Source organism: Hyaena hyaena, unplaced genomic scaffold (assembly GCF_003009895.1).
Source record: "Hyaena hyaena isolate Hyena2069 unplaced genomic scaffold, ASM300989v1 scaffold_355, whole genome shotgun sequence".
In the NCBI taxonomy this organism is placed as follows: Eukaryota; Metazoa; Chordata; class Mammalia; order Carnivora; family Hyaenidae; genus Hyaena; species Hyaena hyaena.
In genome coordinates, this window is record NW_024080986.1 from 1,115,534 (window position 1) to 1,228,316 (window position 112,783).

General features: G+C 39.1%; 1 protein-coding gene, 1 long non-coding RNA gene and 1 pseudogene across 2 annotated transcripts; 2 read left to right on the forward strand and 1 right to left on the reverse strand.

The window, feature by feature from the left end:
- Window positions 1–922: 922 nt before the first annotated feature.
- On the reverse strand, window positions 923–55,966 carry LOC120243732. Its single transcript, XR_005531381.1, has 5 exons — window positions 55,799–55,966; window positions 32,468–32,580; window positions 1,833–1,949; window positions 1,462–1,640; window positions 923–1,001 (listed from the first exon to the last, which is right to left on the reverse strand). It is a non-coding gene; the product is annotated as an uncharacterized LOC120243732 (long non-coding RNA).
- LOC120243741 lies at window positions 45,615–45,704 on the forward strand (annotated as a pseudogene).
- A 313-nt stretch (window positions 55,967–56,279) lies between the features above and the next one.
- Window positions 56,280–84,542, forward strand: HDAC2 (histone deacetylase 2). Its single transcript, XM_039249967.1, is given in 14 exon segments — window positions 56,280–56,590; window positions 65,664–65,776; window positions 66,822–66,939; window positions 68,533–68,607; window positions 69,435–69,573; window positions 71,572–71,713; window positions 74,743–74,835; window positions 75,027–75,135; window positions 78,446–78,586; window positions 78,826–78,934; window positions 79,745–79,875; window positions 80,330–80,485; window positions 83,203–83,260; window positions 84,170–84,542. Coding segments are annotated over 14 exon segments (1,467 nt in total). The 5' UTR covers window positions 56,280–56,538; the 3' UTR covers window positions 84,201–84,542.
- Window positions 84,543–112,783: the final 28,241 nt, after the last annotated feature.

Consider the following 112,783-nt stretch of genomic DNA (forward strand, 5'->3'; position numbering starts at 1 on the left):
TTTCCAAATCGGTGTTAATCAAGTATTTCAAAACAGTCTGTTCTCTTAAGTAGGTTTCACAGGCCTCCGAGCATCTGTTTATCAATTTTCATAGCAAACCCTCCCTTTATAGCTAGACTAAGGATGAAGTTTAGGACAAAATAGGATTATCTGGTAAGTTTCTAATAAAGGGTGCCTTGCTATACATCCTATGAAAACAGTTTTGTTTTGTTTTTATATTTTGCACTTACAAAGATTTCTTTCCAATTACACCTTATGGTAACTTTTAGGAATAAGAGTGCTACTTCTGAATGATTCTAAATGGACTGGGGAATTGAAGAGGCAGAACTGAACTGATAGCAACATGCATTCCCATAGAAAGCACTTGACTGATATTCCAAGAACAAGTGTCTATTATTTAAAGGCAGCTGAAAGAGAAGAAAGACCCTTTCAGTGATATCATGTAGATAGCGGCATGCTTGGTACCTTCTAGGCCTACTTCTGTCACTTCTCAGTCTGTGAACCACATCTGTCTATGAAATCTTGGGAGATGATGGTGAAAGAGCTGTTTCTAAACACATACATCATCCCCCTTTGAAAGGAGTCGACCACGGTGCCTGGGTGGCTCAGTCAGTTAAGGGGCCGGCTCTTGGTTTGGGCTCGGGTCACGAACTCACAGTTCGTGAGTTTGCGCCCTGTGTTGGGCTCCATTCTGACAATGCAGAGCCTTCTTGGGATTTTCTCTCTCTCCCTCTCCCTCTCTCTCTCTCTCTCTCTCTCCCCCCCTCCCCTGTGCTTGCTCTCTATCTCAAAATAAATAAACTTAAAAAAATAATGCAGTCCACCACAAGGATGAGTGGTGCCCAGTAGACTGCTAACTCTACAAGGAGGCAGCTCACCTCCAACATTTCTGAATGCACAGATTTCTGCCTTCCCTGTCCTTTTCAGACAGATGCAACATTGCTGGCTTTGAAGATGGAGGGAGGGAACCACAAGCCAAGAAATGTGACAGTCTCTAGAAGCTGTAAAAGGCAAAGAAATGGGTTTCCCCTAGAACTGCCAGAAGGTGCTAACACCTTAATTGTAGCCTAATGAAACTTGCCTTGTATTTCTAAACCCAGAAATGTGAAAGTAGGTCTGTGTTTTTAAGCCATTAACTTTGCAGTAATTTGGAACAGCAGCCACAGAAAACAACCATAAGAAATAAGGAGGGGGAGCCTGGGTGGCTCAGTTGGTTAAGTATCTGGCTCTTGATCTTGGCTCAGGTTGTGATCTCACAGTTCATGAGATCAAGCCCCACATTGGGCACTGAGCTGACAGCGCAAAGCCTGCTTGGGATTCTTTCTCTCCTTCTCTGTCTCTCTCTGTCTCTCTCTCTCTCTACCCCTCTTGTGCTCATGCTGACTCTCTCTCTCTCTCTCTGTCCCAAAATAAGTAAATAAACTTAAAAATAAAAGAAGAAAGGAGAAATGGAGTGCTCACCAAGTGCTGGCATTTTTAATCAGGTTATGCCCTTTCATCCTCACAGGGTGATGGGGCAGCAACCATCAGTCACCAAGGGCACTTCCCAACAAAGCAAGCAGAAGTCCTGAAGGACATGTGTCCCCTTGCAAGTTCCCAAAGGCAAATGCGGGCAGAATGACCCTCACGGAGACAATTTCCTGGTGATTAAAACCAGAGCAAGTTTCATTTCTTCAGGGACACCGCCACTGAAGCTCCGAAGGTTAAAAAAAAAAATTTAATGGTAACTTGTGGATAAGTTTATGACAATATATGAATTATGTGACATTTTTTAATATCTTTAACATTAAGGTTTTTACACAGAAAAAAGAAAATATTTCTGGGCTTCTTACAAGTTCATAGACTCTAGACTTGATCCAGAATATCTGAAGTCTCCAAAGATCAGAGCAGGATCTGGCTCTTTTTCAAATTGGTCCCAGGATCTCCTCCAAATGGCCTCAAAAATTGTCCTGCGAGGAAAACAAAGACCTGAGATTCTTTCTCCTGGGATTAGTAAATTCAGAGGCATTTATTGATCACCTAATATGTAAAAGATCCAGTAAACAATTACTAAAGGTCACTAGAAAAAGCCAGTATTAGAGGTGTGACCAGAATACAGCCCTCCAGAATTCCAGCCCAGGGCTGCTTGTCAAGAAATCTCTAAATGGCTCTATTTATTATTTATGTCTGCCTACCTCCTAAAAGGATTTGCAGAGGCAATTTTTTAATTAAACACTTTTTTCTAATCTCTTTCTAATCAGGTTTTATTGGCTGCATTTCAACCCTTTGTACTTAATCAACCTTGAATAGTAACGTGTATTGAGTCTGTATAAAAATAGGAATTAGCATTAAAATTAAAAGGTACATACATTTAGTACACATGTAATATGTATGGACATATTTGCATTTGTAAGGCTGCTGAAAGAAGCTAATGATAATGGTTCATTATGGGACTAATCAAAACTATTCTTTTGTTAACAATTACCTGTCAAATTTGCATAGCTGCCTTTTAAAAATTACATTCCAAAGCTGGCACAGTCCAGCCAAACAAAGTGAATATATAAAGAAGAGAAACACTCAATAAGTTCATATTTCAAAAGCACATCAACTTATCTGGAAACAAATACTTTGATGAAAGAATACAACTTGACTAATTAAAGTGTCACTACATCTAGTATAAGAGGCTGCAATGGTAAAAAGACATAGGTCTTGCTAATTCGAGGATACTGACAGTGCTCACACAGGAAGTATTATACATGCCACCGTCGTGTGCATGTGGACACATGTGCGTGTGTGAATTCCAGCAATTCTGTAACAGGGTCCCATCCCCATGTGATTATTACATTACTTTGGCTTGACCACCACCACGAGTTTTTCACCTTGGAATTGTATCAAGTTTCTCGGAAAGCACAATTAAATTTAAAGATAAATTTAAGAAAACATGTTTACTTGGCATTATTATCTGTATCTGGTGTGCTTGAGGCACTGATGTAAAAAATTAGTGACATTAGTAGGTGCACAGGCCCAGGCCTCAAGCTCTGAGAACATGGAATTGATAACTCCCTCTGGGATCCTGAAATGTCTTTGGGAACTCTGTGCTAAGATGTAAACATCACTAAAAACAAAAGGCATTTGAGGTGAATGGTCTGAATCCGAAGGACAGAATAGGCTCAATGTCTGGCTTTTCAACCCAGCCCCCACAGGGCAAAGACTGAATAGGGAGTAGACACCACTGGGTGTTATCTGTGTTTATAGACCCAGACCTCCCAGCTGAATTCAGCCACACCCACCCTTGTTTTAAACAGTCTGTTAAATTGGTCAAATTATCGGTTACCAGGGGATCATCTTCAAAGAAGTCACTTTAAACCTTTGAAATTCTCCTTAAACAATGTCTTTGAAATATTTGGAGAAATAACTTAAAAATTCTTTACGTGAAATTAATTATTTTCCAATCTCTTTGGCTGGCTCGTGCCCCATGTGGGTCCCAGCCTCTGCAACATGCTCACAAAGCCTTCCCAGGAGTCCTCAGGAGCCCCTTAGCTCTGCTGACACACACACCAGCCAGAGTCACAGTGCACCTGTTGGGTATGGCTTCTCTCGGTACCACAGCCAATGTGGCCAGGCAGTGTGGCTTCACCAGTGGGCATTGCCACGGCCTCCCACCCCCAAAGACTATGCCAATGTATGAATGTGTGTGAGGGGGTATCCTTCTATGCTTATTGTTACACTCCCTTTTAAAAAATACCAAAACCGGGGCGCCTGGGTGGCTTAGTTGGTTAAGCGTCCGACTTTCGCTTAGGTCATGATCTCGCGGTTCGTGGGTTCGAGCCCCGCGTCGGGCTCTGTGCTGACTGCCAGCTCAGAGCCTGGAGCCTGTTTCAGTCTGTGACTCCCTCTCTCTCTGACCCTCCCCTGCTCACGCTGTCTCTCTCTCTCTCTCCTAGAAATAAATTTTAAAAAATATATTTAAAAAATAAATAAATAAATAAATAAAAAATACCAAAACCTTCCTATGGAGATAACAAAGCAGTTCTCTCCACCCCTATGTTCAGAATTGACCCTCTCCAAAGTTCAGGCAAGAACAGAGGACAAATCTAGGTAATAGATGCCATGTTAAACTTAGAATCTCATGATAGCGTTGAATAAACATTTGTATGCTTTGGATTTGTAAATTAAGTGAATAAATCCTCTTTCATTATGATGATAGAGGCCTCACTGCTGGCTTAACATTTGTTTACCTGGCTTTTTCTTCCTGTAGAGTGGGTACTCTGCCAGGAGGGTCTAAGGTCCTCTATGCAAATAGACCTCTGCTGGTCAACCCACCAAACAACCAGACCTGTCCCCCAGCAGTGGACATAGTACAGCCTTTTGCTGGTCCCCCAAGTGCCCATTATACTTTTATTTTATTTTTCAGTGCTTCTTTTTAAGCTTATTTATTTTGAGAAAGAGAGAGAGAGAGCATAAGTGGGGTAGGGGCAGAGAGAGAGTGAGAGAGAATTCCAAGTAGGCTCCATATTGCAGTGCAGAGCCCAAATACCCATTATCCTTTAAATACATTATAAGATATAAATGCTAAGAACCAAGGGCTATCTTCAACCTCGGCTCTCTGCCTTCAAATAGCAGTGTGACAGATGAAGTCATTTCACTTCTTTATGCCCTCCTAACAAACAAATAGAGAGGCAGTAAATATTAAATTATATTTATGTAAGAGACCTAGCTCCTCAATAAATGTGGATCTCTAAATTTTCTCTATTACACTGTTAAGTTTTACATTTCATTAAGCATGAATTAAAATTGTGAACTACAAAAGCAATAAACTAATTGGCACGTACATCATAGCAAACCATGCTCTGACTATCACTGCTTAGGGTATTATAATAGTAAAGGTGAGCATCTAGTTCACTGATGGTAGAGAAGTAGAGCTTCTTGTTGGTGTTTTCAACTACATTTGACTTCTACCTTTTTGCATGTTCATGCATTTTAGCCTGGGTAAGTGTGGACACAAAATGATGGACTCAAAGAGAAGGAGACCAACCATTCACAAGCCACCAGAATACTGGAGAATAACAGATCTACATATACACAATAACTTCCACATCATAGAGTAGGAGAAACACCCACTTTCACTTGCTTAACATGTTTAGAAAATCATTAATAGATAATAACTAAATAATTACATTAATTGAACTAATTATTTGACTAAGGCTTCTATGTATAAGTAAAACAACCAAACCATAGATGACCCATTTCTACTAATGGTAGAAATATTTGCAAGTTGAAATTGCATCTCAGTTGATTGGTTACATCACACAGACACAGGCAAAACTTGTAGGAATATATTTTGGTGAATGAATGATTTGGGAAAATTCACTAAATGAAGAAGCAGAAGCAGCAAAGAGATGAAAAATCTTGACTTGACTATCCCTCGAAGTCAATAGAATCACACCTGTTAGGGCAGGATGGATAACACAGCCAACATCTACCCACCGGGCTGTGTATTTCAGTACTTCACCAGGAGTTCTGGAGAGACTCAAAAGAAATGTGCCTGTCAGTTCCTATCCCTCGAATTACAGATAGGCAGCCCAGGTGAAGAGCCACTATTCTCTATTCTAAAAGGTACTTGTTGGTTTTATTATCATAATAAATGAAGCATAATTAAGAGAATGGTGTCTTTATGTGACATTTCTTCTGTATCACAAGTATCTTTAGGACAAGCATTATGTCATCTATACCCCCCAACCCATGCAGGCCCAAGATTCCTTCCCTACACCACAGTAAATGATTTTTTTAAAAATTGTGAATGAAAGTATTTAACTATTTAAATAATATCAAGAATCTCAAAAGATCACTGTTTGCTGAAAAGTAGCTTCTGATGCCCAATGCCACCCAGGGACCACCAACTACAGATGCTCTTGGATACACACATTTCATGTAGGGCTCATCACTTGGCATCAGGCTTGGCTCCAAGCCTCACACTGGCAAAGAGGTCAAAGTGGACTAGTGGCATTACCTCCAAATGACATTAGATTGCCAATCCTGAAAAACTCTGGGACATATCACGTATTTTGACATACTTCATTTTCTAATACACTCACACCTCAGAAAATGGTGGTGGGTCCCATGATGTCTAAGAGGCAACAGTCTCATGCATCTGGACCTAAACTCGCTCACGCCAGGATCGGCAGGATGGAGGGGTATCTGTTTAGCAGACTCATGTTGCTTGTCCTTGTCAGTTTGGGAAACAGTGTAGGACCCACAGGTGCACGTGGGACTGCACTTTTGAACAGCAAATGCTAACGGGAGTGGAAGTGCAGGAACGCTATCCATAATCCGACGGAAATGCTCTGCTTTCAATATTCCTTTTGAAAACCGTAACTTCTCTAGTAAGTTGGTCACACTCCAAGAGGAATTAAGCTTGAAAGATAACAGAACTTCAAAAGCCAAGTTGAAAAGACCAGACCTGGGGCTGTGAAGTGCATTCAGAAGAGAGAAGGGTTTTAGCTCAGCTTTCAAAGCATGTTCTCCCTCCTCTTTGAAAGTTTCTGACACTTTCAGAAGTGCTAAAGATTTTCCCACCCATGACATCTTTCATCAGAAAACCATGAAATAACAAAAATCTCTTTCTAGGCAGAGCGGGGGGTGGGGGCGGTGGGGGGTGGGGGGTGGGGAATGTGAAAGTCAGAGCCAGGTAAAGTCAGTTGCCTCTAGTTTTGCTAATTTTGTTGTTGTTGTTGTTCTACTTATTCTTGAGCATAACAGCAATCTCCAAGAAAGCTACGTGGGCCTTGCTTATCTCATTGCAAAGATGCACATTCTATTGCGAATGGAACCAAGGTCCCAAATGTGGTTCCCAACAGTAAGCAGAGGGCATGCAGTTGGGTGCCAGAAATGTGTCTCCGTGACCCATTGGCCAGTGATTGCCAAACAAACAAACAACAACAACAACAAAACCCAAAGGGAAAAAAACAAAATCCACAGAGTCCAAGCTCTGTGCTGGTCACAAGGAACATAGCAGTACACAGGTGAAGCTTCCTACTCATAGCAGATGTGTGCCAGGTTCAGTACGGGCAAATGAACAAGGTAATGTCCAATGCAGTGTGCCTACCCTCAAGGACCTCCCTTCCTTGAACCCCTTGACATGGTAATTGCTTTTATACATCCCATTTATACCCTGATAAACATTGTCACTTTTTTTAAGTTTATTTATTTTGAGAGAGAAAGACAGAGAAAGCAGAGTAGGGGCGGGGAGAGAGAGAGAATCCAAAGCAGGCTCCGCACTGATAGTGGGGCTCAATCCCATTAACTCTGAGATCATGACCTGAGCCAAAATCAAGAGGTGATGCTTCACCACCTGAGCCACCCAGGCGCCCCCACATCATCACTTCTGAGCAAAATATTTTCAGTGTCTATATCCCCCCTATCATGGATAGTAAGTGCATTGACGGCATCATTTATAATTTATTTGCATTCATATCCCCAACACTAAGAACAGGGACCCCGAAAATCCAAAACCACCACCACTGGTGACAACGCAGATGTGTGTGGCCCTGAACAAAAGTGCTAATAAATTTCTCCTCAAAACATCACATGGAGGAGGGCACTTGTGGGGATGAGCACTGGATGTTATATGGAAACCAACTTGACGATACACTATTTAAGAAAAAACAAAATAAAATAAAAACAAAAACCAATGTCACAGAGGTTTCAGAAAAACATTTCTTCTGGGATATTTTAGTTAGTATCTATGCGCCAATATTCAGGAGTGATATAGGTATGTTATTCTCTTTCTTTGTACTGTCCTGATCTGGCTTATGTACCACTGTTAAATGTTAAACTTGTTTCATAAGAGGAATTAGAGAATTCTCCTCCCTCTTCAGTGTTTTAGAACAGGTGCCAGCACATCTTTCCATAATAGGTTGATAGGAAATGACAGTAAATATTTTAGGCTTTGCGGTCCACACGATCTCTGTTGCAACTCTTCAGCTTTCCCCAAAGCAGCCACAGACAATAAGGAAAGAAGTGGCTGTGACCATGTGTGACCATCCAGTTGAACTTCATATATAAAAATAGGTGGCAGTGAGCCAGGTTTGATCTGTGGGCCTTGGTTTATTGACACCTGATCAGGAATAATTTGTAGAGCATGTGAACCACATGGTCTTTGAAAGTTTGGTAGAAATGCCCCTGTGCCCAATCTCAGTGGAAAAAACTCAGGTGTTTCCCCCATTAAATAAGATCGTAAGACTTTGCAGATCCGTCTTCTATTTTCCCTGCCCCAGTTCTGGGATGACCCCCTTGTCCAAGGAGCCAGCGTCAAGCTCTCTTATTTAGATAGGCTTTATAGTATATTTTAACGTCTGGTAGAGCTGCTTTCTCTTTGCAGTTTGACTCTTTTCATATTTCGTCACAGGATCTCCCTGGCCTCAACCAACTACAGGAAGACAGGGAAGCCTAGCAGGATACATGACCCAGAGGCCAACTTGCCCACAGGGACAGGGGCTGGGAGGAGGAAGCTCTGTGCAGCAGGCCATACGTGGGAGCTAGCGTGAGTGTGGCACTATTATGACCATGGGTCCTGGCACGCCTGGTCTGGGACGCTGAGGCTAACCGTGACGAAGGGCTCTGATGGCAGTGAATCCAGGTGCAAGTGAAATCCTGGGACTCACTCACGCTGGGTGGCCGCAGGTAGCCAGGGTCTGCTCCAGGCAGTGGAAGGTCGGCCTGGCAAGGACAAGGCAAAGTCCTAACCCAAGGGGCTCAGGGTCCCAAAACAGGAACACTGGCAGAGGCAGCGAGGGAGTGCCCCTTGGTAGCGCTGCCAAGTACTTGAGGAAGAGAGTGAGACCCCAGATGAGTCACCAGACTTGGACCTCAGGAGGGCAGAGCTGGACAAGGCCTAAGTGGGATTCTGGCTGAACCCCAAATGTCAGGCTAGGGCTCCTAAGTCCCTGTTACCCAACGGCCTCAGGACTTGAATGAGATTATGTCTCAGATTCCTTCCACTTCTAAAAGTCTAATTAATGAACCCATTCAAGAGCAATGAGGACTCATGTTTCAGCAGCTTGTTCTGTATGCCATGCATGCACTCTGCCAGATGCTTTACATGTTCTCTTCAGGAGGGCGGGGAGGGGGGAGCCCCGATGTGTAGCATTTACCAATATCTGTGGTACAAATACTCCCACCATGATTTCAACTTAGCACCAAGTAGTCATCGAATGCCGAGCTGGGAAGAGCCATGCAGTGGAACACTGTTCTATATTATTTCCATCCGACAGTTACAATAGATGGAAATAGCCTCAGGGCATAAACAGATAATAATAACATATAATAAAATGATTAGAAAGTGATATGCTTTGAGTATACATTACAGTTGTTTTAAATATAATTTATTTAGTTGTAAGTTAATGATGACTGTATTTAACAATTAGCTCTCAAAATTTCTGGTAATTTATCAATCAGTTCTTGAGAGCTGGCACAGGCTACCTCTAACACACTATGATTATTACTTAACTGCCTACCAGATACCATGATTGTCATGTGAGGCACATTGTTTCATTAATCCTCACTGTGATCTTCTGAAATAATTACTATTTTACTGATGAATAAAAGGATGTCAGAAAGGTTGAAAAACTTGCCTGGAATCACACACTTAAATTATGGTTTGTGTGTGACCTCCACCCTCCACATCCCTATATTCTATTATACCACACTGTCGCTCAAATTGCAAACATTTGATCTTAATGTGTTTTATTCTTTAAGAGAGTAGACTGTGTCCCATGTATGCCAAGTTCTGCTGAATTCAGCGAATCTGTGAACACGGATATGTGTGTAAGGTCATTGGCACTGAGTTAGTTTCCTTTCACAAAGTGCCATTAAGCCAGATAAGATGGCAGTGTTTGGGAGAGCTTAACCTGTGTAGTCTTCTAGAAAAGGATGGTAGTGCCCCAGCTACCGGGCAAGAAGTCTTTCCCAAAGCAGTGGGAATCACTTCCGGGCCTCCTCTCATTTTCCTTTCTTTTCCCTAAATTAATTCTAGCTCACAAAATTAACTCCTTTTTAATCCAGTCAGTGTCTTCCACAATGAACCTAAAGATGAGTATCCAATAACACCTAAACCACTGTCTTCAACTAATTCACAATATTTGCAATTCTGTTATTTTTTCTTCTTAAAACATGATGGCGTTTACTTTTTAATAAACAACATCACTGTAAAGTTACAATAGGAGCCCCCAGGAACAAAATAATTTTAAAACATAAATTCAATTATTTCCCACAACAGTCCTATGCAATAGGAACTATTATTATCCTAAGGTTATAGTAAACTGAAATACAGAGAGACCAATAATTTATCCAATGATATCTTACTGGGCTAAAGATAAACCCCGGATTCCCTAGGTTTTCAATCAAGGCCCTCCATAATCTGGCCCCTAAATGCCTTTTCCAAATTAGATCTCACTCCTGACAATAGTAATCATTGACAGTAGTACTCATTAGGACCTGCCATATATTCCGCTTTTTGCCTGTAAGCCTCAGTCTCACTACCGTTCCCACCCAAGATGCCCTCTTCCTTGCCTGTTACCTACGTGGATCCTCCCATCACAAAAAACACTGCTCTAGTGTTGGCTCTTCCACAGAGACATCTCTGACCACTCTCCCCAGTGATATCCACAACACACTCTTGCCAATAGTGCCTTGTAACTTCTCTTGACATATTGCCCTATATTGTCACTTAAATGTCTATATTAGTCTATATCAAAGTCTTACTCTCCCACTAGGATGCTAACTCTGTATAAATCATACTTCCACAGTGGCTAGCACTATTCTAAGTACACAATTATCCTCAATGCCTTTTTTTTTTTAAGTAAGCTCTAGACCCAACATGGGGCTTGAACTCACGACCCTAAGATCAATGCTCTACTGATTGAGCCAGCCTAGTGCACCCCCTCAGTGCTGTTTTCATCCATGTATTCTCTGGCTTATGCAGAGGTTACTCCTTTCATCAGAAACGCACTCTATTCTTGGACCCACACCTCATACATCTTCGGCACAAAAAATATTTAGAGGCCCAAAGGTTGCATCCATTCTGGTAAAAGGAACTGATGAGAATTATACATTAATCAGGATATTTGCTACTCCAAACTCATACTGTTTCTACTTTATTTGTATATACTATAACAAATAGAATATTAAAAAAAAACTTACCACTTTAAGCAAACTGGTTAACGTAACATAGGAAAAACTAACAGAGTAGGCAAGAAACAAGAAATTAAACAACTTTTCTTTTAGTAATGCACAAGACTAAGGGGAAGGCAGGTGTAAGAGAAGTAGAGCATTGGACTCTACCGGAGTTATTTTTTAATAGCTTCAAAGGTCCTCGGAGAAAGTTCCAAAAGTTAAAAAAAAGAAAAAAGGAATTTTAAATGGCAGATTAATTCAAAAGTTTGGAAGACTGTTGAGGACAGTAATGCATAGCTTTCTGAATGTATTTAAATGAGGTGGAAACTGACAAAATGGAATTGTTTCAGAAAACTTGCCCCAAGCAGGAAAAGAGCAGATGGGTGGAAGATGGGTGTGAACACACACATAGCTACTTAACTCCAGTTTGGAAATGGACCATTAGGCTAAGGATGAGAAAGAAAACGGAAAAAAAAAAGTTTAACTCAAAATGAAAGAAATAAACAAGCTAACTAACTTTCAATGTATTCTGCCTGATTTTATTTCAAACCGCTCTTTAGGGGATCAGAAGTACATCAGCTTTGGCGAGCAGGCAGTGGAAACCGTCTTTGCATCCCTCACAAGACTCATTTGCTCATAAAACAAGAGAATGAACAAGACTGCAGCATCAACACTTACTGACCACATGGTCAAGATTAGTGTTAACTCATTTTAAAAGGTCCTGATGGGCCGAATTTATAGCACAACACTTAAACAACAAGGTGATTTAATTGGAGTCACATCAGTAAAGAATTCAAAAGAAGTTCTTGAGAAATTGAAATTAGGTAATAATAATAAAGATCCAGGGATACTCTAGGTTCAGAAAATTGTAGATGGGCTGGTTTAACTTCTGTCCTAAGGAAAGTATTAGGCTTTATTTTTAGAAACCAATTAGGAATACTAATGGACGAAGCTTTCCCTTCGTTAAGGGGAACTAACCTGGTCGCAGAAAAATATGGCCACTCTCACTAACAGAGGTAATAAGAGATGTCATTTGAAGATAGCAGAGCCAAGGAAGACAAAAAGGAAAAGCCAACATCATAATTAGATTGCCAGGAAGAGTATGAGAGCATTTCACACTTGGAGTAAAAGGTCGGAAGGTCAAAGTCAGTGAACAGCTAGTGATGACAGTGTCAGCACTCAGTGTTAACCTTCCGATACAAGATAAAAAGATTCTGTAATCTCAGATTCTTAGGTGTGGGTGGCAGTACCTTACATGTGAACTTGTTATGTGCTGAGGAGTAGTTTTTATTAAATATAAATAATAGATTACAACTTGCCTTAAAGCATATTACAATGTGATAGACAATATGATACTAAGAGCCATCTTACAATGTGATAGTATGATACTAAGAACCATGACTGAGTAATGAAAATTCAATCCAATCAATCCAATACAAAACTTGGTAAATTGGGGCTATATCTCATCTGTACTGCATTCTGGAGAAAGTATAAGCAGACAAAAGTAATACATAGAAGCTTTTGAGGAAAATAATGTCCTATATTTCTTGTCACAGACTTTCATTCTAAAAAAATATATACATTTTACTTTGAACAAAATATCTGGCCAATTAGGACTACAGTTCCATCAGTCTTAGGAATGCTCCTAGGCAGCCGGATTAATGACCTTTTTTTAAACATTTTTTAAATGTTTTTCTAAGAGAGAGAGAGAGAGAGCAGGGGAGGGTCAGAGAGAGGGAGATACAGAATCTGAAGCAGGCTCCAGGCTCTGAGCTGGCTGTCAGCATAGAGTCTGATGTGGGGCTCAAACCCACAAACCGTGAGATCATGACCTGAGCCAAAGTAGGGCGCTTAACCAACTGAGCCACCAAGGTGCCCCTAATGACCTTTTTTATGTATTGACTCTCCATTTTGGTTTCATGATACTATTATTCAAGAACAGAAGTTACTTCTTAAGAGGGTAGGTTCATTGATGGATGTGTTAACTTTTTAGCTTTCTGGATTTGAACGTTTTTTGTTTGTTTGTTTTAGTTTTATTTATTTCTAGGAGAGAGAGAGCGAGACAGCATGAGCAGGGGAGGGTCAGAGAGAGAGGGAGTCACAGAATCTGAAACAGGCTCCAGGCTCTGAGCTGGCAGTCAGCACAGAGCCCGACTCAGGGCTCGAACCCACAAACCGCGAGATCATGACCTAAGTGAAAGTCGGACGCTTAACCGACTAAGCCACCCAGGCGCCCCAGCTTTCTGGATTTGGACCAGCATATACTACTCTAGATTTTTCACCCTCACTAAACATTTATCGAGGAGACAAAACCCAAATGCATATGAACATGAATTAAAAGAATAAAGTGGCATCAGCTGTCTACCGAATGCTAAAGAGAACAAATACCACAGGAAAAGGTAGCAGTGGTTTGGAAAGGTCAAGAAAGGCATCCAGGGTAAGGAAAGTACGTCAGCAAAAATTCTAATTCTCTTGGCTTGTCCAATTTGAATACAGGGCAGGACCTCTAGAGCAGATGAAATGAAAAATAAAATTGGAAAGGTAATTAAAAGCAAAATGATGCAGTGTTTGAAAAGTCAGGTTTAGCAATTTGTATTTACTCTGCAGATATACGGATGGATGATTTCGAAAGTTTGAAGGGATGTCTGTGAAGAAGATGGGTCAAAAGAATGAAGGTGGAGAAATCAGTAAGACTATTTCAATAATCCAAGCCAATCAAACCAAATTAATACACTGGTAGCCCAACGGCCTCCAGTCTGGCCCACAGCAGATTTTATTTGGCTTACATACTATTTTTTTTAACTGAGATAGGATTGGCACATAACATTGTAGAAGTCTAAGATGTACAAAGTTTGATGTGGTGCATTTATATGCTGCAGCATGATTACCACAATAGTGTTAGTGAACACCTCTATCATGTCACATAATTATCATTTCTCTTTTGAGGTGAGAATGTTTATGATATAGTCTCTTCGCAACTTTGAAGTATATAATACAGTACTGTGGACTATAATCACTATACTGGGCATTGGTTCTTCAGAACTTACTCATCTCCTAGTTGCAAGTTTGTACTCTTTGACCAAAATCTCCCCAGCACCCTCACCCCCCAGTCCTTGGTAACCGCCATTCTATTCACTGTTTCTATGAGTTTGGCTTTTTTAGATTCCTCATATAAGTGACATTATACAGTACTTGTCATTCTTTTGACTTATCTCCCTTAGCATAATGCCCTCAAAGTCTACCCATATTGTCACAAATGCCTACATACCTTTTAAACAATTCAAAATAAATTGCCAACATCTAAAATGAGAATAGTTCCCATTAAAACCTGAATTTTCCACTTCTCCTGAAGGATTGTTCAAGATCCTTCAGAGTCCTTAGGGCCTAGGCACCGAATTTGGTGACCCAGCCCCATTTTCTCTCAAACATATCCAAGTGAACCGGAATCCCACATTAAATATAATTTACACCTAACTGTCTAAAAGTTGATTTGCATTTGATTAGTTGACAACACGTTAGGTTTTGCAAACGTTTAATTAAAACATTTATTAATTTTAGTTTGCAGTTTTCTTTTTAAAGATACCAAAGCCTTTTTTTAAAATTCTAGGTTATATATACATCATCAGCTCCTGAAAAACTGCAGGTACCGTGCCTACGATGACTAACAGATAAAATAATACCAAAAATAATTCTATTCTCCTGAAAAACCTGATCGCAGCCCTGGGTCCACATCTGTATAAAACTAACATCCCCATTAGATGGGCCCTGTGCTTGATGAGATACTATCAGAATGTGTCAGTCTTCACATTACCTGCATGGACCTTATAAGCATAGGCATATGGAACTCTGCTTTAGTTAGATTCCTACTACTTAGAATGTGGTCTGCACACCTGTAGAATTCATATCATTTGAGAGCTGGAGAGAAATGCAGAATTTCATACCCCACTGTGGACCTTATGAACCATTTTGATATCCTACAAACATTAAAGTTTGCAAGCACTGTTTTCATCAATGTGTGGTCCCCAACTGGAAGCCTGAGAGGTGTAAATTCTCACATTTCACCCAAGATCTACTAAATTAGAAACTCTGGAAAGGGGGACCAGGAATCTCTTTATTAAAAAGCCCTCCACGCCTGGGTGGCTTAGTCGGTTAAGCATCCGACTTTCGCTTAGGTCATGATTCTCGCGGTTCGTGAGTTCGAGCCCCGCGTCGGGCTCTGTGCTGACTGCCAGCTCAGAGCCTGGAGACTGTTTCAGAGTCTGTGACTCCCTCTCTCTCTGACCCTCCCCTGCTCACGCTTTCTCTCTATCTCTCCTAGAAATAAATAAAACATTAAAAAAATTTTTTTAAAATAAAAAGTCCTCCAAATGATGCCAATGAAACTAACGTGTGAGAGGCACTGTTCAGACAATGGTTTCTTAAACCAGGACAGTAACAGGAGGAAGGAAAATACAGAGCTGAATATACAAATACCTGCAAGGGAGAAATCAGTAGAATTGAATGTCTGCTTGGAAATGAGAGATGGAGAAAGACAAGGTTCAAGGGTAACAAGAAAGTTGAACCCATGTGTTTTAACTTATGCACAAGATGGGAAATTTTACTTGCCAGAATATCTCCGTTAAAGATTTTTCACTAATAAAGGAGGCAAAGTGAGTGAAGATATTTCCTAAAAGGAAAAAGAAAATGCTGAGTTTCAATGAAACAGGGTTTCCATTGGGGGCGTGGGAGAGCAGAGCACTGCAGAGAGCACCCACCTTCCAGGAGATGTGGGGTGGCTTCGCAGGCCAGAGCACAACCCCTTCGCTTTGAGGATGCATGAGGTGCTGCGGTAGCAGGAAAGGAGAAGAAGGGAAAGTGCCCCCAAGGGCTTCTGGGAGAGGAGAAAGGAGGGAGAGACAGGCAATGGGAACGCAGAGAAACAGGAAGTGGGAAGGAGGGTTATGAAGATGCCAGCTGTGTATGAAGATACTCTCCTCACCCCACCCCCTTTGCGGTGTCCTCCAAACCCTTAGGAAAACAATGTTCAGGAGCTACAGTTTAACTGCTCGGCTCTGTTTCCTCCAATGTGGCTCAATCCCTGTCCCAGGCCTCGTGGACCCCTGAACTGATTTGACTTAGAAAAGAGTAATGATGCACTTAGGTAGCAAAATCAGAAAGAAAAAATGAATAGAATGGATCGTTTTTATACCTGTTGAGTTTGAGCTATCGGCAGAAAAATCAAAGTCAAAATATCCAACAGGCCATCTCTGACACACTATTGGAGCTGAAAGAGATATAGATTTTATAGTCATTTACATGAAAGTGATCCTTGGACTTATTAAAAAAAAAAAAACCTTGAAGAACATGAGGATTAGCAGGCTGAAGGAGACAGAAGAGCCCATGAAAGGGAGAAAAAGGCAAATGAAGCAATATAATTGTCTAGGCTTTGAAAGCCAAGAGAATGCTGGGTTTCAGGACCAGCTCAACTCTGAGCCCAGATCAGCGAGGCACTTTCACACACATTAGCTTGTTTAACCTGTACAGCAGCATTTCAAGATAGCTCATTATACCCATTGGACAGATAATACCAACATACAGAGACATTTCCTAATTAGCCCCAAATCACACAGCTAAGAAGCGATGAATCTAGCTCAGTGCTTCTCATTGGGAGTGTGATTTTTGCCCCCCACACGGCATGGTCTGAAAAAATTTTGGGTCTTAACAACTTGGGATAGGGGCTTGTGGGGAAAGAGCATAGAGTGGATGAGTGTGGAATTGCTACTTAAAACGAGCAGATTGAGGCCAGGGATGGTGCTAAACATACTACAATGCACAAGACAGACAACAGCCCCCCACAACAAAGAATTATCTGGGCCCAAATATCAATAGTGCTGCTATCAAGAAATCTTATTTGGCATCTAGTCTTTGAAATATGGTGTATAATCTTCCCACAACACTACTCTAACCACACTCAACCAGGTTACTCCACTACTGTCAACATTAGAGTAAGAGAGCTTTGACAGAAGTTTCTAGAATATGTTTTCTGTATAGTGCACAAGACTGAATTAAACTCTGGGAGTAAGGCCCGACTCTCTGAGCTTTTACAATCCTTCCAGATGATCGTTTAACACTCTAAAGTTTGAGAACCAGTAATTTTTTTGTTTTGAGTCCGATGAGTTTGGTCATTTGAAAACCATCACTGTCTGCTAAGAGTGTACTTTTTGAGAAGGTGCTGGCACCAGAAACTGAGGCAGAAGTGGGGAGCAGAGCCCTGATCCATGAGATGGCTGTGAAAATCCCACTGCTAAAGCAGAGAAACTCCAGGGAAAAGATGATTCTTAAGATGAGTTGCAAAGAGGGAAAAGCATTTCCCCTGCGTGCCAGTTCCAACAATGCCTTCTAAGCAAGGAAGGCAAGCCAGGAGCAGGTAAGGAAGCCTGGATCAGCATAGCTAATGCTGAGATGACAATAAGCAGTTTAGCATTGACTCGAAGACAGTCGGGGAGTCATGGCTGGGGAGACAGCTCAGTCTGCAGGGTGGGAATGAAAGAGCTTGCCCCGTAGGCTGGAGGCAGTTTGTAGAGCTAATGAAGGAGGGGTTGGGGGTGGGAGGCAAGAGTTTCAAGCATGGAAATACTTAATTAGATACGCATTTAAAAAAATATGATTCAGCAGCTATTTGGATGGTGGACTTCAGTGGGATGAGAGGCTAGCAAAGAGATGAGGAGACATTCTTATAGCCATTTCATCAGTGGTTTCCAAAGTGGGAAGAATTGCCTAGAAGGGATACAAGCTGACCCACTATGGTATGGAAAGGGAATATTGGAACTTGTTGATATGTATTTATTATATTGTTCTCTAAAACAATTATGGTTTACTAGCATTTCATATATAAATTAATGTGAAGACCTTCACTTTTTCCATGTGCCAGAGGGCCACTTACTGTGATAGAAGAGTAGAGACTTTTGTGACGAGCTGGCAGGGAATTTCTCATCTCACACACTTGACATTGCATATTTCACCTAACATTGCCCAACAAGTGGATTTATGGTCTATGGTATCTAATTTAAGCTCAACTAGCCCTTACAAAATGAACATATGGTTTTTAAAAGATTCCTGCAAAGAGACATTAGATTGGTGGATGATGTGAATAATTCAAGCAGAAATGGCAGAGTTAAATGTGTTTACATTTATTAAGCATCTTTAAAAGTTTTGCAAGTAAACTTTTTATGGCAGGGTTAAATCTTCTTCTTCCAGCCCAAACTCTTCCTCAACCACACTGTAGGCACAGATCTGATGAGACAATGACCAAAATAGTTTAAATTATCCATAATACTTGCAACACTGCTTTGCATCAATAAAGAAACCCTTACCTGAACTGTACATTGTGCTTTGAGATGCTAGCTACTGATAGTAGGAAGTCATCAAAACTAGCAAGATGTTTAAGCAAGGAGAATGAAAAAGTATATTGTTATTCAAAACATGAATCAACCTCAGAAACTTCACAGTGAGAAAAAGAGGCTAGACATAAACAAGCAGGATGTACTATTTGATTATTATATAAAGTTCAAAACAAGTAAATGTTGTCCATAGTGGTAGAGGTCAGGCTAGCAGTTATCGTTGGCAGTGGGGGAAGGGGGCTGTAGTGACTAGGAGAGGACACAGGGAAGCTTCAGGGTACTGGTGATGTCTACGTCCTGGACTTAATTTAAATCACATGATTACATGCCGATGTTCACTTTGCAAAAGGTCATCACGCTAGAAACTTAACGATTTGTCCTCTTTTCTCCATGCGTGTTAAATAAAATTAAATAAAAAGTTTACTTGCAAAATTTTTAAAGATGCTTAATAAACATAAACACATTTCTATAATTTGTGGGGCAATTGCTTTTGTGCTTTTATTTAAACAATAATTTAAAAATTATTGTTTCAGGGCACCTGGGTGGCTCAGTCAGTTAAGCGTCTGACTTGAGCTCAGGTTATTATCTCATGGCTTGTGAGTCTGAGAACCTCATCGGATTCTGCACTGATAGTACGAAGCCTGCTTGGAATTCTCTCTCTCCCTCTCTCTCTCTCTCTCTCTGCCCTCCCTCCATACGTGCTTTCTCTCTCTTTCAAAATAAATAAATAAACCTAAAAAAATATATTGTTTCATTCATCTGTATCTAAAATTTTTCTTTATAATATATAAAATGTTAGACAAATAGTGCATAGATTTCATTTCATCAAATATAAAAAATAATACAATGGGGGGTTGAATGCATCAGTTTACTGATGGGGATACGCCGTAAAGAATCTCACCAGACCACGCAAAGGTTGATAAAGTTCGAACTCCCAGTGCCCTGGGGATGAGGGGAGGAAATGGGGAGAAGAAATGACAAGAGAAGACATGACCAAGACTGATAACTGGTGGGACTGTGAGATGTGTGAAGGGAAGAGTCCCCGAACCCACCCAGTTCGGCGTGTGTTTCCACATGGGCTCTGAGAGAGGTTGATAATGCCCCGCACCAAGACAGGAAACCCAGGGTGACAATGGTGTGAAGAAGATGCATTTAGAGTAAGAAAGGTGCACTATTTTTATTTTGATCTGCCACCATAACCCCATGATATATAGTCAGCACCTCAAAATAATTAATCTATTATTTTCTGAAGGCACACTAGGAAGCGTCACTCCTAAGAGGAAATCCTAACTAATTACTGTTATACACATGATTATACTAGAAGTATCATTTACTTTTGAGAGCAAATCTAGGAAAAAATCACTCAAAAATCAAGTACTGTAATCCTTTTTGAAAGTGTGGAAAACAGTGCACAGTATTTTATAATTAGGTCTCTGATAAAGGGCGGTGTAATAAATCCTCAATTATATACTTAAAATTAGGCTTCTTTTAAAACATAAAAGTAAAAAAAAAACGCATTCATTTTTAATTGGGACTTCAAGAATGTTTTAAATTAGCATCATGAAAATGTTATTAGGACAAAGGTCATTTGCATCACTCACAAAAGACCCTGTTCTCAGTAATGTGCATCAAGTTTATCATCTCTAAGAAGACTTCACCCTTACTTGACTCTTTTTTTAATCCAAAAAGCTTTAATTTCTTTACAAATATTTACTCAGCTTCCACGTACCTCATGAGGATAATTAAACACAAGATTAAACACAAGAAGATGGCCGCCTTTCTCTCCAGTCACATCATGATTGATGGAGTGGCTCAGACAGGAAGGGATAAGTCAGGAGACACTTTCAGTAGCCCATGTTGCTTTTCCTTTGCTACAGGAAAAAATTATTCTATGAATCAATGAAAAGCAGATGGAACCCCCTGCAATATGTTGGAGGATGAGAAAAATAACCCCAAAGAAGAAAGAACCACATTGGAGGAAGAAAGAGCAAAACTGGCACTACCCTTTGAATGATTACTCTCTGCCACCAACTTTCACGCTTGTTTGAGGGACGTACTTTCTGCTACATTCATTCTCTGCACTTGTATGAAGTTTCCCTCCCTTCCCTCTCCCTGCTTCCAATTCCCTCCTTTACTTTTCTTTCTCTTCTTTCCTCCAGGCCATTTGCTGATCACAGGCTGTGGGTCATTCTGAGCTGGCATTAGGGGAAATCAACATAAGCAGGTCACGCGGTGCCAGCCCTGGAGGAGATGGGAGTTTAGTAAGAAGCTGACATTTGAATCAAGTTAAAGGCATGCCTTCTATACACTTCTTGGCCCACAAGGCATGTGGGCTCTCTAGTTCGACCAGGAAACAGTTGGTCCTTTTTGAAATCTTAGAACTGACAAATTTGTAACTTAAAACCAAATGTCTTCTTGGATTGGTCTTCTAGTAGACAAATCCCTCTCACAAAGGATTGAAAGGCACAGAAAGTCTGCTTTACTTTTGGATGTTTTCCCAAGGCTGGAAGTGATTTCTCAGGATAATTATTTTAGCAATACTGATGCATATAGGATACATTTTAGATTCCCATTCTAAAACCCCAGGCTCATAGGTATATGGTTTTAAAAATTCTAGTTATTGGGGTGTCTGGGTGGCTCAGTTGGTTGAGCATCTGACTTTGGCTCTGGTCATGATCTTATGGTTCCTGAGTCTGAGCCCCATTTCCAGCTCTCTGCTGTCAGTGCAGAGCCTGCTTTGGATCCTCTGTCTCCCTCTCTCTGCCCCTCCCCTGCTCATGCGCAAGTGTGTGTGCATGCATGCATGCACTCTATCTTTCTCACAAAAAAACATTAAAAAAACTTCTAGTTATTTTCCTCCTCTGCCTTTGATTTTTTTGTCATTTTAAGAACATTTCAGATAACAAATCACAGACACTAGCAAGCATGCTTTCCTTCTAATGGGCACTGCAATGTTCCCAGACCATTATGTCCTGTCTTATTCCTCAGCTAGCTATTAAAGCTGAAAGATCTGCCTTTCCCTACATAGGCCAGGGATTTCTGGAGGATCCTCCTCACTTTGAGATCTGGGGTCTGCAAGTGCCACCTTCTTAATGCAGAGACCACCCTGGTGTTTGCAAGATCTCAGGCTGATGTCGAAGGCATCAAAATGGATAAGTGCAACTAAGTGTCTGCCTTCAGGGCTCTGTGGTGTGCAGCGTTCAGATGCAGTGCCATTATGGGGTCCCCCATAGGAGGCATCTGCTTCCAAGCACAGAATAAGTGTCTTTCAATGACACAGTCAAATGAAACGGAACCACAATCATTGTGCAGATAAAGCAGATTTTTGCCTAGTGGCCTTCTGTAAAAGGTAATCAGAGCTTTCCTTTAATGGACTGAAAATTCAAACCAATTAGAAAACTGTCTGACCCAAACTGTAGTTCAGTTCAGATTATGAGAGACGCTATTGTCTTTCATACACATCACCTCTCCTCTGAAATGAGCGCTGGTGCTTTCGGAAAGGTTACAATGATGCCCATGCAGCAAAACTGTGACTGGCCCGCCTGAAGGAGCAGAGATCAGAATGAGAGCCCGAATCCCTTACTCTGAGCAGGATGAAACCACAGATATGGAAGAAGCATGGCCACTGTATTTTCAGGCAAACGATCTGAAGAAGTGAGGAAAGAGAAACTTTAGTAAATTGATATTTATTAAAATAATAATGAGGAGTTTCAGGGCCTTTTTATAGCCCTATTCAGGAGGATGGCACAAATTCCTGTACATCCATGCACAGAGGGAAAGTGTCTCTATTTCCCCACAGGAGATGCGTGGATATAGTGGGACCACCCATGAATCCCAGGGCCTAGAAAATCAAACTGAAGGTACAGTGTGTGTGAACAGCAGACAGCACAGATCTAGGATCCTTTCTTCAAGTACATGCTAAGACTGGGAAGACATTGATTGTGGGAAAAAACAGAGGTAGACTATATTCACCGAAATATGATTCGCTGGCCAACCTGCCTGGTTACATGAAAGTCCTGAGCACACAGACAAAAAGACTAGAGCGACCGTTCTCCAATCGTATGTGAAAGGAACGTGTACAAGAACAGGTAAGGCAGGTTGTAAGACAATGAACTTGCCATCTGTGGACATGAGACACAGAAGGGGCAGATGTGCTAACAGTCAGTACCACCTCCTGCCTACATAGGCTTCATTGGTAATTCCTGAGCTGGTGAGCCAGTTACTAACTGATGGCCTTATGGCTCCAAATCCACCCTTCTTTGCCCTGCTTTGCGATGCTGAAGCACGTCTCTGTAAACACATCTCCTTTGCTGGCTAGATCATATGGGCTTTACCAACAGAAGGTACTAGAGAGACTCTGCAAAGACAGAACAGGAGACAGGGATTTTCCTTTTTTTTCCTGGTGTGAGGTTTCCACTAGGCAATGAGCAGATTTGGCATGTGTGGTCAATAATGGTCAACCTCAAACCATGTCCACCAGCAAAGTTCTCTAGTGCCAATGGGCCACATGCACCCTTGTCTCTGAGGTTCTGAATTTCAGCTTGGGGGTGAGGGAAGAGCATCTGAGTGTCTAAGTTCCATCTTTGTTCACTCTCTCTCTCAGCCTAGGGATAGGCGCTACTTTCTGCAGTTATTATTTCTTTACCTCTTGGACTCCTTTTTCACCCCTTTTAGTTGGTAATTACTTTTTGCAAGGTAACAATTCTTCATATTAAATTTTCCCTCTTCAAATTGCTGGTGTGATTTCTGTCTCTAAGAGGTCTCCATGGAAATAGTGTCTCCAAGGGTTACCATGATGCAGGGTCTGGGACTCGTCTTTGCAGATTTATAAACTCAAAAGTAGGGGCCCCTGGGTGGCTCAGTCCATTAAGCGTCTGACTTCGGCTCAGATCTCACAGATCGTGGGTTCGAGCCCTGAGTTGGGCTCTGAGCTGACAGCTAGCTCAGAGTCTTGAGCCTGTTTCAGATTCTGTATCTCCCTCTCTCTCTGACCCTCCCCTGCTCTCTCTCTCTCTCAGAAATAAGTAAAACATTTAATATATAAATAAATGAATAAACTCAAAAGTATATAGAGAATTTCAGATGTACTTTATCACTGGAAAGACATGGGTTCAAATCTTAGTTCTTCCATTTCCTAGCTTCATAATCAAGAACAGTTTATATAAACTACAATACTACTTATAGGAGATGATTCATTTATTCAATAATTGTATTTATTGAAATCCTATTATGTGTCAGGTACTATTGTAGACATTAGGGTACAGACAAAAATCCCTGCCCTCAAAAAACTTATATTCTGGTAAGGGAAGACTGGTGATAAATAAAAGCAATGTATGAAATACACAGCATGTGATATGGTCATAAATGCTATGGCAAGAGGCTAGGCAGAGAAGGGTGATGGGAAGGGTTGGGCAGTTGGAAGCTTCAGTAGAATGACTGGGGAAAGCCTCTCTGTGAATATCCATGTAAGTCCATTTTTGAAGGAGACAAGAGAGTTAGCCACAAGGATACCTGGGAGAAAGGTATTCCAGGTTAGGAATTATTTCCCAAAGTGTTACTTCGAGAGTTGATGGACCAGAGTGGCAAGAGCAGAATGAGTGAGGGGAAGAAGTCTAGGAAATGAGATCAGAGAGGAATGGTAAACGAGACTGTGCGACATGGAAAACACTTACCCAAGGGCTGACACAAGTTCCCTAAATGGTGACTCTAGCAGCTACTTGTGGGGGAGAGAGAGGCCTTTGGACGGTCAACCTATTCACTCTTGCACCTCCTGGAGTACCCAGTACAAAGAAAGCACCGAATGAATGGTAAGTTATTTACTCTAATTACACATGCAGGACTGTGATGTGAGGTCAAAACATGAAGTTATTAATTTATAACATATGACACACCTCTCTAATGTACTAATTATGTCAGTCTGCTTTCCAGGGCACTTCTGACCAGATAGCAAGGTAGTTAGGTAGACTAATTAATCAAGAGAAAACTGCTTAATAAGCGTGGAATAGGGTCAAAGAAAGCTGGGGAATCTTAAGGGATGTTACCTGTAATCCTGTCTTCCTGGCCCTGGCAGTTTTACACGTCAGAAGATAAGTCAGGGACTACACTGAATCAAAGCAAGAAATGGAATAAACACACAATAGGGTCCTTGTTGGTTGCATCATAGCCTCTCCCAATCCTGATCCCGTAGTTCCTATCTAGCAAATCCCAAGGCCACCTGCTCCTGGGGACGTTAAGCCCCCTCACAGCCCCAGGGAGTGAATCTCAATTGCTCTAAAGCAATCACAGCAATCCTATTCTCCTTGAAGGGATGATTTAAGCAAAAGCATAAGACACAACTAAGAAATAAGGAAGCAACTATGGGGGAGGGGGCTTTTTGACAGAATTCCTGAGCTATCTTCAATATCTCAACCACCCTACGAGAAAAGTTTGTACAAAATGGCTAAAACGTTAACTTTTTTTGAAACTAACTGAAATTGTATAAAGTCTAGTATGCTAAGGACTATTCTGTAATTGGGAGCTCATATTGCCTCAATATGTAGATGTATATAATAAAAGTTTTAATAAATTAATAACTGAAACATTTGAAAAATAGGGGGAGCCTCTATGGCTCAGGCAATTGAGTGTCCAACTGTTGATTTTGGCTCAGGTCATGATCCCAGGGTCTTGGTATCAAGCTCTGCATCCGGCTCTGCGCTGAGCGAGGAGCCTGCTTAAGATTCAATCTCTTACCTTCCTCCCCTCTCCCTCTACTCTTAAGCAGCCTCTCTCTTTCTAAAATAAGAAAGAAAAAAAGGCTCTCTTTGGGGGCGCCTGCTGGCTCAGTTGGTTAAGCATCTGACTCTTGATTTCGGCTCAGGCCATGATCTCACGGTTCATGGATTCAAGCCCTGTACTGGGTTCTGCGCTGATTGCACAAGCCTGCTTGAGATGCTCTCTCTCTGCCCCTCCCCTGCTTGTGCTCTCTCTCAAAATAAATAAATTAACTTTAAAAACATCAAAACTAGACACTTTTAAAACAAGGGAACCATGGAGGAAAAATAATTTTTAAAAGGTTATTGTTGAGAAAAACATGAGAGATCACTGACTCCCAAACTATTCCTTTCCTTAAGGAAATGTAAAGGATTTCAGCTACCCTTGACTCAGGAGTGCTATTCTCTCTAAAGAGACAAGAAGTAATGATTTACAGACCTCAAGCCATTCAATCTTAGCCTGTTCTGTGCTTGGGCAGTTATCTTTCACACTGAACATATGTTGAAAAATCACTATCTTTCTATATCGTTAACTCATGACACCACCAGAATTTCTTGAGTAAATGCATTAATTAATCTATGTATAATATAATAGGTATCTTTATTGTCTTTTTTTCTATGAGAAAAGAACCAATCAACAAAAAGCATTGAAATTAAATTCTATTAGCAAAATATGCTTATTTGATATCATAGACATTTGCATTTTATTCCCCACAATTACCACTTGCTAATAGTAATTGTTTAATAAATAAACCCAAGGAGAATAAACATTAATGAAATGGTGAACATTTTATATGAGTCCTTCTAGTTTTATTTCTTAATAGTGATGACTATATACAGCAATTTAAAAAATGGCATTAATCAAAGCCAGAGAATGATGATAGTTAGTTGCATGGCTCTTGAATATTAGATGGCCATAGAAAATAGCTAATTCTGGAAGTGGTGTCTGGGGGAGAAGAGCAAAGTGTGACCAAAATTGTCAGATGCTTTGAGTATGGGTTCTGATGCTAATGTAATAGGGTAGGACAAAACAATTAGTTACAAAAGAGAATGCATTAAGATTGCATACACACCCCCCTCCTATACCTTTATTACTCTAGCACTTAAGCTTTCTTGGCAGTCAAGAGACCCAATTAGCCTGCTTAGGAGTTATCTACAAAGCAGACTTTGATCTCAAAGATTGCTGAATGATAACCTGGAAAGAAGGTTTTTATTTTATTTTTTTAAGTGAATGACTATGGTTTGTATTCATATACTGGTGAAGTGGACACACCAATGAACATATCTAATTCTCTATGTCTGACTGGAAAGGCCACTGTCCTAAGAACTGTCTGATCCAGGTATTAGGAACATAAAAATAAGATAAAGGAAAGGAATGCCACAGATAGAAAGAGGAGCCAGAGGAGGGTTCAAGCTCAGCCTTGGAGAATAAACTGAAGGGTGGGTCTTGACACAAGATTTCTCTGGAGTCTGCAGAAGTGGTACATCTTCGCCGCAGAGCTCCACAGTATGCAGACCACCAGCTCTTCTCCACGTGCCTTCTCTGTTTTCTCTTCCTGTCAACTGGCGTCTTCACTTTTCTAATCTCTGATTCTTTCCTCCATCTTCAAGCGTGTGAGCACTCATAACTATAGCGCATGCACAGTTTTACGTCACTCATGACCTAGCTCTATCTCAACCCCTTTCACTTTCTCTCCCTATTGTTGACCATCTTATTCTCTTGGCACATCCTACAAGAAATGCCCAAGAGAGACCATCTAATTGGCTCAGATTATCTTCCTGTGCCCAGGTCACTAACTCATACATTGACTGCCTTTGGTCAAGTGCCCATCCTCGTATATAACCATTTACGTCCAGGATAGGTAAGGACACGTTGTATCAAATATGACTGCCCAGGGCTCTTTCCTCACTAAGACCTGAGGATGAGGTGATTCTCTCAGGAATCTCTGAAAGTTAGCCAGGCAGTGTGACTGGCATCTTTAGTAAAAACAAAAACAAACACACAAAACAAACAAAAATAAACTAACTCAATAGAAGTTAGTTGAAAGACATGCCCACAGGTAGCTCTGTTACTTGGTTGGCAGATTTTCGATGATTAAGTAAATTGGATAATCATCCCATATTTACTTTATACAATATAATCATAGTCTACACTTCTTTCAGTCTAGAAGTAAACTATTAAAGCTACTTTTCAAGTGCACTGGTGTTGTTCCGATGCACCCAGATTTTGAGTCAAAACAACTCCACCAGAGACCCATAGAAAACTACTGTCTTCTCTAACTCCCATGAAATAAACTGCCTTTAGAATCCATGAATCACATGTATCCACTCCATTGTTCATAAATTCTGTAGGAGACATTTCAAAATAAAGGGCAGTTATTATTTATTGTTCGTAATGAAGCCTACTCAGCCCAGAGGGACATTGTGAGGATCACTGTCAGATTTTGTAAAATGCCTTTTGGCTTTTCAACGGAAAGGTACTATATATGATAATAAAAGAAATAGCAATAATATTCTTGCACAACCCTGACACTGAGTTCATCTTTGTCTTTAAAAATAAGATAGTTCATCTTTAGGCCTTCTGGGGATTACTGAATTCAATTTGTTTTGAGAATGCTGAGGCTGATGGAAAAGATGCTCATTATAAAAGCACTTTCTCCACTTCCTGTTCTGTTCAATATGCACTGCTCTTAACTTTCATTTCTAGTGAAGAGGTGACCATCATTTGTAAATGCACAATGGTACTAATCGGAACCGGACCCCTATAAAAATGTTATGGTGGCATAGAAAGAACTTTTTAAAAAATGAGGCTTCAGAAACTCTGCAAATATGCTTGGCTAGAGGCACTCATGTGCTCATGCAATTAAATATACACACGTGAGATATAGATGCACAAAAGCAAGAAAAGGAGCTTTGGGGTGAGACTTTGAAAAATAATACTATAATCGCACCTATATATGGGCTGTTCTTGTACTGCTTTACAAAGCATATTGTATACAGTACCCCATTTGACTTTCACTAGAAATCTTGGAGCTCAGTGTGTCTAGCTTGCTTGTTCTGAGTACTATAAGGTTCAAAGGCAGTCTGACTATCCAGAGGACAATAGGGCCCAGAGTGGGGGAGTAGGTTCATGGCCAGTTATCTGCTGGAGACAAAGGGAGAGGCCCCATGGAAACCTGGAGAGCCAATGAACCTGGGCACCCATGTTCTGCTTTATGTCAGTGGAGATTTGCAATGGATTTTCCTTTAACCCCACCTGGGTTAGGGTGCAGAACAGGATGTATTTGTAAGGCAGTGAGATTTGAAGGGGGTGAATCATGTGGATCATTCATTTCTAGGCGAACTTCAGGACTCGTGGAGATTGAGACAATACAAGCCACAGACCTAGAAGGAAGGCATCCTGAGGAAACAAGAATGAGGGGGCTTTGGAAATCACAGATTCATGCCAGGGCTCCTGCGGTCAGCTCTCTATGACTAAGTCTTCCTCACATAATTGATGTGTAATTAATTCTCTATAAACAAACAAGCTATTTTAATCAAATCGCAAGAGGGAATCCAGTAACCATCTCCAGAGCAGCCGGCCCAGCCTTGCCTCCTCTGATACTCTGATCAATTCCTGCCTCTTATGAAATCATCACCCTTCTCTGGCTTTTCTGAATTCTCACTTTTCAAAATTTCCAAGCTGTCTCAAATGTGGCAGCCTAGCAACTTGATCCCTATAGAAAACTTCACTTTGTCATTCTGCCATTTCTAAATCCAATTTAGAACTGCTTTTCTAGTTTTTACAACTCTTGCTGGGTTTGCTCCTCCCTCCCTTTCCAAATGCATTTCTCCTCATCTTCATCAATCTGTCACCTTCAGCTCCACCCCCTCACTCCACTTCTTGGCTTTCCAGGCAGCTACCATTTGAATGAGAAGATTGAAAATCTCATTTATCACTTTTGAGAAGTCTCACAGAAACATATTGCAAAGCTTCCCTCACACCCAAAAGAGACAGGGAGAGAGAGAGAAAGCGTGACACCTAAAAATGAATCTCTAGAGAGGGAGTATCCCTAAAAGAGAGCAAAATAATATATGGATGCTGCTCTGCTTTCTTACAAAACAAAACCACTCACAATGGAACTCTCCCTTTGTAGATGAGCTCTTATCAAAGTGCTCAATACTGGAGAAATTCCACAAGCTGCTAAATTCCCTTAAAACAAAATAAAAACCCGTGCTATTCAAACCACTGCAACGAGCCACAGCAGAAAAGCCTGCCAGGACAAAGCCCCACTCTCCCACTTAATACCAACACGGTCCAAGTCAACGTTACACCACTGAGACGACTCGGCAATTCAGACACCTGTCCCAAGGCACATCCCATCAGAACTGCCACCTTGATTCACGTTCCTTCCTTCCACAGGCTTGACAGAAGGATATATTCCTAATAGCCCCAGGTTACATCCAAATGGTTGCAACAGCCACTTCCTCCTTAGCAAACACTGCTTTCCTCACCCCCTCACCCCCCACCCCCCTGCCCCCAGGCAGCAAAGCTGTGATAACAGTACAGGAGTGTACAGTGATATAAACTGGGGATCCAGGCTCAAGACCCAACATTTTCCCTGCTGGCAGCACCAGACGGTGGCATCTTCATCTTGCCACACTCCTTCCACGAGCAACAACAGGCAATGAAATGCAAAGGAAAAGAGAAAGATATGCCCACGGGGTCTCTCCCCAATGCTGCCAAGTGTTCTGTTTGAACTGGCCTGTGGGTTATAGGAGATGGAACTACAAGTTCGTGTTAGACTGCCTGCCACCATGTTAGGATCTTTACTGATTACCACCAAGGGTCTTTTGTCTCTGGAATGCAATGAAAAATAACTCTCGTAAAGGAAGGTGGTATAAACTGGGAAACGCGGGCTACTATGTCAGAGTTGTGTGGATAGATGTGTTCTGCTCGCAGGCTTCCGTTTCACTCTATCACTAGAAAAGAAAGAGATGAAACTTCTGGGGGGAAAAAAGAGCTGCTGTCAGAGAAAAGAATTTCCATCACCAAGTCAACTAGACTGGCGTCTCCACTTAGAGATGGTGATTAACAAAGACTATGGATTAAACTGTGTTGCCATAAATACGCCAGAAGTCTCTCTGTCCTTCTGTGGACTCAATTGAGTCTTCTTTCCTCATGGTCTTTTCCTACGCTCCAATTTTCCAATTTTGCTTTTTGCTCTAGGCTGGCATAAGATTCAGATTTCTAAGGGTGTCAGGTTGTGAGTATAGAAACGAATTTCATTCTAATTTATTTTTGTGTTTGAAATTTAATATAGAATGAAGTATGTGTATGTCATCTTTAAAGATGCTGTGAAGAATATCCTTCTAGTGAACAATCTGCTTCCTGTAGTTTTGTGGCCTCTGATGTGATAATAGAAGGTAATCCATTTCCATTTTCATTAAAATGTGTTCCGAGTCTTGGCATGTCCCTTTCTGTAATGTGTCAATATTCTTGTCTTATCTGCTATCGAAACCGACTTAAAACATTTCTTAAAAGGCTGCGTGCTGTTAGATTTACATGTTCCCTAGTGATACAATTGTCCTCTACGCACCTTTCCCCTTCTCACCAACTGCTATTCCGATTCACATTTTGTTTTTTATTACACTTCCCCCAATTCGAACATTCCCATTTACTTTCTTCCCTCTCTCATTTTCCCTCTAATTCTCTGTAGGGGATGAGATCCTATCGTTGTTATTGTTATTGTCTTTTTTCTTCTAAAGACTGGAAGAGTGGAGCTGAAATATTTGGGAAATGACTAGTTCCATAAATATCAAGACCTAGATAATCAGTGGAGGCTGGTCCAGAAATCGTAACTCCTGGGTTGGGGTCTATTTTTAGTGAACTACATGAGATACGGGTGGAGATCCAAAATCCAAGTCCCTTTAACTATTTTTTGGAGCTAAAATCCAATCAGGTTTCTCAATTACAAATTTATTACAAAGTAAATTGAGCCACAATGACAACCAATTGATAAACCTTATAACTGAGTAAGAAGCCCTCAATAGATTTCTGTAAATGCTAGAAGACTAAAACTCCAAGAACAAAAGTAGTTTAATTTTGTTAATAAGACAGAGCTTTCATTTTTTAAAATTAAAAAAAAAAAAGTAAAATTGGCATGTTAGCTCACCGGCATTTTTCTTTAAGCAGGAAAAGGCAAGAAAACCCATTGGCACAACACCCACCCGCCACTGCCCTTTTTGTTGTCTGAATCAGGGAGTGAAAAAGCTGCTTACAATCTGCTTTGGTATAGTTCAGTGAGGTGATTTTGTTTTGTTTTGTTTTAAGGTGAGATTTGAAATGGTTGCCCTCTGTGAGAAAAAGAGGGTGTGCTTGTAAAATGCAAATGCAGGACCAAAGCCTGGCCCTGGAGTGGAGGGTCTGGAGCCCCCAGGAGTCCCCAGCTAGTCCCCACTGCGTGAGCAGCCAGCAGAGCCACAGGCAGAGAGCAGGCGGGGAGCCCGCAGTTCAAAGCAGCAGGCTGAGGGGGACCTTGGCTGGGAAGAGATGAGAAGTCTCTCCAGTGGAGAGCTGTGGCATAGTGCTCTTAAAACTACTGGTGCCTCAGGGCGCCTGGGTGGCTCAGTCGGTTAAGCCTCTGACTTTGGCTCAGGTCATGATCTCATGGTTTGTGGGTTTGAGCCCCGTGTCGGGCTCTGTGCTGACAGCCAGCTCAGAGCCTGGAGCCTGTTTCAGATTCTGTGTCTCCCTCTCTCTCTCTGTCCCTCCCCTGCTCACGCTGCCTCTCTCTCTCAGAAATAAAACATTAAAAAAAAAACAAAACTATTGGTGCCTCTCCACAAAGAGCAGAAGGTGGCTGTTCTCAGACATTAGTGAGCAGAAGAAGCAGGTCAACTGCTTAAAAATTCAGATCCCCAGTCCCACACCTCCAGACTGTTGGGGCCTAGGGATCTTTATTTTCTGTCATCAACACACGTGATTCTGATGCAGCTGTGCCAGGAGCCACACTTGAAAGATCCCCGACAGGGGTACAGCATCGAGGTCTATAGAGCACAAGATCATGACAACTATGTGAGCAACAGGACTACATATTTCTACACAGGGATCTGGCTTCCTTTGAACCCTTTAAAAAATATCACTCATGCATGAAATGAAATTAGGGGCTATTTAATGAAGACACTTTCATTTTCTGGTATTCTTACCTCTTGTGGGCCACTGTGTCTTGATTTGGGGTACTCTAAATATGATCCTCAGTTTAGAAGAAACCATGCTTTCTGCTGTACTGGCAGTGACTTATATGTGTTGCTGTTCCATTCTGAAAATAAAATAAAATAATAAAATAAAATTCACATGAAGAGAGATACCAAATTCCTGCTTCTCTCTGTTACTTAGAAATATAATAATCTGGGTTGTAATTGAGCCTCAGCTATGATGAGCCTGCCTAGTAGCCACTGTTTGAAATGCTTGTACAGGACCTTGAAGGAATAATTGTCCTCCAAAGGATCTGCTACATACAATGACTGCCATTTCCCATACGGTTTCTGCCCCTCAGGAATGCTTATCTTTATTGGCGTCCATCCCATCCGGTGCTTCACTGTGGGCCCCAGAGCGTCTGTCTAAAGATGGGGTTCACTACAGCACAAGAACACCATCTTGTGATGCACACCTTTGTGATCAGATGGAGGAAATGAGTGGCAAAAGATTTAATAGCTGCTAGAAGCAAGTGCACTAAAACCTAGAGAAATCAGAAAAAAGGGGAGAAAAGGTTGTAGGGGGGTTACTTTAACCATATGCATTAGATTTGTACATTTATAAGAGTTGTTTTTGGTGGAGCAGCTCAACTTTGTCCAAGAAAGACAGTGCTACTGCCTTCCAAAAAATTCATATTCTGCTATTGTCTGTGGGTCAAGGTGAAAGTCAGCTCTGAAAGAATCAGCTATAAATCTAATAAATGGCAAAGAAACTTAGATGGTTTTATAGAAAAGTAAGGTTTTTTTTTAAGACAGCCTGCAAAAATGTGCTGACCTAAAATCAGCAATTACAGAATAATACTCGAGATATGCAAGAAGACTATTGGATTTTAGAACTTTTCAGAAGCACAAATACAAAAATATGAAAGTATTTTTTTTCATAGCTCTAAAGTGAATCATCAGTAAATTATCACATAATTGAGCGGCTTAAGCAGAAACATTACATCTTGGATACGTGTAAACATTAGAGATTTTGCTATAGGATCTCACTGCCATCTCTTTGGTCTTTCTGGGGTGGGCTTTTCCACACTGATGTCTTAAGCTGCATCTCCCTTGACTACCCTCTATGGCAATGGGATAGCTGAGCTGAGGCAATTGGAGAGAAAATGTATGGAGAAAATGGAGAGAAAGGTCGTGAGACTAAAAAGAGGGGTCAGCCTGGGAGAGAATTAGTGTTTTTCTTCTTGGTAATCAGAGAATTTGATGTGCACCCAACTTCATACATTTCTTATGGTTGCCATAGACACTGACCCAGTACTGATATTCACTTTCATCCTCAAAGTCTCTCCCTGAGCACAGGCAGACTATATAACAAGGTCAATGCCAAACCTATGTGTTAAGCACTGGCTAGGCAAAGTTAGATGGTATTAATTTCAAAGATGAAGTGGTCTGAAAGATACAATGAGGAGTTAAAAAAAATGCCAATACCATCTCTCAGCCCCACAGTCTCTGGATTGTGGGTAGATGAGCTGCCTCTTCCAGAAGCTACAGAATTGGACCCGTAAGGGAGTAGTAGGAGATTGAATTTAAGGCAAGAAGGTTGAGGGTATAAGGAAATCCATTAGGTATCTATTAGAGCAATGCTAGACTAGTGGCTGTAACAAATACACTCCAAAATTTCAGTGGCTAGTTTTCTCATATCTCATATGAGAGATTATCTTCATTTGCACTAATTTTTCTTCACACAGTAGTTCAGACAGCCAGGCTCCCTGTATCTTGTGGCTCCACCAAACCCTAAAAGCTACAGAATCCTTCCCATTCACTTGAGAGTAAGAGAACAGGGAAGGTGCAGATTGTTTTTTTTTTTAAACCATCTGGGAGGGACATAAATCTCTTATTCCAATGGTGAGAATGAGTCACATGGCCTTTGGATACAGATGGTCACATCTGGATGCAGGAAGGGCTAGGGATACAGTTCCTGGCTGTAGAGCCACCTCCCAGTGCCATCTCTACCTTATGAAAGAGAGCGTAGTGCTGGGGAGCAGTTGGTCATTGCTATCTACCACACAAAGGTTTGATAGGTCACAATAGACGAGAGTGAGCAGAAAACCAAAGAGGCAGAGAATATTGTGGGAGCTGGGCAAGACAGGGTGGCATACCATTTCTCTGGTGACTTTTTATAACAAAGATGAGATGCATGATTAAGTCAACTGTCACTGCCATTTTGGGGTAAGACAGACTAAGAATTCCCGTATGATGAGGCTTAGGAGGTATTGCTGGGTGTTCAAATGGACTGTAATAAACAATTAGGTCTGGGGTCTCCAAAGAATTGCTTCCTAGGTTATTAGAGGAGAGAATTAACTGCTTTTGAATTGTTCAAGTCCTGAAGAAATTTGCTGCTTGCAGTAGCTGGAATGCTTAAGACTTTGCTGGTAGAACCAGAAATGGCTGAATTCTGGATTAGAGGTATGCAACAGAAATGTCTGCGGTGATGAAAATGTTCCATGTGTGCTGCCAAACACAGTAGCCACTAGCCACGTGAGACTATCGAGCACTTGAAATGAGGCTAATGTGACTCTGAACCTAAATTTTTAATTTTATTGAAGTCTGTGAAATTTACAATTAACCACACATGGCCAGTGTCCACGTACTGGACAGCATGGCTCTGGGGTGACAGGCGGTTCTTATGTTGTCTTCACCGGCCTCGCCTTTCTTCCCCCACAACCTTACTCAGGTGGCTCTGCACAGCCGGGCCCATACAAGCTTTCCTCCTTACTGGCCATGGCTGATTAAACCTGGGGCGAGCGCTCTACCAAAACTGGCTGGTCAAAAGTCCTTTCTCAGATGCCGGGGGAAAGACAGAGAATCAATCAGTCTCTTTCCAGGCAGATTCAGGAGCTGCTGCTGGCCATGTTTTCTGCATGGGGATGGGAGACGCAGAGGAGGTCAGTCTTCAGAGAGAGATGAATGAGGCAGACTTGAAGAAAACAAGGAGATGAGGGAGAAAGTCCTAATCCTGGCTCCCATTCTAGCCTGATTCTGATGTAATCCTAAAACGGGATTGTAGCCAGCCCTTTGCTTTGTGACATACAGCTGAACTCTTAATATATTCCTCTTTTCTAGCAGCTCCTGATATTTGTAGTAAAGAAGCCTTAACTACTAAGAAAGGCTTGGGGAAAGCACTCCTTGAGTGAAGCCGACCAGCAGGTAGAAAAGGAGGGGGTGGGCTAGCTAGCTAGATGCTCTGTCTGTCCCAGCTGACATCTGGTGAGAGGACACCCAAGGCAGGCTCTCAGCATGTCCCTGAGGTCACCACAATCCTGGATCTGACTCTCAGCCTCAACACATGGGAATGTTGATCCTTATAGCTCATCCAGTCACGAGCAGGCTCTGAGGATTGAGAGAATCTCCCAAACTCACAAATGACTGATTGATAAGCAAGAATGACAACTTACCAATTGCTTATTTGGTAAACAGTAGAGGTATTCAAAGTCTAATGATCTGGCTTCATTTTTTTTTTTTTTAATGAAGTCTTGATTTCCTCCCCCGTGTCCTCCATGTATCCACTTCCTGTGGCACAAATATGCCATATACTTTTCCTGTCTTTGCTCTGACCATTATCTCAGCCTGGAATGTCTGACCTCCATCTCCACCTTATGAGTTCTACCATTATTTTAGGACTCATTTCAAAAGCCATCTTCTCCTATTCTTCCACTTTCCCCTCCCACTTTACTTTGTGACTCCTTAAGTACACAGTCTGCATGGTTTTAGAATTATTTATGAATGTCTCATAAGTTCAGTACTCCAAAACCTTCACCAGATACAAGTTTCTATTAATGCAGTCTATAATTGCATTCACTTTTCTGGTAGCTACTTCATAATTTCATCTCACATTAAGTAGTGCAGTCAGTTTAGACCCTAAATGTCATGATCCTTGAGGATTTAGTCCAGAATACACTGAATGTCATTGCCAGGTAAGTGGCAGTGTGCACAGGAGCATAGTACAGGAAACTTGGTATCAGTGTAGCAGCATTAACATTGAACTGATCTGCGTAAGAGGAAAAGTATAGCAGGTAATTCCGGACAGCTGGAGTCACTTGGCTAACCACTCTGGTCCAAGGGCCCATTGAAGTCGAAGAAAAACCTAGCCAGCAGCCACAGGGTTTGGGGGAGGAGCTTCAGGTCTGACCACCTGAGAATGGCTGTTAAAGGCACGATGGGCCTTTGGGGCTCAGACAAGTAAGGCAGAAGCACTACTAGCTTTGGAGCAATAAAGATGGGTATTCTTGTCTTGACTCTACCATTCACTTCCTGTGAAACTTGGCACAAGTGATTTTGTTTCTGTGAGCCTCGGTTTTCTTATCTGTAAAATGTGGGAGAAGATTGCTGCTTTTCACAGTATTGTTGTGAGATGACCTGAAGGGGCGAATGTATACCTGGCCCATAGCTGATGCTGAGTATATACTCATCTCCATCACAAGCAAGGGCTTGGTGGCATGCATGTGTGAGTCTATTCTGGATTCCTGGCGGAGCCTGCCTGGAAGAAGAATCAGAGATCAGGAAAACAATCAAGGCTGCAAGCCAGGTCTGTGGTCTAAAACAGCAAGGGGTAGACACTCGATTGGGACACTTTGGTCAGAAGACGCATGGCATTTCTCACCAGCTGTTGAACCATAAATACAGATCCACTGGATGCTGTTCGGTGCCTTTGATAGGTGATTGCTACGTTCCGTTAACATCAGCTTCTCCAACTCCTCTTGGCTTCCTCAGCTCCTCCAAGACCACCCTGTGGCTTCATGCTTGCCCAGCAGCTCTGGCAGGTGCTTCTTTGCTCCTCTTATCAATATTGGTGCTCCTTTCAGTTCTGTCTTGGGGCCTCTTGTCTTCTCACTTTGCTTGTTCTTCCCCTGTAAACTCATCTTTGTGGCTGACTGGCTTCCAACTATTTGCTGTCTGACTCTCAGATCTGCATCTCCAGCTATTCCATCACAACTCAAAACCCTTCAAGGTTCTCTTAGAACCTTGAGATTAATTTGCATTGAACTACAGTTATCCCTTTACCTTTCTGCCTGTGTCCCCCTGGTTCTTCTGAAGAACTGGGGCTTTGGCTTGTGAACATCTAAATTCCTCACTGTAATCAATCTCAGTATGGATTATGACCTGTCATTAGGACTAGAATTAGGTGGGCGCCTGGGTGGCTCAGTTGGTTAAGCGTCCAACTTTGGCTCACATGATGATCTTGCGGTTCATTTGAGCCCCACATTGGGCTCTTTGCTGACAGCTCGGAGCCTGGAGCCCGCTTCAGATTCTGTGTCTGCATCTCTCTCTGCCCCTTCCCTGCTAGAGCTCTGTCTTTCTCTTTCTCAAAAATAAACATTAAAAAAAAAACACCTAGAATTAGGGGCACCTGGGTGGCTCATTTAGTTAAGCATCTTTTTTTTTTAATTTAATGTGTATTTATTTTTGAGAGAGAGGGATAGAGAAAGAGAACAGGGCCCAATGAGGGGCTCGAATTCACAAACTGCAAGATCATGACCTGAGCCAAAATTAGACAGTCTATAGACTGAGCCACCCAGATGCCCCTTGGTTAAGTGTCTGACTCTTGATTTTGGCTCAGGTCATGATCTCATGGTTCGTGAGATCAAGCCCCATGTAGGGCTCCAAGCTCACAGTGTGGAGCCTGCTTAAGATTCTCTTTCTCCCTGCCCCTTCCCTGCTAGTGCAAGTACATGCTCTCTCTCTCTCAAAATAAATAAACTTTAAAAAAAGACTAGAATTAATTTTGAGAGTTACAACTAGCTTTTTCAAGAATAGAAGAACATAGAATAGAATGGAATAGAAATATTCCAATAAAATGGAATAGAATGCTAGCCTCCCTAGTAAGAGCAAGTATTGCTTTAAGATTTTTTGTTTACAGTGTGCATACATTGGATCACAATAAAAAATTAACTTTTTTTGTAAAGAGTCTATGTCACAGATAAAAGTTAAATACCTACTGGATTAAACCATTGTCTCTTCCAGAGAATCCCAAATCAAACTTAAGAGGAAAGATTTGGAAATAACCTGAGTTCAATCATAAGCTCCTATGCTGACCTGTGTTTTCTTGGACAAATTACTTAACGTCTATACTTCTCAATTTTTTCATCTATAAAATGGGTATAAAAATAATTGCTCCTCATGGGTCCACAGTGAGAATCACATGAATTAATACAGCTATTGCTTGACATGGATGAGTACTTTTTCAGTATTAACTTTTCTTAAACAACGAAAACCTAGATATTTTATTAAAGATATTAAAAGTATGGAACTACATAAGAGATATCCACATTTAGGCCTATTTCATATAATGTAGAAATAGACAAATTCATCAGGTTGTTTCATTTTTTTCATGATGTGACAAATATGGAAAATGATAGTGTTTGTTTGCTACTCTGGGATAAAGGGAACAGTCCACTCTGGCTGTAGATGACTGCTCAGATGTGACTGTGGCTTCTGGACAAAAATGAATGGCAGCCCCGGGCCCCAAAGGGATCAATATCGCTACATCAGACCCATTCCCAGCACAAAGTGGACAGCTCCGGACTCTAAACCAAGGGATATATATCTTTCCCATGGCTACCGTTACCAGTTCAGGGTGGGCCTGTGATCAAATCTGGCCAAGGAGGTTGAGGAGAAAGAATTATACCCACCGTGTCGTTCTGTCTCCCACTGGACGGAAAAAAAAAGTGAGTCAGCCTTAGGATGGGGCTGACTCTGTGGATGGCAGAAAAAGTGATGTAAGAAACCTGGTCTCACAAAATGGCTGAGCTGCTCAATCAACCAGCCCCGAGGTGTGCCCTGTTCTAGATTCCCTGTTTAGGGAGGGATAATAAATGTGTTTATTGTTTAAGCCATTTTTGAATTAGTATTTCAATTACATCCAACACAAGGCATCCTAACTGATTCAGTGTCTTGTTCTAGTTTATAGATTTTCCAACACTGTACTTCATGAATGCTGTACTGTGAAATGCAAAGTATTACATGTGACCTAAGTAATCAGTGTTATGGGCCATAGACCTCAGATAACTGCAAGAGTTTACATTTGGGTTTTCAGGTTCTTCTCAGATCCTCCTTAACCCTTCCATGGCAAAGATTCCTGCTAACTAAAGACTTCTCTATCTTTACCTCATTTAGATTTTTCTTTTCTGTCTGGTGGATTCTATGTACTTTCATAGGTCTGGATAACTTCCGGGTATAAATTGCTGGAAGCCACAGTGCCACTGTCTGTGTAACTGCTTCTTTGGGTAGCCTATGGGGAGCTCTCTCATGGAAATCCCATACCAGCTGTAAAGAGGTTTAAGTTCATGGAACTCAATAACTGTGAGGACATAGGAGTCCATGCTCTCTAGATGGCCAATGACCGACTTTCTCAAATGACGTGGCCATCTTGAAGGTGTCAAAGGCACACAGCTGTAGCAGACAGGAAGAAGCCAGGGCAAGCACCTGGGGCAATCTTCATAAGCTGCTCATTGCTCTCCCAACTCTTCTTCGGGCTGCTGCCTGGCATCATCCTCCAAGTGTACCGGCAGAAACCAAAGACGAATCCATGGAACAGAGAGCTGGGTGCTCCTGAGAACCCCCTTTTTCATCACCATTTCAAAGCCTCTCATTAATGACAGAGGACATGCAACAGGTGGCTCCAGCATGTGCATGTGCCACAGGTGAACGTGTATTGGAGAAGAGGAGTGGACTTAGTTTACATAGAACACAGAAGAGTGACTGGAACAACAGCAAAGCAGTTTTGAAGCAGAATTCATACGGTCCCTCTATTTTTAGGCAACTTTGGATGACAAGTGGTGGCACATACACACACTTTCAGCCCTGCAGTCACTTCGGAGGAACTCCCTCCTCTTCTCTGCCAACTGAATTCATCTGGAAGTGGCCTGCCAAGGCACGGGCAGGACTCCCTGCAATGGCTACTTCAACCTGACAAACTCTCTACTGTCTTTGTTCGTTCTTGTTTTTAATAGTAGAAACATTAAGGAGCTGAAGAGCTTTGGTTGCTGACCACTGAATTCCCCTTTAACTAGGTTCCACTCCACTTCTGACACATCACTTGGAACTTAGCATCCATGCAGCAACCTCCCCTGGAGAAGGACGACTGGGAGGGGGCGGGCTCTGGGAGACTCTTCATGAGGACCTCTGAATTCTGCCAATCCCAAGGCCACTTCCAAATTCCTAACCCTGCTGTGTGTGATGCTTCTTTACAGAAAAGTTGTTAAAATATTTATGATGGCAGTGTTAGTTACAAAGAGATGAAGACACCGTGACATTTGGGTTGGTTGCCATTCATTTTGGAAAACTTAAGGGAATTATTTATACAAACATAGGGCTAGATAGTAACTGTCCACTGTACTCAAGAGATTAGTTTGAGGTCACCTTAAATGTGACAGATGCTGTAGCCTATGGTTTTAAGGATTATAGAGAACAATAAATATTGAGTATAGAGTTAGTCAGATCCTTCCCTCAAAAAAAAAAAAAAAAAAGAGAGACTCTGAGAGAAAGGTTTTCAGTACAAGGAGATTTAGGTGGTGGCCCTCCTTTAGGGTTATTTAATATTGTATTATATTATTAATTAACAGCAATGCTTTTCTAGGCCATTAGTGTCCTTGGTTGCTTACATGGAGCAAATAATCTGCATAGAGTTAAAGGAAATGGATTATGTGCACACTTCAGAATAAACTGAGAGAAGGCTCATCCTGGGCATGATTCGTGGTTGATGCCAGGGCCTTCCTTACCCAGCACCTTGAGGACCCACTGGGGGGAAGAGCTGCAAAAGGTCCACTTCCAATGGATCATTAGACTTCCTCACAATGATAGGTATGGACCTTGTGGACAGAGAACCCTCAATATTCTTAAATTTATCACAATAAGGATTCTAAAGAGATCAAAGGATAGAGTGGATGGGAGCCCCTTAAAAAGAAATGTGAAATCATTTTTATCCTCCAACCAGTGAATTAAAACCTAGTCATACTATAAGCATGTATAATAGATATATACATTAAAGTACATGGTACTCTATTTTCCACTTAATGGAGATATTAATTGATGTACAACAAACTGTATATATTCAAAATACACAACTTGATGAGTTTTGACCTATGTTCTACTCCTTGAGTGGGATGAGGCTTTTTTAATGTGCTCGGAAAGTTTCTCTTGCCTTAGGAATCTCACAGTATGGGCCTTAGAAGGTCTTGGGGCAGCGAGCTGGAAGAAGTCAACTGTTAGATATGCACAGATCCCAGCACCAGAACTTAAAAGTGGCATCCGAAGGGAACTGAAGAGCAAGGATCATAAAATCAGCCACTCTTTGTAAGTGGCTCAGGGACAGAGGCAAGAGAAGGGTCCCTTTTCATCAGTATTCTCTTCTGTGCCAGCACGGTCCACAGGACTGTACCACCTCTCATCTGGATGGCTGCACTGGGGAGCAGCAAGAGTCACACAAGATGACAGGGTCCCCAAAAAATCCACTGGAGCTGGGGTCTCAGTCCAGGGTTGTGAGGGCCTACAATTAAAACAGACTGAACACACAGTGGGAGGGGAGGCACTGCTTGGAGAAAAGGGCTACAGGCATGGTGTTGCCTCGTGTGCCGGACAGCGTCTTTCAAAAATAGCTGCCAACACTTTCAATCCTTTTTTTCTTAAACGTAACCTTGCATTTCACCCATTGAGTAATGAGCTCTGCGTGCCCTACCCTTGAATCGGAGGGCACCTTTGTGGTCGTCTTATCCAAGAAAGTGCTGAAGAAGTGAAGATATATGACTTCTGAGGCAGGATCATAAAAATGTCTTTTTTTTTTTTTTTTTACTTCGTTCTTTTGGCATGTTTATTCATAGAACTCAGCCCCTATTCTATGAAAAACACAAAGCAGCCACAGGGAGCGTCTCAAACCATCTTCTCATAAATAACTTACGTACAAGGGGAAAAATAAAAAACCATATAGTGAGAAACCTGGTGGACGTTACCTTAACCAAGTTAACAAAAACCAGTTAACATGACCAATAATGAGGAAAACAGACATCATGTGTCACCAGGCATAATACACTGAGAAAGACACATCACTTCAATGATATTTCTGCAAAAAAAAAAAAAAAAAATGAAGTCTAGTAACAAGAAATAACAGATAAACACAAAGAGAAAGATGTTCTATAAAATAACTGGCCTGTGCTCCTCAAAAACGGCAAGAAGAAGACAGACCACAAACACTTGTTTCAGATTACAGGAAATTAAACAGGCATTTCAGCTAAATGTTATATATGATCCTGGATTGGATCTTAAACTGCAGCAGGGAGTGAGGAGAATAACTATAAAAATATTATTGGGACGTTGTAGAAATTTTAACGTAGACTCTGGAGTAGACAATAGCATTACATGACTACTATATCTCCTACTTTTGATAATTCTACTTTAGTTATGTAGGGGAATGTCTTAGCCCTTCGGAAATACACACAGGAATGTTTCCAACCTACTTTTAAACAGTTCCAATAAAGAAAAACGTATGTGGGAGTAACTGGCAAATCTGGAGAAATGGTATATCGAAGTTTCTCATCCTACCCTTGCAACTATTCTGAAAGTTTCCAATTATGTCAGAATTAAAAGCTCTTCCCAGGGACCCTCCCCCCCCCCAAAAAAAAAAGAAAAGAAAAGGACATACAGGTTTATGGGATGGGGCTGGTTTGGGCACAGGGCAATACTTGCTCCTAGAGGCTTCTCTGAATCCAACAAGTTTACAGGCTGGTTGTATGTTAGGAAACAATGGGTGACCCTTAGGAAAGGGGCAGAAAGGACAGAGGATGTCACGGATTCTGGACAGGGGTCTGGACCAGCAAGGGACTCCCATAGCATATCCATCAGCCTGTGCAAGCTCTTCCTTTTGTGACACCTTGTGGTTATAAAGAGCTATTACAGACTTCAATGCCATCTCTATTTTGTCAGGATTAACCTTTGAGCTCAGTCATCTCCCAGAGTTCTTGAACAGTTTGGGGGAAAAGATCTTAAGGAGACATTCTGCTTCCTATTAGCTATGGCAGGTGAGTTTTCAAACTAGGCAGTGAAAACAAAAAGGCATGTAACGGTGTTTGTATCCTGAGTTTATGCGGTGATGCCAATCATACTAAGCGTTGTATGCTCCTGTGCAACAACTGTGTCAAAAACTAAGCAAGTGCCAAGAAAAGATGATGAAAATACAACTGGGTAAGTTCTCATGAATGGGAAAAATGCAAAACAAATTTATGTAATTGTTCCTTTGCATCATTTGTGTTCTTGAAGTTATTAGTAAACTGAATTCTTATCATTGAAATCATATTTTCATTGTGCTGAGAAGCATTTAAAAGAATATTATAGCACAGCATTTTGAAATGTGAAAACACACAAACTTTAAAAATTTTTTTAATCCAAATTTTCAGTCTCTGAAAAAAATCATGTTCCAGTAAAGGGCAGCATTGCTTCAAAGTTGGATGTTTAAATATGTAGAGATGAGTGATAAGTCATGTAAACATGAGACCAGAAATTCTGTTTTAAAATAGTGGACCACATGATAGAAAAAAAAATGTATATATATAGAGTATTAAGATAATTTACTGATATGATGGATAAATCTTATCACTTATATTTTTTATAAGGCTTCATGTATTATCAAGACTGTTTTGGTTATCAGTGACAGATCCAAATCAACCAGTTTAAGCAAAAAATAAAAAATAATAAAGGGAATTTATCGGCTCATACAACTGGGGAGTCCAGAGGTAGTTCTAAATCTCAGGTATAAGATAGAAGCTCAAATATTTACTTCCTTCCTCCCTTCCTCCCTTCCTTCCTTCATCCCTCCCTCACTCCTTCCTTCCTTCTTTCCTTCCTTCCTTCCTATCTATCATTTATCACTTTTCTACTTTCTCTTTATTTCTCTCAGTTGCTTCTTGTACAAACAGCCTTCTCCTTCATGCCAGGAAGACAGCCAAGAGCAGATAGACAAGTCTCTCAATTTGCTCTATCAGCAATGTCTGGGGAAACAGTCTGGTCCAATTTGGATCACAGCACATGCCTTGGGAGGGAAGGAGAGAGGCCATGTGATTCAACCCTTCCAGAATCATGGCCCAAGGTAGGAGGCAGAGTAGGATGTTAGAAGGTGTAGTTCACCTAAAGAACCAAAAAAAAGGAAAAATGTGGCACAAAAACCACAGCTACAATTTCCTCCCCGTCCGCCCCCCCACCGACCTGATAAAGGCAGCATGTTATAATGTAATTCTATTGGACTTAAACATATATAGCCATATACCAACCAAAAGCTCTTTAAGGTAAATATTGGACGAATGCATAAAGATCCATTATAATACATTTAAAGAAGGCATGGTTTTATAGAAGCCCAAGATTTTTAGAAATCTAATAGAGGTTTGGCTAAACAAACCTTACTCTTCATGAAACGGTTTTGCATTTATTTATAAAGAAATGTATCATTGAGAGGGAAAACATAAATTTAAAACAGCACATACTTATCAAACAGTGTTATCAACAGTTTTGTTTGATAAAACCATTTTTGTTTTATATTTTCTTACGTGTTTACATAGCTTAGTACGCATTTAAAAAGTAGGGCAGTATATGCAACACAATGTTACTAAGAGTTATTCAGGCTAGAAGGAGATGAGTGAGAGATGATTTTTTTTTTTTTGGCCTGTTTACATTTTCTTATCTTTCTATAGAACTACATATAAAACAAAACTCAAATACTATATAATTCAAAGTTTTATGCATCAACTTTAGTCGCAAGTACTAATCTATTTCGAACTAGCATGAGGCCTGGAGGCAGTCAAGTTTCCTGATGGTGGCAACAGGTCGGTGTCAGGCCTCGCTAGCATACCCAGTTAACTTGGACTCAGCGATTTGGTCAGTAAGAAATGAAAACTGCGCTGTCAAGAGAGAACCACTGTGGGGTGCCTGGGTGGCTCAGTCAGTTAAGCGTCCGACTTTGGTTAAGGTCATGATCTTGCAGTTTTGAGTTCAAGCCCTGTGTTGAGCTCTGTACTGACAATGCAGGGCCTGGAGCCTGCTTCAGATTCTGTGTCTTCCTCTCTCTGCCCCTCCCCTGCACACACTGTCTCTCTCTCTCTCAAAAGTAAAATAAATAAAATAAAACATTAAAATTGGAAAAGTACAGAGAATATTAGCATGGCCCCTGTGCAAGCATAACATGCAAATTTGTGAAACATTCCATATAAAAAAAACAGCACAGTTCTTTTGTCTAACATGAACATTAATCAAAAATTATAAAGTTATTAAACATTTTTGTAATAATCATATTACATAAAGGGCATCAACATTTTTTCCCAAAATAAGCTCCAAATTTGGGGGGATCAAAATTGATAAAATGCACAAAAATTTACATTACAGAAACGATTCTAGGACGATAACTATGATGTTAACAAAACAGTCTTGAAAAAATAGATAGTTCAGAAAGAAATAGAAAAAGAAAAAAAGGAGGAAGGGAGAAAGAAGGAAAGAAGTCTTGTCTGGCACCAACTAAGTACTTAGGGCAAGCACTTTTATAATTAGAAAATTCCGCCAAGGTTACTTTTTAAATTATTTAATATGCAACTTTAATATACCAAAGTTCAATTTATAAATAAATTTTTAGGAAATCTACAATTTTAGGTATTTCCTATTAACTTAAAATTTTAGTAGAAAAATAATTAAATGAGAAAATAAAAGCAAGATGAAAAATTAACACTGCCTCTATCCTCAGCCAGTGAGCGTTTACAAGTAATGTAACTAAAAGCAATGACTAATAAGGGAAATAATTTAATGGAAAATATTTGTTTAATAGAATAAAATGAGCTAAGCTAAATTCTGGTACATTTTTATTATAAAGATACTGAGTAATTTTCTTGTGGGAGTAGTAAAAGCCTCTATTGCCTGTTATAAGTACTTTTAAAATACTTGGAAATACAGTGTAGAGGGAAACTCAGCAAAATATAAAAACTGCATAACCTCTGCAGTTCTTTTCTTCTTTAGTTTCTGTGGTATCCTAATAGCTTAAAGAAAGCATTAACATAAGTGAGCTGAAGTGCACCAGATTTCAGTGACGCAGTTACGCAGCTTAGTCTTTAGTGACACAGTACTCGTTCTATCTTTATGACTTTATTAGTCAGGGTTCTCTAGAGAAACAGAATCAATAAGATGTGTGTATCCTTAAAAAGATTTATTTTAAGGAATTAGCTCCTACAGTTATGGAGACCAGTAGGCCCCAAATCTGCAGGGTAGGCCAGCAGGCTGGAGACCCAGGGAAGAGGTGATGCTGTATTTCAAGTCCAAAGGCTAGAGATCCAGGAGGAGTCAATACTGCAGTTCAAGTCTGAAGGCCATCTGCTAGCAGAACTCCCTCTGGCTCAGAAGGAAGTCCGTCTTTTGTTCCAATTAGAACTTCAACTAATTGGATGGGGCCCACCCACATTATGGAAGGCAATCTGCTTTACTCAATCTACTGATTCAAATGTTAATCCCACCTAGAAACACCCTCCCGGAAAGACCAGAATAATGTTGAACCAAATATCTCAGCATTCTGTGGCTCAATTAAATTGACAGGAAAACTAACCATCACTCAGAAAACATCCAGATGTCTGACCACACATCCCAGAACTGTGGTCCAGGCAAGATGACTCGTAAAATTAACCATCAAAATGACCTATGTTAGATCTGATGTCTATGTGACGAACAGTAATTTTTCTTTTATTTTCTATACAAATAGCTCATTTTCTAGTTAAATATATAATAAAAATTAAGTTTTCCAAGTTATTTCATAAAGAGAAAGATGAGACCTTCAGTATAAGATAAAGAAAATCATCAGAGTTAATTATATTTAATTTGCTATCAGGAGGCTGGACACCTTTGGGCTGACCAGCATTTTGACCCTCTTCTTATGTTTGCGCAGACACTGATGCATTTTGAGGCGAGCCACGCCCCTGTCTCCTACCAAAACACCACACACTTAGCTCCCATTCCTAGGGAGCTAGAATGTATATCCCAAGAACCATTAACTAGACGCTCCCAGGACTTTTGTGCTGAAGTAAACACACAGAGAAGGCAGGGGCAGTGCATGAAGTGGCAGCTAACTCCACTGAGCTGGGGTTGGTGACTGCTAGCAGTGACAGTTTCCTATTGTCCACAGAGAAAGCAACATCGTAAATAGACACCCCCCCCCCCCGCCTGTGAGATATTCAGCTGTGTTGTATTATCCGTCTTACTGGTTAATTTGTCAATTTTCCAAGCCTGTTCCTCTGGCTTTCCCATCAACTTTCTGAGCTACCTATACCCTTCTAATACATTCCTTTTTGCTTATCACCACCAGAATTGGCAACCAATACCCGTGACCAGTGTAATGCTCTTGTCTAGGAGGCTTCAAGGGAAATTATTTTGATGTATTTTATAGAGTAATTGCAGCTTAAGTGGGGCCATTTTGATACATTACAAAGCCTGAATTAATTTTAGAACATTATGATGTGTACATTTATATCAGTCATCTAAAATCTGAAGACCTATAAGATAAGTTTCTCTCTTGTTATGGACTGACTTGTGTTCCCTCAAAGTTCATATGTTGAAGCCCCAACCCCTAGAACCTCTGAATGTGATGTATTTGGAGCTAGGGCCTTTAAAGAGGTGACTGTCTTAGGGACATCTGGGTGGCTCAGTGGGTTAAGTGTGCGACTTCAGCTGGGGTCATGATATCACAGTTCGTGGGTTCGAGCCCCACAGTGGGCTCTATGCTGATGGCTCAGAACCTAGAGCCTGCTTCAGATACTGTGTCTCCCTCTCTCTCTGCCCCTTCCCCAATTGTGTTCTCTCTCTCTCTTGCTCAAAAATAAGTAAACGCAGGGGTGCTTGGGTGGCTTAGTCGGCAGGGCATCCGACTTTCGCTTAGGTCATGATCTCGCGGTTCGTGGGTTCAGGCCCTGCATCGGGCTCTGTGCTGACTGCCAGCTCAGAGCCTGGAGCCTGTTTCAGTCTGTGACTCCCTCTCTCTCTGACCCTCCCCTGCTCATGCTGTCTCTCTCTCTCTCTCCTAGAAATTAAAAAAAAAAAAAAAACGGTGATTAAGTTAAAATGAGGCTATTAGGTTTGGTCCTAATCCAATAAGACTTTTTCTTTCTTTTTTTTTTTTAGTGTTTATTTTTGAGAGAGAGCACGTGCGGGGGAGGGGAGCTTACTGGCGACCCTCAGTAAGACTTTCTGTATTGTGTCCTTCAAAAGAAGAGAAGGTTAGGACACAGACAATACAAAAGGATGACCATGTGAGGACACAGCGAAAAGCCAGCCATCTGCAAGCCAAAGGAGGACTCAGAAGAAACCAAACCCGCCAATACTTTTATTTTAGACTTCTAGCCGCCAAAATTGTCAGAAAATAAATTTTATTGCTTAAGCCACTTAATCTATGGTATTATGTTTAGCTGCTCTAATAAACTAATACACATGCTCTCAAGGATCTTGCAATTTTGTTAAGGGAAATAAATATGAATAAGAAAAAATATAGATGCTAACATATAAACTGCACATAGGATGCTGGAGGATAAAGGTGGAGTTAGGGAAGAGGGGTTGGGGAAATGCTATCTGAATTTAGGTATTATTTATCTTATTTTTAAGTGAGATCTTTTCTTGAGCCAAATCTCATACAAATACTGGTTATTTAAGCTTAAGAAGAACTGAAAATGTGTTTGGCCAATTAACCTACCATCATACATGAAATACAATAAAAGCACACTATAAACCAAGCCTTAACATCCTGTTTTTAAAAGTTTTCTCTGAAAAGTGCTTTTAACAGACTAATATACCAACAAATGTCAACATTTATGATGCCAACAGACAGACTGTAAACCTAGAATCAAATTATCCCTGTGAAGCAAGGAGCCAAAAATGATACCAGGCCATCAGCCGTGAGCATCCTGTGAAGCACGTTTGCCACTAGCTCAACTAAGAGCAGAGTCTATAGTAAAAGTTTAATGCTTGGCAACACAAGAAGGCTTTATTATAGAAAAAAGGACAGCACTAAACAATGCAGTCTCTACCATTACGTGCATTCAGGCATTGGTCATTGTTGCATACAGGAAGGTGTGGTAATATCTCAGAGCATGGCAATGCAAAATTTGGATAAAAAAGGAAACAAGGTCACAGGTGCATTATATCTCAATAAAATTAGAAAAAAGAAGAAAAAGGTTAGAAAAGAGTGAGAGAAGGTAACCTTCATTGCTGCTGAGTAATAATCAGTTCTAGATTGCCAGCATTCCCTGTCCATGTTCACACAAAAAAGATACTTAATCTTCAATAATTTTTTATTCTATTTAAGTGCTTTTGATGAATACTTCAACATCTCTGTATTCACATTAGCACAAATGGGATAAGAGCATCTCAATTTTCCTAACTACCAATCTGATGGAGTTCTCCAATAAAACCCATCAGGAGCTAATGTGCTAGAAATTCTTACATGACCCCCCCCCCCACTTCACTCCATGACTAGGAAGAAGAATCTAAAATTCACCATAAGCTGGATATATCTGTGAGTTCACAGTATAAGGAAAAAATTTCTCATTGCTAACAATGCTTTGGCATTATACGGTCGTGAACTGTCAAGCCTTTGAGATTTTATCCCATCTTGCAAGCTAGTAAGTTAACTTGTTAACAGTTTCATAGACTCTGGTTAAAGTCAGGAGATTCCTGGATCAGAGACAAAGTACTTACTGCTCACAGCATAGCAAAGTTGAATGAGCATCAACCTATTTGTGTCAGTTTCTCTTGTCCCCTAAATCCCAGAAAGAATACATAACAAACCCAGGTGACAGCTGCACACATTGCAAAAGAGAAACCCAAGACCAAGGGCTCAGACTTCATAGCAAGCAGCCAGCAAGCCAGTCTCTCTGGCCCTGAGAGTTAGCACTTACACATTAGTCATGATACGTCACCTTCTTACTTAGGTATCTATGTGGCTAGCTACAGAAACTGCTTGGTCTCAGGAGACAGAGAAGCCTTGCAACCTAGCATACTCAGCAAGAATGTGAAGGGGCCGACCCCTTCTAACAATCCACCCTACGCGTTCTTGACAGAACTCAAACTTTCACATGGATATGTAACCGTTAACTACTGATTAATCTGACTAGCAGGGCCTTCATTCAATTTGTCTCACATGGCGTTTAATTAAGGACCTGTCACCTATAGCTAAGCAGCAGGATGAGACCAATCTGTAGTATTGACCTCAGGGGTGCCCCGAGGTTCCTGAAATCCCATAAACCATCAGGGTCTACCTTAGAAAGCCCCTAGCTTCTTCCCTGATGATTCTGTTTTCACCTTTCTATCTGGTCTGAGGCATTCATCTAGTTCTGCTGATGTATTAAGGATGGTTCAAAACCTGCCACCTAGGGCAGTTCTATCATCTGTAACAACTCTGGCCAGTGAGTTGAGGCAGACCTAACTGCTTTCTAAGGCTTAGGTGGCATCACTGATCTCTTTAGCTAAACTCAGGGAAAATTTCTTACCGTTTTTTCTAATTGCCTGACATCATCAGGATAATCAACCACAGACTGCACATAAATGAGTCAGTTATCCCTCTGGTAAGTTTCTCCAAATAACTAAGGGCGGCCCTGTTTCAGAGAGATCTCCAGTGTCATCTGAAACTTATGCCACCTACCAGTGGGTCCTTAAACACTTTAAAGTCTCTTATGACCACAGCTAGGGTGCACGTTACTGTGATCTTGGAAGTGGTAAAATTAATACCTGGCTTCCATACAAGAAGTATAGTCCTGGGAGTGAACAGGGTATCCCCAGAAATAAAGTATTATTTATTATAATTGTTGGGGATCCCTAGTGGGACAACCTAAGTCTGAAAACACAGGATGACTGTGTCTCCAACATGGTGATGAAGTGCCCCCGCCTGGAGGAAAGTTACACAAGCACGATACTGTGCAGCCACCTGTCTTTAAACCTACTTGTTGGTATTCAGCCTGCAAGTCCCGCAATTCCTCCTCATTAACAAGCAATACAGTGGAGGGCCATTTAATTCCCTGTTGATTGTATAATATGGTCAAATGTTTGCTACCAATTCCCATGGACTTCCCTCAAATTCTGTTGGTTGACAAGGCTCTCATCTTTCCTTTTTTAGAAAGCTGTGTATCAGCACCCTGATCTCATCACCAAAAACTGTCAAGAAATGGGAAGGGTCTGAGATTTTACACTATTTACAAGCTAACAAGCCAGCCAACCACAGTTTCATAGACACAAGACTCCTGTGTGAAAGGCAAAGGTAATTTATTATTCAAAGCAATAGCAGTGACCAGAGTATAAGTATTGTTTTTTGTGCTGTGGCCAAGCCCCAATTCCTATAGGTGATGAGGAAGAGGGCCAGATGACACCTATGCTTTTTGCGTGCGGCATTACAGAGATGAACCCTGAATTTGGAGAACTTGAATCTTTTATAATGGGTAGTACACATGCCCTACCTTTGCCCCAGAGGGCGTCACTGTCTCATATCTTCCAAAGCTGTTCTTTATACAAACATCTTTGAATAGATTGTTTGGAAAAAAGGGCATTCAGTACCTCTACTCTCAAGATGTTCAGACCCATGGAGAGCTGTCTCTCCACAGAAATCTGTAATTTCTAACTAGAAATCACCAGAAGCCACTAACTTCTAATGCATATTTTATATGAAGTAGGATTGTATTCAACTGCATTTAACAAAATCCTGACTACAGCGGTTTAACCAAATATTTGTTTTGATGTGTCTTTTTTTGCTGCATGTAACCAGAAGTCCAGAGGGGGACAGTCCTGGCCTGATGGTACAGATATAAACGAGGTCTTCAAAGACCCAGGTCTCACCTATCTGCTCCACAATCCTCATTATTTCACTTTTCACTCGGTGGTCCCAACATGCAGACTCTACCTCCATTTGTACAGTTCCGTGCTAAGTAGAGAGAAGTAATGCTCAGGTTTGAAGGAAAGTTAAAACTTTGAGATAGGAAAGATGAAGAATTAAGACACATATGTAGGGTGATCAGCAGACACTAGCAAAAAGATTTTCCCAGATAAAGCAGGGGTGTAGAATTTTTCTAGAAAATCTGTATAAGTAGGGGCACATGGGTGGCTTAGTCGGTTAAGCGTCCGACTTTCGCTTAGGTCATGATCTCGCGGTTCGTGGGTTCAAGCCCCGCGTCGGGCTCTGTGCTGACTGCCAGCTCAGAGCCTGGAGCCTGTTTCAGTCTGTGACTCCCTCTCTCTCTGACCCTCCCCTGCTCACGCTGTCACTCTCTCTCTCCTACAAATAAATAAAAAAATATATATATAAAAAAAAAGAAAATCTGTATAAGTAGATGGGTTGGATCAAAGTAATACTTGGTTTTAAGGGACAGAAGCAAAGCATCCATCAGCTAAGAAGCTAAGAGGGATGGCATGAAAAGTTTAATGTAACTGAATAATTTTGTAGATAAGCTATGATTCAAAAATCTATTTTTAATAAAATTGGGAAATTTTTAATTTTATTACACTAATGCACAGCTCAACGAGCACTATAATCTTTCATTATTTGGTGTTACTGTTCAGATTAATGAGTTCTGGCTTATAGTACTGGGTAAAAATAGGAACCATGCTTCTAGGGAAATCAAAATTCAGCTTGAGGCTGGTTAGTTTGTGACAGCACCCTCATGTTAGTAATTATACTTCTCTACCTTCTGTATTACCTTATGGAATTGCTACACAAAATTTAACACCAAGAAATCTAAATTTCCTTAGAGTAGAAACAAGCTTATATGAACAATTCTTTTATAGTAACTAAAATTTACACTATCTGCTGCAGTTGGTAGCAGGGTTTCATTTTTAGCATAAACTGAGACTATTGTTTTTGGTTTTTTCTTTGAGACAATCGGTTTGTAATGTAAATAATCTAAATAGTTTCCAGTTAATCAGTTCTAGATAGTCGAAATAATCCATTTATGTTTAACAGATCCTTTCACTGAATAATCTCATACTAAACATCTTCAAGATTGTAAAGATATGTCCATATAAACAGAGTAGAAACTAATAAAGAAATATAGTTTAAGAATAAAGACAATCCTCCAGGCCCCTGGGTGGCTCAGTTGGTTGAGCGTCCAACTTTAGCTCAGGTCATGATCTCAACCTTCTGAATTCCACATGGGGGCTCGCTGCTGTCAGTGAGGAGCCTGCTTTGGACCCTCTGTCCCCCTCTCTCCTTACCCCTCACCCTCCCCATAAGCGAACATTTAAAAAATAAGGTAAAAAAAAAAATAAAGACAACCCTCGATTACACATTACATGAGTTAACCATGTTCTCAACTTGTTTCATTCTGTATATTGTCTAAAACATATTTCTTTTTTTTTCTTTTTAATGTTTATTTATTTTTGAGAGAGAGAGAGAGAGAGAGAGCAAGCGAGCGAGCACGCGCAAATGCAGGGGAAGGGCAGAGAGAAAGGGAGACACAGAATCTCTGAGCTGTCAGCATAGAGCTACCTGGACATGGGCTTTAACTCATGGACCGCAAGATCATGACCTGAGTGGAAGTTGGATGCCCACCGACTGAGCCACCCAGGTGCCCCTAAATCTTTCTTTTTTTTTTCTGATGTTAAAAAGGTTTGTGAGAGTTGAGTTTGAATATGATAAATGAAATTGGAGCCTGTCAATAAGTTTCAATAACTGATTGAATGTTTGATAATCTACAGTTCATTATAGGCATTTAGGGCACAGAATTCACTTGGCCAGCTCCTATCACTGCGTAAGATATCCTTCTCCAATGCTAGGTTTCTAAGGGTAAAACAATTTGCTTCAATTAGTTTAAAATTATTAAATAATAAATAACAAGTTCCTCAACAGTCAAGATATATATGTCCAGGCTCATCTCACATGTTCAAAGGTAGCTGCTGTGGATGCAAACATTATTATTACTAGTATTATAACATTAATCATAAAAATCCTTTATATTTACAAAGTTCTTCATTGTTTTAAAATCATTCCATATTAATTTTATTTGAGCCACTCAGTATTCATATGAGGAACTGTTCTTCAAGTAATACTGCCTCATTTTACAGATAAGGCAATTCAGACCAAACAAAGGTTAAGTGACTTGCCCCAAGACATAGGCATAGAGATAAAACCGCATGCAAGACACACACAGACCCTCCTCTGGCTAACCTCTATTCCAATGAGAAGTTAAAAGAAGTTGTGAGCAATCTTAACATGGTGTTGAGCTAGAGCAGTACTAGTCTCAAGAATAATAGGAGGGGCAAAGAAGACTTGGGATCAGGGAGGTAGGTTGATTCTGGGAAATTTTCCTTAAGTATCTCATTTCAGACTTCACTATGTTGAATCTGAGAAGAATCTTAGTTTCCGCTCAGACTCTACCAAGTTGATTTTGGACTTTATAAGAGTAAAACTTTAAAGTCAATACCTTGTAATTAACTTTAAGCCAATGGTTCCTGTACCAACTACATCAGTTGCCTGGTGTGCTTGTTAAAAACACAGTCTTGGGGGAAGGGGGTTACTCTGGACTTCTCTTAAAACTTCTTGAGGCGGGATCCAAGAAAATTGCTACTTTAAGTATCACACCTTGGGGATTTTGAAGTCAAATAGCAAAATAAAAAAGATATTTTTGGTAGCGGCTCCAAATGTTTCCTGCTTCAACAAGGCTTTTTTTTTTTTTCGTGAAGGTATGGAAGACTGTGTATATTCGGGTATTTGGGGAAAAATGTACATTGTACAAATGTAGTTGGAGTAAGAATGCTACACTGCAGATCATCAGGCGCCACCACCCCTCACATGCAATGTGGTTGGCTTAGAATAGGTGCATGATAAATATTTGTTGACCTGTTAATCAGACATAGGTATTTACAGCTTCCATGAGTTTTGAAAGTGTTTTCTCTCAGCATTCTGCTCCAATATTCCAGTGTCCGGCCAGCGGCAGTAGGGATGTGTGGACTTGGAGGAAAGACTGAATTTATTCAAACCCCCCGATCATCAACAGTGGAGGGGACCAAGTTCTTTGATAAAGAAATAGAAATAATACTTATAGCCCAGCGTTAGGGGGAGTCTTAAATGACCTAACAGGTAGCTTTTATAAATAGGTCTCAATGAAAATATTATAAGTGCAAATGGTTAGGACTGTGCTTTACTCCCTGATGCATTCTATAAATACTCATCCAAAACCAGGCAATACATTGTACTACTTATTGTCTGTATTAGGTCCCCTTAAGCGGTCGCAACCTCGGAGCAATTATCAGCAAAAAAAAAAAAAAGAAAGAAAGAAAGAAAGAATAAATGAACAGACAAGAAACCTGAGGCGACCCGGCCCAGGGACCATGGGCTGCAGCCTGGCGTGTTCGAGGAGGCCGGAAGGGGTTCAAGAGTGGTCTCTCCCCGCCCGGTTCCCGGCACGTGGTCCGCTCGGGCGGGAGCTTCGCGACAGTGGGGGAGGGGAGCGGCGTGGGACGACGCGGAGGGGGTCTAGCCGGCCAAGGCTACGGTTGGGAAGGCGCGACTGCGCAGGCTCCGGATAGGCGCAACCACCGTGCGAAGATCGCAAGGGGGGAGCGCTGGCCCGGCTTCACACTCCCTTTATCTACTTCTGGAGCGATAGCCTGACCTTTTTTCTCATTTCGCTGCTGCATTTGGCGCCACCCTCTGCAAGGCATTAATCATTAGAAGGCCTCTTATCGCAAGGCTGACAAAGATTCTTTTTCTAATCGGACCCCCTTTAACCCCCCGCGAAGGCCACAGTGGACGCGTCCCACCTCCCCTCGGCCTCCGGAGGTGGTTTGGCTGCCCCCTCCCCCTCCCCAGTGTCGCGAGTTGGCGCCGCTGCCACCCCCCGCTCCGCGCTCTCGGCCCCTCGGCCGGGCGGTACCGAGTCCTCCCGGCGCCCCCTCCTCTCCTCCCTTCAGCCGGCCCTTTCCCTCGGGACTGCCACCCCCACCTTCGCCCCAGCCCTTTTCTCTCCCCGCCGAGCCGCGGCGGCAGCAGCAGCAGCAGCAGGAGGAGGAGCCGGAGCCCGGAGGCGGCGGTGGCCGGGGAGCCCATGGCGTACAGTCAGGGAGGCGGCAAGAAGAAAGTCTGCTACTACTACGATGGTGAGAGGCCGGGCCGGCGGAAGGGTGGGCGGGCAGGGCTGGGGAGCCAGGCCGGGAGCCGAGCAGGGCTCCGCGGCCGCCGAAGCGAGTGGGCGCCGGTGCTGAGGGGTGGGAAGGAGGAGGGACCGACGTCTGGCCGCATCTTAACCCATTCCCGACCCGACGCCGTCAGTGGGAGACCCTCCGCGGCGGGCGGCCCCCGCCGTAGCTGTGGCGGCCGCAAGGTGGACGCCCCCTTCTCCCTCCTGCCGCTCTCCCTCCGGCTGTAAGGTCCGCCGCCGGCCTAGCCTGCCTAGGTGGAGGTGGCCCAGGGGATGTTCTGCCCTCTCGCCTCTCCTGTCCGCCGCTCGCTGGAGCAGAGGCGTGGGGGGGGCCCTGCTCCGGACCCCGACCCCTCCCCCCGGGTCAAAATATCTACCACGGCCCAGACTTCACACAAAGCCCCGCGGCCGCGAGAGCCCCGCCCCCAGTCCCCGTCCCTACCCCCCTGCCGCCCCCGTCGCCTTTCTCTCCCGCCCCGCCCCTCCCTTCCTCTCCGAGCTGGCCGCAGTGTCTGCTCCTTTTCTCCGCCTCCAGCTTCACCCCGGACCCCTCGACCGGGTCGCGGCTGGCGGGTAATTACTGAGGGTGAGGGCCCAGGTACGCCTTGGGGCACACTCACTCTGCGGATTCGCCGGGGCTCCATCCCTCTCCTTTGTTCGCCCGGTTCTCTGAGCGCCGCTTTCTCAGGATTCAAACGAAAAGGCTTCACTTCCTCGATAAAAATTGCGGTTTTCGAGTTTGAGGTAGTCAGTCTTCGCGGGAAATACGACGGTGCTAGGGAAACGGAGCTGTTACTGCTTGTGTTCGTAGATGAGACTCGATGGGTCCTGGCTTGCCTCTGCGAGAGGCGGTTACCACCCACTTCTTTGCTGCTCTTTGTTCGATCAGGAAATACACCCTGCTTTAGAGGTTTAGGAGAGCTTTGGCATCTTGTGAAAGCTGTTACTAGGTGGTGGGAGTTTTGGTGTAGGAAAACTTTTGAGGAGTGGTGCGGAAGTCCTGAATAATCAGGTAAGCTTGAGCTTGAGTTACAGTAAAACACAGAAGTCAGATACCTTAAATTTTAGGAGTTCTTTAACTTGAGATCTGAGCAGAGACATTACACAAAGACATTAACGGTAAATAGTTACTGGTGGGTTATTTCCACAGAAGGGTTTTGAAAATTTAACAAAGAAGGTAGGCTCAATGACCTGCGAGTCCTATTTGATCTGTCTGAAGCAGATCAAATCTTGGAAGTGTTTTCCTACATATGGTGTATTATATCTTTATTACAAAAATCTGAACCAAGGTCTAGTTCAGAATGAATCTGATTTTAATTTGAAAATGGCTGTACCATGTTACTTCAGTTAGCAAAGATGAATCTTTTAATGCCTGATTATATAGAATGACTATCTGTGTCATTTGTGGAAAAACTTAAAGTCCTAACAGAAGAAATCTAGATTGTCTTGATATTTGATGGTACTAGGTACTAAATACCTAGTACCTAAGTACCTACTAGGGTACTAAGTAGTTAACAGCTGTGGTGTAAAATATTTTTTGAGAGCATTGATAGATGTGTAATACAAATTGAAAATATCCCATCCTGGAGGGGTAGAGATAGGAGTGCATTTTAATTTTAATATGAACTATATGTCTTAATGATCATTCTTCAAAAACTCATGCATATTTTGAGTCACTGGCAAAACCCTTGCCCTGCATTCCATGATCAGATTGGAAAGTGAATAACCATCTGCTTGAGTTAATTTTTAAAATGATATTGTTTCTTAGGTTTAAAAAGCTGGGGAAACCAGTGCTGAGACTCTTTCTGTAGCTGTTAGTTGCTGTTGACCGTGATTGGCCCTGATGAAGCTGCTTATAACTTTTTGTCATCAGACTTGAATTGTAGAGCCAGGAGGTACACTTAAGTAGCAGTTTTAAGAACAGTTGTTTGTTTCTGGGCACATTTGTGATGAGCCTTTGCTGAGGGATGGGGATGCCAAGGGCAGGATGCGGGACTTGATGGGTAGAGTGGAAATATTCAAGTCTCATGAGTGTCACTTAACACTTTACTGTAGACCATTCAACTGCTTTACCTGATGACCAACACCAGTTGTATAACTGAGATTTTGGAAATCTAAGGCTCTTAACCTCATTTTCAGAATGGAATTTTTAGTTGCTTTCATTTGGAATAGTCTTTGGGTTTTTGTCCAGGGAGAGCGCTAATAAAATGTTTTGGAGAAACTATTAAGCTGGTTGGGTATCATTATGCTAATTATTAGTACATGATAGTATATATACTAAGCTTTGAACAATTAATTCCAAAAGCTTGTATTTTCATTATCCCCCCAAAACCCTATTTTGTCACCTTATAAAGGTAGTGGTAATTTTTTCTTTTTCTAACTGTGAGGAAAGAGAAAGGTAAAGCAGCTTCTACACTGAAGAATGGGGAGACTTGGAGGTATACAATGTGGACTGGATTGAAACTAAAAATCTGCTAGTCTAAATTAGCTGCTTTTAACATGTTGGTAAAGAAAGTAGAAGGCAGGAGTGAAGCGAATTCTATAATCATAGGAATCCTACCTTTAGGCTTAGTGGGACCATTAGGCACAGTCTTGGCAACAGAATATCTAACAAATGAAAAAGACTTTTTTTTTAATGTTTTACTTATTTTTGAGAGAGAGAGAGAGAGAGACAGCGTGAGCAGGGGAAGGTCAGAGAGAGAGGGAGTCAACAGAATCCGAAGACAGGCTCCAAGCGCTGAGCTAGCTATCAGCACAGAGCCCAATGCGGGGCTCGAACCCACGAACCGTGAGATCATAACCGGAGCTGAAGTCGGACGCTTAACGGACTGAGCCACCCAGACGCCCCGAAAGAGACTTCTTAAAGACATGTATTTTTCTCTGTAGGCTTTATAGTGTTCAGTATTACACCTTTTAAATGACTGGAATGCTAGTTCCAGGTGAACATTCAAGCACTGATGGATGAGGTATCTTTAAACATTTAAGGAAACTGCAGCAATTGACCCATGTTTCCAAAAGTTTCCAAAAACTCATTTCTAGATCTTGGTCATCTTGTATGTACTGCAAGCTTGTGGATACTATGTAAAATGACATAGCTAGTCAGTGAGTTCCCTTCTTTGTGACTTTAAAATGATGTGATTTCTGTACTTAATGTAATTAGCAAACCAAGGTATGCTAGGCCCTATTTATGATACTCACATTTTATTTTTTTTTTAAGTTTATTTGTCTTGAAAGAGGGAGAATCCCAAGCAGGGTCCGTTCTACAGAGTCCATGTGGGCTGGATCATGACCTGAGCCAAATCAAGAGTCTGACACCTAACCGACTGAGCCAACCAGGCACCCCACAATGCATTTTATTACACTCTATCTAGAAATGTTAAAAGTGCTTTTTGAATCAAGCTTTAGGCAAGTCACATTTAGTGCCTGTTTTACAATGTATATGGTATAATAGGGTTGTATATATACATAACTTACATAATTGGATGTATATTTTGTGTGCTATTTTCCTCTTGATAGTGTGCATCATAAATTTTGGAGACAGGTGGCTCAATAAAAGCACACACCACTATACAAAGATAGAATATAAAAGTTAATCAAGATTTCACGTCCCAGTATACTCCCTAAGAATTCTATTTGGCAGCCAACTATTGACAGTTTTTCTTAGACTTTTATTTGTTAACAGTGGTGCCAAAGCCTTTTGTTTGATAGATAGCCTTTAATAAAACTGCATGGGTTCTTAGCTGTAGTATAAATATGTATAAATATTATCCATGAAATAGGTAATCAGTTTTTCTAAAATAGGTAATCAGCAAATCAGAGTGCCGAATGAATTACAGCGGCAGTTTGTAAATACCAGTAGTCCTAATTGCCCATCATTATTAAACATAGTATAGTGTAATGCTTAAATAAAACAGTTTTTCTTATACTTGGATCCTCTTCCTCCAGCCATTCTTTACTACTTATTTCCTTAAAATTTCACTTTATGAGACACTTCCCTATTACCTTAATCATCATTACTGCTTTTCTCCCTATTGTCATGTTATGTTGTTTCTATCACCTATATTTTGTCCACCTCACTGAATATAAGCTTTCTGAGGACAGAGTTTTGTCTGTTTTGTTTATGTCCATGCCTCTACCATCTAAATAAAAATTAAAGGTTTTTCTAATTATTGGGGATGAATAAATGATTAGTATCTCATTTTTATGGATAGAGCATTTTCATATAAGATTCTCTTTGCTTCTTTGTTAAATTTTTTTCTAGTTTATGTGTATATATATATATATATTTTTTTTTAAATAGTTTTATTGACAAGTTGGTTTCCATACAACACCCAGTGCTCATCACAAGTGCCCTCCTCCAAGATTCTCTTTGCGTCTTAAAACCAATCTGAGTTACAGGCAGGTAGAATGGGTGGCATTTTGTCTATATTACATTTGAAAATAGATTTGGATCCCTATTTGACCCAGTCCACCCCTTATCCTTTACCACATTGACTAGTTTTAATGTCCAAGAAGAGGTCCGTCAATACCTGGTACCTAAAAGATTTGGGTACTTGATGGTTTGTGATTCCAGTGGGCTTTCCATACCTTACAGGGTAAGGTACCTTTTGGTTATGCTAGAGTGGAACTCCTTACACAGCTGCAAAAAAAGGGATGGGGGGGGGGTTCTTCTAATTACCAAAAAAAAAAAAAAAAAGTATTAATAATTATTTTTCTTAACAAAAACTTGCAAATGATTTTGTTGATAAATATTTAAGGAAATAGTTGGAAATGGTAATCTCTTAGGGAATGATAATAGCATTGAAATATGAATGAGATTAGATTTAAAAGTTTAATAAGGATATTTGTACTGGTTAATAAGTCCTATTCCTCTCTATTTCCATAGCAGTTGGCTTGTACTTGTTCATGAAAGCAGATAGAAATATCAAATGGGTTTAATATTTGTGTGCCAGGTAGGCAAAAGGTTATTTAAGTCCTAAGAAGGAAATAAAAACCGTATACTAGATAGTACAAGTGCGGGCCTTTTAGGGTACTCAGAGAAGGAAGGCCTGAAGGAAGAGAATGGGCCACTTTTAAAAGAATTTTCCTATGAGGGCACCTGAGTGGCTTAGTCGGTTGAGCATCTGACTTCAGCTCAGGTCATTATCTCCTGGTTTGTGGGTTTGTGCTGACAGCTCAGAGCCTGAAGCCTGCTTCAGATTCTCTGTCTCCCACTCTCTCTGCCCCTCCCTGCTCATGCTCTGTCCCTGTCTTTAAAAAATAAACATTAAAAAACATTAGGGAAAAAAGTGAGAGTTTTCTTATGTAAGACATTGCAAACTACAAAGGCCAAGTACTTAGAGAGGATTTGGCACACTAAACAAAAGAGAAGATATAGGGTAACCATGGGATGACAAGGCAAGGTAGTAAAGGGCCAGACCACACAAGACTTTGTACTAAGAGATTTTAACTTCATTCAGGGAATAGAAAACCACTGAGGGTTCTTAAATAGAACTCTTTAAGTGGAGAAAGGATGGTAAAGAGTGATGAATCGAAGACTGAAAGCAATAACTGAATGTGTGTTGGTCCACATAAAATCTAATGGTTGTGGCTGACAGAAATGGACACATTTAAGAGAGGTTTTGAGAGTAAAAAGAACTTGTTAGTGGATTGGAAATGGAGCTGGAGCTGATTAATGGTGATACAGAATAAAGGATGATTCCTAAGTTTCTATTTAGATTGAACAGGTTAAGTGACTCATTCCTAGGAGAATATTTTTAGGGCAGCACTCTTGTTCACTGACTTATCCAAGCATCTAGATTAGTGCTTGGCACATGGTAGTCTCTTGGTTTTGTTAAATGAATGAATGAACTTCAGAAACTCCTAATATTTAAAGGTTGGTGGAGGAGTGGCTATTGAGTAGGAGTAAAATCCTAGAGAAGCAGTATTATGGAAGCCATTGGCCAGTTTGTCAAAAACAGTGGACTAAGTAGTGCATGGAAGATGAAAATACTGTAGCTTTTTCTTACTTCCTCTGTTTTTTTGTTTTTGTTTTTATTTTGTAACTCATCTGGAATCAAAAGCTTTATCTGAATTAATATTTATAATCTATTCTGCATATTGTGAATATTTACATGTTTTTACTGCAAAAATACTAATGTTTGATTATAGGCTGCTGTGTAGATCCCAGGATATCACAAAACATATAAAAGGTATAACAACTACATTAATAAAACCTGAAAAAAAAATCTAAAATACATCTGGTCTCAAGTACTTTAAGTGAGAGAATGTAGATCTTAGTATCCATTTCATCCTGATCGCGTATTTTGAAAAGTTGAACAGTTGCTAAAACTTTGCAGATAAAGCTAATTATGATTTCTTTGTGTTAACGATCATTGTGTTCAGGCAACCACTTTGAGCTAATTTTTCTCATGTTTGCTTCATTGGTAAAGCATTTTTATGTATTTTGATGAAAATCAAGATACCAGTTAAAATGTCCAAGTTATATTACCACTTAGTTGAGTGGAATTTGTAGGTTCTTAAAACTAAGAAAGGACATTTTATGTTTATTGAAAAGTTAATGGCTACAAAGCAGCCTTGAGAATTTTGAGATAAAGGATTAAACCAGAAGGAATTGGAAGATTTGTTCTTTTATTAACCCCCTTACATTTTGGGAGAATTCTTGGCAAAGCAAATAATACTATATCTTTGGCTTGATTGCCCTTGTGGACATATGTCATTTAGGTAGGGCCCATATTTTTGATGGGTCTGGGACCCCTAAATTGTAGCAGAGAAAACTTGTTGAAAGCTATGTATGTTCATACAAAGTTGGAGGACACTATTGGTAAAAAAAAAAAAAAAAAGTGATGGATTAGATAGGTAGTTTCTTACATTTGTTTTCTTGAAATTAGCAAAGAGCCTAAGCCCTTATTAAAATATTTGTATCCCATACTATATCCTTTCCTTGCCAGGCTTTCCCCTACCATTTCTTTCTAGTGACTGTAAATGTCATTGCTCTTCTAGTAGCTGCTGCTTATGATTGTCTGCCTTGCTCTGTCCGTATTTGAATCTAGCTTCTCTAGCTTACTTTGGCAATATTACCTGACTTAAGTTGCATCTCACATTTCTTTACTATAGGAACAATAGAAATAATGCCTACATCATAGGGTTAATTGAGAAGATTAACAGATAATACATATGAAGTGCTTAGAATAGTACCTCCTAGTAAGTACTCAATAAATGTTAATGGCTGCTATCATTTTTTTTTCAAACATGCTTGCTGAGAAATTGCTACTGTAGTCACCCTTCTGTAGGTTATTGGCATCTTTCCTAATATTAGATTATTGGTTGCTTTCCATTGGCCTCTCAGTATATATATATAACTAGAGCTATTTGATCTTAAAATAGGTGTTAGAGATTTCATTTTAGGAAATCTTAGACAGGCATTTGGAAGTTATGTGAAGACAAGTTTCTTTATTCTTACTCTCCTGGCCTCTCTTGGTAATGATAATTTAGAAGTAACCTCCTTTTTACTAATTTGGGTATGTAATGCTTTGTGATTCTAGTGGGTTTTCCATACATTAAGAATTTGTTGAGACCAGGTTGCTTTCAAGGAAATTTATGCAGTGCTTTTTGTAAAGGTAGTTTATTTCATACATAGACTCTGAATTGTGAGGGATATATGCAGAGGAATGTTACATATCCCCAGAGCCTTGCTTAGCTACTTGTCTGTATTGTCTTAGCTTTGTTGTTGGCTCTTGTTTTAAGAAAGGTGGCTTTCCCTTCAAATGAATGTGTATATGTTGTTTTCAGAGGACAGTTTGTATTGAAGATGAGTTAAGTTATTTAGTGTTACAGTACCAACAAAACCAGACCGTGGTAGTATTTAGAAATAGCTATCTTATGAAATAGGCCTGTTATAAAACAAGAATACTCATCCTGGACTATTCTCAAATATACGGAAGAGAGAAACACATTTTTGAGTTCACAGTTTACATTAAACCAGAAAAGGTGTGTGTTTAGGCAGGATTTTGGAAGATTTTTTTGATCCTGAAGTTAGGGAGGGAAATAGTACTCTTTATCCTTAGCTTTTATATAAACTCATGTTGAAATGATTAACTTCAAACCATTAAAATCGGCTGACTGTCCTAATAAAATTTTGGAATTATTTATTTAAAGACTAGAATTAATACTAAAATAATTTCTAATTTAATATAGGCTGTTGGAAAAAGTGCTTGTTACATTAGAAGAATAGTATATTTTTAGAGGTTTCCTTAATATTCTTTTATTATAAAGCTGCAAGTCTTTATCTAAAAGAATAGATTTCATTGAAATTTGGTAGATGAAAATCTGGTTTTGATGTTACCTGCTCACTTTAAAATAAACCTTATGTTTAAGTTTTAAAACATTGGTATATAAGATGTCACGGAAAGATAGGCAGGCAGTCACAACTTTTAATCATTAAGAATGAGACAAGATAGCCTTACTAACTTAAAAAAATGTCATGAGTATGTCTTAATCAGAGCAAAACTTTACGATCTAAATTTCATTTACCAAAAATTCCTCTTGCAGACTGTGATAAGGATGTGTGGAATGTTTTAACCTACATAATACTAACTAAAGGATTTCTGGAATGCCAGTAAATATTCAGGAAGTAGTATTTGCTGTAAAATCTTTAAATAATAGTGAAACTCAGTGTATTTACCCTAGGCATCTGAATTTGCCAGTGAATAGGAAAAGTAATTATCAATTTAAGTAACAAAAACCACTTTTTTAAGTCATTACAGAGTATTTTATTGGACTAATCCTAAATAAGAAATTTTGGTAAACTGAAAATCAGAAAGCTTGCTTGCCTTCATCTGTAAATAAGCATAATATATATTAATGGACTTATCACATGTAAACGTGTACATAGTATCTTAGTTTTCAAATACAATTTGAAAGTTGAAAAATTCAGAAGCATTATTTAAGGTTTATTTGGGTGGTACGTGCCTACTAATGACAAATTTAGATTGTGAAGATTCTTTTTTTCAGTGTGTCTTTTTCTATTTTAGGTGATATTGGAAATTATTATTATGGACAGGGTCATCCCATGAAACCTCATAGAATCCGCATGACCCACAACTTGCTGCTAAATTATGGCTTATATAGAAAAATGGAAATATATGTGAGTATACCTTTTGGTAAATATTCAGTAGTGAATTTTTTTTTTTTAATCTACTACTCTGAAACTTTATTACTCCCTTTGGAGGGCATTTAGCAGATGAAAAGGCCTGGAAGAAAACAAATTCCTCTTTTTGTTTTATTCTTAAGAAAAAACTGGAAGTGTGAGAACTGTAGCCTCTCTCTTCCCTGTTCCTCCACCATTTTTGAAAAGTTTCCCACACCTCACCTTTTTACATTCTGGAGAACAACTCAGTTTAGCATACTAAATGTTTTTGTTACAGTAGTGGTAGATCTGGATATGCTGCTGAAGTGTTGACCTGGGATTATTACAAAAGAATTTTGTAGAAAATCAGCATATGGAATGGTGTGTTAGGGGGGCATGCAGAATATCAGTAACGTTTAAGATACAACTGCCTTAAATGTTTTTGCAGTGATGGGAGTATATACAAACAAATGCAAGACACAATTCTTGCCTATTTGGGGAGAAAAGAAAGACTTAACAGCAGTTACTTTCTTTGAAATATAAACATTTATTAGAGGAGAGGATTGGATAAGACTTTCTGGAAACCTTCTGGGAGAAGTGTGTCATAAATAAAATTGAGCTCTTAGGAACAGGGATAATTAGGATAGGCAAAGGAAAGGAAGAGATCCTGAACAAAGACTTAAAATTAAGAATGAGTCTCATTCTCACTGGATATAGAGCAGATTTATGATAGAAGGTATATGATGGGAAATGAAAGAAAGTGTTTCTTCTCAGCATGGATTTATTTTTTAAGTGTTGAGCCTTGTCCACTAAAATAATGATTGATTAGTTTATAGTTGGGGCCAGACCTGTCTAATGCTTTTAAAGGAGTAGAAATTAGCTTCAGAATTGATATGGTTTCCTAAAAATGCAGGTGTGTAAATTTGGATTAGCTTTGAAATTTATTTTGTTCTAGCCAATTTAGTTCTTTTAGAGGATGGTTAGAGGAAATTGTATACTTTGTGTTTGATAACTCTATAACCAGTTGTAATTCCACAATTCTGACATTTTTTTTTCTTCACAGAGGCCCCATAAAGCCACTGCTGAGGAAATGACAAAATATCACAGTGATGAGTACATCAAATTTCTACGTTCAATAAGACCAGATAATATGTCTGAATATAGTAAGCAGATGCAGAGATGTACGTTTCTGTGCTAAAAGTATATATTAGTATTCATAAATATAAATGAGTACTTTTAGAAGCTTGTAATTAAAGTTATGCAAATCTAGCTATTCTGCCCGATCTAAATACTGTTTTAATTATTGGTTTGAAAAGTCAGTGTAAAAATATTAAAGCTACTTGGTAAAAGACAAAAACTCTGCTTGAAGCCTGTTGATTTGCCAAACTGCCAAAGAGCTGTTTGGGTGTTCCTCTGCTCTTTGTTTTGGTTAACTTTGGTGGGAGAAAGGGTATTGGTGAGGAGACCTTGCTCCCCCCCTACTGTTTTAAAAAAGTGATTATACTTTGATTGGTCTTAGCCTAGTATATATATCTCTTATTTTCTGTTTGTGTACTTAAGTTAATCTGGATTGTAATATATAATCTTCTCCTTCCCATTGTTAGTGACACTTTTGATTTTCTTCTATAAAGCATTTTATAGATATAAAGTATTTTATTAGTGATTGGCTGGCTTGAAAGTATAAGGCAAAGTGTCATCCTAAAATGATTGGAACAGTTTTTTAAAACTTGATGCTGGAATTCATTCTTATCAGTGTTTTTATTAATAGACTTTAGTGATTTTTTTTTTTAAGAAAAATTTCAGTAATACTAAAGTGTAGTTGCTAGACATCTCATACATTTATAGAACTTTGTATACATTTCTACTATAGATCATTTCATTTATTCAATAAAATGCTGTAACGTAAGTAGAACATATTTATACCTGTGTTTTGATGGAGATTCAGGCTTAAAAGTCATGAGTAGATGGACAGATGAATTAAAAAGATTGATTTAATGCATAACACTGAATTATATTATGATTATATCTCGGCAGTAAGAAACTAAAATTCATTCATTATAGTGTTAAATTAAGGGTATACAAAGCTTTGTAAAATAATTACCCTTATTTTTGAAGAGGTTATAATTTGAGAGGTGGGGAGAGACTTGAGAATGGGTCATACACATATATGTCCCTTTTGTTCTGTCTGTACTAAGGAACTAAAACTGCAGTGTGTCATGTATCTTTATGTGTTGCTTCCTTGTACTTACTTTGTATACCCCTTTCTTCTATACCCTGGCTATTACGAACTTAGTTAATTCTTATCCTTTAAGATGGGGTAGGCAACTAGCTGCTTTATCTTTTTAATACTCACTAAAATACAGTTCAAAGTTATGGACGGTCTGTGCATGTAAGGAATTGTAGAGAAAGTAAATTATAAAGGAATAGAACTGCTTAAATTTTTCAGAATCTTGGTTGATTTACTGTATGTTTGAGGAGAAATGCCTTAATTAAAGTCCATGTTTTAATTAAATATAATACGTTTTTATATTTTGATTGCTATTAATTTTTTTTGTAATAGAGGTGTTCTACAAATAATCCTGCTAAGATTTGGTGGTGGTGTTTCACATATAATGCTTTAATTACCTTGGATAAAATGATAAATTATATTTTTAAATAACAAACTAGATTTCTACCAAGATGTGTGTTTTATGGATTGCATCAAGTAAAGTTTTTATAAGAAAAGCTTTCATTAATTCATAGAAGGGGTTGTAACTGAAATCCGTCTTTCACAGTTAATGTTGGAGAGGATTGTCCAGTGTTTGATGGACTCTTTGAGTTTTGTCAGCTCTCAACTGGTGGCTCAGTTGGTAAGTGTCCTGATTCAGATTTTAAAATTGGCTAGGGGCACCTGGGTGGCTCAGTTGGTTAAGCATCTAACTCTTGACTTTGGTTCAGGTCAAGATCTCACAGTTCATGGGTTCAAGCTCTGCGTCAAGCTCTGTGCTGGCATCACAGCCTGCTTGGGATCCTCTCTCTCCTTTCTACCCCTCACCTACTCATTTTCTCTCTTTCTCTCTCTCAAAATTAAATTTAAAAAAATGACTTAAACTTAATATGTATCTTTTGGGTTATTTGTTTAGAGCAAAAGTTTTAATGATAGTGGATTTTAATAACAAAAGCAGTCTGTATGTTTATGATAGAGTACAGTTGTCTTTAATAACCCCCATGTTTGGGGCCCCTGGCTAACTCAGTGGGTAGAGCATGTGACCCTTGATCATGAATTCAGTCATGAATTCAAGCCCCACATCGGGTGTAGAGCTTACTTTGAGAAAAATAAATAAATAAATGTAGTTATTTCTTTCTTTAAAAATCAGTCAATCAATCCCTGTGTTTTATGGTCATAATGACTTGAACTTTTTGGTTTCTTAATTTCTGTTATATTTTTACTTAGAGATTTCTCTCCTTCACCTCATTCTAGTTACCACTTTTCCATATATACCTTTATTTAATCGTATCACAGCTATAGAATAATATTTATCTAAGGAAAAACTGCTGTTAGTGCCCTAAACAGTGATCTTTTTCTTTTTATAATTTTAAACTTTTATATTTGACATACTCTTTCATATAGGGCTTTTGTCTAGTTCTACTAATTTTTTTGTTTTAAACACTTTGAAAATCTACTCTGGTTTTTTAGCTGGAGCTGTGAAGTTAAACCGCCAACAAACTGATATGGCTGTTAACTGGGCTGGAGGATTACATCATGCTAAGAAATCAGAAGCATCAGGATTCTGTTATGTTAATGATATTGTACTTGCCATCCTTGAGTTACTAAAGTAAGTTCATTTGTGTTGATATTTTTCTTATGAAAAAAGTTTAAAACAATATGAATCTGTGATTTTAAAAAACCTCAAGTAAACAGTAGTTAAAAGTAGTTCAGTGGTGAGTCTTGTATGGATTCATTACAAAGCATTTTAGAAATACAGGATATTTTCCCATTTCTTGGATCAGGGATGCCTATATATATCTAAAACTCCCAGTAAATATCCTTTTAAAAAATACCAGAAATAGTATAGCAATTTAGATTTGGGTTACAGTTTCAACTAATGAGAAATGACATAATCCTGAAGTTTGTATTCTAACATTCTGTAAGTTTTAACTTTTGAAGGCAAATATTTGAAGCCTTGTGTTAAAGGAAATTTGTTTTATGAATGAGTCTAACTAATTGCATAGCTTCCACATGGAATGGGGCTTTGTTCTTTACTAATGGATAAAATCATCTCTAAATTAGTAAAGCAGTTAAAGTTACCCCTGACTGTAGTTTGAGAGTGATATCTATAGAGGAGGTACTTAAGAATTTGGAAATTTATAGTTGTTTTTATTAAACTATTATCAGTTGTAACATGTCTTAGATTCCACTTAAGATTGTAGTGAATTAGTTTTTTCTCAATACTGAAACTGTTCTTGGTTGTAGTTGATACCATGCATACTATACATAGAAGCTAATTGTTCAGTCATTTAAAGTTTGGAATTGACTCCTTACATGAACAACTAAAATGTTTCAGTGAGGTCATCAAGAGCCAAGGAAAACCACTGGAAATTATTTGCCTTGCTTTTTAATTCACTGTTGATGTTGGTTCTTGGTCTTCATCTCTTGAGCAACAGTTCTTGCCCACATGCTTCTATACTTAAACAAGTTTAACTGTATTTGTCTAGACATATTTCTTTAACTGATGTGATCAGACATTTTATTAATTGACCGTTGATAAGCCACTTACGATCCCCTTAGAAACTTACTTTGCTCACAACTTTTTTATTATTTTTGTGAAGAAATTCTGCTATGATGAGACATCCTACTTTTATTTTATAACTTTGCTGAGTGGTACTTTCATGTGAGTTGAGAATATTCTTAAGAGTGCTTAGTTTGATAATGTCAGTTTATATTACTTTAACATAGCTGTGGTATGATTATATAATAAATACAATGCTCTGCCATTAAACTCAATAACAGATAGTCCTCAGGTTACAGTGCCATAAAGGGATGACATTCAAAGTTCACTTTCCTTTTCTCTTGTTTTGACATGGGGGTTTACTAGTAATAAGATGTCACATTAAGATGATACACATGGCTCTTAAAATGCATTCAGGTTATAACTGTATCGCTACGATTTGTCGTGCTCCAAGCAGCGCTGTGAAGTGACAAGAGTACCAGATACAGTTTCTGGTGCAACTGCTCTACTCTGCAGTTGAAGCACAAAAGAAGCCATAGACAATATGTAAACAAAGAAGCCATGTTTCAGTAACACTTTATTTATGGACATTGAAATTTGAATTTCACTTAATTGTCACATATCCTGAAATATTCCTGTTTTAATTTTATTTTCAGCCATTTAAAATAAAAATTATTCTTATATCAAGGCTTCACAAAAAGACACCATTGGCCAAATTTGGGCTATGAACCATAGATTGCCAACCACTGTTGTATAACCCTGAAAATTTACTGGAAAGCAGTTTTAAAGTAACAATCCGAAGTACAGTGTAATCTACAGTTAATGTATAGAAACACGTGCTGTGTTTTTACAGCCTGTAGAGTAGGACATTTCACAGGGAGAGTAAATACATTTTCTTGCCTAGATGGGGGCTAAAGAGAGGAATTAAAGATCTGAGGCTCAGATTTGTAACTTCAGGTGTATGACTGGTCTCTTAAGCTGGTAGTAAAGGAAGAAAAGAGATTAAACATTCTGGAATGCAAGAACTCAAAAATAGGTTTTCTGAGTCCATGGTGGTTCTTCCCCATCTTAAAACCTTTTGAAAACGTATGGCTTTGTTTTCAGGTATCATCAAAGAGTCTTATATATTGATATTGATATCCATCATGGTGATGGTGTTGAAGAAGCTTTTTATACCACAGATCGTGTAATGACTGTATCATTCCATAAATACGGGGAATACTTTCCTGGAACAGGAGATTTGAGGGTAAGACTGAATTCAGTCTGAATAAATATTACGAGATAAATATTAGGAGAACTGAGGAAGCTAATAATTATGTATCTAAACTAATACTGTTCTTGAGTCATTAATTTGAAATGTATGCAGAATCGAGTCATTTTTTATGTTATCTAACATTTGTTAGAATTAACTTTTGTTGAATATACAAAAATTTAGTGAGAACTGAGAGGACTATTTTGCTGGGTCACTTTTTTTTTTTAAACTTTTTTTATTTTTATGTTTATTTATTTTTAAGAGAGAGACACAGTGTGAGTGAGGGAGAGGCAGAGAGAAAGGGAGCCACAGAATACAAAACAGGCTCCAGGCTCCTAGCCATCAGCACAGAGCCTGATGTGGGGCTCAAACCCACGAACCGTGAGCTCATGACTTGAGCCACAATTGGACGCTTGACCGACTGAGCCACCCAAGTGCCCCGAATCTTCAAAACCTACTTGATAGTAATCAACATTGCCTTTGATTGTGAAGATTCGTGGAATAAGTCTTTTTTAGATTCTTGTACTGTTCTTTTTATGGTTTCTTGATTTAATAAGTCTAATTCTAATCTCTTTTTCCTTAAGCTTCTGAAATTTGTAGTATATACCACTTTGTGCAAGAATACTATAGCTTATCTTGCCTGCCTGTTAAATTAGTGCAATTATTTCTCTCATGTTTTTATCTTCCATTTGGTGCTCTTTAATGAATGTAAAAACTACTGGTCAAATCTTATTTCTACAAACTTCCCTGAAGTGTTTTTCCTCTTTTAGCACTAGTTTTTCTTGAACCAAACTATATACATGTTGAAATTTATTAAAAAATTAAATTGCTGTTTTTAATTCAGCCTGGATTATATGGGAAATTTCTCTTAGCATGGCATTCAGCATTAGTTCTAAATTATTTTATTAGGATTTTTTTTTAATATCTGTGGTATGTAGTTTATTTTAGCAACCAGAAATTTGAAGAGGGGCCTTATTTTTTAAATATGTGAGTTTTCTTTTTTCGACCACACGGTGGTGCTCTTTCAGTAAGAGTGTGATGGTGAAATCTTTCTTTACTTTATAGACCATCAGTGGTTTATTTGGTTTAAATTATGTGACTTTTTAAATCGTAAATTTACATTTTCAGTTCCTTGCTTGTTAGCTCCTTCAGTGCCTTTCTTCACTTGGTCTTAACTTACATAGTAGTGATCCTCAGAGTATGACCCTTAGACTAGCAGTATTTGCATCTCCTGGGAACATATTGTCAGGCCTCAGAAACTCAGATTCTGTGCACTAAAGTTGGAGAACCCTTGCTCTAAATTACTAGAATTCCTTTGTCTACAGCCATTGCACCCAGTGCAAATTCAGCAAAAGCCTTCCTAATATTACGTTTAAAAAATTTTAAAGTCTCTTTTCAGTATAATGTCAGAAAAGGCAGCCTGTGTTTTAATTTCTGATGGTATTCTGATTGTTTGAAGTTGTTGGAAAATTTTTGAGAATGAGTATTTTTAAAAGATTTTAGGATGACTTTGAATATCTTTTACTCATTTAAGATACTACATGCACTATACAAAATATCCTCATAATATTTTCCCTTTGGTTATTATAAAAGGTATCCCCAAAATTTTGTAAGGAAATCAAGATCAGTCATTATACATGTAGTATATTTGGAGTTTCATAAAACTTGTGTGTATCTTTTTGGATGTTAATTTGATAAACATTCCCTTTCCTACCTGACAATTTATTCTAAATTAGAAAAGAAGGCTACTTTGAACTTCAGTCATTGTTCAGACTGTTTGCATTTATTAGATGAGGAATGTAAGCCGAAGAAAACAGGATAAAGTAGTAGTTGAGGAGTAAGAAATGGAAGGGATAAATCCGGGTGCTACAAGGGCAGTGGCTCTGAGTTGCCAGACTTTTGGCCGGAGTGAGAAGTGCCGACCAACTTTCTGTATCCTGAAGTCTTAGTGTCAAAGTATATTCCAGGAATTTGGTTTTTAATGCAGGAGTTTAGAAATTCACAGTGGTTTAGTTTATCCACATCTGTATAATTTGCATTTGGTTACATATAAACATTTAGATTTCTTTAAGAAAAATTTGGTTGGGAAGAGATATATAATCCCATTTACTTGTCATTGGAATTTGGCTCATAATAACTCTAGTATTGAAGATAAACTGGTTTTTAAAATGAATCAAGCTCAGATTATTGTATGAGAGATAAGGGGAGAACTTGCATACAAGTGTTTAGTAATCCTACGGATTCAGGTATATTGAATCATAATTTAAAATACCTGAGTATCAGTCGCCCCCAGTCCTTTGGTGTGGCAGTTAAAGAACTATTTTTTAGCAGTTTTTATACTGTACCATTTCTTTGAGGAACATATATGTATGTATGCACACGCAAAGGTACATTTATACACACGCATCTCTGTGTGCTTTATACGTATATGTTGTGTGTGTTTATATATCTTAAGTGTGTCTACATTGCTGAGCCCAGCTCCGTTTCTCTTGCTTCATTTGGGAAGGTATTAATGCCTAGAGTGATATTTAAGTAGAAACAAAATTTATTTTAAGCACAATTAAAGAGTAGATTTTGGTGCTTTAATCTGCAGTTGTCAAAACATCTTTCATCATAAACTTACACCAGATGATGAGTCACAAGAAGGATTCTGCATTATAGAGACCATTGTTCTGCAGGGTTTTTTCGGCTCAATATTTATTTTCTATAGCTGTACTCATAATGTTGTCTTACATATTCTGTTGGTTAATTTCTTGGTCTCATGTAATATTGCCTTTAATTGTTTATGTTCAATTTCTGTTCTCCCCAAAATAACCATTCCAGATTGGATAATAATGCAATCCATTAATATTGGAATATGTACTTATTCTGTGTTAATTCCTTTCTTAACCTAAAAGATGAATTCAGAATGGGATGTTGTTAAATGGTTTGACAATTTTGTAAGGAAACATTTTAATAAACGTGTCAAGTATTTTCACTGTGAAATATTCTCTAAGAGCTGTTTAATTATATATATATTTTAGGATATTGGTGCTGGAAAAGGCAAATACTATGCTGTCAATTTTCCAATGAGAGATGGTATAGATGATGAGTCCTATGGGCAGATATTTAAGCCTGTAAGTATTACTATTTTCAAAATCAAAATGGAGGGGCACCTGACTGGCACAGTTAGGAGGGCATGTGACTCTTATTCTTGGAGTTAAGAGTTTGAGCCCTATGATGGGTACAGAGATTACTTAAAAAATAAAATCAGAATGGAATTTTAAAATATTTTTAGAGATGTTAATTTTTGTTATCTTGTACATAGATTATCTCAAAAGTGATGGAAATGTATCAACCCAGTGCTGTGGTGCTACAGTGCGGTGCTGACTCACTATCAGGTGATAGGCTTGGTTGTTTCAATCTGACAGTCAAAGGTAAGCAATTTAATGGATGATAGTCCCAGGAAAATATTTTGGGTTTATTTTGTTTTTTTTCTTCCAAGAACTTCCCATAATAGTTGTCATTGTAATTTTTACACAGAACTACGTGCTTTGTATTTTTCATGGGTTTTGTTGAATATATGTATGCATTAACTATAATTAATCTCATTTCAGTAAATTAGGTTTTATTTTGTTGATACATTCATACATGAATACTTCTATAAAGCTTCTTGCAATCCCAACCAAAGCAGCCGTTTTCAGTGTTTTTGGTTTCTCCTTCAGTGTTTTTGGTTTCTCCCTTTGGTGTTTATCTGTTTTTTCTTTTATTATTTTTTTTAAAGTTTCTGTATTTTGAGAGAGAGAAGGCACATGGGTGCATACATAGGGGGGAGGTGCAGGGAGTGGGGGCGGTGGTCTCAAGGAGGCTCCGTGCCCCCAGCACAGAGCCTAACGGGGGCTCCATCCCACAAACCGTAAGACTGAGCTGAGCTGAGGTCAAGAGTCAGACTCTCAACCAACTGAGCCACCCAGACACCCCTGGTGTTTATCTTTCTAGAAATACAGCATGCAAATTTTGTTACTTTCTATTTCAGCAGTGCTTATTCAATTCCTGTCATGGAAGAAGAGAGATTTAGCTCTTTTTCACCACTTTGTCCCAAACACATGCACACACCCTTCCAATGTCTTCATTTTTTACAATTTAAATCTAGTATTTATACTAGAATTTTTGGTTGTGGCATTCACTGTTTAGAGTGTCACTAACATTAAATCACTTTTCAGTTATCAGATTTTTTTTTTTTTTTGGCATAACTTGTTTTTCTAGCCCAATTTTTCTATTACTTAGCTTTCTCTTTACTCATTACTGAACTGCCAGTGTCTAAATAGCTTCAGATGTTCAGATGTATTAAGTATTCCATCATTTTTACCTTCTAGTCTTCTGATCTGTTACTGTTTGGATGAGTATCCCCAAAGATATGGTAGAACAAAGAGGTCTTTGCTTCTCTTTTGTATGCCTCCCCTCCCCCATTGCTCTTTCCTCTGTCTTCCTCTTCATTTTTGTCTCATTTTGGTGGTGCACATTCTCAAGTAACTTTCTGAGAAAAGATGTGGGAGATTAGGAGCACCACACCAGAACTTTAAATTTGACCGAGTGCTGAAATTAACTTGCGATAAGAAGTCCAGACTAAAGTAAAAGATCACCCTCATAGAATGAACTTCTAGAGTATAAGAATAAATCTGAAGTTGTATTTAATAAGTTCTTAAGATTTGTTAATATGGGGATCAGTAATGATGACTATTGTACATGATTTTGTAGTTGTTTTCCTTTTGAACTTTTAGGTAAAATGGATGTTCTGCTGAATTCCTTCATAAGATGTGAAGAATTCTCAAATAGAAGTTTTCCAAAATTACTGTTGGCTTAAATGGAATTAAATACTAAATCCACATATTAAAGGCTACTTTATTTAATATTATGATTGCTTCTGTACCAGTTAGCATTATAATTACGGTATAATCTATTCTGCTTTTAGTAGGTTGAACCATACAGACATGATTGCCCCTTTTCTTGGTAGGTCAACAGTGGCCAAATAGTAGTTTCATATGTTGGATTTACTGTGTTGATAACCATATGTTGGCCTCAAAATAGACATGATCTTCCAAAAATGATCTACTTAATATTGGTACAAAATGGGTATTAACCAAACATTTTCCTATCTTAGCTCTTTGAAAATGCTTTAATGCTTTCATACGGAAAAGCAATAGCATTCATAATCATAAACTATAGTGCTTTATTCTTACATTAATAAATGTACATTTCAACTGACTGTTAAAATTTTCCTGGTATAAAGCATAAGGATACTTGGAATCCCAAATCTTAAACTTGATTCTAAGCTTTCTCCACTGCCAGCTTCAATTAAGATTTCTCAGGTCTATTAAAGTCAGTCACCTCTTGTCCATCTCCTTTCTACCCTCCTTTATGTTGTTATTATTGTGATCTCTGCCATTCTTTTTTTTTTTTTTTTAATTTTTTTTCAGTTTATTTTTAAACTTTATAATGTTGATTTATATTTGAGAGAGGGAGAGACAGCATGAGCAGGAGAGGGTCAGAGAAAGAGGGAGACATAGAATCTGAAGACAGGCTCCAGGCTCTTGAGCCCAATGCAGGGGCTCAAACCCACGAACCGTGAGATCATGACCGGAGCCAAAGTCGGACGCTCAACCGACTGAGCCACCCAGGTGTGCCAAATTAAACCTTGTTAACTCAGAAGGGATTGTAGGGAAATATTTAAGGGCACATGGTGGTTCAGTCAGTTAAGCATCCGTCAGGCTCTTGTTTCAGCTCAGGTCATGACCTCGTGGTTCATGGGATCAAGCCCCATGTTAGGCTCTGTACTGACAGTGTGGATTCTGCTGAGGCTTCTTCCTCACCTTTACCCTTTCCCCCTCTTTCTCCCTCCCTCTCCCCCCCACCCCCGCCTCTCTTCCACTTGCACATGCACTCTCTTTCTCCCTACCCCTAAATAAACTTAAAAAAAAAAAAAAATTTCAAATACTATCTATGGATGATGGAGTTTTAGATAGCTTTTTCTTTGTACTGTTTTGATTTTTCCAAGTATTCTTCAGTAAGCATGATTTTCTTTTATAATTGAAGGGTTTTTTTTCTTTAAAGATTGATTTCTATGCCCGAGTAATAAAGAAATTACTGGTAGTAACTTATAATTGATTGTTGAAATATTACATTTATCCAAAGAAATACTTTGTTTGTATATTAAGTTTACTTTTCAAATTTCTGCATATAGAAACTTGTTGAAGTATTTCTTATAGTAGTAGATATTAATTTTATAATCTTAGATAAGAAAATTATTTGTAGTACAGCTCATAACCCACAATTAAACTTTTTGTACAGCTTTCCATAATTTGTATGTGTCTAATGGTAAAATTTAGATTGTGTATGTTTCCTAGTAACTTTTTTCCCCTGTACAACTTCACAAGAACATAGAATCTTCATATCACAGAACTTCTTCATATGTAAATTTAAAAATACTCTATTCATGTGTATATTTAACTTTTGTATCAGGGGTACTTGCTAAAATAACCAGTTATATCTTATGTTTTATATATCATTGCATGAAAGTTAATATTAAAAAGTTTTAGACTAGAAATTTCTTGAAATTTTACATATTTTTTAAATGCTTAGAAAAGCCATTTCGGTTGAGCAAAACTGCATTTATTATCTTTTTAAAACTTATTTTTCAATCTGCTAAAGTATTTAGATTTGTTGCTACTCAGATCTTCTTTCTCTTAGGTCATGCAAAATGTGTAGAAGTTGTAAAAACTTTCAATTTACCATTACTGATGCTTGGGGGAGGTGGATACACAATTCGTAACGTTGCTCGATGTTGGACATAAGAGACTGCAGTTGCCCTTGACTGTGAGATTCCTAATGGTAAGTATTCTTATTATGATATCTTGATTGGTTGGAACTGTTCATATATACAAATGGATGGATGGTTAGAGTGGATTCTAAAACCATGTAAATAGAATAGTCATTTAATAAATTCTCTTTCTGTTCACTTTTAAGCATTTTCTTGGGGAATATTTCACAACTTATATCTGGATTTTGTGCATGGATTTGTGTGAACACTGAGCTTTTAATATGTCACTTTATTTTATTGTTTTTAATAGAATTGCCATATAATGATTACTTTGAGTATTTTGGCCCGGACTTCAAACTGCATATTAGTCCTTCAAACATGACAAACCAGAACACTCCAGAATATATGGAAAAGATAAAGTAAGAAATCAAATTGATTTGATAAACATTACATCTTTAGCTTTATATATCAGATATTTCCTTTGTCTTATTCAGAAGCATTTGAAACCTTAAGATTACTGGTTTTTGGGGGCGCCTGGGTGGCTTAGTCGGTTAAGCGTCCGGCTTTCGCTCAGGTCATGATCTTGCGGTTCATGGGTTCGAGCCCCGCGTCGGGCTCTGTGCTGACTGCAAGCTCAGAGCCTGGAGCCTGTTTCAGAGTCTGTGACTCCCTCTCTCTCTGACCCTCCCCTGCTCACGCAGTCTGTCTATCTCTCTCCTAGAAATAAAAATGTTTAAAAAAAAAAAAGAAAAGATTACTGGTTTTTGTTTTTTTGTTTTTTTTTTTCTGAGATCATGAAAATGTATTGACCTCATGACGCAAATACTTCCTTGCCTTACATGAAAGTGAAGTTTTCATTTTTGGAAACATCTTGATAAAGCTTTATCTCTTAAGAACAAAGTGTTTAGAGGGTTATTGTGGTACACGGGCCTGAGTTTGCGTCCTCTCTCTTTGCCACGCACTAGTTTTGTGACATTTGGCAGGTTAATTTGGCTTTAGGCTTATATTTTCTCACCAGTGAAATGGGGGATGCAATAGTATTACATTATAAATTTTGAGAATTGAATGGGATAATGATAGTCTAAAATATCTGCTTTTCTATGTTACTGATTTAACTCCTAGGTTAAGTCAGATAAAAGATAAAATTTTTGCTTAATGTTTCCTGTTACATTTAAGAGGAACTTGAAAGAAAATGAATTTTGTCTAATATATTTGCATGTGTAATTTAGACAGCGTTTATTTGAAAATTTACGCATGTTACCTCATGCACCTGGCGTCCAGATGCAAGCTATTCCTGAGGATGCTGTTCATGAAGACAGCGGAGATGAAGATGGAGAAGATCCAGACAAGAGAATTTCTAGTAAGAGAATGCCTTGATGTGTATTCTGCTACATTTTTCTGGTTTGTTAAAAACATCACTACAATTTGAAGGTTTTAGCGGCCCGAGAACTTAACTGTGGGTCTCTTCCCAAGCACAACATTGTGACTGGCCTTTTTTCCATTGTTCATCTTACATAGTTTAACTTTCATATGTCCTAAGCCTTATTTGAGTGTCAGTGTTTTTAGTTCATGTGACTACAAATATGATCAAATAAAATCATGTATATTTGGGAATTAATTAGTAATACCATTTATCCAAAGTAGAATAGGTTGAATAACATTAAACACCTTCTGTTTGGCTTTCCAGTTTTCATTCTCTTTATTTTTCAATGCTAGAGTGATAGCATAATGGTGTGTTATTGTGGTATAGACATTCTAACATATTTGGTATTAATAATGTTTTCAATGTCTGTCTAAAATCTTTATATAATTAGTTCGAGCATCTGACAAACGGATAGCTTGTGATGAAGAATTCTCGGATTCTGAGGATGAAGGAGAAGGAGGTCGTAGAAATGTGGCTGATCATAAGAAAGGAGCAAAGAAAGCTAGAATTGAAGAAGACAAGAAGGAAACAGAGGACAAAAAAGCAGGTCAGATTTATTTTTTGGTAAAGCTATTTTTAACTGTAAATTTTTAAAATGAGCTTCACTATATTTTTTATAAGATCCTGAAGTCCGTTGCACAAATAGGTACTAGACAGGGGTATGTGCTAGATAGATGACCTTTTTTCCCAATGTAAGTGGTGCTTAGCTCTTAAATCTTTTATTTAGGACTCTGTTAATGTTACTAGTCACATTTGCTCTCATAATATAGAAGACCTTATTACCTCCTCTTGCTGACATAGTAGACATAAAACAGCAAACATTGCAGTATGATACAGAATGGCTGAGAAGACCAAGTAGTTAGAGATCCATTGTAGTCTGTTAGCAGACTGAGATTCTAAGATAATCTTTAATTACCTAAAGCTTATTTGATGGGAATAAAACACAAAAGAAGAGCTATATTATCCTTAGACTAGTTTTTCACCATTGTGAAAAAGCTAGGAGAATAGATTTTTAGAAGTTGTTTGATGAAAACATAAAAACTCTGAGGAAAGATAAGGGATTTGGAAGCTGGGTTGGAGAAGAGGTGTATATACTCCAGTGACTTAACTTTAAAAATGCTGTGTTAGTTTGTCTTTTGACAAAATGGTGCTCTATGTGGTGAATTTATTACCAGAATCAGTTATCTTTTATCTGAGTTCCCAGAGCCCTTACACAATACCTTGGTCATTTTGTTTAACAAATTGTATTATAGTGCCTCCTTACAGGATTTTTTTGTATCTCTTTGCTAGATTGGGCTGCTCAAAGCTAGGGAACACTAAACCTTAAATATCTGTGCTCTCAGCACTCAGTGCATCTCTTGATTGGATACTTGATATCTGTATACAAGTCATGGTGATAGCATGGGTTTTAGTTGGCTGTTAATTTTAACCATGTAGTGTGCAGAAAACTGATAGAGATACTGGGCCAGCGTCCTTTTCCTTTTATTTGTTATATTGAAGTTACACGCATAGGCTGGCTACCGTCTTCTTTTTCGTTTTTACTAGAGAGGTTAGGATTCCACAGCATATCTGACACTTGTAGTTCTGTTCTTTTACTCGTGATTCACTCCTCTGTAGGCTACCATTCTCTACCATTTTATAACTTTAACTTTCCAATGTATCACAATGATGGCTTCAGTCTGCTCTTATGTACTGATTGACCTCCAGAAATTCCATCTGTGTTTGAGGTAAGGAGGACTTTGCTTTAGCTGTAGGATTATTCTAGTATTTTTCATTTCTCTCACAGTTCCTATGTATTCTTGTTTTCATTTTAAGTTTCTTCTCATTTTAAAAATCTTTGTTTTTCGTGCTTTTTGTTTGTTTCCAAATGGTAAAACACATTTACTAGGGTGCTGCTTGTTTTTCTTTCATTGCCCTTTTCGCTGAAAGAGAGTACCTTTTGCTCTGGCTTAATGGCCTGGTAGTGGATTAATCTCAGTATCCAGCTCCTCAAAATGTTTGTTGCTGATAATGATAACTTTTTAAAAAAATGATTTTGTGGTGGGGCTCTTTTTAGAAGGCCTTCTGATTGTTAAAATCCCTTGTCCTACATGCACATGAAGAAGTATTATCATAGAAAACATTTTTAAAAATCTATAGTCAGAACCTAAAGTTGGGGCCATTTTTTTGTCCTTCTCCCTTTCCCAGTTCCATTTTGGCAATTTGAATTATTAAGTTGATATATCCAAAATTAAGCCAGAAATCCAAAGAAATGTCATCTTTATTGTCATACACATGTTTGTATTATAAGGAGGACCAGTCCCCTGAAATGTGTGTGTAGAATGCTTAGTGATGATGGGTATAATCACAGTGTCTTTATTATTAGGTCATTACTTCACAACTTTGGCTTATATACTTCTTTAAGGAAGAAATTCACATTTGGGCTAATTTGTTTTAGTAATCTTGAGTTTATAGTATTAATATTACTATTTTATTGATTTTTATTAAAATGGTAGAGTTTCAATTCTTACACATTGAGGGTTAAAGTAAATAGTATAAGCAGTAGGATTAGCCTCTGCTGTGTCTTGGGCTTATCTCACCTAATTCTCTCCTCTTCTCCAAATACTTCAGTCCCAGTGGTCTGTTATTTCTTCCTTCTAACCTGCTAATTCCATCTTGCCTCAGAGTCCTTTTAAGTTTTTCCTCTGTTCAAGATACCCCATCCCTTTTCCCACCCAAAAGCTATTCATTCTTAGGACATCTCTCAAATGTCACTTCTTTGTGGTAGCCTTTCCCAGCCTCCCTCAGTGCTGCTGTGCTCATGTCTGTAGGCTGAATTTGTCCACAGTATGTATCCCAGCTATAATACTGTGTTGCGAGGGGAACAGAACTTCAAAGGGCAGGGTCTGTGTTACATGGACTCCTTGAACCTCTCTCCTTCACCAAACAAAGATTTTATAGTTATTGAATTCATGAATAGTAAGATTGTATAGGACAGCCTTTTTTAAAAAAATATTTATTTATTTTGGGGAAAGCCAAGCAGGTAGGGGGAGGGGTACAGAGGATCTGAAGTTGGCTCTGCATTGACAGGCTTGACAGCAGCGGGCCCGTTATGGGATTGTGAACTGTGAGATCATGACCTGAGTAGATATCAAACGCTAAACCAACTGAGCCACCCAGAGGCCCCTAAGATAGCTTTTTATATTTTAAGTAAGGTATATTTTAAAATGTATACATTTTCTATTTTACAATAAGCTTTCATCTCTTCCCAATTTTTCTTTTTAGATGTTAAGGAGGAAGATAAATCCAAGGACAGTAGTGGTGAAAAAACAGATACCAAAGGGTAAATTGTATTTTTCATCTAGTAATTTCTGTATACTATAAAAATAATAAATACATTTACTTTAGTTATGTGTGTAAACTTCTGAGACATGCTGGACTGAACATGACTGAGAACATCAGTAAATTGTATGAGGTGTTCTAAATTTTACTCTTCATTGGTGCACAAGATAATATATGCCACCTTAACTGGGTTTTTGTGTTGTCTCTTGGTTTGTTACCTACATAGCTTGCCTTAAAAAATGGTAAAGACTAGTAATGTATAACTGCACATTAAATCAATTTGTATGGTACGTAATGTATCAGACCTTTTGCTTTTAACTTTATGTGATCTTTTCATGGTACTCTTATTTCTGTATATGTGATTATTATTTTTTTATTTTTGGTGTTGGGAGATGGGTAAATTAAAAAGTTTTTCTTAATGTTTATTTATTTTTGAGAGAGACCAAGAGACAGAGCATGAACTGGGGAGGGGCAGATAGAAGAAGACACAGAATCTGAAGCAGGCTCCAGGCTCTGAGCTGGCAGCACAGAGCCCAACTCAGGGCTTTAAACTCATGAACCGTGAGATCATGACCCGAGTGGAAGTCGGATGCTTAACTGATTGAGCCACCCAGGTGCCCCGAGATGGGTAAATTTAAACGCTGGGCTGGTATAACACAGTTCATAATTTAGCTGTGTTTGGCAAAGTCATAATTGAGGTATTTGCATCAGAAAGCATATAAAAATGCTTGGCTGTGTATAATTTTGTGGCTGTGCTAGCCTTTATAGGATAACATGGAATAGATTGATTGTAGACTCACTAGAAAGATTAAGGTAGTCAGTACTCCAAAAATTTACTCAAGGCATTATCACTATGTTTCTTGGCATGACCCTCCAGGACTTTAATATTTTATGTTGCCTCTTTTAACAGAGCCAAATCAGAACAGCTCAGCAACCCTTGAATTTGAGTGTCTCACCAATTTCAGAAACCATAAAAGAGTGAGAAAATATGGGAAGAAAAAAATTTTCTTTTTGAAGACTTCTGGCTTCATTTTATACTACTTTGGCATGGACTGTATTTATTTTCAAAATGGCCTTTTTTTGTTTTTGTTTTTCTTGGCAAGTTTTATTGTGAGTTTTCTAATTATGAAGCAAAATTTCTTTTCTCCACCATGCTCTATGTGATAGTATTTAAAATTGATGTGAGTTATTATGTCAAAAAACTGATCTATTGAAGTAATTGGCCTTTCTGAGCTGATTTTTCCATCTTTTGTAATTATCTTTATTAAAAAATTGTACTTGGATTGTCTTTTGTCTGTTTCTTACATGAAACCTTTTTTCAGAGGCAAATAACATGACTTTGTGTACAATTAGAATACACTAGAGATGAAAGATAAACTGATTACAACTTCAAGGACATCCATTTACCATTCAAGAAGGAGTATTTTACAGTGAATATTTCTTAATGCAATAGGAATTCTACCATTTTGTTTTTTACAGTTTGGCTGGTTAATGTCAGTGAAGATTGACATCTCATTATAATAATTTATCTCTGAATTAATAATATAAGCTATGTGATTGAGATCCAGGAATTATATTTGAGCTGAACCAAAGAATCCCAAAAATTGGAAATGAAAATTCTGAATTGAAAGAGGAACCATAATCAGGGAAGGAAACTGTCTTCCATACTGAGCAATATGTGACTTTGTTGCCAACACCCACTATGTACCAAGTAGACAAGGAATTTGTATGGTTGTGTTTGACCAGAATTTTACTGTATTCATATTTAGCCTGTCTAAAATAAAACCTATTTGGACAAAACCTGGTCCTTTTACTACTGCATTTATATAACATCCAGGTTCCACTCGTAGCCAAAGTTTCCAAACCAAGGGAATAAACATTTAAAGAACTAGTTTATCTTTCAGTTTATCCAGGATATTAATTTTAATGCTTTGAGTATGCAGCTGAACATACGAGTGGAAGAACGCCTGCAGCACAGCTTACATTCTGGTGGTAGGAAGCAGACAGGTGGGCAATTTGTTCTTTAGGATGTGCAACAGAAAACATTTTAGGAACCTGCCAAAACCAGTTGAAATCACTTTTTTGCCAGGCCTAAAGTGATTGTTTTGAGATGAAAATCATAAAATTCTACAAGATAGAGAAAAGATGTATCTGAATAAGCCCCTGTGTTCAAAAATATTTCAGATATTCACAGGAACACCTGGATTTAGGTAATGAGCAGCCATACACCCACTCAGGTTTAACAGATGTTTTTTCACTTTTGCCATATTTTCTTCATGTGGTTTTCCCCCCTTTAAAGAAGTCTATACAGTTTGAAGACTTTATGCACTTTGCCATATAATTCCCCTTTTCCCACCTCTTCAGAAGTAATCACTAGTCTAAGGTTCATGAATATTATATCTCTATTTTTACTCTCCTGCTGCAAATCTGTCAGCATCTAAGCCTTTATGACAGTAGGTATTAACTCAGTCCTTCATTAAAGGCATAAGGAAATGTATTCAGTGTTCTGTAACTTGGTTATTTTTATATTGTGATTTACCCCTGTTGAACAAGTATAGTTCATTTTAACTGCTAAATATTACTGCTGTATTAAAAGAATATACCAAAAACCTGTTTCAATACTGTAACGAACCTCCTTGGACAGTTAGCTTTTGTTTTCCTATTTACAAATCTATAAGCATTATATATAACTGAAGCTTCAAGAGAATTAGAAAACAAATTCAGCCCAGGTCATTTGGTAAACATCCAAACAACAGAACTACTGAAAGAACGAAGACCTCATTTACAATAAAAAATTTCTAGAAATAAAAGTGCAGAGAAGCCATGCTTCTGGTATATAGTGAGAAAGATCAATGTAACAGGATGTCAAGTATCAATATACATTTGGAAATTAATACTGGATAAAACTTGAGATTGGTGAGGGAAGAGAGAGTTACTACTTAGGTGGTGGGATAATGATAGGCAAATGGAAGAAGTTTTATGTCTTCCACCAGAAAAATCAAATTTAAGTTGGAAAGGGGAAATGAAGCCAGAAGTACTAAAATCTGTTTAAGAAAAAAATAATTGCAGTAGAGGTCTGACCAAACCATAGAGGAAACAATTGATATATTTGACAAAAAAAAAAACAAAAAAACCTGTAGACTAATAAAACTTCAGTTGAGGAAAAAACAAATGGCAGGGGGGCATGCAGAACTACAGATCGTCACTGTTCAAAAGACTAACATCTAAAAAGCTAGTAGTGAAAGGCTAAAGTGCATGAAGGGTATGAACCTGGGAAAGAAATACACCTAGTTACTGAATATGAAAATATCTTGAACCACTTTGAAATGCAAATTAAAAATTTTACCTGATTTTTTTCAACCTATCATAAGTTTGAAGAAATTGTCATATATTGTAGTAGGGTGTATGAGTCACTATAACCTTGATTTAATATCCTGTATCAAAATTATAAATAATTCAAAGTCCCAGTTTTGGAAAATTTAACATTTGATGTGCAAATGACTTTCAGAAATCTTTATGTTCAGAAAAAAGATAAAAATGATTTAATGTTCAGTTGAGGCAGAGTTGAATGATACTTATGAAAGAATACTATACAGCCATAACAAGTATGAAAACTACATGCTATATATGGGAAAATCTTCCCATTACGGGTAAAAAAGCAGATGTGGAACACATGACTTATTACCTTATTTGTGTGTTAAAAACATCTAGGAAAAGTGATAATGAAATGCAGCATTGGAGCATTGGCCGCTTTCATGGGGATTTGAAGGATGGACCATTACACAAACATTGTAATTAAAAAATGCAATAAGATAATTTCTGGTCAAAGGGGTAGGAGTTTTACACAGCCCTACAGCTTCCTTTTCCACGTCTCAAATTCTCTCTTGAGATGACTTGCAGATTCATGCAGTCCATTTGTTGGGACAATAGTGACTTAGTTTTACCCCTTCCCAGGAGAAGGAAGACATGCCATGTGGCTAAAAGCCCCAATGCCTAAGGTGAGATTATTAGAAACCCTCTAGAAGAATCATGTGGTCCTGATCATGGTAAAGTATCAACTATCACTGGTGTTTCATTTTTTTTTTTAAATGACACTTTACAACTCAGACCTTAACTCAGGGAGAAACAAAACAAAACAATGCTCTTTTAGTGAAGATGTTGCTTTGTTCTTAATTTTTCACCTTTTCTCATGAAGTGGGTGAATGCTTGTTCCAAGTCTGCATTGGTACTATGATGTAATTATGTAACTAATCTTTGCCCTTCTACCAAAGCTACTAGCATCCTGTCAAGAAGAGTTTTCAAAGTTCTTACAATGAAGTAATTTACCTGCATCTTCTGCTTCCATTGCCTTCAGTAAAAATACTGTGGAAGCTTCTGTTTTCTGGGATTCATAACATTTCTCATTTCTATTGTGATATAAACAACATAGGTTTTCAAGTTTTAAATGAAAACTTCAACTTGTGTGCTATTACAAGTATACATTTGAATAGTGTAAGATCTCTTTTCCTTCACCATAATCATGTGTAAGTTACTAACTTCTCTGTGTTTCCATTCCTTTTTAATTTAAAATGAGGAAACTGATAATCATGCCTACCTCATAGGGTTGTTACAAAGTTTGAATAATGTTCAGTAAGTGTTAGCTGCTATTGTTAGGGGCGTCTGGCTGGCTCAGGTGGTAGAGTATGTGACTTGCAGGGCTGTGAGTTTGAGCCCCACGTTGGGTGTAGAGATTCCTATTAGAAAAAAAAAAAAGACATACAGTGATAAATGTTAGCTGCTATTGTTACCATGACAGGTAAAGGATGGTAGATGGGGCCAAAATGATTCAGGGAGAAAGCCTGAAATCTTCAGGTATTCTTCAGACATCACATGGGTTGCATTTGAGCCTTTTGTTGCAATTTGGTGTCTACTAAAACTACTAGGTCATGGAGGGTAGAGAAGAAATCTTTGAGAACTCATTTTAGCAAGGAATCTAGTAAGAGTTGGCAAATTTAGGAGGATCTTAATGCTGCTGCAGTTTATTTGAGGATGATCTGTCGAGCAACATTGTTGTGAATGGATTATGGAAAAAATAAGACATTGTTATTGGCTAGTCATATGAGTAGCAATGTTAATGCGAAGAAATAATGCTCAGAAGAGTGCCAGCATTCAGGAGCTGCTGAACAGTTGCTGTAATTTCCCCACTTCACCACAAGATGGCATATATTCCATTGTTTATTTTTCTATTTGTGCATTTTTCTTTAGTCACTTGGTCTATTTAACAAGCAGAGTAACACATACTAACAGGCTCTTTTGGATGCAGGCTTGGATTCAATACTATTTGGATTATGCTACAATTTAGTGTAGTTGGTTGGGGTTTTCTTTAGGTAGAACAATTATAACACTAATTCCTGAGCTTTATATTCATCAAACACAATAGAGTGTATCCGGTGATAAATTGTGACTTTTCTAGTAAAAAGTAGAATAGAAATTAGTATTAAAAGAAGAATTTTAGTTTTTTTCTGGGGGTGTAATCATTTAATATATACAGTGAAACAGGAGAATTGAAACATTTCTAGGAAATGTAGCTTAGTACAGTGAAGGTAATATGCAGGGACATTGGATTCTTGTTCCACAACTTTTGTTATTAAGCTACGTACCTAACCTCCTTCATCTTCAGTACTTTACAGAGTTAGGATTATTAACAGATTCTTTTCTGGTGGAATAAATTGCAAGGGAGAGCAGTTTCCTTGGTTTCTCTTATTTTTTAAAATACATTTATTTCGGGGCACCTGGGTGGCTCAGTCAGTTAAGCGGCCGACTTCGGCTCAGGTCATGATATCGCGGTTTGTGAGTTTGAGCCCCACAATAGGCTCTGTGCTGACAGCTCGGAGCCTGGAGCCTGCTTCTCTGTATCTCCCTCTCTCTCTGCCCCTCCCCTGCTCACGCTCTGTCTCTCAAAAATAAATAAAGGTTAAAAAAATTTTTTAATGCTTTTTATTTTTGAGATAGCACAAGTGAGGGATGGACAGATGCGAGCTCTGCACTGAGAGCAGCAAACCTAACGCGGGGCTCCAACTCACAAACTGAGATCATGACCCGGGCCCAAGTCAGACCCCCAATTGACTGAGCCACCTAGCCACCCCAGTAAGATTGTGTTATTAATAGAGCTCTGAACAGGTAAAAACATTTGGTGGGATCACTTTGTGACAAGCGGTATGTGTTTAGGGGTAAGTTTAACAGGATTGAAATCTAAAACTCTAATCCCTTTGGGTTGTGAATTTTGGTTTCTATTGATAGATCAGAAGCTTCTAGCTTCTCTCATAGATCATCCAACAAGTTACTTTTTTTGTTTCTTCAGAAATCAGCATTTCAAGGGTAACCTCCAGTCATGTGGTCTATACTTACTAGGCTGATGTACAGGTAAAACTTCAATAAACAGGCAAGTATAGACAGGCCTTCCTAAGTTACAAGAGAAAACATTGTCACAATTGCATTTGTTTAACAGATACCAATAAAAAGTCATCATGGTCTGGCAACCAATAAACTGAATGTTTGATTTGAAGGGACAAGAATTTCTCCTTTTGCCTTTTTAACTGCACTTGTACTATATCTCTCAATGGGAAAAACACTTGAAAAATCTCATTATTCTGCAGGGTAGCAGGAAAGTTCAAACTTTGCTGACTTTGACCAGATTGCAAGTGAGACTGTCATGCGCGAAGGCACCCTTGTGTGCTCCAGTGGTGGGTACCAGACACAAGAATGCTCCAGACTCAAGAATGGGAGCACTAATCTCATGACTACTTCAGAAGTTAGACTCTTCTAACTGGGCTGGATTGCTCATTTCCATAGGATCTGCCTCCAGTGGACGTACAGTATTTTCCAGGAAAAGATTTTCTCTACAATCCACAGTCCAAACCATTATTGGCTATTATCCTCCCTATCAATCAAATGCAAATGAAACTTCTTTTTGGTGCATTAAAAGAAGAAACTTTTTTTTTAATGTTTTATTTTTATTTCTAGGAGAGAGAGAGAGAGACAGCGTGAGCAGGGGAGGGTCAGAGAGAGAGGGAGTCACAGACTGAAACAGGCTCCAGGCTCTGAGCTGGCAGTCAGCACAGAGCCCGACGCGGGGCCCGAACCCACAAACTGCAAGATCATGGCCTAAGCGAAAGTCGGACGCTTAACCGACTAAGCCATCCAGACGCCCCGAAGAAACTCTTTTCAGACACATTTATTTATATAGTTTAATGTTTACATGTAATAGGCTTAGGTATAATTTCTATGCTATTCCCTTAAATGGTGACTACCCTTTTAAAATCTGAAAATCAAATTAAGTAAATCTTTAAGTACGTGGGAAGCATTGGGCTTTCTTAATGACTCTTCTACCATCCTGTTTCTAGAGTTAAGAAGAAAACTGCAAGCTCATTTTACTTCATATCTATTTATGACCATGGTGGGCATACATCTGATTTCCCATATATACATGCTGGACCCTAATAGTTATGTAAGGTAAACAGCCTCATCCTAAACTCGTTGGGCTTCTTATCTGACTTCCTCAAATCATCATCATCACTTAGAATACCAACAGACAAAGAGCAGTGCCCTGGAAATCATAAATATGAAGTTAGTCCCAGCCTTTACATTCTATAGCTCTGCTTTGGCCAAGCCACTTAAGGTCTCTATGCCTCAGTTTACTAATCTGTAAACCTGGCCAGGTAACAGCTGACAAATAGCCATGCTTTTCCACCATGTTCTCTCTGTTACCTGTGGCAGATATCACAAACTGATTTGTGCTTGCTGGCCTTGGAATTCTTCTCCACACAGAAAACCACTACAGTGAATCAGAGTTGGCATTAAAGATGAAAATGTTTTTGCCATTCCTGTGCTGTGAGATGTTTAAAGTCCAAAATCAACAGAGCCTTCATGTCTTTATGCATAAGTATGCAATATATTTCTTGGTTGTTGAATATGATATATTAGAAATTTTCAATGTCAATATTTTCCTCTATATAAACATTTACTCATAGAGATTCATTTTTTAAAATTTTAAATCAATTCATCATACCAAGAATTGCTATTGGAAAAATATAAAGGTCACAGAGATGAGAGTTTCCCTGCATCAGAGTCAAATCAGGAGAGAGAAACCACACTGTAATTTGAATGTGAAAAATTTAATACAATCATTAATTATAACAAGAGTAGACTACTGAGGGATTGCTTAGTAAAAATGAAGAGAATATATATTTTTTAAAACACCAGAATAGCATGTAAGGAGCACCCACTACCACCAGGGCTGAGAGAGTACCTAAAGAAGAGCCCGCCTTCCCCACCCATGTCTCTGGAGAGGGCACACTGATGGCTCACTGGATAGCACAGAAGTCACTGGGGTAATGCGTGGGTGGGACTTGCTGGAAGCCCACCCTCTAACTCTTGCCAGAAATCCTTTCTCAAGGGGCTGGGGAAAGCTACTCCCAGAAAAGTGACTTGTGGAAGGGACTTAGCCACGAAACCGCTTGAGCTGCCTGATCGGGTTCAGGTAAACCCTAGCTGCCGGACGCTGCCTATCATCCTACACTGGGGCCACGTGCTAGAGGGCTGACTGGTGATGCAGGATCCAAGAGCTAGAGAGGCTGCCCATGCTCCAGGCATTAGGTGCTGGAGAAGCCGAAAATGCTCAAGGACCTAAGCTAAGAGCACGCCTGACCCAGAGAAGCCACTGCATCCTCTAGCACCCTCTACTGACAGAGATTGATATAGCACCACCTAGCAAAATAGAAATACTTAAAAAGATTGAACTCCCACGTTGCAGTGCAGGCAATGAAAGATGTGTTTGGAGCTAAGAGGTGATAAACTGATGACTGGCCTGTTCCTTTTTCCAAAGGACTCTTTGGTGTTAGCTGTTGTGTGCAATGGAGTAGTAAATTATCAACCCTTCTGTCTGTGGACTCAGCTTGGGTAGACTTGAGTCACTTTTGCCTTGCCCTAGGAGTAAATCCTTTTTTTTTTTTTTTTCCATTCTGCACAACTACCTAATATATCTGTCAGCCACTAAGGCCACCTGTTGGTTTCCTCTTTACTGCATTTGATCCTTTGCTGGTAATTGCCTAGCAAGATTCCTGTGATTAGGAGTATCGAGTGTAAGTGAAAGTTAAAATAATGAACCTATCTAGTCTTGGGGTATGAGCACTAGGAGGATAAACCTGTTGAATGTTAAATTTTACTCTGGATACATAGGAAACTCTAAAACAACACTTGTTTTAGACACTTGCTGAAGCCAGATGACAATGGAGTAAATTGTGTCTCTGCTTAGTGAAGTAAGGTAGTATAAAGTCCACTGAAACTGGGCACCACCATTTGCTATCTTTGTGACTTTGGATAAGTTTCCTAAGCTCTTTGAGCCTCAGCTTCCTCATCTACAAAATGGGGATGATTTCAATTTCAGATAGATATAAAGATGAAGTGAGAAATGACTTTATCTCTGCCTCTTTTCAAAGTGGTACTAGTATATTAAGAAACAAAAATAAATCCAGAAGGAGAATGTAAGAGGATACAATAGCATAAAAGGGAAATGATCACTTTGGAAAGTCATAGACAAGTGATAACTGAAATCTACTCTTGCAATGGTAAAAAGTCAAGAACCAGTCAGTTTCCTGCCAGAACTTCAAACAGGCTTATAATGGGAGGTGTCACTGAAAGCTGCAGTGCTGACTAGAGGTGAAAATGAAAAGGTTGGCTGATGTCTTGAAGACGAGTTATTAGATCCCTAAATACCTTCCCTTACTCCGAGAAGCCTGTCCAACACCCCTCCACCCCAATTAGGAGAGATTTGACCTCTGCGGAAACTGAAGCAGATTGGTTCTGGGCTCAGAGACATAGGAGGTGAGATGACATATTGAGAAAATGAGCCTTCATAGAAAACTGAGACCCTACTGAGTGCAGGTCTCTTTGTGAACTCATAATTATTTTTTTTTAAGATTTTATTTTTAAGTAATCTGTACACCCAACATGGGGCTCGAACCCACAACCCCAAGATCAAGAGTCGCACACTCCACGACTGAGCCACACAGGCATTGCATGAACTCATAATTCTTGAGTTCATTGAGCTTCATGAGTTTGTAGATATAGTTCATCAAATTTGGGAAATTATTTGGAGATATCAATAAAATTGACAAACTTTTAGCTAAGCTAAGAAAAGCAGGATACATAAGTTAAAATCAGCAATGGAAGTGGAGACATTACTACCAAACTTACAGAAATAAAGGCATATAAGAGAATACTATGAAGAATTGTGTGCCAACAATTCGATAACTTAGATGACATGGAGAAATTCATAGAAATACACAAATTACCAAAGCTGACTCAAAAAGAGGAAAATCTCAATTAGACCTATTATAAATAAAGGGATTGAATCTTTAATTAAAAAACAAACCTCCCAACAAAGAAAAGTCCAGGACCAGTTGGCTTCAATTCTATCAATCATTTAAAAGATTAACACCAATACTCAAACTCTTACAAAAAGGAGATGGGGAAGGAACATTTCCTAACTCATTTTATGAGACCAGTCTTTTCCTGATACCAAAGTCAGATGAAGACACCACCAGAAAACACTCGGTCTCTGATGTATATCTGATATATTTTTCAGCCATAAAAAAGAATGAAATACTGATACATGCTATAGCACAAACAAACCTTGAAAACATTACACTAAGGGGTGCCTGAGCTCAGTCAGTTAAGCATCTGACTCTTGATTTCAGCTCAGGTCATGACCACACAGTTTGCAAGATTGAGCTCCATAACAGAGCTAGCTGACAGTGTGGAGCCTGCTTGGGATTCTTTCTCCCTCTCCCTCCCTCTCTCAATAAATAAATAAATAAACTTTTAAAAATTACACTAAGTTAAAGAAGCCTGACACCTGTTTTATGACTGCATTTATACAGGATATTCAGAACAGGTAAATTCTTAGCAAGAGAGTTTAGATTGGCAGCTGCCAGGGGCTAGAGCAGAGGGGTAAAATAATAGCTAGTGCCTGATGGGTACAAAATTTCCTTTGGGAATGATGAAAATGTTTTGAGCTAGATAGAGGTGGTGGTTGTACAACATTGTGAATGGACTAAATGCCACTGAATTATTCACTTTAAAATGGTCACTTTTATGTTATATGAATGTCACCTTTAAAAAAATATATTTGTGTTTATGTTAGGGCCTCTCCTAATGACACTTTTCTTGTGGTGCTCAGAGCATTGGCCCCAAATTGAATCGAATCTGCCTTCTAATATATAGAAGGAGCTAGAATGTTCAACAGGCAAGTATGCAGACGAATACACAGTTACCATTGTGGTGAATGTATACAGAGGAAAAGGAGTGGGGGGAAGAGAATGGTGAGGGAACTGAGTAGCCTGGGCTGGAGGGGGGGGAAGGGGTGAAGACAGGGTCAGAAAGTTCTAGCTGAGGAAATGTCTTCTCAGTGGGGTCTAAAGAATAAGAATTGGCCTCGTGAGGAGCTGAGTATCACAAACTCCAGACAGAGGCAGCAGCCTACCATGTGCTTTTCCAAGAAAAAGAAAGCGTTGGAGCCCACAAAGCAGGGGCACCAGACGGAACCAGAGAGAAGGGCAATTGAATACTATTGAAAACTGAGAAGGTAGAAGCAGGAAAGTAGGATGACATGATTCACATTTTATGTTTTTTTTTTCTTTCATAGTTTATTGTCAAGTTGGTTTCCATACAACACCCAGTTTCATCCCAACAAGTGCCCTCCTCCATGCCCATCACCTCCCTTCCCCTCTCCCCCATCTCCATCAGCCCTCAATTTGTTCTCGGCATTCAAGAGTGTCTCATGGTTTGCCTCCCTCCCTCTCCCCCACTATTTTTCCCCTTCTTCTCCCCCACGGTCCTCCGTTAAGTTCCTCCTAATCCTCCTATTTGTGCAAACATATGATATTTGTCCTTCTCTGCCTGACTTATTTCGCTTAGCATAACACCCTCAAGGTCCATCCCTGTTGCTATACATGGCCAGATTTCATTCTTTCTCATTGCCATGTAGTATTCCATGGTATAGATAAACCACATCTTCTTGATCCATTCATCAGCTGATGGACATTTAGGCTCTTTCCGTGATAGCCATGATTCACATTTTAAAATGACCACTGCTGTGTGACGAATAAAGTGTCAAGAGGCAGGAATGAAAGCAGGGAGATCAGTTAGAGGGTGTGACATTTTACAAAACAGCCTTTGCAAGTGTGTGACATTGTTTCCATCAAGAAGTGATGTCCCCGTCCTCCCCCTTGGATCCAGGTGGGCTTACAGCTGCTTCAACCAAAATACAACAGAACCAACACTTATCGGACTCTTAAGACGGGTCAGGAAAGATCATTCCGCTTCTTCTTCGTGCTCTAGGGACATGCACTTTGGGGAAACCCAGCTTCCATTTCTCACTATCCTGTAACTGCCCAGCTCCAGAGGGCGATGTAGACACTCCTGTTGCTAACCCAGTTGGATTCAGTCTTCTGGGCACCCTCTGCATCCCCAAGGGACCAGGGAGGTGAGTCCAGCTATCTTGGACCCTGTGACCCAGCCCACGTTCCAATGAGTGCCACTCAGTGACTTCAGTGGTTCCCCTGAGGAGCAGAAGAGTTGCCCAGCTCAGCTCTTTGGACATCCCCAGATCCTTCTCAGACCCCGATGATCTACTTTGAGGCTCCTCCAGATGTGGGCACCTATGTCAGCCCTACCTCACCTAATAGTTTTTTGGATCACTCTCTTCAGGAAGAAGGTGAAGGAAGGGAATAAGATGAGCAAAAAAAACAAAATTGGAGTCTCATCGCTGCCACTGTCTGTAGTGCCTGATTTAAGGCACGTTATTCAACCTCGTTAGTCCTTGGTTACCTAACTGGTAAACTGGGGATGATGATATAATGGTGCTGATCTCACAGGTCCGTTGTGAGAATGACAGAAGAGAATGCATGCAAAATGATCAGTGAGTGCCTGGCATATTTTAAGTGCCTATTTTACGTTACTTATTATTAACACCTAAATTCTATTCTATAGATCAGAACAAAATTTGGCAGGTGAGACTAATCTGTGATTTCTGAGTTGACTTAATTTTTCAATATTATATCAATGTAAAGATTCACTGTTGCTAGATCATACTTTTAAAAAATAAATATGTCATGATTTGGAAATTCGATATCATAAAATATATCATGATAGGTTAAAATAACCTTGACTCCAAACACTTTCTAGAAACAGAAATAACCATCTAGAACTATACATGGGAGTGGAAGACAAGAGCTAGTGAATGAAGATATGAAAGTACTTTGAAAGCAAGCTGGGGGGTTTTGATGACAATATTTTAGTCATTATGTATCACCATCCCCAAAGATACTGGCTCCAGATTACCTTAAATACACGTGGAAAACACAGCTCAGGAGAAGGAAAAGTCCCATCCCTTCTCCTTCTTTGATCGTAAGTGTGAGGACTAACTAATTTCCTTGTGTCACGCTCTCCAAGAGAGACTGTGCTTGTAAATGTGAATAATGTGTGGAATTGTACATTTTTTATAGTGTTTCTAAGCCTGATTTCAAAAAATCATTGGCAAAACATAAAAAAACTTAGTTCCCAGATGTTCCTTTTACTACTGTTTATAGTAACCACCTAAATAGTTCATCTTGTAAATTTCTGTAAGGAATCATAGTTTATTAATTCACTGGAAGATTAATTATTCCCTAAAAATGATAATGTACATCTATATTTTTTGACATACAAATATATTTAGGTATATTACTTAATGAGGGGAAAGCAAGGTACATTGTTAACATTTCCTAACTTTCAGATAACGGAGAGAATGCTAGAGGGAAGAAAATCCCCACTAAGAAGCAAACTTTGAGATTCCCTGTGTTTTAGTTTCAGCTAGACTCCAGAAAAGCAATGCTAAAGATCTAGAATCTGGTGGTGGCCGGGCCTGATGATATGCCACCGAAACAAAGGGAATCGGTGGGTTACTGACCTGCCCTTCCGAGAGGCTCCAGAGGGACCTTCAGGGATCACCCCATTGTTAGTCAATCTGAATTTCAATAGGACAAACTGGAAACTCATCAAAGCACAGATCAACATTTAAACCTGTGTCCCACAGTCTGCTTTGCAAACACTAGTTCCACGGCAAATGAACAGTTGATAAAAGAAGAAAAGTGTTCCTTTGTCAAAGAGTTTGGGGAAGCTTTTCGATTAAAGGTTGACAAATTTATTTTCAGGAGCCCCTGCCCAGAACCTTGAATGTGACGCTGTGCTTGGTGATCTCCCAAAGAGGGGTATCATGTTCACACTTCTCTAACTGGTGTCCTCTGAGATTCCTCATGGAAAAAAGGTGCCCATGGTCCATACAGTAGAGAAATGTGTGTCAATGGACTAGCTACCTTCTCATCTTTGAGAACCTTTCTTTTTCACTTCCCATATTCAGTCCACTGGCATTTATTTGTTTCTTCCTTCATAATATTTTTCAAATGTGTCCATTTGAAATCATGTATTATTTCAATATGTGCCTGGGTAGTGCCTGGGTGTCTGCAGTGCCTGGGTGGCTCGGTTGGTTAGGCGTCCAACTCTTGATTTAGGTTCAGGTCATGATCTCATTCATCATGGTGGTGAGATCATGCTCCACGTCAGGCTCCATGCTGGACAAGGAGCCTCCTTAAGATTCTCTCTCTCTCTTTTCCTCTGCCCCTCTCCCGTACCTGCACTCTCTCTTCTCACACACACACACAAAATAAATAAATAAATAAATAAATAAATAAATAAATAAATAAATAAAATCCTATATTAACACTGAGCTTCTGTTAAATACTAGGCATTTAAAAATCTTTATAATTTAGTTTTTGAAAAATTATGGATGCTGATTTCACCTCTGTTTTCTAAGAGAAGCTGAGGTGTAGAGAGATTGGGTACCTTGGTGAAGGTCAAGGGGCTCGTAAGTGATCGAGATTTGATTCAGGTCTTCGAAGTACATGCTTTCCCCAGCAGCACATTTTTATTCTACTTCAGGGACCTTCCTCCTTTTCACCATGGGCAAAGCAACAGCCTCCTGGTTGGTCTTCCTTCCCGCAGTCTCTTTCTGCTTCGATTCACCTAGCCCTGCTATCTCCCTGATGTCAGGCTGATTTCTCTTACATGCATGTATCCCAAAGGTCAAGGGTCCCAAAAGCTCTTATTTGGATCTGGCAAGGGAGGGAGCTGTGAGATTGCAGTGGCTTCATGGAAACTTCACCCAGGGGAAAAACGTTTCTGCTGCCATTAAAACTTTCAAAGAAAAAAAAGATTATAAATACACAGAAGAAGGGGAGACAGTTATAACTTTCTAGAGTATTTGAATACGAGCCCTCAAGTCAGGGAGAATCTAGAGAGGAGCCGGATATGGAGAGGGGATGAGCTAATGGTCCGGCTATTGCCTGATTTTCCTCTTTGCCTACCGCACAGAGAAGAGGTGGAGAGGTGGGTCCTTCTCCACTGCACAGGCCACCAGGTCTGGGAAACTTACCAACAATCCATGATGGAAACTGGAAAGGGAAGCTGATGTTTTGATTAAGCGAATATTTGAAATTATTTCATTCCAAAGAAAAATATCCCAATTAAAGTGCCAAGCATTCAGTATTCACAAACAGAAAACAGATGCAGCATGTGTTCAGTTTGAAACTGACTGGGGAATAACTCTCTCGAAACTGAATGTGGACATATTTAAACAATATAATTCATAACAGAACTCTAGAAGGGTTTCTACGAGGAGACAAAGGAGTACTATACACACATTTAGCTATCCCTAGAGTATGGGCATGTACTGAATGTAATAAATATGTGTCTGCTATTTAGCTCTGCGATTTCCACATGCTTTTTACGTGACTGCATTACTGATTACATAAGACACTAAAATCTTTTTTAAGAATATATATAGTGGTAACGTTTTTAGAACCAAATTATAAAAATAATTAGCTAGTGGAAAAACTTTTTTTTCTGCTTCTCAAGTTCAATATTTTCCTAAAAAAATTTTCTGCTTCCTGATTTGGAAAATGAACTTGGAGCCAAGATTTACTTTCTCTTAGAAAGGAAACTTCAATAAACTTTTGCCATTTTTTGATCCTTTTAGAAAAATGAGGCTTATTACTCTTCAGAAAACAAAATTCTCTGATAATTTCTTGCATTCTTTTTGCATAAACGTGGGAGTACAAAACAGGATCGTGGCTAAAAAACTTATTCTCCAGATTGCCAAATTTTAGCCAATCTTCCATCCAAGTGAATAAAAAGTTTTAGCAGGTCCATAAAATGGTTTCACATATTCCTAACCAGAAAGTTGATGGTGGATACCAGTTTGTAATCTTTTGCAGTCTGGTAGGTTTGTTTTCTTCTGAGGCTTCTCTTCTTGGTTTGTAGGTTCTCTTTATGTTCCCCTAGCATTCTCTTTCTAGGCATGTCTGTGTCTAAATTTCCTCTTGTAAGAGCACCAATCATAATGTATTGGGCCCACCATAATGAGCTAATTCTAACTTAGTTACTTCTTTAAGAGCCTTTCTCCAAATACAGTCACATTTTGAGGTACTAGGTGTTAGGACTTGGACATATCATTTTTGGGAAGATTGCAGTTCAGCCCATAACATCGACCAAACTCAGCCTAGATCAGGCAATCCTCAGGTGTCAAACAGATTCATCAGCTATGATAATAATAATAGATTAGCATCTCGAGGCCATGAATTTTGGTGCGCTTTGTTATAAATATTCGCTAATCAGGGGCACCTGGGTGGCTCAGTTGGTCGAGCGTCCAGCTTGGGCTCAGGTCATGATCTCACAGTTCATGAGTTTGAGTCCCACATTGGGCTCTCAGCTGTCAGCGCAGAGCCTGCCTTGAATCCTCAGTCTCCCTCTCTCTGCTCCTCCCCCCGCTTATGCTCTCTCTTTATCTCTCTCAAAAATAAATAAATACATTTTAAAAATTAGCTAACCAATACAACTAGCATGAAAGAAATTTAAATAATTATTGGTCATGAGATTTGGGGTAAATCAAAAATATTTTAAGATCGTTGAGGCACCGGGGTGGCTGTTGGTGAAGCATCAGACTTCCGCACAGGTCATGATCTCATGGTTCACGTGTTTGAGCCCTCGCACTGGGCTCTGTGGTGACAGCTCAGAGCCTGGAGCCTGCCTCAGATTCTGTGTCTCCCTCTCTCTGCCCCTCCCCCACTCATGCTCTGCCTCTCTCTCTCTCTCAAAAATAAGCATTAAGAAAAATTTTTAAAAAGACTGTTGCTACATATTCTTTTAAATGGGTCGTATTTTTTCTGTATGTAAAGTAATACTTCTTCATTGTTATAAAAACAGAAAATATAGTAATATATAAAATATAAAAACAAGAATTCCACTGATATCTATCAAGTTGCCTATGAAATGTGTGGCGCTTGCCTACACACTACGGAAATGAAGCAGACAGATGTGGCTTGAGATGTCTTCCTGCTGAAGAGGGAAGAGACAGGGATGGGCATAGGTGATCCTAAAGGCTTGCCCCCTGAAGTCCACAAGTTTGCTTATGGGATGATGAAGGAAGTTCAATGTTAAGTGTTGGAAAACAACATGTTATCTACCTTCATAATTTTAAAAACTGTTCATAAAAGCAGTGCTTTTCTCCTTGGTTTTTCTTTCTGTATAAGAAACAATTAAAATTCTCACTTTCCTAACATCAGGATACATTTAACAACCCGCAACATTCTTCTAAGGAAGAGCCTCCTAGGCAAATATTTTCTGTGAGCCTTCTGAGGTGGTTTCTTTCTCCCTTGGGCTTTGGCTGGCTATCTGTTAATTGTGGGTCTGGTTTCTTTCTTGCCTTCTGTCACCCCCAACTCAGTGGGCCTGGCCACAAAAGGAAGTCAACGTTGACCACACAAAGACACCCTCTAGTGTCAACTCCACCGAGGCTGACCGCACTGCTGGTGTCATTTGTTCTGTACTTCTGGGGCCCCTATGTCGGTTGTGACTCAGTGCCAAAGAGCCTTTACTTCTAGAGAATGCGGTGGTGACATCCTTGTGTTAAATTTCTCCTCCAGAATGCAAAGTTGCTCACTGTATTCAGTAATGTACCTCACAGAGGCATTTTTTTCCTGCAAAATTGGGGACCTCATGGGAGGAAACAATATTTTTAGCTGAACGACCTGCTCGAATTTAGGTTAGTGTGTTCCAGAAATTGCACAAAATCCATGCCAGCCTATTTTCTTCACCTCCACCAAAAAATTTAGAAAGTGCAGATTAGTGTCACTATATCAACTCTATTTTATTTAATGCTTTTGGCAGTGCTATGTGTTTTCAATATCAGGCTTCTAGGAAACAAATACTCACACTGTCAGATAATGCAAATGACAAGTGTATTTGCCCATATACTTACTTACCTCCAGATATATGTTTGGTTAAAGGTTTGAGATTCCGAAGAATGAGACTGGGGACCAACAGGCATATGTATTTTCAGTCAAGATGACAAAAATCTGGGCCAAGGTAGACATCAGACTTTATATCAAATGATTTGTTAACACAGTAAATATGGGAAGTAGAAGATAAGCTAGGGTCATGATAATATTAATAATGATAGCAACGATGATGGTAATCACAATGACAGCTAGAATTTATTAGAAGCTTCCTTTTTTCCAGAATCATGCTAAGCACATTATATACTTACCTTGTTTCTCTTCCACAACAACTTATCTAGGCAAATACTATTATTATCATTATTATTTCTATTTTTGAGGTGAGAAGATTGAGGTGCAACCTGATTAACTGCCTTGTCCTATCACCTTAAGGCTAGAAAGCAACAGAGCTGAGATTTTTACCAGATCCTGGGCTCTTAATTACTGCACCTTACTACTTATGGGTAGTATTTATGTTTCACTGCTCTTTTCTGCACTTTGCAAGCTATTATCACTATATAATAAGATAATCCTATAAACACTTAAGGAGGGAAAAGATTGCTCGGGGCTCCTTTTCTGAAGAGAACCACCACTGCAGGGAGTTAAAACCCAAGCCGGCCAATGGGGTTTTATTATACCCATTACAGCCATTTCCACATTTCCATGTCTAGATTTTTCTAAGCTCATCATGACATAGGACTCTTACAGAATTGCTTTGGGACTTTTGCACAGAGCTTCCTACCAGTGAAAAGCACTCTACATGCAGAGTGTACTCTCTACAGTATAAGCCTTGGGCGGGGGGGGGGGGGCTCTTGCAATGCCTTCTCTCTCCCTCTCTGTCTCTGTCTCACTCAGAATCATTAATAAGGACTTCACTATCCATCTCTTCTATGTAAACACCCCCAAACACCATTCTTCCTAGGCCCACTCCTAAAGTTCCCTTTCCTCCTTAGCTCATCTCCATCTGGCTTATTCTACAAGTGTCACTGGTGCTGGCTATGGCATCATCTACCTGTGTACTCAGTCTTCTGGACAAGAGTCATCCCTTCGATCCATGGATAAAGCATGCTGCGATCCAGGCAGCCAGGGGATGGGAATGAGAGGATGAAGATGCACTGCCACTCCTTTACCTGCCCTTTCAGGTCTGCAGAAGCTGCCTTAGGACATAGCAAGATATCCAACCAGTCATGAGGGAAAGTGGTTTCTGTCAGGGCTTTAATGAAACGTCAACGTGATGAATAGCTTCGACATGTCTTATTGATGTCATGTCCACACTCAACTATATCCACATTGGCTCTTTCAAGTTGTGAATCTAACAGAGCACTGGGGGGTAGGCCCAGCAATTAAATCCATCTCAGTCCTTCTCATTAAGGCCAGTGAGGTCTGTTATATCTTGTGTTTTCATTAATTGCAGGGGAGTCTTTGAAAATTTATTGTAATTTGTCCTTCTCTGAATCTGGGCAACAGTCAACTGCAAGTACAAATTCTATGTTAATAACCCAGAGCTTTTAACAGTAACTGACTATTCCTTTGTTGAAAGGCAAGAGTATACAGACAGATGTGCTTGGCTACTACATTAGACATTGCACTACAGACATTAGAACTAACACAGTGAATGAAGAGGGAATTTTGAAGGCGTGACCCTTGTCCTTGACCTAGATTTGCATACATGTGTATAGTCATATGTGGAGTCTTTAAGTTTAAAATATTGTCAGAGAAGTACTCTACTCTGAAGACACAGAAATGTAATGATTTCTCTCTCTCTCTCACAGAATCAGTAGTAACTATTTTCTTAATAAAATGTGTAAGCTACTTTTCTATTGATTTTTAATATATGCCATTGTCCTAAATATGAGTCTTCGGGTTTCTTTTAATAGTTTGATATACCACATAATACATCCACCGGATTCAAAAATAAAAGGTGAGAGGTGTCTGGGTGGCTCAGTTGGTTAAGCATCCAACTTTGGCTCAGGTCATGATTTCACAGTCCGCAGGTTCGAGCCCCACATGGGGCTCTGTGCTGACAGCTCGGAGCCTGGATCCTGCTTCAGATCTGTGTCTTTCTCTCTCTCTCTGCCCATCTCCTGCTTGCTCTCTTTCTGTGTCTCTCAAAATAAAATAAAGACATAAAAAATTTTTTTAAATAAAAGATGTAAAATATGTAAACTTTCTTTCCTACTTTTGATTCCCCAACTTTCTCTTATCATCATGGCTGATCACTGTTTTCAGAACTTTGAATTGTTGCAGAGTTTTGTTTTGTTTTGCTTTGTTTTTAATTTTTTAATGTTTATTTTTGAGAGAGTGAGAGACAGAGTGTGAGCGGGTGAGGGGCAGAGAGAGGGAGACGTGGAATCCAAAGCAAGTTCCAGTCTTTGACCTGTCAGCACAGAGCCAGATGTGGGGCTTGAATTCACAAACCATGAGATCATGACCTGAGCTGAAGTCAGACGCTTAACTGTCTGAGCCACCCAGGTGCCCTGTTGCAGAGTTTTTAATGCATACAAAGGCAAATACTAATACATGTGCATACACACATAATCTTTAAGGACAAACAAGGCTGCATTCATTCATTCATTTACTACATCATCCAACAAAGGGAGGTGTCCTAATGTGTCTAAAAGCATGGACTTCAAAGTCAAACACACCCTGATTTGAATTCTGGCCCTATTGCTTACTAGTCCTTTAACTCATGAAGTTACTACACATCTCTGTGCTTTCATCTCCTCAGCACCAAAATGAGGAAAGGAATGCCTACTTACCAGTGGGTAACAATCAAATGCAAAGAAATATATAAATCACTAATCGTAGTGCCCACTACACAATTAGTTTCCAGTCTTATTATCATATATTTACAGGTACATACGGTGTGTTACGCACTGAAAATTTGTAGCTCACAATCCCTACCCTTATGGGGCTTGCAAATAACAGGGAGGATGGATTTCATTAAATTTTTTTTTCATAGAAAAAAACATCTAAGGAAACAAAAAGGCAAGCCACAGGGTAGGAGGAAAAATCTGCAAAACATATCTGACAAAGGACTTTTATCCAAAATTTATAAAGAACTCTTACAATTCAAGAACAATCCAATTTTAAAACTGGGTAAAACATGGGATGCCTGAGTGGCTCAGTCCGTTAAGCATCCGACTTCTGCTTAGGTCATGATCTCACAGTTTGTGAGTTTCAGCTCCACATCAGGCTCTGTGCTGACAGCTCAGAGCCTAGAACCTGTCTCAGATTCTGTGTCTCCCTCTCTCTCTGCCTCTTCCCTGCTCATTCTGTCATTCTCTTGCACGATCTCTCTCTCTCAAAGAATAAATAAACATTAAATTTTTTTTAATGGGTAAAACACTTAGGCATTTCACCGAAGAAGATATACAGGCGGCTAATAAAAACCATGAAAAGTAGCTCAACACAATTAGCCATTAGGGAAGTGCAAATGAAGAGTGTACTGAGATACCACCACACCCACTAGTATGGCTAAAATTAGAGACTGACAACCAAGTGCTAGCGAGGATGTGGAGCAACTGGAACTCTCGTGGGTTGACGGTGGAAAACAGTCTGGCGTTTTCATATGACCCAGCAGCCTCACTCCTAGGTATCTGCCAAAGAAACATGAAAACACATGTCTGCACAAAGATCTGTTTGCAAATGTTCAGAGCAACACTATTCATAGCAATTAAAAATGGAAACAATTCAAATCCCTGTCTAGCAATAAATTTTGTGGTATATCTTTTTAAAAAGGAACAAAACACTTTTAAAAACAGCATGGATGAACCTCACAAAGTATCCTAATTGAAAGTCATATTAAGAAAAAAGACATATACTCTATGGTTCCACTTACACGACAATCTAGAAAAGGTAAAATTATGACAACAAAGAGGAACAGAGGTTACTTTTGGCCAGAGTTTGGAGGAGGGGGTTGACTTCAAAGGGGCACAAAAAACTTTTTTGGGATTATAAAAATGTTTTATGTCTTCCTTGCGATGGGGATGATTATAGAATTGTATGCAACTGTCAATATTCACCAAGTATACACTTAAAATGGGTGGATTTTGTTATGTGTAAATTACACCTAAAAAAAAGGGACAAAAGAGCCTTAAAGTAGATACGAAAGGAACGGGTGTTATGGAAATCGAGAAGAGAATGTTAGATCCAATGATTTAGAAACTTGTTATTGTGGAAGCAGCATATGGGCGCTAACTCTGGAACGATGAGCAGAATGCAGCCATGGTTTTGTTCTTATGGGAATATTCCACTTGATGGGAACAGTGAGAGCATGGGACAGGACATTGGGGGAAATATGGGAATGCCTCAGACCCCAACCTGATTCAAATTCGAATTTGTGATTGAGGAGTAGAGGAGAAAAATCAGGTTGGAGACATAGGATGAGACCCAAATCCTGCAGTGCTTTGAATGGAAGGTAAGGAGACTGGACTTAATTTGGCAGAAAGAACAAATAAATAAAATAAAGGCTTTTGAGCAGGGGTCATGGGCTGTTGACAACATCGTTTTATCTGTGCTTTTGATCAGGAGCCACTAGTTATGGTCTGTGGGCCAAATGCAGCCCACTACCTGTTGTTGTAAGTAATGCTGTGTTGGAAATTAGCCATGCTCATTCTCTTATGTGATGTCTATGGTTGCTTTTACTGTCTATCTTTTTTACAGAAAGAGTTTGCTGACCTCTGCTTTGGATGAGCCAACCTGTCAGACTCTTTGGAAAGTGCGAAACTCTTCTCTTCAAGACAGCTTGAGTTAGGAGAGAATTCATACTTACATCTTCATGTCAAACTTCTGGTATGAATTTCTTTAAATTACTTGTAGGAGCTTGTGGCCTGAAATATAGGCACGAATTGCTAATTTTAGTAGAATTACACTGTATGTGTTCTTTTGTGACTAGTACTTTTTGCTAAACAGTATGTTTATAAGATTCATTCCATTGGTGAATACATGAAAAGTTTGTTCATTTTCATTGCATTGCAGTATTTCACTACACAAATATGCCAGAATTGGTTTATCCCTATCACCTTTATATAACATATACATGATATTGCTAAATATATTCTTACAGTCTGGTGCACATAGTGATCGTGTTGCTAAGATATATATTTAGGAATGGAATTCCTTGCTAGGCTTAGGTTATATATGTATTCAACTATATTAATAAATGTATTATTTTTCAAAGTAATTTTATGGGTGCAATCTTGTCCCCCAAAGAAATATGTTCAAGTGCTAGCCCCTGATACCTGTGAATGTAACCTTATTTGAAAATTGGGTTTTTACAGATGTAATCAAGTTAAGATATGGTCATTCTAGATTAGGGTAGATACTAAATCCACTGACTAGTATCCTTATAAGGAGAAAGTGATATGGAGACCAGGAGACATACCCAGATTGGTATGAATAGGATTGGTACAGGAATAAAAATACCCAGAGGAAACACGGCCAAGTGAAGACAGGCAGAAATTAGAGTGATGTAGCTACATTGCTGGGGACCAGCAAAAGTCAGCAAGATTCTTCTCTAGAGCCTTCAGGAGGGCTTGATCTTGGACTTCTAGCCTCCAGAACTATGAGTAAATAATGTTATTTTAAGCCACTCAACTGTGGTGATTTGTTACAGCAGCCTTAAGAAACAAAAACAGTGATTCTACTGATTCTATTCTCAGGAGCATTTATGAGTATTTCCTTTCCTGTATATCCTGATTAGCAATTGATATTATCAAATTTTTTACTTGTAATTAAGAGCATATAGGATTGGTACAGAAATAAAAATAATACCAATGGAACAGAAAAGAGGGCAAGAAATAAATTCTCACATTTATAAACACTTGACTTATGATAAGAATATACTTCATAGCAAGGAAAGAAATAGACTGGACTTTTTAGAAAGCAATGCTGACACAATTGGATATCCTTACGAGGAAAAAAAATGCCATTGGACTCCAATATCACACCATAAACAAAAATCAGTTCCAGGTAGATTAAAGACTTAAACAGGGTAGGCCATAATATAAACCTTTTAGAAAATGATATAAAAGAATATCTTGGGATATTAAAAACAGCAATTTGGAATAAGCAAGAAAAAATTAACACATTGCATTACTTTAAAATTAGTAGTTTCAGAATTTTACGTCTAGCTGAGATGATGTAGCAGGTACTGGATTTAACCTCTCTCCTGAAACAAGTTAAAATTTTGGAAAAACATATGAAATAATGTATGAAATAGTACATATAAAAAAAAACATATGAAATAATAGTTTTCAGATTTCAGAGAGAATAGTGATCCATGAGAGAAAGAAAGCAAATGTTGTTCTGGGCTAAATTTTTATTATGACTGTACAAATTAATATGTTAAAGTGTTAACCTCTAGGACTGGATTTGAAGATAAGGCCTTTTAAAGGGTGATTAGGTTACGATGAAACAATTAGAGTAGGCCCTAATTTAATTTGATTTGTCCTTATAAGAAGATGACATTTGGACACATACAGAGACACCATGGTCATGCATACACACAACAGAGAGAAAAGACCATGTGAGGTCACAGCGAGAAGGCAGGCATTTGTAAGCTGAGGAGAGATGCATGAAAAAACCAAACCTATCAGCACTTTGATTTGGACTCTTAGCCTCCCAAATCGTGAGAAAATGCATTTCTCTTCTTCAAGCCACCCAGTCTGTGGTATTTTGTTATGATAGCCCTAGCAAATAAATACAACCATAATTGCTCCCACTTACTTCCTAGAGAGAGTTTTTAGGCCACAGCACAAGTGAGGGAGAACACAAGTGGAGTTTGGCAGTCTCCCTGAGTAGAGAAGATAGAGCTGGCGATTAAGGTGAGGTCAGATGGCTAGAGTTCACAAGACAGAATATATATATGTATATACACGTACATAAAGAGAGACTTTCAGAAATCTGCATGAACTTTTCAACTAAGTACTGATCAGCATATGTTTGTGAGAAAATTTCTGAGACTACAAAAAGATCTGTCCAAAAGAAGCAGAGACAATAAAACTTTGAGCTCAACAGGGCCAGAAATAGTTTGTGTTTCTATTAGCCAGACTATAAAACCACATACTTCGTGTGGCATCGGGTAAAGCTCTCAGAAGAGCATCACCTTAGTGATGGCACAAAATCAGCATCAGACTGATGGCTGCTCGGCGTCATCGAACAAAATTCAAAAACAGGTCTTAATGAGAAAAAATGAAATCTGGCCATGTGTAGCAACATGGATGGACCTTGAGGGTGTTATGCTGAGTGAAATAAGTCAGGCAGAGAAGGACAGATATCATATGTTTGCACGTATAGGAGGATTAGGAGTAACTTAACAGAGGACCAAGGGGGAGAAGAAGGGGTGAAATGGTGGGGGAAAGAGAGAGAGGCAAACCACGAGAGACTCTTGAATGCTGACAAAAACTGAGAACTGATGGATGTAGGGGGGAGGAGGGATGGGCATGGAGGAGGGGACTCCTGGGGATGAGCACTGGGTGTTTTGTGGAAACTAATTTGACAATAAACTATTTGAAAAAAAAAAATAAAAAAAAAAAAAAAAATAAAAGTAAAAAAAAAAAAAAAGAAAAAAAAAAAACAGGCCTTGAAAAAAGACCAGGGTTTTCCCATAAATTAACTACATCTCAAAGCAAAGCTTAAGACAGTTTATAGGAACACAAAAATCTATTCCCTAAAGAAGTACAATTCATAATGTCTGGCGAGCGAAAAGAAAAAAGACAAAATGAAAAGAAAAAACAATCATTGGAGTCAGACCTGTAAACCAGACAGATGAGAAAATTAGATATGTACACAAGGGATTAAAACTATTATTATAACTATATTCCACATGTTTAAGAAGATAGAATCAGGATTAGACATGTTATGTAATGACATCAAAGATATGAAAAATATCCATATAGAACTTCTTTTTTTAGTTTATTTATTTATTTGGAGAGAGAGCCCATGAGCAGGGAGAGAGAGAGAGAGAGAGAGAGAGAGAGAGAGAGAGAACCCCAAGCAGACTCCATGAGGTCAGTGCAGAGCCCAATGTGGGACTCAAACTCATGAAACTGAGATCATGACCGAAATTAAGAGTCAGATGCTTAAACCTACTGAGCCACCCAGCTGCTCCCCCAGATAGAACTTCTAGACATGAAAAAATACAATGACTTAGATGATAAAATGCTGGCTGGGAGTAAGAGCAGATTAAACATTGCAGATGAAAAGATTAATAAACCTGCAGACAAGCAATAGAAACTATTCAAAATGAAATATAGAGAAAGACAGGGAAAAACAGAATCTACTGCACCATAGGACTGCATTAAGTGGCTTAATATACCTGTAATTCTAGTCTCTGAAGGAGAAAAGTGACAGTAGAAACAGTAAATGATGAAATAAAGGGTAAAAACATATTAAATTTGATGAAAATTATAAACCCATATATCCAAGAAGTTTAATAAACCTCTAGCACAAGAAACATGAAGAAAATGTCACCAAGGAATATAATAGATTGATTTCAAGTGATGAAGATAAAAATCTTAAAAGCAGCTACAGAAAGGAGACACATTATATACAGAGAAAGAATGACAGTAGATATCTCATTTGAAGCAGTGCAAACCACGAGAGAGTGAAGCAGCATCTTTAAAACATGGAGAGAAAAAGCTAGAATTCTATACCTAGCAAAACACCTTTTAAAACAAAAGCTAAATAAATACTTGTTTCAGACATTAAATTAAAAATGTTTATTTCTTTAAAAATGAAAAGACAGAAATAGAATGGTGAAAGTATTTAGAATACATATAACCAAAAACAAACCAAAACAAAACAAAGAAAACAAACAAAGAAGCTCCAGAATGTTAAATACTAGTACAAATCAATAAGCAAAATGGCCAGAAGAACTGAATGGGCACTTCACAGAAAAAGAAATCTAATGGCTGATAAATATATGAAAGATATCAAAATTTATAAGTAGCCTGAGAATTGCAAATTACAACCATACCATTAAACACCTATCTGATCAGAGAAAAAGTTAAAAGTCCATACATTATGATTCTTTTTCTAATTTGTGTGAAGAGGAAAAAAATATTTTTAATATCTTTCTATTCAATAAAAATAGATTCTTCTTATCAAAAATGAACTATTGGGACCTCATCAAGATTAAAAGCTTCTGCACAGCAAAGGAAACAATCCATAAAACTAATAGGCAACCGACGGAATGGGAAAAGATAGTTGCAAATGACTTATCAGATAAAGGGCTAGTATACAAAATCTATAAGGAACTTGCCAAACTCCACACTTGAAAAACAAGCAATCCAGTGAAGAAATGGGCAGAAGATATGAAGAGACACTTCTCCAAAGACGATATCCAGGTGGCCAACAACACATGAAATGATGCTCAGCATCCCTCCTCATCGGGGAAATACAAATCAAAACCACATTGAGATACCACCTCACACTGGTCAGAGTGGCTAAAATGAGCAAATCAGAGGACTCTAGATGCTGGCAAGGATGTGGAGAAATGGGCACCCTCCTACACTGTTGGTGGGAATGTAAACTAGTGCAGCCCTTCTGGAAAACAGTGTGGAGTTTCCTCAAAAAATTAACAATAGAACTCCCCTATGACCCAGCAGTAGCACTGCTAGGAATTTACCCAAGGGATACAGGAGTGCTGAGGCATAGGGGCACATGTACCCCAATGTTCATAGCAGCACTCTCAACAATAGCCAAAACATGGAAAGAGCCTAAGTGTCCATCAACAGATGAATGGATCAAGAAGATGTGGTTTATCTATACAATGGAATACTACATGGCAATGAGAAAGAATGAAATCTGGCCATGTGTAGCAACATGGATGGACCTTGAGGGTGTTATGCTGAGCGAAATAAGTCAGGCAGAGAAGGACAGATACCGTATGTTTGCACGTATAGGAGGATTAGGAGGAACTTAATGGAGGATGACAATATATTGAATTGACAGATGAGTTTACATAAAAGTGCCTCTAAACTGATTTCCTTATTAGTGAGTTGTCAGATGTTCTTAATTAGAACAGACGAACTAGAATATTGGATAAATTAAATCATACTAACTTTTATTAATATTGTTAACACTTATAAAGCTAGAGTACTGAAAAAACCCTTAATTTAGTCATTAAATTCAAAAGAATTGTTGTAGAAGTGTTAATTAACTGTTAATAATTAATTTTATGATTAAGTATTAATACAATTTAAGGAGCAGAGAGAAGCAGACATATAGTTTCACTGGATGAGTGCATCTTACCAAAGATAACTGCTTTTATGTTTAAAAAGGAAAAAGGAAAGAAATATTCTCCTTAGGATCAGAGAACCACCTATTACTCATCTCTTTGACCCCTGTTGTGTTTCAGGGAGTGTTTGGGACATAGAAAGTTTCTTGGATAGGATTTTGATGTGCCATGGAGTTTATAGTTACTTTAGAAAAGGCAGGGGTATCAAAAAATTAACACTAGAACTCCCCTATGACTCAGCAATAGCACTGCTGGGAACTTACCCAAGGGATACAGGATGCTGATGCATAGGGGCACATGGACCCCAATGTTCATAGCAGCACTCTCAACAATAGCCAAAACATGGAAAGAGCCTAAGTGTCCATCAACGGACGAATGGATCAAGATGTGGTTTATCTATACTATGGAATACTACATGGCAATGAGAAAGAATGAAATCTGGCCATGTGTAGCAACATGGATGGAACTTGAGGGTGTCATGCTGAGCAAAATAAGTCAGGCAGAGAAAGACAGATACCATATGTTTTCCCTCATATGTGGAACAGGAGAAACTTAACAGAGGACCATGAGGGAGCGGAGGGGGAAAAATAGTTGGAGAGAGGGAGGGAGGCAAACCATAAGAGACTCTTAAATACTGAGAACAACTTGAGTGTTGATGGGGCGTGGGGGAGAGGGAAAAATGGGTGATGGGCATGGAGGAGGGCACTTGTTGGGATGACTACCGGGTGTTGCATGGAAACCAACTTGACAATAAACTATAATAGAAAGAAAGAAAGAAAGAAAGAAAGAAAGAAAGAAAGAAAGAAAGAAAGAAAGAAAGAAAGAAAGAAAAAGAAAGGAAGGAAGGAAGGAAGGAAGGAAGGAAGGAAGGAAG